The sequence below is a fragment of the Lontra canadensis genome, unplaced genomic scaffold (assembly GCF_010015895.1).
Source record: "Lontra canadensis isolate GAN:19392208 unplaced genomic scaffold, GSC_riverotter_1.0 scaffold31, whole genome shotgun sequence".
In the NCBI taxonomy this organism is placed as follows: domain Eukaryota; kingdom Metazoa; phylum Chordata; class Mammalia; order Carnivora; family Mustelidae; genus Lontra; species Lontra canadensis.
Window position 1 is genome coordinate 15,128,250 of NW_022631025.1, and position 144,179 is coordinate 15,272,428.

Genomic DNA, 144,179 nt, shown 5'->3' on the forward strand with positions numbered 1-144,179 from the left:
GTTGCCTCTTCCAGGCAATGTCATATTTTTTTAGTACTTTTTTCTCCCCGCTCAGATGGTTAAATTCTCTCTGGCAGGAACCTTGGTCACTTTTTTTTTTTCTTTTTCTTTTTATAAATTTTGTACCCAACACATCATCTCGACACAGCTGATGCTCACAGTTTGTTTGTGTTTCCGTTTTTATTAAGGCAGTGATTGAAAAATACCTTCTTTTTCTCTCCTGCCTTCCCGATTTGGTTGTTAAAAGCATTTCCTTCCTGGATTCTTAAAGTTGAAGTTTAAGCGAGACCTTTGTGATGGGGCCGTGACAGGAGAGGATGCTTTTTCTGTGAAGTGTAAGTCCAAGGGGTCAGCAGAGCTGGGGAGCTGAGCTCTGTCCCTTTTCTGACCTCAGTGACCCCAGAACGATCCAAAATCCGGGCTCTGCGGTGAGGGGAACTGACGGAAGCAAGGCAGAGAAATACATCCTCTTACCATTTCGAGAACAGCCCGGAGAGGGGCCCTCGCCTCCCTCGTGCCCCGCACTTGGCAGACATGCGTAAATCTTTGCGGGCCGAGCTGTCTAATAACAACCCAAGAAGGAACCGGTTCACAAAGACTTCAAGTAGCTTCTCCTATGTGGCTTGGCTCCATTTCTGTTGCTCTCCTAGCATGACGGAGACACGATTAAGTCGAGGGGTGATTCATTAGTCGTTGCCAGAACAGTTTTACTGGGATGACTATTACCATGTATTTAACGTCTCAGATCCCCGTAGCATTTTATTGCTGATTATTGTTCTGCTAATCCATTCAACGGTGATGAAGTTGTGTTCAGTTTGAGCAAGGCCCAATCTATTCAGCTAGCTGCGTGTCCAAAGAGGCCTTGCTTAAAATCCCCACAGAGACCCTCCCAGAATATATCAGGACCTTTAATTACGTGGTGCTAATAGAGATCACGCAGAGTTTCCTTTGACATTTTCACTAGACGAGGATTATAGACATCTGTGATTACCATTGTGTAGAAAACTTACTAGGGAGGGTATAATTAAGAGAGGTTTCAAGAGACCAGGATTCAGGAAATTATTGAGTTTTTTTAAGAAGAGAAATAAAAGATGCCTGAGAGCTATCAAGGGCTTTCACGTTTAAGTATATACCCCACGGAAACCAATTATAAAAATGTTTCTTTTGTTTTGATCTCCTTGAAAGAGTTCTAGAAATTCTTCTGGTCTAAGATGCATTCATATACCAAGAAGGAAGGCCAGTATCTTTGAAATAAATATAGTCCTAAACCAAGGTTTTCGGTTGTTGCAAAGTGTTCTATATGCCAGTCTGTGAAATTAGAATTTTGGATGTATGTGGTGACTTAGTGTGAAGTTTTCAGATGTTTTTAGCAGCAGTAGAGACTGGTGGTGGTAGTGGTGGGGGGAGGGGGAGAATGAAAGCTTATATGGTACCCCAGTTTGAGTTACCAAAAGGAACTATTTCACTTGATCCAGACTTTGCTTTTCCCACACCCCATGTCTGTAGGTCCTTGCCCCCCAACTCCCAATATCTATTCAGAAGCACCTTTCTGGGAAGTCTTGGGCTCTATACAGCTTGAAAACTATTACCCTGTTGGGTAGAGTTTATAGAAGAATTATCTGGAGTGAAAATGGACCCCCTTTCCTCTCTGAAAAGATACCTGGATAAACGTTTGCTGCCTCTGTCCCTGAGCTGTCTTTATTCTGTAGTAGCGGCAATGGCTGACAGAGCCACCCAGTCTTAACATGGGCCTTTTGTTAAATCTTTAGCGTCGTTGCTAAGGGAGATCCTTGAGAAATGTATTTCCAGTTCTCATGAAAATCTCGGTAGACAACAGGCACAAAGTGCAAGTACACTGGTATCAAAATCCATTACCACCTTAACATACAATAACCATTTGACACGTACAAAATGGAACTGACACCCCAGGATAACCATGCTCCCGTGAAACCTTTTTGCTAGGTTTTATTATTTTTAGAGGAAAGGATTAATTCCAACATCTAACAAATATTTCACACATAGGAGTTATTCAATAAATAATTGAGGCTTAAATTGAGAATAATTTATATAATCTGATTTTAAGATTTTGAGGCTGACGTTACATAAAATTCTATTGTCTGTCATGACTTAGCAGAGCAGTCCCATTTTGGGAACTCGTGTAGAAGAAAGGTCACTGAGTGAGAAGGCTTGTGTGGGCTGCCATCTTGCCTTGGCACAAATAAGCTGGTATGACGTCAAAGCCCAGGGAGGCTAAATTATTTGCTTTGGCGTCTCACCTATAAAATTAGATCGTTCCGCCTGATGATCTAAGTTTGCTTTCGGGGACACCTGTGTGGCTCAGTGGGTTAAGTGGCTGCTTTCAGCTCAGATCATGATCCTGGGATCCTGGGATTGAGTCCCACATTGGGCTCCCCGTGCAGCATGGAGTGTGCTTCTCCTTCTGCCCTTTCCCGCCTCCCCGGCTTGTACTCTCTCTCTCAAATAAATAAATAAAATCTTAAAAAAAAAATCGTTTCAATTGGAGCATTCTGCAGGCTTCCATGATCTGTGCTGTTGTTGATTATGCTACTGCTTATGATATGTATGGGAGAGCTCATCTGGAGAGACCAGCCTGTGATTCCTGTCCCCGCCCTTTCCACTCTGATCACTACACTCTCTTTCCAGTCCTAGCAGCTTAAATTGTGCTTTGCAAACTCCTCCCTCGTGGGAAATCTTGCCTGGTTCGAAAGAGGATTTCTGTGCTCTGGTTCGTGGCCCTCAGCAGAGCAGAGCATTTATCCTTCTGGTTTTCTATACGTGGTGATTAGCAATTGGGCTCCTGTTAAATAGTCCGTGGTTCGAATCCGCACATCAGACAGCACATTGACTCCTTTTGCTTGTCCTGAATCTGTATTTTATTTTATTTTTTAAAGATTTTATTTATTTGAGAAAGAGAGTGAGAGAGAGCATGAGATGGTAGAAGGTCAGAGGAAGAAGCAGACTCCCCATGGAGCTGGAAGCCCGATGTGGGACTCGATTCCCGGACTCTGGAATTACGATCTGAGCCGAAGGCAGCTGCTTAACTAACTGAGCCACCCAGGCGCCCTGAATCTGTACTTCAATGACCTCATTTATACCTTTAAACCTATACATTATGAAAATACATAAACTGAAACCCATTGGGCAACTTTCTGACACCATAATTACCTTTTTAAAACCATGCTTTTTCCACAGCACCTTACCATAGATAGAAATCACTTGTTTACTCTAAGCCTCCTGGAGTATGTCTGCCTTTCTCCCCAGCATCCCATCTTTTTACTCTTGTGTCTTGCTGCTTGAATGTCATTTGGCTGTACCAAGATTCTTTTTTTAAAAAAAAAGGGCGTCTGAGTACAACGGCAGGCACTCAGGTGAGAGATTTTTGTGAGTGGCATGAATCTAATTGCAAAAATTTCCTTTGGGGGTTGTAGTCCAGCTTTAGTATCAATAAAAATCACCAACAATGTTTGTTGAAATACATATTTGGGGCCTATTTTCTGGGGGTTCTGGTTCAGTAGATCTGGGGTGTGTCCCAGGAATCTACATTTTTTTCTTTTTTAAAAAGATTTTATTTGGGGTGCCTGGGTGGCTCAGTGGGTTAAGCCGCTGCCTTCGGCTCAGGTCATGATCTCAGGGTCCTGGGATCGAGCCCCTCATCGGGCTCTCTGCTCAGGGAGCCTGCTTCCCTCTCTCTCTCTCTCTCTCTCTCTGCCTGCCTCTCTGTCTACTTGTGATCTCTCTCTGTCAAATCAATAAAAAAAATCTTTAAAAAAAAATAAAAAAATAAAAAGATTTTATTTATTTGAGAGAGAGAGACAGAGCGCACAAGCAGCGGGGTTGGGGGGATAGAGGGAGAAGCAGGCTCCCTGCTGAACAGAGCCCGATGTGGGGCTCAATCCTGGGACCCTGGGATCATGACCTGAGCTGAGGGCAGATCCTTAACCCACCAAGCCACCCAGGTGCCCCGGAATCTGCATTTTTGTCGGTCATCTCTGGCGCTTCTCATGCAAGAGGACACTCCTGTTGTCGGGTGTCATGTAGTGGCTCCTTGGATGGGATACAGTGTTCTGGGCCCAGGACTGGTACTGCCTGACCCCCTATGCAGTTAGTTCCTTCTGTCCTGGGGCATGGATTGCACTCAGAGTTCCCTTACGCCAGTAATTTTTATAGCCTTAATAGAGGAGACATCACATTCGGAAGCATCTCTCTTTTTCCTGTTGAGTTCTATATATGCTCATATCTGAGAACTGCTTCTTGAAAGGAAGATCACAATTAGATTTAAAATCTTTGTATAAAATCTCCTAACCAAATGACTAAGGAAGGAATATATGGGTTTTAATGTTTGGATTTAGAAAAGCAACACCCTAAACAGAGCAATAATATTAAGAGTAAATAGATACTGTGAGGAAAGCAGATACATGTAATATTCAATAAATAACATATCCCAGATTTAATTAATGCTTCTAAGGGCTTCATGCATTGAATGGCCCCTTCATTCTCTGAAGGTTAATACTTAGCCTCTTTTCTGGAGCAGGTGTTCCAAAGCCTTCTCATTAGATTCCTCTACCAGAATGACTCTCCCAAGTGAACATTCTAGAAGGTATTTATTCAGCTATAGTTCCAAGCCATTCACATCCAAGTCCCCTGAAAGTGGGAGTAAAACAAATGCAGATTCTTAGGTTCTACTTCCAATACATTGAAATACGGGGAGTAAAGTTTGGGAATAAAACTTGAATTTTTGGAACTTTCTTGACCTGATTTTTGTGCATACCCGAAGGCTGAGGATCCTAGCTTAAAGATGCTGCTACAATAATGTAGAACACTGTACTTCTCCAGACAAAACCAATGCAAAACAATCCCTGAAGAGTGGTGAAGATTGCTCAAGATCTTAGAAATTTCGGGAAGTTAGGGTTTAGAAGGACATGGGCTTTGAGCCCAACTGGCTGCATGACCTAGGCAAGTATCTGAGACTCCTCAAGACTGTCAGGGATTCTTCAAACTGAGAGCCAGTCTGTCCTGAAAAATGCTGCCTCTGTTTTCTGTTTAGAAAGAGGACAGCTCTGTAGAGTGAACTGATCTTAGCTAATTTGACCATTCAGGAATATTCAGGCCCATTTGGCTAAAATTCCCCAAATTCCTTATGTTTCCCCTATAATATTTCTACTAGGTGATGTTTCGAAGTGAAAATAGCCTTAAACCAAATTCTGCTAAATTTTCTCATTTTGGTTAGCAAGGAGATACCGGAATAGCCCCACTACCCATTCTTGTAAGCACAGAAAGGTCCGTAAGTCTCTGATTTTTCCATTTCTAGAAGCATCTTCAATGAGAGGCTCTCTGAAAGGACATCCCTGTGGTGGCTGCCTGCTCACTCCCCATGTTGGTCAGATGATCGTCCTCTGTAAAGTGGGAAGGACAGAGGACATGCAAGAGCCCGAGACTGTCCCAAGGACTAGGATACTGGGGTTGCCGATTTTATTTTCTTGGTTCCAGAAAGATTGTTGAGGCCCTAACCCTCTTTCTAGCCCGTGATCTATCCTAAATTCCTTATATTTACATTTATTTTGCCAGAGAAGAATGATGCCTAACAATTTTTAACACTAATAAACTGTCCTGCAGTTGATTTTGAGAATCGTAATTGAAATTTTTCCTAAAATCCTCTGGAAGTTGGTATTCCTCATAATCATCTTTCAAGTACTAAACCGATGCCTCCAGACACCATACAGTCTGTTTTAAAGTAAATTACCAGGGGTACCTCAGTGGCTCTGTGGGTTAAACCTCTGCCTTCGGCTCAGGTCATGGTCTCAGGGTCCTGAGATCGAGCCCTGCATCAGGCTCTCTCTCTGCTTAGCAGGGAGCCTGCTTCCCCCTCTCTCTCTGCCTGCCTCTCTGCTTACTTGTGATCTCTGTCAAATAAATAAATAGTCTTTTTAAAAAAAAAATAAATTACCACACAGCCAGTATTAGCACATGACCATTATTTCCTTTTTTTTTTTTAAACTTGATTTTGGTTTCAAAGTTTAGGAGCATCTTAGAAAAATCCATGTAAAGGTCTGAATTAAAGGTAGACTAGTACTAGTATTTCCAACCACATTTTGAGTTTTATGTGTTTTACACGGATTTACCATCTGGAAGAGTAATACTAGAAAACCGCAGTTCCATTACTGTTTCTTCCCGCAAGGGGGCAGCAATGCCCCCACTTGAAAACTTAAAAACTAATCTCAGGGTCTCTCCCAGTGCGTCTGTGCTGCTGAAAAGGATTCAGATACTGACCACATTAAGCGGAGGACCAAAGTGAAGTTGGGCTTGAATCTGTTTAGCAGTAGGGCCCTGGGAGCAGATCTGTCCTAAGAGTGGAAAGACCTGGGAATTTAGAGTAGGTGGGGGCAGAGGAGGTGAGTTGGGAGAGGTGGGGGAGGAGTGGGAGAAGGGGCCATAGAGATGATGAGATAGGTAGGTTACCTGGGGTGGCAAAAAGTAAGAAATGGTTGGAGTCCGGATAACAGAAAGAATTTGAACAGGGAAGGATAATATGGGATTTTAGTTGGTCGTGTGATATAAAAGGAAATCCTTCTCTTTTGAAGATCTTAACGTGTCTTGATGCTTTGGGGTTGGGGAAATAAAAAATTCAGCAGGGGCATAAAATTAACACCAGAGGTGACTTTGGGGATATGAATCTCCTGGACATTTATACAAATATTAGTAAAGGCAGTGGATGGGGACTGGTGGATTGAGAAAATCTTGTTTACCTTTTAAGTCCCAGAGTGACCTGAGTCAGAGGCTAAGACTAGTGATTTATTTCATCAAATATGTCTATAAGGTCTATTATTTGCATACCCAGGTACTGGTATGATCCAAAGGAAAGCTAAAACAGTTCCTGCTCTCCAAGAATTTATTTTCTCTATAGGGAATTAAAAATCTTCCTTTTTAAATATTTGACATGTTAATGACCATGGTCTTAGAAGCAACTGCTCTGTCGGATTCAGAACATTCGGGGAAGGGATGGACCTAGAGTCATGGTTGTCAGCTTTAGCTGCATGTCAGAATCACTCAGGGAATCATTTAAAGCTTTCAAGACCTGTGTCTTCCTATCCCAATATTATTGGTGTGTTCTGTATTTCTCTCATGTTCCAGATGAAAATCCGAGAAACCTAAATTTCCCCTTATCATTCCTGTTCTTCAGGAATGCACAATTCTAAAATGTCACATTCTCTTTCTTAGCTTCCACATCCCACATGTAACAAGGCAGTGAGAGTTCCCTCTAGTAATCCAAAGACCACAAGGAGTTAACTTGACTACACCATCCCTAGGGCTCAGGTGGCCCACATATTTCCTGTAGCCAGCATATCTGATGCAACCGCTTTCCAGCTCAACAGAATTACGTTGTCTGTCTCTTAAAATGCATTGTATGGGATTTGGCATACGTGGTTCTGTTCTAACAACGAAGTCCATCTCTTTAGAAAATCCTTGGAGAAAACAATGAAGTATATGTAACAGAAGGATACAGCTTAAGCCAAGCCAAGTCACCGTTGCTATCAGCTCTGGAGCAAAGATCTTAATGATCTTCAAGTCTATACAATTTGACATAATGAGCAGACAATCATTCCTCCATCCTTTCTTTGTCCATGCCTAGAGTCCATCAGGATCCCTGCTGAAAAATGATCCTCGTTCTGTTCTTCTTTTGCTTGCGGTGCCGTTTTTGGCTTGCGGTGCCATTTTTGGCTCCTCTAATCAAATGAGTCATTCCTGGAATGTGCAGTTTGTTTTATGGTTGTGGCACTCTGGGAAGGCAACGCAGCTCACCTGCCCCACTCGTGCCTGATTTTAGCTGGGAAGGCTCCCAACATCTGTGTCTGTAATAAAAGACTCTACAAAAGCAAAATAAATCATCTTCTACCTCCATTTCTCCTGCCCATTAAAGGCTGGTCACCTACAGTCCTGATCCTGGCCCCGAGTCGGGCTGCAGCATCTGATCTGATGGCATAAGGGGAGATCAATACTTGCCACCATAAAAAGTCAATGGGACATAAATTAGGAAGAGAATATTTTCTAACTCTGGCCTCAAGCAGTGACTGGTTGGGTGCAAGCCGTGCCGTTGGTCAATGAAAAGAGAAAGCAACTTTACTTAGCAGCAGGGTAGACTCTACTCAGGTTGTATTATGTGCTATTCCTAGTTCTCTTTATTGATCTCCAGATAATGAATTGAAAGGTGATTATCCTCTCCGAAGTTTTTCAAGAGTTCGCTACGGAAACGTTATCAGCAAGTTTCTAGCTGTGTCTAAAGAAGTACTTGGAATTAATCCAGGCCTCGGGTTTGCTGGGTGTAAGCATTCTGAGCATGTAAGACGATTTTGGCCCCCAAATGAGATCTTACCTAATACTTACAAGAATGTTTTAGAATTGTAATTAAGTTGGCTGCTGATGAGAGAATGCACCTGCTTTCTGTCCCTTCTTTGGCTAATTCACCTTTTCCTTTCCTTTTTAAAGATTTTATTTATTTATTTGACAGAGACACAGCGAGAGAGGGAATACAAGCAGGGGGAATTCGAGAGGGGGAAGAAGGTTTCCCACTGAGCAGGGAGCCCGATGCGGAGCTCGATCCCAGGACCACAGGATCATGACCCGAGCTGAAGGCAACTGAGCCACCTAGGTGCCCTGAATTTACCTTTCCCTGATAGGAGGCCTGAGATTTTTACATTTCCAAAACCCCAGTATTTTTTTTCTCAGTTTAAAATTAATGCAGATTTTTGGGAAAATCATTCAAGAAACCAAGGAGAGTAAGGGAGAAAAAATAAGCCTCATCTGTGCCACGATCCATAATTACTGATAGCGTGTAACCATATCTGTTTCCAGCTGTGTCTGTGTGTGTGTGTGTGTGTGTGTGCGCGCGCGCGCATATTTTTCAAAAGTGGGAACGCAATAGGGGTCCTATGTGATCTTTATGGGAACTAAATAAATAGCCTCCCTCTTTCCCACTGGTTTTGAATTGAGAATTAGCAACAAAGGTTTAATGCAAACGGAGGTCAAAATAGCACATTAATTACTGATAGAATATTAAGATTGGAGGGTGTTTTTATAGCTGCAGTCAGGAGAACTTCTTAATACTGAGACTTCTTACTAGATGGACTTCATATAATTAATTAGATCACTGACAATAACATACCCACCTTCCTGTAGTCCTTAAGCATGTCCCTTTGATGGAATCCAGTACAAAATTAAAAGTGAGCGTAAATGAGAAAGTGACAAAGAAGACAGTTATAGGAAGGAAGCAGAAGATGGGGGACCTGGGTGGCTCAGTCAGTTAAGCATCTGCCTTCAGCTCAGGTCATGATCCCAGGGTCCTGGGGTCGAGCCCTGCATCAGGCTCCCTGCTCAGTCACTCCCCCTGCTTGTGTTCCCTCTCTCGCTGTGTCTCTTTCTGTCAAATAAATACATACAAATCTTAAAAAAAAAGAAAAAGAAAAAGAGAAAGAAGCAGAGGAGTCTACAGAAATCCAAAACCCCAACTCTTTTAGCTTGCCAGGTACCACAACTAAGACAACTTCACAGATTGGTCACTCTCTGGGATCTTATAATAATCTACAAGGGGGAAAGTTTACTCTGTCATCCCAGCATAGTCTTTTCTCCTAATTTTTTTGATGAAGTCAGTATTTTTAGTTTTATGATTACTTACCTTTGTATTTCTACCATTAGAACTAAACCACTTTGAACTGTAACTCCAAACTCTCAACGTCCTTCTTTTTTTTTTTTTTTTTTTTTTAAAGCTGAGCCCATGAACCACCTGCCCTTTCTCTAACTTTCCCCAACTCTGGTCAGCTGTGCCACAGTTTAATATCAGAAGAGAGAGAACTTTTGTCTACCTTTTTTTATAACCAGGGTTCAAGTCTTCAAAACTGTGTCAATAGGTTGATTCTAAAAATTAAAATTAATGTACCAAAATGTTTGCATTTCTGTGGTTTGTAAAATCGTTAATCTGAACAAAAATGCTCTGATTGCGATTCTGTCTGTATTCCAATATATATAAATCCTGTTCCACTCAAGGGAAGTTTCTCCTTTCCCATGTTCCACCAATGAATCAAAATCACGCCTCATTTTAGTTACTTCATCTATGGTCCAGGATATCCTCATTTGGAATTTTGTTTTTCCTGGAATTTTTTTTTTTTTTAAGACTTACTCAAATACAACCTGTATACCATAAAGCTCACCCACTATAAGTGTACGTTTGGTGATTTTTCAGCAAATTCAGCACCAGCCAAGGGACACTTGAACTCTTTCCAGTTTTGGGCTGTTATGAATAACATTGCCGTAACATTTGCATGAAAGTCTTTGTGTCGATATAGGTTTTTATTTCTTCTGGGTAGAGTCTTGAGTAGAATCACTTGGTCCTATGGTAAGTAAGTATATATTTAACTTTTGAAAGCGGAAGCCACCGTTTTCCATTTTACATGCCCACTAGCAATGCATGAGAATTGCAGTTTCTCTATATCCTCAATACTAAGTCATTCTTTTGGATCAAAGCCATTCTAGTGGGTGTGCAGTTGTATCTCATTATGGTTTTAATTTGCATATTCCTAATAACTAATGATGTTGAGCATCTTTTCATCTTATGTCTGTGCAGATATTTTGCCCATTTTTAAAAAAGATTTTATTTATTATTTGGGGCGCCTGGGTGGCTCAGTCATTAATCGTCTGCTTTCAGCTCAGGTCATGATCCCAGGGTACTGGGATCGAGCCCCTGCATTGGGCTCCCTGCTCAGTGGGAAGACTGCTTCTCCCTCTACCACTCCCCCTGTTTGTGTTCCCTCTCTTGCTGTGTGTCTCTCTGTCAAATAAATAAATAAAATCTTTATTTATTTATAATTTATTTAGAGGGTATGGGCGAGGGGAGGGGAAGAGGGAGAGAGAATTTCAAGCAGACTTGGCTGAGTGCAAAGTCCAATATCGGCCTCCATCTCATGACCTTGAGATCATGACCTGAGCCAAAATCAAGAGTTGGCCGCTTTACCAACTCAACCACCCAAGTGCCCATTTTTAAATTGGGTTGTTTCTTTTCTTACTATTGAGCTGTAGAGTTTTTTCCCTATATTCTAGATAGGAGCTTTTTTTTTTTTTAAGATTTTATTTATTTGTCAGAGAGAGAGGGAGAGAGAGCGAGCACAGGCAGACAGAATGGCAGGCAGAGGCAGAGGGAGAAGCAGGCTCCCTGCAGAGCAAGGAGCCCGATGTGGGACTCGATCCCAGGACGCTGGGATCATGTCCTGAGCCGAAGGCAGCTGCTTAACCAACTGAGCCACCCAGGCGTCCCGAGATAGGAGCTTTTTTTATTAGATATATGATTTAAGACATTTTCATATCTTCTTCTGTCATATTTTTATATCTTCATATAAAACAATCTGTGGATTGTTTTTTATTAATGATGCCTTCTGAAGAGCTACAGTTTTAAAATTTGATGAAGTTCAATTTATCAGTTCTTTTCTCTTAAGGATCATTATTTTAGTGTTCTATAAAAAATCTTTGCCTAACCAAGGTCATGAAGATTTTCTCCAACATTCATCTAGAAGTTTAATACTTTTACCTTTTACATTTAGGTCTGTTACTCATTTTGAGGTTTTTTTTTTATGAGTATAAAGCAAAGTCCGAGTTCTTTTTCTTTCTCTCTCTTTTTTTTTTTTTTTTTTTTAGGTTTTTTTTTTTGTGTGTGTGTGTGTGTGAAGGCCCCAAGACCACCCTTGGTTTTGATGGATTCAGGACTCACAAGATGCAGAAAACCTATTATATTTGTGGTTATAATTTGTTGCAGGAAAATTTATTATAAACTAAAATCAGCAAAGGAAAAGGATGTTTGGAGCACATTTCAGGAAATCCAAGTGCAGTCCCCTGCTAGTTTTGCATAGATGGTGTTCAGTTGGCCCAACAGAAATGGGTGACAATGCATGGAAAGTGTTGCCAACCACGGAAGCTCACCTAAGTTCAGCATTTTTATTGGGGTATCAGCTCACATAGGCATGGAACATCTACATGGCTGACCTTAGGTTCTTAATCTCCCATCCTCAAGAGGTCAACAGATACAGCATAATTCAGGCATATAAAAACTGGTGTTCACCACATATCACTTTTAGTTTAAACTGTTGGGTATGACCCAAAGGTCTAGATACACAAACACACTCTTACCAGATGTGGTATTCCAAAGACTCCCTCAGAGTTTATTTTCTAGAAGTTGGTCAAGGGCCAGTTCTAAGGTATTTGGAGTGTGCAAGGTTTGGGCAACCTAGGTCCCCTGAGTCAACACTTTACTGCTCAGATACCAGTTGTCCCAGCACAGGTTGTTAAAAGCAAACCATCTTTTCCCAGTTGAATTGTGTTGGTACCTACCTAGAATATCAATTGACCACAAGTGTAATGGTTTATGTCTGGTTTCTATTCTGTTCAATTGATCTTTATATGTTTATCTTTATGCCAATACCATGCTGTTTTGATTTCTTTATCTATATAATAAGTTTTGAAATCAAATATTATAATTCCTCCAACATTGTTCTTTTTCAAAACCATTTTGGGCCTTTGCAATGTTATATAAATTTTGAGATCAGCGCAACAATTTCTACAGAGGCGCCTCCTGGGATTTCAATAGGGATTACTTGAACTTGTAGATCAGTTTGGGGAGAATTGCCATCTTAACAATATTGAGTCTTATAATCCGTGACCATGGGTTAACTTTCATTTTTATATTGATATTCTTTAATTTCTGTTCATAATGTTTGTAGTCGTCATTATGTAGGTATTATACTTTATCATTATTTCTATATATTCTATTTTTGATGCTACTGTGAAAGAAAATGCATTATTAATCTCAATTTTTGATTATTCTTCTGTGGGGGAGAAAAGTTATATGGTCTTTGTCCTCTCCCTTTCTCTTCATGTGTCTTTTCCATCTTTGACTAATTTGTTTATTGCTTAAAATTACTCTCTTTAAAGGCACTTATCACAGAGGTCTGTGACTTCCTGTTTTAATTTCCTGGTTGCTTTCTAAGCCTGATTCATAGCAATCAACCTGAGATTTACTTTTTCACAGTATTTCTTAGATCCTACATCTTTGTCTTGTTTTGGTATTATTTGTATTTTATTGATGAACATCTTCAAATACTTCCTAAGAAAGAGTAAATGGATGGTAAATATTTGAGTTGCATATCTGGGAATGACTATACTTTGCATTAGTACTTGAAATGATAGCCTGCCTGGCTGTAGAATTTTACTTTTGAAATTATTTTCCCTTTGGACTTAGAGGACTTACTTCATGGTCTTCTGGAATTCATTGTTGCTCTGAGAAGACTAATGTTAGTTTGATTGTTGTGTCTTCCTACCAAAGTTTCTAGGCTTTTCTCTTGGTCTTTGGAGTCTGAAATGCCACCAGGATAAGTCTAGATGGTTGATCTCTTTTCATTCCTTCCACTTAGCAGTCACTGGAACCATTTAATTTGAAGACCTATTTTTCAATGTTGTGAATATTTTCCTCATTATTTCTTTGACAATTTCCTACTTAATATTTTTCATTTCTATGTTTCTGCTATATCTGCAAGTTAGACCTTAAAACTCTGCGTCTTCTGATCCTTTGGGTCTTTATATTTTCTCTCTCTCTCTCTTTTTTTTTTTTTTTGATTCCAGTTTCTTGGGTTCTGCTTGCACAGAATTTTGAGAACTATATATTTTTTTTCTTTATTTTCACAACTGTGCTTCTTTCCTGTAGTAATAAAATTCCTAGTCTAACATTATTATAATGAATTAAAAACCTCTTACAGAGCTGAAAGAATAATTTAACAAATATTAACTTTTTCCCATATTTTCCTCTCTCTTCATATTTACATGTATGTCTTTGCTATGGACCATTTGAAAGTAAATTGTAGATATAATAACCATTTACCCCTAAATGTTTTAGAAATTATGGATATAATAACCATTTACTCCTAAATACTCTCATAAGAATAAGGATATTTGTTTCTACACCACAATACCATTATCACAACTAAGAAAGTTAGTAAATATTCAATAACATCCTATAATATTCTACCATATTCAGTTTCTTTAGTTGTCCGAAGACTATCTTTCACATTTAGAAAAACATAGGTTCACATTCTGCATTGGTTGTTATGACTGACTCTTTTTAACTTAGAACTGACCTTCCTACTCCCACAATGCCACCAACTTTTTCTTGTAGAGTGTCCCATATTCTAGATGTGTCTGATTCGTCCTCACAGTATCATTTTACCTGCTTCCCCATCCTCTGTATTTCCTCTCGTTTTGATTCAGAGAACTGATTATGTTCAGGTTAAATATTATGCCATGAAAATTTTGTAGGTTAAGTTGTACACTTCACAATGTCTCACATAAGAAGGTACATTATGGCAGGCTGTCCTGGTAAGAATATTGCTAGGTATGCTCATTTTATTAAGATCTGCCCGTCTCCCCATCAAATGGTACATTTTCTCCTTTGCAATCAGCAGGTTATCTCTGGGTTGATTAGGTGTTCCAAAGATCTTTCATCTGATGGTTTTAAGCATTGATTGGTTATGTTTACCTGTCCATTATTACATCAGAAGTTGCAAAATAGTGATTTCCTATTTCTGTAATTCCTTGTACATTTATTAATAGACCTTCTTTGCAGAGAAGAGATTTAAAAAATCTTTCTCATTTTGAGTTTTACTGTGTATACAATGATTTTTTTTAATTTAAAATGTTGTAATAAATTATAATTACTATTTTATTCAATGGCCAAATTGTTCCAAGTCTGACCATGGGGATCTGATTCAAGCTAGCTTCCTGCATCCTTTTGTCATGACTCAGGGCTCTTTGGACACTTCCTTACATTTTCACCCAGCATGGCCCACATTGGCTAGTACATTCTGTGCCCCAGAGATGGAATCAAGCATTTCTCCAAGGAGCCCTAGTTCCTTTCAGTGGGATATGGTATTTAGAAACCAAGATATGAGTACGTGGCTTGTTCCTTGCTACTAGGTATCATTGGTGCTAGGCCCTTCCTATAAGTAGAACTGGAGAAATCTTTAAAAAAACTTCATACTATTTTCAGTTCAAACTTTACCTTATAGGTTTTTTTAAAAAAACCCTTATTTTATACTGGTATATTTTTTCCACTGAGAATTTACACTTGACATTTACATTTAACACTGAGAACCTTTGTTCTTAACACCACTAATGTACTGGTTTGCTTTATCCTATGATATACTAAAATAATTTCTAAAGTACAATCTTACTACCAACAATAAACATACAGAGTACACTTTAAATCTTTGCAGTTCTTTTTGTCCTTGGAATGTATCACTGTAAGAATAAACAGTTTCCTATACTTAAAATAATTCTTTTCCCTGTGCGGTTATTGATTTTATACACTTAGGTTCATTTGTTTCTGGTGTTCAATGTTTTGGGTTGCTTGTCTCTTTTTGATTTAATTTTTCAAATATAGAAAACCTTTATAGGGTGCATTGGTAATTAAGCTATTGTCTCTCCACCTCCTGTACCCTGCTATGTGATGCCAAGCTTGGGACCCTGCAAACTACATTTCTGTTTTTCCAGCTAGTTCCCTGCTCTGATCTTTTTTTTTTTTTTTTTTAAGATTTTTTATTTATTTATTTGACAGAGATTGCAAGTAGACAGAGAGGCAGGTAGAGAGAGGGGGTGGGGAAGCAGGCTCCCTGCTGAGCAGAGAGCCTGATGGGGGGCTCGATCCCAGGACCCTGGGATCATGACCTGAGCTGAAGGCAGAGGCTTAACCCACTGAGCCACCCAGGCCCCCCCCCCCTTTTTAAAACCGATTTTGAGAGAGGGAACATGTGTGGACATGAGCAGGGGAGGGGCAGAGGGAGAGAGATAAGCAGACTCCCTGCTAAGCAAGGAGCCCCACCTGGGGCTCAATCCCAGGTTCTTGATCCCCTGCAGGACCCTGAGATCATGACCTGAGCTAAAGGCAGCTGCTTCACTGACTGAGCCATCCAGGCACCATCGCCACCCCCACCCCATGCCCCCCAGCCACTATGATCTTCCAAAGGGGGTGAGCGAGGGAGTCTGCAAGGCTGCAAGAAGAAAAAGGATCTTGTTCTCTCCTGTGTCTTCCCCGTGAGGCTCTTTGTCTCTTTCCTGTCCCCGTGCATACCACCTGAGCCATACTTTTTACTCCTGCAGGCGGAGTGCCTCCCCACAGAAGCAGCCTGATTCAGTTTGCATTTCCTCCGAATACTTGCAGACCCAGCTCTCCCCACAGGTCTGGCCCACGGAGCCTTCCTTTGAACCCTGTGACCCCAGCATGGGCAAGTGACCACTCCTCAAAGGTCTAAGTTTCAGCTTAGCGAAGCTTTGAAAGTTTAATAATATCTAAGTTTTAATATTTCCAACATCTGCTCATTATCTTCTTACCCTAAAGGTAGTAGCTGCTTCCTGTGGTCACGGTCTTGCTGATACATTTATGCTCTTGTTTTTATCCTTTTGGCCATCTAGTTAACAACTTTATACCTAGTTAGCAATGCTTTATATTAAATCCCCTCTGTTCAAATGACTGGCGTGCTTTTGTCTCCTGACCAAACTATGACTGAAACACATGGTCTCGGTAAAAATCTTTACTCAAAGAAGACTTTTTTCCATCCCAAGTCTTTCAAACCCATTACCACCTACCCCCCTGAGGTAATAATTTTATTAGTCACTGTATTGTTGACCATCTTGACAAAATTAATCAAACACACATGCATGCATGTACGAACATTCTTTCTCTTATATAGAGGTAGTGTGTTCTCTGTGTAAAAAGTAGTGTAACCTAGGTCAACCTTAAACATTGAACGGCAAAGGTTACTGAGAGGCAGATGAGTTTACCTGAGAATAGAAGAGGAATTGCAATTGGGGACACACAAACTATGGCAAACCATAGACAAGGTCCAAGAACAAAGGAGAAGAGCGTCCCTTCATGGAGGAAAGGAGCAAGTTGGAAGGGGTTGCTCTGAACAAAAGTGCTTTGGAGGAAAATGAGGGTTCTGAATGGTGGCATTTCTCACTGGGTGCAGGAAGGACAGATTGAGAGGAAATCTAACTACTTCTGCTTAATGCTGTCCAATATTCACTGCCATGGGTGTGAGAATTCTTCCCTTTCTCCATTTTGAATGAAATTTCCTTTATTCATTTTCACACATATATACTGCTCTGTACCCTGCTTATTCACTAAGTCTTTCGTCTTGGAAGTCCTTCCAGATTTGTTCTTAAAGCTTGTTCTCCACTGGGTGGGGGCACCATAGTTGTTCCACCTATCTTTGGCTAATGGACGTTGGGATGGATTCTAATATTTGTTGTTGTTGCAAATACTACAGTGAATCACCATTTTGAATATTTATTGTTTGTATCTGGGTTTGTGTCTCTTCAGGTGTAATCCTAGAAGTGAAATTACCGAGTCAAAGGGTAAATGGGTATATATTTTTATTAGTTTTACAAAGTATTTCTCCATAGGACTGTATTATTTTCTATTCTTATCAGAACTGTATGAAAGTGTTTGTTTCTCTTCAGTTTTGCCAATTGAGTGTGTTGCCAGCTTTTTAAATTTTCACCATTTCCATAAGAATGACAAAAGACATGACATCTCAGTGTGCTTTAATGTGTATTTTAAAAATTATAGTGAAATTGAGATTCTTATTGTAGGTGTCAAGGTCATTTGCCTTTCTTTTTCTATGCGCTGTCTCTTTATCCCATTTTTTTCTATGTGTTTTTGCCTTTTTCTTCTTGACAGTGAAAAGTGGTTAAGATAACAGGGAGAGAAGTTCTTGTTTGTGATATATGTTGTAAATATTTTCTTCCGGCTTGCAATTTTTCTCTTCACTTTGCTTATAGTGCTTTTTTTCATGCAGATATTTAAAAATTTTCATATAGTCAAAATTTTAATCTATCTTTTTGACTGTTTCTGGGTTCTGAACAAAAAGTCAGAGTCCTCTAGTACTTGCAGCCATCATTTTAATATTGAAGAATTGTTTCATGTTCTGTGATGTTTCCTTTCCATAATAATGTGCTGTCATCCCACAAAAGTAATAACTCCTTGAGTCTTGTAGAGGGTATCAGCTAGGGACTTTAAAAGTTCTCTTTTCTTCCCTGAAATATCTGTTCATCTGGAATCGTTTTTTTTTTTTTTCTATTTGTCTTTATCCTCTTTGATGATTTTTTTTTTCTTGAAAATCTAGTTAGTCTTATATTTAAGAAAGGAAGATCTATAAGCAGCTAGAGTGGTCACCAACACAAAGGACTTCTCTTTGGGTTGAATGGAAGCAATTTTATAGGGAGAGTAGCTGCCAGGATGTGAAGAAGGAGGACATTTTCTGGAGGTCCTAACACACACCCTCAAAAGCTATCCTGACCAGTAGAAGAAATTTTTGCCTGTATGTTCTAGGATGCCTGTGTTAAGATTGGAGTTTGTGAGTCGGGAGGCTACTGCAGTGCATACATACCTTAATGTACTCCTCTTTGTTTTCTTTTTAAGATTTATTTATTTGAGAGAGAGAGAGAGAGAGAGGGAGAACACGAGAGTGAATGCGGGTAAGGGAGGGGCAGAGAAGGGAATCCTCAAACAGAGGCCTCACTGAACAGGGAGCCTGACTTGGGCTTGATCCCAGGACCCTGAGGTCACGACCTGAGCTGAAACCAAGAGTCCCATGCCTGACCAGCTGAGCCACCCAACCAGCCCAGTCCTCCCCCCTTGTTTTGATCTCTACTTCTTACTTCCATATCTTATTGGACCTTTCATCTCTGAGTCCAGAAGCTTTCCAGAGGTTTTTCTTCTAGTCTCACAGTTTTCATGTATATTACAGTCTACCTTTCAAATTCGTTGAAATTCTGCATTCATGTATGTCATCCCCTGATTTTCCTTTCTATTGTGGGATTATGCTTTTTTTTTTTTTTTTTTAAGATTTTATGTTTTAGAGGGGGAGGCAAACCATAAGAGACTCCTAATGTTAGAGAACAAACTGAGAGTTGATGGAGGGGAGGTGGGTGTGTGATGGGCTAGATGGATGGTGGGGATGAAGGGGGACACTTGTTGTGATGAGTGCTGGGTGTTGTATGTGAGTGTTGAATCTTCTGAAACCAGTATCACACTACATGTTAACTAACTGGAATTTAAATAAAAATTAAAAAGAAAACAAAGTCAAGAAAAAAAAATAAAGTGCAAATGAATTAAATAATGTTTTAAATAAGACTGAATTATAGAAAAGGTTTTTTCTTGTATGAAATGAGCTTCAGATATAAACTTTTATTAATATGTACATTCCTTTGTAATTACATCAGGTGATTTGAAATTCATTTACTCCCACAAATGACATTCCCATATGAACAGATATTTGGAGGATGCTTTTTTTAAAAGTTTCTATAATTTATTTATCTATTTATTTATTTGTTTTTTAATTTAATTTTTTTTCAGTGTTCCAAGATTGATTGTTTGTGCACCACACCCAGTGGTCCATGCAATACATGGACCGCCAGGCTCACCCAACCCCCCACGCCCTCTCCCCTCTGAAACCCTCAGTTTGTTTCTCAGAGTCCACAGCTTCTCATGGTTCGTCTCCCACTCCAATTTCCCCCAACTCACTTCCCCTCTCCATCTCCCAATGTCCTCTGTGTTATTCCTTATGCTCCACAAGTAAGTGAAACCATATGATAACTGACTCTGCTTGACTTATTTCACTCAGCATAATCTCCTCCAGTCCTGTCCATGTTGACACAAAAGTTGGGTATTTGTCTTTTCTAATGGAGGCATAAATACTCCATTGTATATATGGATCACATCTTCTTTATCCATTCATCTGTTGAAGGGTATCTTGGCTCTTTCCAACATTGAGATACTGCCTGACACCAGTCAGAATGGCCAAAAGTAGCAAGACAGTAAACAACATGAGCTGGAGAGGATGTGGAGTAAGGGGAACTCTCTTACACTGTTGGTGGGAATGCAAGTTGGTGTAACTACTTTGGAAAACAGCATGGAGATTTCTTAAGAAATTAAAAATAGAGCTACCCTATGGCCCTGTAATTGCACTACTGGGTATTTACCCCAAAGATACAGATGTAATGAAAAGAATGTTCATGGAGGATGCTTTTCTCTAAAAATGGAAACCTCTTGATAATGTCTTTGGTTATGTGCAAATTCTTAATTACATAAAAAAAATTAGAAAATTCTTAATTACATAAAAATGGTTTTTCACCTTTTCTTAGCATTGACTATAATATAGCATTTTCATATTTAGTTGTATTTAACTTTATAAATCTCCTCTTATCAAAACCTAACAAAGAGTGTTATGAACATTACTTATTCATATTGTTTAGCAAAATGTACGATCTTGAAAAAAAATTTAAAAACCCTCCTAAAAAAAAAAAAAGACTATAAGTATTCTCTAAACCTAGCATGGGGCTCAAACTTAGAACCCTGAGATCAAGAGTTGCATGCCAACCAGGTACCCTTACCCTTTTCATATTTTAATATTATTTTAATGGATCTTTGAGGGATAAAGAAGAAAAACACATGTTCGGGTCACCAAACTCTAACCAGAAGTCTCTGGTCCAATTCATCTTGTAAGTCAGGTCACATAGGTCTTGGATTGCTGCCCAGTCTATGCAGGAGTTTTCTTTTGAGTTAGGTTAAAATTTGGTCACATCGATCAATTCTGTGGAAACTTCAGTTATGCCTAATTTTCTTTACAGTGGACAGTCACTGGACATTCCTGTGACTGTCCATCTTCTACATACAGTAGGGGGCACATTTCCAACCACTTCCTTAGGTTACATTTTTAGTTACAGAATTGCTAAGTGAAAGGACATCATCTCTTATGACTTTTGACACATCTTCCCTCCAAAATGTTATACCAGTTTTATTCCCAGCCACAGTGGGTAAAAGAGGCGTGTTTCTGAAGCCTCACTGACAATGAGTATTGTCAATTTATTTAATCTTTGCAAGTTTCAAAAGCAAAGGCATTATCTACTGCAAGAACTCTTATGTTGGTTTTGGAGGTAATGATGGTATTTGCTTCTACTCGTGGAACATATAATTTGTGTTATGAGTTATATCCTGGTTTTCACAATAGTTCTGTATGATGTGAACTGAATTACATTTTGTAGATGAGTAGGAGCTCCGGAAGAGTTAAGTAACAATTACAAGGTCATGCAGCTAGTGAGTGATTTATCTGGTGTTTTAACTGGTTTCTGTGCTCTTCCTAAAGACAGTCGGAGGCAGAATTTTGTGTAAAATCATAGTAAAGATATGTAAATGTTATTAATAGGACTATGAATGTTTGGAAATCCTCTATTTGGTGATGATGAAAGATCAATGCTTTCTGCCTTCTGACAAAGCCCAGAGCAACAGGATGAAGCAATTACCATCTTTTCCCTCTTACATGACTTTTACGTCATTTCAAATACCAGTTATATTCTGAATTGCTTTGCATCATTGGAACACATCCTGCACTATTGATGGAAAACATACATTGATTTTGTTGGTTGAAGTAATAAAATGTTTGTGTAGTTTATCAGTTCTCTTTTGTTGAGTGAGTGGCAAATTATCTTGAAAGTTATTGGCTTAAAAATAACAAAAAAAATTTTTATCTTCTTTTGGCTTTTGTGGGTTAGGAATTCAGGAGTAGCTTAGCTGATTCTGGCTTAGAGGGATTTTAGTCAGGAAGATGGTCAGGGAGGTGGTTATAAGAAGGCTTGACTGGGACTGGAGAATCTGCTTTCAAGGTGATTTCACTTGTATTTCTGGCAAGTTAGTCCCGCTTAGTGTTCTTCAGCATGTAGACGTCCCCAGGGGCCTGGGTGGCCTCCCGCCATGGCAGCTGGCTTGGTCAGGAACAAGTAATCCAAGACAGAGCCAAGCTGAACCTGCACCTTCATTTATGAACTAGCCTTCTCACTACCATTTCCATAGTATCCTCTTGGCTGTCCAGGTCAGTCCTAGTCAACATGGGAGGGAACTCCACAAGGGCATAAATACCAGGACACAGGAATCACTGGAGATCATCTTAGAGGCTGGTTAGTACACATGGACGTGTAATATCCAAGCAGACAGTGAATGCAAGATACACTGACCCTGGTGGGTTTATGTCAAGACAGATGAGATAGATAGATCTCTACTCATATAAAAATGTAATAACTTTCCCTATCTTATAGCAGTAAGAAAACGAGGTCTGGTTAGAATTCTTTTAAAAATGAATGCAACTATTTGTCTAAAGTGGTTGTCCTTCAGTCTCAATATTTATTGGACAATGTTAATTGAATAACTTTTTGCCCCAGACAAGGCACTAGGCAAATATACTTCTTTCCTACAACAACATTTGCATTATTATTTCTATTTTACAGAGGAAGCCTAAGAGAGATTGAGTGGCAAACCCAAGGCTACTTAATTTAGTGGTGCTTGAGTTTCATCACTGGGTCTTCTCCTTTGCTTCGTTGTGTTTCACCACACTGAAGTCCTAGGAGCCCCAGATTTGTGCATGGGGGCTGACCAAGGCAGAGCTGAACCTTATCCCTGATCACATAGTGAGAACAGACCTCTAACCTGCTAACTATCTTACTGGAAAAAATAAATGACCCTGTGAAGTTACAGGAAGAAATTGTGTTTTAACCACAGAGTAATGAGATCTGTTTTTGAGAAAGAAGCCATTTTAAGGCTTTCAGCATACCTTAGTGTGCTGACACATTAGTAATACATTTTGGTTCTTTTTTAGCCAGGAGGAGACCGTCACTGAAGCTCCTTTGCAGCAGAGACCTGCTTTCTCTTCCCCAGCAAGGGAGGGATATGCTTATTCACCAAGTCAGCTACAATTTGTTTTAATAACCTGATAGTGTTTCATCTGGCTTATAAGTCACTGCTTAGCCACGAAGATGTATCTTCGAGGCAAAGACCATTACCTATTTAAAGCCCTGTGTCATTGTGTAGACCTTTGGAATTCTGATTTAATTCAAGAGTGTAATGATAGGTGTTCAACTACCATATGGTACTTCAGTATTTTAGGATGTCAGGTTCAGTTCGGTGTAATTCAGTTGATATCAGCTTTCACGCTTCTTTGAGAGTTGGTCCTGGGTTTTAAAATATACAAAAATATTGGTCTACCCTTCACCCAAAATTGGTGAGGATGATGGTGGCCCACTCGAAAGATTTTTGAAGAGATAAGATGTTGGAGGTCTATAGGAAACTGGTTGTGCTGGATGGATAATACCTTTTTACTAGAGCATTATCCCCTGTTTTGCCATTTGATATCCCCTTTATCTGCATCGATATGATTACCCTCATTTTGGTGGTGGTTCTTCTTCTCCACTAAGAGTTTGTTTGTATCCATCACCAGAATTCATTTGTTGAAACCTCATCCCCAAGGTGATGGTATTTGAAGGTGGGGCCTTTTGGAAGTGATTAGGTCATAAGGGTGGACCTCTCACAAATGGGATTAGTGCCCCTAGTTGAGACCCCAAAGGGCTCGTCACCCCTCCAGCTTGTGAGGACACAATGAAAAGATGGCAGTCTGTCAACCGGGAAGCAGGATCTCACCAGACACCAAGTCCCTGACCTGGAACTTCCCAGACTCCAGAACCATGAGAAATAAATGTTCATTGTTAAAACCACCCACTCTAGGGTATTTTTGTTAGAGCAGCCCCAACAAACTAAGACAAGGAGGTAGCATCTTTACTTACTTGTGATGATAACACCCAAGGGTCCTGAGTCTCTGTAAACTCCCATTTACCTAGGGAGAAAGGATCTGTGCTAGTTTCCTTTGAAACAAGAAAATTAATCCTGTTTTCACCTGTTATAGCTGTCTTATTTTGGAGTCAGTCTTTTCTGACCACACTAAATTTGTTCATACTCCAATTATTCTTTATTATAGCAACCTGTTTCTTACCTTCAAATTATCTATTCCAGTCTGTAATAATCTTATTTGGTGGTTTACGTGTTTATTATCCTCTTTTTCCACTAGAATGTAGGCTGAATCAGTGTGGCTACAAGGTCGGCCTTTGTTCACCACTCTTCCCTAATATCCAACCCTGTGCCTGAGACACAGACAGAGGCCCCAGTAGTTACTTGCTCAATGAATGAATGAGCATTTATGAAATACTTAAAGTTAGACTAGAAGATGATGTCAATGCTTGCTGTTGTCACTGCAAGGCCCGATGCTCTTCAACTGCCAGTACCTGCACCTTATTACCTGAGGGCTTTTTTTCTTCTTTGCCATTGGGTTATGCTTTCCATTCAGTGGGCTCAGAGGGCCTGGAAAGAAACATACCCTGGGAGCAGCCCTCAACCACTGACTGGAGTTGGTGTCGAGATACCCTAGTTCCCTTGGTCCATTGGGTGGGATAACTGAAGCATTTTTACATAGGTTCCTGAGTTGTTGCAGCAGAATTAAGCTTCGATCATGCAATGTGCTAGCTGCCCCAAGTCAACGCTCTTTTTAAGCTTCTCCCCATTCCTTCTTTGCTTCACTTCCCAATTCCTTGCTGTTTTCCTGTGACTTCCGCAGTAAACCCCTTCCACTTAAAACCTTGCCTCAGGGTCGTCTTCTGGACAGCCCAAACCAAGACAGCTAGGATACAAAAGTTCATGAAAGCTTTACAGATTTTTCAGACTCTACCTCTAAATGAGGGATCATGTACTCTATTTTGAAAGTTAAGTCAGAAAAAAGGTCCTTTCCTTTCCTAAAACGTAGGCCTTACTATTAACTTTAGATTTACATTGTGTACTAAAAGTGTGGCTAGGCGAAAATATCATTCTATTAAATTACTTGCCTACTCTTTCAATTTCACTTTTTAGTATGTAGCGTACTTCCAGACCACCATCTGGGCAATCACAAGCATTATTTTTTGAGTCACCACGCAGAAATGTGGTTAACAATGGAAGAAGGCTTTATGCCACAGTTATTACATGAAATGCATGAAGCTCTTTTAGGGGACACAAAGTTGGAATAAGACCTTTGCCCCCGTCTCCCAAGAGCTCGCAGTCCAGTAACAGTGAAGCACACATACGTGAAAACGGAGGTCAGCACTTTGCAATCTAAAAGGAATGTGCTGCAGGGTTCCAAAGTAGACTCGAGAGAATTCTTCTGAGGAACTGTGCAAGATGGGACCTAAGGCTAAGTAATTTTGCAGAGGAAACACTGTGGACACAGGAAGGTTGGAAAGTACAAAGCATGGTGACAGGACAGCCTTTACTCTGGTTTTGTAGAAAGAGGGAGTCATGATAAGGTTGAAAGGCAGAAATAAGTATCTTTCTGAGATACTTTATATTAGGACAATGAAAAGTTCACAGAAGTTGGGACAAAATGTTAACAGCTGCAGTGGACCCATTATTGCTCTGCTCATAAAGTCACCAGCTGGTTCACTCGTAGGGAAATATCCCCTAGGTATCACCCATTCATTCCCAAACACAGCCCCTACCCCCTGACCAGAGGAGCTTTGAGTCCTCTAAATCAGGGGTCTACCAACTTTTTCTGTAAAGAAGTAGATGGTAAATACGTTACGCTCTATGGGGTATATGGTTTCTTTTGTAGCTACTTCACGCTACCGTTGGCGTGCAAAATCAGCAACAGATTATACATAAATGACTGTAACTGTGTTCTAAAAAAATTTTATTTTTCAAAACAGCCAACTGGATTTGGACCATGGGCTATATTTTTTTGACCTTATGATAGACTAATTCTGGGCAAGCTGAAATGTCCCAAATGACTTGCTCTTTCATTAGGTAACATTTGCATTGAAACTCAACTCTTCAGGGGCACCAAGGTGGCTCAGTCAGTTGGGCCTCCGACTCTTGCTTTTGGCTCAGGTCATGATCTTAGGCTCATGGGATAGAGCCCCATGTTGGGCTTTGTGGTCAGCATGGAATCTGCTTGTCCCTCTCCCTCTGCTCTTCTTCCCACCCCCTGCTTGCACCTCTTTCAAATAAATAAATTTTAAAGAAACTTAAAAAAAAAAAAACTCTGTCTTCAGTGTTTTAACAGGAAAGATGCAATAGGGCTAGAGGAGAATATTGGGGGTGGGGAGGTAGAATCTCTAGTGCCCAGCCAATGGTATTGGGTAGATAGCTGTCTATACATATATTGGGTCATATACCCAGTCCCACGGGCTGAGGACTCCTGATCTCAGGACGGAGCTAAAGGACTGTAACAAAAAAGCAAAGCTGGACTTGAACAATGTGGAGACACAATAGCCTAAGCCCGTTTAGCCGTCCATTGACAGCACCATGAGATTCTTGTGGGCTAGGATTGGAGAGTGTATTAGTTTGCTAGAACTGCCATAATAAACAACCAAAAACTGTACATAATACATCAATTTGTTTTCTCTTAGTTCTGGAGGCTGGGAGTCTGAGGTCAAGGTGTTGGCAGGGTTAGTTTCTTCTGAGGCTTCTCTAAGTGGCTTGTAGATGGCCATCTTCTCTCTGTGGTCTCCTAATCTCTTCTTAAAAAATTACCTGTCTCATTGGATTGGGGTCCACCCTAATTATCTCATTTAATTTAATTACCTCTTTAAAGATCCTGTCTCTACAGTTAGTCACATTCTGTGGTACTAGGGGTTAAGACTTCAACATATAAATTTGTGGTAGGGAATAGTAATTTAGCTTATTAACAGGGAGATAGCCGATAGGGTGTGTAGGTTTTTATATGAGTTTGTATGCAAATAAGGTGAAGTCAGGCTCATCCAGTCTCCCCATTGTGAGGAAAGAGTGGTTGACTGGAAAGAATAGGAGAAGGAAAGACCAAAGTAAGCGGGACAGAAAACAAAACAGAAGAGGCTGGAGGCAGTGTGGAAGAAAGAAAACATGGTTACAGCGATTAGGAGGAAGAGGAGAGGTAGGTTTCAGAAAAAGCGAGAAAGGGCTACTGCTTACTATGGCGAATGGATGACTGGAGTTGGTGTCGAGGTAGTGATTAACAACGGGGGTGGCGGCGGCAAGGGAAGGTCAGGAGGGCTGAGTAATTGAAGAACAGTGGTCAGGCAGACCCGAAGAAGAGAAGTAACCTACTCATATGTATTTTCCCCAAGAAAAATGCCAACCATCCTCTAGAAAATCAATGTTAGCTGTAAATTCAGGCAGAGGCAAGCTGGTATGTTTTGTAAATGTGGGAAAAACAGGCTCGTGATAACACAAAACTATCATGGTGTATATTGGAGGTTTGTCTACCTGTGTTCCACACTGATAGAATGTTAGCTTCTGTAGTACTCTGAATTTGGTACTCTGAATTTTATAGGATTCATTACCAAATAATAGTGAAATGCAATTTTTTACTGTATGTCTGATAGTGTTTAGTGCCGACAGCGTTTAGTGTTTAAGATCAGAGAGATGAGGTATGACTTGTCTCCAGAAGGAGTTCACATGTTGCTGTTCAATGTATATTTTTACATATTTATACAATTTCAACACTAAGGAAAACCTTTTATTTCCCCATGCTTTATTTATGTGGGCACTCATTCCTGTCTGGAAACCTCCGTCGTTGGCATGAAAAGAGACATTTTGTTATAGGCATTGGGTTGAAAGACGAACACTTATCTTACTGGTATTCAAAATATTTGAGCCTGGACGTTTACGGACTGGCTTGAAATTTAAACTATAGTTTCTGGGTGTGCACTGAAAACATCAACAAGTATGCAAATTTGCCATTTTACTTGATTCTGCCGTTTCGTTAAGGAAAACCCTGATGTAGAATGCACCATGGAAGATAAAAAGAACTGTAAAACGTGGATATTTAGGGAGGTTAGTGGTACAGTATGTACATTCCTCTGCTGGAAAGCCGAAGAATTTATGCTAATGCTTCCCCTTTCCCTGGGGCCTCAGGAGAAGTCCCTACTTTTCTAAGATTTTAATCCCTCCTGTCCCCAGTTCTTTAAAAAAAAAAAAAGATTTTATTACTTGAGAGAGAGCAAGAGAGAGAGTGATTGTGTGGGAGCACAAGCGGGAGTGGTGGGGAGATGCAGAGGGAGAAGCAGGCTCTCCACTGAGCCGGTAGCCCCATGTGGGGCTCGATCCCAGGACTATGAGATCCTGACCTGAGCCGAAGGCAGACACTTAACCGACTGAGCCACCCAGGTGCCCCACTTCTTTCATTTTGGAAAAATTTCAGCCCCTCAGAAAAATATAGTCACCACTCATATAATTCTCTAGATTCACCAATAGATAACATTTTACTCACATTTGTTTCATTTCTATTTTATTATCTGCCCATATGTGTATTTCTATGTCTTTATAATTTTTTTTCTCAACCATTGGAAAATAAGTGGCAGACATGATATTCTAAATATGCTGCCATGTATCACTTAGAACATTCTTTTATGTAACTTCATAACCACCTTCCTTATCTGTCAAGATATTTAACATTAATATAGAAATATTATAATATTTATATTTTCACAGTTGCTCCAAATATGTCCTTTAGAGCATTTTCCTCCCCATTTTGAGTCTAAACAAACATCATTTATTGCATTTAGTTGTCCTGCCCCTTTCATTTCTTTTAATCTACAGAAGTATTTTGTCCCCTATAATATTGATAAGTTTAAAGAGTTTAAGCTAGTAGTTTTGTAGGTAGTACCTCAATTTGAAATTAACCTGTTTTCTGAGCAGTAGATTCAAGCAAATCATTTTTTGGCAAAGGAATGCTCCATAAATGACATTATGTTTTTCTTATTGCATCCCATTATTATTGCACATAATACAGATTTGTCTCACTGTTGGTATTATTGTGACCAGATGATTGAGTTGGTATCTACCAGATTTCTCCAATGCACAAAGTACCTTTTTCCCTTTTTAGTTAATAAGAAATGCAGGGGTCATTCTTTGAGCCCATGTAAGTATTTTATTTTCCAACAAATTACACCCAGTGGTTTTATTATCTATGGATGATCCTTGCTTGATTTAGTTATTAAACTGATGTTTACTAATTGTAATGCTCTAGCCGTTGTTGAAGATGGGGTATCAAAGTCTCCAGCTCTTACTGTTGAATTTTCTATTTATCACTTTCAATCTGTCAATTACACATATTATTATTATTATTTTTCGATGGTAGCTATTCTAGTAGGTGTGAGGTGGTATTTCATTGTGGTTTTGATTTGCATTTCCCTGATGAGAGATTTTAAGCATTTTTTACATGCTTGTTGGCCATTTTTGGTTTGTTTGTTTGTTTTTTTGTTTTTTGTCTCTTGTTGGCCATTTGTATATCATCAATGGATAAGTGTCTGTTCAAGTCCCTTGTCCAACTTTGAACAGGGTTGCTTGTGTTTTGTTGTTGAATATTAGGAGTTCTTTACATATACTGGATATTACTCCTTATCAGATAGAGGATTTGCTCTCCCACCCCCGCCCCCCTTCTGTGGGTTGCATTTTCACTTTGTTAATTGGGTCCTTTGATGCATTTTTTAATTTTATGTGGTTCAGTTTACCTATTTTTCTTTTGTTGCCAATGCTTTGGTTATCATATTCAAGAAATTATTGCCAAATCCAGTGTCACAAAGTTTTCCCTCTGTTTTCTTCTAAGAATTTTATAGTTTTAGATTTTACATTTAGGTCTTTGATCAATTTTGTATTGATTTTTATATATGGTTCAAAGTAAGGGTTCATTTTTTTGCATGTGGATATCCAGTTTTCACAGCCTCATTTATTGAAAAGACTATCTTTTACCCATTGAATAGGCTTCCACCCTTGCCAAAAGTTACTTGACCATAGATGTGAGAGTTTATTTCTGGGAAGTCTGTTTTATTTTAATGGTCTGTGTGTCTGTGTTTATGGAATTACCACAGTCTTGATTACTGCAATTTTGTGATAAGTTTTGAAATCAGGAAGTATGAAACTTTTAATTTTTTTCTTGTTTTTCAAGACCATTTAAGCTACTTGAAGCCCCTTGAGATTTCATATGAATTTACGATGGATTTTTCTATTTTTGGAAAAAAAAGAAAAGCCACTAGAAATTTGACTGGGATTGCATTAAATGTCTACATAGCTTTGGCTACTATGGAATTAAGACTTCCAGTCCATGAACATGGGATGTCTTTGCATTTTTTGGTGTCTTTTATTTATTTATTTATTTATTAGAGCACCCATGCATGTGTGCAAGTAAGGGGTATGGGTGGAGGGAGAGGAAGAGAATCTTAAGCATCTGTGAAGCCAGTCATGGGGCTTGATCTCACAATCCTGAGATCATGACCTGAGCCAAAATTAAGAGTTGGATGCTTAACTGAGTGAGTCACTCAGGAGCCCTGTTTCTTCTTTATCTTCTTTCAGCAAAGTTTTATAGTTTTCAATGTATGTCTTTGGCCTGCTTGTTTAAGTTTATTCCAAAATATATTCTTTTTAATGCTGTTATAGATAGAATTATTTTCATAATTCACTATTTGGATGATTCATTGTTAATGTATAGAAACCTAGAACTGATTTTTTGTGTTTGTTGATTTTATATCCTGCTACTTTACTGAATTCATTTATTAGTTCTAACTGGTTTTGTGTGTGCGCATGTGTATGGGTGTGTGTAACATTTGAGGTTTTCTACATATAAGATCATGTTTCTATGAATAGAGATGATTTTAGTTCTTCCTTTTCAATTTAGAAAGGAGCCTTATTGCTCTCTCTAGGATTACTAATACTGTGTTGAATATAAGTGGCAAAAGTGGACATTCTTATCTTAGAGGAAAAGTTTTTAATTTTTCACCGTTGAGAATGATTTCAGCTGTAGGTTTTTCATAAATCTCCTTTATTATGTTATAGTTTACTTCTGTTCCTCATTTTTAAATTTTTTTAATGAAGCTCTGTTCATTTTTCTTTTTTTTTCTCTTTTTGTTCTTTGGACTGTTTATGTTCCATCAATCTATCATGAGGTTTTCTAATTCTTTCTTCTGACATTCATATATACTGTTGGGCCCCTTTAGTGATTTTTAAATTTTGGTTATTGAATTTTTAATGCCAGAATTTGCATTTGGTTCTTTCAATTTTTTTAATAATTTCTTCCCATGTTCTCAATTTGATGAAACATTTTCATCATAGCTTCCTTTACATCTTAAAGTATGTTTGCCTTTTGTTCTTAAAACATATTTATAAAGGCAAATTTGATGTCATTGTTACATTTCATATCTGACCATCTCGCAGATTTTCGTCTTGTCTTTTCTTTACTTTTTTTTTCCCTTTTCTTCCCTCCCTCTCCTCCTCCCTTCCTCCTTCCTTCCTTCCTTCTTCCCCCCACCAACTCCCATGTCCAGGTCACTCTTTCTTGCTTCCCTGCATGTCTCATAATTTTTTGTTAAAAACTAGTCCACCCTAGATTCTGATTCTCCACCGCCTCTGGGACTTCATTTTGTTGTTAGCTTGATTGTTTTCACTACCTTAGTGAATTGCGTATCCCCCATAATGGGAAGATTTGGTTTTGCTCCTCTTAGAGGGCAGCCTTGGGTATGTGCAGGGTCACTCTGGGATTTCTCTTTTTCTGATCTTTCTGTTATGCTCTTGTCCTCATTTGTTATTGCAGCAAGATATTGGGCCCCACTAATTGCCAGAAGATTGCTCTATTCTTCTAGACAATGTCCCCGGGGCATAAATTGCTCCACACTCTGATCCAATTAAATTTGAACAAGGTAGTTTTTGAGGCCCTGTCTTGGAGGTTTGCTCTAACCTCAGGAGGACTCTTAGCTTTTTCCCTGTTTCTCTCTGGTGGATTAGCTGGCCTATGACTTGTAATTCTTAATTAAGAAGCTATTGTTTTTGAGAACGTTCTGAGGCTTGAACTTCTCTACCCTCTGTTTCAGATAAAGCCATCTCCTTTGTGTAGAATTTTAGAATTATTATTATGAATCACTTCTTTGCGGGGGAGTGGAACGTAATATCTTTGAGTCACTATTTTGGGAGCTGGACAAGGTGGCATAGTCTGATCTTCTTGGCTTGTTTCTTCTGATGGGGAACCTGCAATAAGCTGGTGAGAGGATGATTGAGGCCCTAGTTTTCTTGGTCTGTTGCACGTGTTGTCTCTCTGTCTTGGGTGTTGGGTAGAAGAAGGGATCTTCTTGTGTCTAAATGGGGTGTCTCTGGATCAGGTGGGTGCCCCCAAATGTGGGGCAATGGGCAGTGGAAGTCATTGGCACAGGAGGTGAAAGAATTCACCCGAGGCCGAACAAAGGAGATAGAAGTTTATTGAAGACACCTCAAGGGAGCGATGAGCAGGACCGCAGAGGAGAGGGTCTCTGCCAGGAGGTAGTGGGTCCGGGCTATTTTCAAGGGGTAAGATGAGGAGGTATGGCAATGCATGGAATTCTCCCTATTTTGCTGTCTGTGCCTGGTTATCTGTGCCTGGTCAGTTAGGGCCTGTGGATATTTTGACGTGGTCACTTGAGGGGCCTGTCTGGATTCAGCCATGGGGTCCCCATGTGCCCTTTCTACATCACACGGCTCAAGTCTGTTTGCTTAAAAGCGGCCCCTACGCTACTGACATTTTGGCTGCATTAGATGTGGTTTGGCATATAGGTGAGGTTCGGGGGGTGGAGTCCAAGGAAGGAATTCTTGAGATGTCTTTGGTGCAAAATGGCGGTTTATTAAAGCACGGGGAGAGGACCAGTGAGTAGGAAGAGCTGCTGCTCTAGGTTGTGAGGGGTGTTGGATTATATACTATGGGGTTGGGAGAGTTAAGGAAAAAGGGAGATTTAACTTTCAGAAATAACTTTCATATGCTAAAGGAGACTCGCTGGATACCGGAGGCCTTGCCATTGTCAAGTTAAGGTTATTTACCCCTCTAGTAAGGCGTTAACAGTAGGAGCTTCCCGGAGGAACATTACACTCTGCCCACTTCAAGCATCTGTCAATTTAATTGTATTTACATTCCCTTCTGGAAGCTAAACCAGTGATAGAAATGCTTTGTTCTTGTAAATTGCTAAGACATTTGTAGATTGAGGGAGACTTACTTCTTGCAGGATTGTGATCTTTAGAATTTAACTGTTTGTTTTTCCTTAGGGCAGCCAGGAGTGCCTGAGGAATGTCACATATATGGGGTGGGAGGATTGTGGGGGGGGGGTTGTGGGGTGTCAGCTTCTGCTTTGTCCTCAGCTTGCCTTCTGTTTCCTCATCACATCTACTGGGAATTTAGCTGCTTTGACTAGATTCAGAGTTGGAGGGAGTGAGAAATGCGAATGACCTGTCCCTGTGGGTGAGATACTGTATCTCTCTATTGGCAGCTGAGGGAGAGGGAAACCACATTCTTGGCCACACCCACTGAGAGTGTCAAACTGAGTTGGGGGTTGGAGGGGAAGAGAGGGAGTAGGTCATGTCTTAAATAACACAGAGTTTCCTAGTTTTTATCAAATTGTAGTAGTTTTTCTTGAATAAATAATAATAATAAGTGTTATCTTCATTAGCTGTATGCCCTTAGGACAATTTTTTGAAACATGTTGATCACTTATTATTATTATTATTTTAAAGATTTTATTTGGCAGAAAGAGAGAACGAGAACACAAGCAGGGGGAGTGGGAGAGGGAGAGGCAGGCTTCCTGCCTAGCAGGGAACCCAATGCAGGGCTCGATCCCAGGACCCTGGGATCATGATCTGAGCCAAAGGCAGACACTTAGCCAACTGAGCCCCCCAGGCGCCCCGATCAGTTATTTTTCTTTCATTGACAGTAAGTCTCTGGAGTTCCTTCTATGATTATCCCAGAAGTTCTTCATCTCTTTTGTAGAAGTTTGGAATCAAGGTGTTAACGAGGTCATGCTCTCTCTAAAGATCCTAAGAGTGGTTGCTTCTTTGCCTTATTGTAGCATCTGGTGGTTGTTGGCAGTCCTCAGGTTCCTTGGTTTGTGGATTCATCACTCCAACCTCTGCCTTTGTCTTCACTGGTGTCCTTTCCTCTGTGTGTGTGTGTGTGTGTGTCCAAATTTCCTTTTTCTTGTAAGAACAGTGTGACCTCTGTAAGGGCCTATTCAGCCAAAGTGGCCCCACCCCAGTTGAACTGCCATTTTGTTGTTTATGCAGTAAAACTTAAATTGACCCCCCCCCCCCCCACCAGGGAAACTTACTTAAAAACAAGTCCCAGAAACCAGTCCCAGGTAACAAAGCCCAAATACAAGGGTGGGTCAGGCCAGGTGGAGACATCCGATGGGGGTGGGAGTGCGGCACGTACCGTCTCCCTAGTTACCAAGGAGTAAGGGCCCCGCCCTTTGGGCACACCTTTTGGGCGCCAGTTCTGACCAAGGTGATAGGCTGGTTCCAATGTCTACTACGGTAAATTGTAATTCAATTGGGCACCTGTGTGTGACCTAGCATGACTGCAGCTTTCTCTGTGTGTTATAATCTCATTGGCCACCTATATGTGGCCAGGCCCAACCACATGGCCTTTGCTCTATAACAGCTAGTCTGTGAAGCTGGGGGAGGGTTGCCCTCTCTGTAAGGGGCGGTGCTGACCGGTCTGTTTGACGGTTGGTTTGATTCTTGATGCTTGGCGTGAAATAAAGCTTTGCTTGACCTTCACTTTGTATCAGTCTTGCTCCTTTAATCACGGACCCATTAAGGGGGACCCAACACTGGGGACCCAACACCTCATCTTTACTTATTTACATCTGCAAAGGCCCTGTTTCCAAATAAGGTCACATTTGCAATTAGGACTTGAACATACCTTTTGGCGGGCACAGTTCAGCCTCTGGTACCATTGTGAACATGTAAGATGTCCACTTGCCTGTGTTCCTGCTGAAAGAGTGTGTTGATGAGTTTTTGAATATTTGCCAAACATATAGAGCCTAGACAGTAAGTCAGCATTTCTGTTTTCTTTTCCTTTTTTTTTTTTTTTAAAGGTTTTATTTATTTATTTGAGACAGAGAGACAGAGTGAGCATGAGCTGGTGGAGAAGGACAGAAGGAGAGGGAAAAGCAGGCTCCCTACTGGGAGGGGAGATGCAGGGCTTGATCCCAGGATGAGGAATCATGGCTGGAACCTAAGGCAGAGGTTTAACCCACTGAGCCACCCAGGGGCTCTGTAAACCAGCATTTCTACTTCTCTTATTGCAAAGGAAGTGAAATGTTTTTCATGTGTTTATGTGCCATTTAAAAACTCCTTAGGGCTTTTTACATTGTAATTACAAGCATCATTATGCAGATTTTCAAACATGCACAAAAGTAGAGAGACCATTTAATGATCTCCTGTATTTCTAACATCTGGCTTAGTCAGTTGTCAACATTTAGCCACTATTATGTCATCTGCTACACTCCTCTGCCCCATGTCTCTTACTCTAAGCATCCTATCATTTCATCTGAAAGAATACAGTATGTAACTCTAATACCTATAACTCAAGAAAACACATGATAGCAATACCATTTTTTATACATAATGAAACTACTAATTATTCTTTACTTTTATCTAATGTCCAGTCTGTGCTCAAGTTGTCTTAAAAATCGTCTGTTCAGTACAATTTTTAAAACCTATTCCAAGGGACTGGACAAGATCATGTCTGGGGTCTTTTATTTTAAAATTTGAAGATTTATTCTCTGATCCTACATAATAAATGAAGAGAAACCTTGCTATTGTAAGCCTTGAAATACTGCTGGGTAATGATCTCATTACTTAATGGTGATTTCTACAGAGCACTGTTTCCATGTTCTCTTTCTTCAGTTTGTAATAGTCTTATCTATTGTGCTGTCATTAGATTGTTATCTATTACTTCTCTAGAAATAGAGTGACTTGGTTCTCTAATGGGACTTTGTTCTCAAAGCTTTTTTCAGATGTGAAAATAGACCATAATGTCACCTTAATCTTGCTGTGAGCCTAATAGCGAGTGAAAAATGTCATTGGCGATGGTATGATTGTAGGCGCATCATTTTTTTTCATTTGCTATGTCCTATTAATTCTTTCAAAATTCTTTCAAAATCTTGACTTTACCCCCTGCTCTATTCCTCTGATATTTGCATTACTGCCACATTCGATGTGGTATCCCTCCCAAGCATAGCCAGACTTCCAGGGTTAAAATCTCACTTCTGCCATTCACCAACTATTTCCTTATCTGTGAAAGAGGGGCACGATGAAGTCCTTGACCTCACTGGGTTGTTGTGAAGATTAAATTAGTTAATTCATGTTAAATGGTTAGCAACAGCACACAGGAAGTGCCAAGGGAATGGTAGATTTTATTAATCTATTCCCCTCCTAAATGCCTCTGCTTTAACTCAGTTCTGCTTACCATTGTCAGAATAACTTGAAAGCACTTCTTAGAGAACCACACTGTTCAATATGGATGTTACTATTAGCCCTTGATGGCTATTTAACTTTAAATTAATTAAAATTAAACATTTGGCTTCTCATATAATCTAACCTCTTTTTAAAATTTTTTTATTGTGTTATGTTAGTCACCATAAAACACATCATTAGTGTTTGATGCAGTGTTCCAAGATTCATTGTTTATGTACAACACCCAGTGCTCCATGCAATACATGCCCTCCTTAATACCCAATAGCTATGCTTGTTTAGTGGCTACCATATTGGGAAATACAGATAGAAGCCTTCCATTAGTGCAGAAAGTTCTGCTTTCTGCTCTAGAACTTTCTCCTTCTGGGGTGATGGCACTAATACCAGAAAGTAAGCCTTGTTCACCTTCTCCTTTTTTTTCATGAAGATGTTTTCCTCTGCCTTCTAGGACATAGTAGTTGTTTGAGGGACGACAACATTCCTCACTTAGTCCTCTCTTTGGGATAATAGCCTAATTGGACATAGAGTTGGAAAAATCTACCGGACCAAGTTTCTTTCATGGGAAGGATAATATATTAAAAGTCTTCCCTCCTGTGTGGCGCTACTTCTTGGCTCTTGCTCTTTCTTAGGTCTTTCTGTAAATGACATTCTTTCTTCGCTGTCTCTCTCTTTTTTTCACCTCTCACATGGTAAACACACTGGGGCATAGATTTCTGGCCATGTGTCTCCTTCCCCCACCCCTCCAAAGATTCTATCATCTCCTCTTATAATTGGGGAAGTAACTTCAATTCAGAGATGGAGGGCTAGCATGAATATTTTTGGCCACAGATCTGAGCTGCATTAGTTATTCCAGTTTGATCAAGGATCCTAGTGCTTAGAACATAAATATAGTAACTTGTTTTAATCGCTTTATATATATATATCTCAAGTTGATAAGATCTCATGGAGGAGTTTGGGAGATTAGTTAGTATCCTATAGGATTTTACTCCTGTGATAGCTCTCCAAAGCCTACCCATCAAGTCCAAATTCCTCTGCCTAACTTTCAAATTCTCTGTAATAGACTCCATTGTAATTATCTAATTTTTTTTAATTCAGTTCAGTGGCTATTGGCTGAATGTCTTCTATACTCAAGTTTCTGAACTTGACCCTGAAGTTACAAAGATAATAAGACATGGAATCCTCCATAAAAGCCTTATGGATTAGTTTGATAGAAAGACCTATAAGTAAATACCATATATAATGTTCCAAGTACCATAGTTGAAAATGTTCATTTTAAAAAAGATGTTATTCATTTATTTGAGAAAGAGAGTGAGTAAGAGAGAGCAGGAGCACAGGGGAGGGGCAACTGAGCAGGGAGCTGGATGCGGGGTTAGATATACCCAGGACCTTGAGATCATGACCTGAGCTGAAGGCAGAGGCTTAACCCACTGAGCCACCCAGGTGCCTGAGAAATGTTCTAAGTACAAGGCAAACATGAAAGAGATAGCAATAAGTCCTTCCTGGAGAGACAGAATTTCAAGATACACACATACACACATACACACACACATGCAAACTCACACACACACACTCTTGAATGGCTAATTCAGTTTGCCAGATAGACATGTGAGGGGAAGTATGTTCTAGGTAAAAGGAACAGTAAGAAAAAATAAGGCACAAAGTTTATATTCTTTACTCCAAACAGGATTTTGTCCCAAGTCATGACTCCATGCATATGTTTAAGCTGTCGTGCAAATTTGTGGAAGAACTCAAACTCAAACTTAGGCTTCTTTTTGGATGAGATCTGAGGATTTTTATTTTTTGTAGCTGAAGGACAGATCCAGGAAAAAAATGCCTTTTTTTTTTTTTTTAAGAAAAAAATTTTGTGTGTTTCACAAGAGATCATATTCAACACATTACAATGGAGGATTAGTTATCACGAGCCTCATAATTTCATTTGCAGTGGGGTGGGTTAATAATTATAACCATGGGGGCACCTGGGTGGCACAGTGGGTTAAAGCCTCTGCCTTCCGCTCCAGTCATGATCCCAGAGTCCTGGGATCGAGCCTGTATCAGGCTCTCTGCTCAGCGGGGAGCCTGCTTCCTCCTCTCTCTCTACCTGCCTCTCTGCCTACTTGTGATCTCTCTCTCTCTGTCAAATAAATAAAATAAAATCTTAAAAAAAATAATTACAACCATGGTTGGTAAATTCATTTACAGCAAAAAAATTTTGGTTTTCTTTAAAAAAGCGTATTCTTTAGCTTATAAATATTTTACAGATTATGCAAACAAATGAAACTTCTGATTTGAAAATATCCTTTGATGAAGGGAACAGAACCAGTTGTCCATACAAAGAAACTTTGTGGACATCATAGACTTAAAGTTGAAAAATTGTATTCCTTGGAAATCAAATAGATAAAAAACAAACAGAAATTATTTGTGATTAATAGTTGTGTATCTTAGAGTATTTTGAACAATAAAAAGAGAAGTTATATTGATCATATCAAGAAGTAGAGCACAGAGACATATCATAATTCTCTAAAAGTGCTTTCCTTTTTTTGTGTGTTTCTGTGATCAAAATGTAAATATAATTCTTCCCTCCTTATCTTATTGTGAAGAGCAATTACCAGCTCAGGACTTGATTACATTTCTCAAGATTTTCATCAAATATAATTGTAACTTCCATTTTTATGACTTCTGTACAAGAAACTACAACCCTGTGGGTTTTTTTGTTTTGTTTTGTTTTGTTTTTCTGTTTCTGCTATCCATATCCTTAATTACTTCAGGGTAAGACTTGGTCATTGATCAGATGTTAGGGGGGATATCTGGTGAGGAAAAGGGATGAGTTAGGATGAACTGAGTTTTCTCACCAAGAATGCCCCATAGATGGTTGGGATAGGGGAACAGTTATCTGATGGAGAATAAAAGAAAATGCTGAGTTCAATTTTGAACATGGAGTTTGACGTACTTGTGGCACAAAGAACAGCAAAAAAATGAGTCCCTTTTCAAATAAAAATTAATGGGTTCTCCCAAAATGGGGATCAGAATGAAGCAAGCACCAGGGTCTCCGAGTGCTACCAATCCAATGTGCCCTAACCCTGCTCTGACCCTCTGGAGTGGTCCTTGAGTTCAAAGAGCCCTACAAAATGTAATTCAGGAACAGAAATCTAATCTAATACCTTTCACAGGTGATGAAACTGAAGTAGAAAGTACCTTGTTAAGGGAGGCATTTCAAGAGGCAATGACTAAGGCTCACTCATTCATTCTGCTGCCTAGAATGTCTTATCCACAGCTGGATACATCCCATGTTAAAGGATGTAATACTTCCAAATGCTTGTTCATTGTTCGAATGTCATGTCTGGTGCCTTCCACTTTCCTTTTCAACCTGATTGTTTAAAACTAGTATATAGAAGATTTCTGAGATTTAATCTTGGTTACATTACTACCAATCAGGTGGTTTTATAAATATATTACAATGAAAGTATTCTGTAGTTTGAACGAGCATTGATATTCCCAAGCCTCAGGTCATTATATATTTGTTAGATAAATACTTCTTGCAATGAGCTTCCTTTGTGGTGAAAAATTGTTGGAGTTTAGTATAATGGATTATAAATTGTATCTGGGATGATTGATGACCATAAAAATGCATTAATACTTTATAAATATTACTGTTTGTAAATTTTTTCACATACATGACCATATTTTCATATTTTAACAATACTTGGTAGAGGAAGTTTTATAAATACAGAAACTAAGGTTTAGATGATTTGTTTCAAAGATCTAGTAGAACTACTGAATATCAAGATTAGATAGGTTCAAAGCACCATGATCTGGATCAGGACCTGGATAGAAGAGTGCATAAATCTAGAGTAGACATTCATCAGTCCATTAATTCATCCAATAAACATTAATTGAGCACCTTCTGGGTGCCCCAAATCTAGGAGATCTTAGAAAGAATGCAAAACCAGTTATCATTTTCAAGAATTAAACAAAGATAATACACCCAGAGATAAGGATTTTATCTGCTGCGGCTAGAGAGGGGAAGTAAAAAAAAAACCCCAAAACTGGAATCTCCATTGCTCAGGTTATAATGTTGGCAGTAAGGGCAGAAATACATGGATTTCCATTGTATGCCGATATATGACAGTGTCATAAAATACTGTAAATAAGCTATGTTAACAAACTTTTTAACCCAGACACAGTTCGGATTTCATCATTTATAAAAGATGAATGATAGAATTCTGCTCCAGGGTCCCAAATCAGTAAGTGGGAATGTCATTTTCAGGGAGAATGCTTAGTAACTAACTTCCCTTAGTAACTTAACTTCCCATGAATATATGGCCAAGGCAAACAATGATGGTAAGGTTAAACTATTCCATCTCTCATCTCTCTTCACACCCATCCCTGTCACCTGTCCCCCTATCCAATCCTTGAATGAGGTCTTCTGCTCTGAGAAGAAAGTAGGAGATCTGCATAAATATAGTTAAGGTCTACATTTGTATTTTAAATTACATAGACTATAATTTATTATTAACATTTTTTTTCCCTGAGGAAAACATTTAAGAAAATGCTGTCCTTTTTTCATAATTATTTCCTGGGATTTGGGGGGGGAAGCATAATCATATTTGAAAAACAGAGAACTGAAAGAATTTTATTTTTATTAATTTTTTATGAAGGATAACTGATACGTAGCATTAGCCTTAGCTGTACAATGTGATAATTTGATATTGGAATACATTTACAAGAAGCCTACTTAACATCTGTCACCATCCATAGTTACAAAATCTTTTTTTGTGTGATGAGGACTTTAAAAATCCACTTTCTTAGCAACTTTCAAATATTTAATGTGGTATTAGTAACCGTAGTCACCATACATCCTCATGATTTATTTTATAACTGGAAGTTTGTATCTTTTGACCCCTGTCATCTATTTTTCCCACCTACGTCACCCACCTGCATGCCACCTACACCTTATGACAATCACCAGTCTGTTTCTGCATCTACAAGCTTGCTTTTTCGTTTTTTTGTTTGTTTATTATTTAATATTCTACATGCAAGCAAGATCATACACAATTTCTTTCTCTGTCTGACTTACTTCACTTAGCATAATGTTGCTGCAAATGGCAAGGTTTCATTCATTTCCTTCATTCATTCTTGAATAGTATTCTATTGGTATAGATACACCACATCTTTACAGTAATATAAACCTATCATTTGCCAAATTGAAGTGATCATTCCTGTGGATACTCTTGGAAAAATTCTGCATAAACGTTTAAAACTGTCCTAGGCTTGAAAAAATTTTAGCTAAAATATACATACACCATAGATTTTAAAAACATATATACACCATATGATAATATATAAAGGCCATACATAATTTCTAAGTGCATTTAAATTTATAGATAATTGTGACAGCTAGACTCCAAGACGGCTTCCCATAATCCTCCCCTCTTTCTCTCTGGGCACAATTCCCTCTCCTTGAGCAGGGGATGGACCTATTGACCTGTTTCTAGCTAACAGAGTTTGGCAGAAGTGATAGATGCTTTTGAAATTAGGCTATTAAAGACTGACTTCTGTGGGTATCTCTCTCTCACTCTCTAATCACTTGCTCTGAGGGAAGTAAGTGGCTATGTTAGCAGTCCTATGGAAAGGCTTCTATGGCAAGAAACTGAAGCCTCTTACTAACAGTGAAGACCTGAGGTCTGCCTACAGCCAGCGAGCTCGAAAGAGGATTCTCCAATTGACTTTTGAGATGGTTCTGCCCTTGACTGATGTCTTTACTGTAACCATATAAGAGACTCTGAGCCACAGTGGCTCAGCTCAGCTAGGCCAGTCCTGGATTCTTCCCCATCGAAATCTGTGTGAGTTAATAAACGTTTTTTGTTTTGTTTTGTTTTACACTCCTAATTGTTGGTGTAATTTGTTATGCAGCAATAGAAAACTAATACATTGTAATCTATATACACACATACGTATTTTTGTATGTATATATGTATACTTATACCACAGGTATTTTGATACTTTTTGACTCTTTTTAACTTAAATGTGTTGCTATTTCATACCTCAAGCAATCTGCCTTTTTTAATTTTATTTTTTATTTTTTTTTAGGAGCAGTCCTATATTAATTTTTGGTCATTAGTATTTTTTTCTGAGACACTTTTTGGGGAGATGAAGGAAGAATTATGTAGTTTTTTTTTCTACTGCTTTATACGAAATTGTTGCATATTCTGTATTTTAATTTTTTTCTGATATGTTGAGAATATTGTTTCCCAGTTATTTGGTTTATGATACCATTATCAAACAAATGTTTGCAATAGATACTTTTGATGCTTTTAATTTTTAAATTTTCTTTAGATTTTTTGGATTTTTATAATTCTTTTTTTTTCTTTTTTTTTTCTTTTTTTAGAGAGAGAGTGGTGGGGGAGAGGACACAGGGAGAAGGAAAGAGAGAGTCTTAAGGAGACTCAATGCTAGGTGCAGGGCTCCATCTCACCACCTGAGGTCATGACCTGAGCTGAAATCAAGAGTCAGACATTTAACTGGCTGGGCCTCCCAGGGCCACTTATTATTTTAAGAAGGCTTCATTGCCTCTAAAATTACAAAGCTTCTGTTTTAGATTTTGCAGCTTAATCATTATTACTTTCTAATCTTCCATTTCTTTAGTGTTAGATTCTGTTTCTATGTTGTTTTTCTTAAATCGTAAACCCATCTGTCTACTCTTTTTATAAGATAAGCATGTTCTATCTTTATATTCACTACAAAAATTTATATTCATAACTTTATGACTTTTATTTTGAAATGTTTATTTTGAAAAGTTTCTCTTTTATCCCTTGAATTGTCTTAACTTCTTCATCCCACTAGGTTTTACCGTTTTAGAGGATAACACAATGAGATAAAAAGATAATATCTTTTAAAACACTTTTATTGCAAAATATAATGCCAAAAATAGTGCCCCAGTATCTGCAAGAGGTAACAAAGTGCTTATCCCTTGACACCTACATGCCTTCCAAGCAGGTCAAGAGAGCTTCGACAGTGTCTAGAAAGGCTTTACTTTTAAAAGGGAAACTCTGCAGAAAATATGACTGAATATTAATAATTAAAATCTACGTGGTGAGTTTACAGATGTTACATTATACTCTAGACTTTCCTCTATGTTTAAAAGAGCTCATGATAATAGCAGCAGTAATAAAAGAGAAATCAGCCCCCCCCAAAGCAGTTTTGTTAGAAGTGTTTACCTTACAATATTTAAGATGATACTTGAATATTAGTTTTCAATGATTAAGAGGAAAGTTTGTGGGGGAAAAATGTCTGAAATCATAACTTCTTGGATCAGAGACATTTGATTATGTGTTGCCTAATTTTTTTTTCACCTTGCTTGGTTAAGAAAATAATAAGCTCTTATTCAGGGGAGAATGACTGCAGAATATCAACTTAGTATTCACAGGTTTTATTCCAGAAAGGAGGAGGATATAGTGCAACACAAAACCTTTCTTAGGCCATAAACCTCTCCTTTGGGGGCAGGTGGAGTTGGTGACCTGCAAATGTATGAGACTAATTAAGGCTTTCTAAAAAGACTCCAGGGAAGAGATTTCACAGAGCACTCAATCATGGAAAGAGTCCAGAAAACTAGGGGAAAGGTAGAGAAAGTAAAAGTGGAAGTGTATATGGCTCATTGAAGCTAGGCATCTAGGTATAGGGTCATCTTTTGTAGATACCTGAGTCAAAATAATTTTCAGGGGGTTCCTGGTTTCAACATGACTTGTACTGACTTAAGTCTGTTAGTGACGAGTATTGTGATAGATACTATTAGGTGGAAAATTTTTATATTGTCATCAGGTGATTCTCACACTTTAGAGTACATGGAATCCCCAGAAGTTGTGTTAAAAAGTAGATCGTTGCTCGCACGCCAATGTTTCTGACTTGGTGGGTCTGGGGTGGGGAGCAAGAATTTGCTTTTCTAAGTTTCTAGCAAACCATACTCCGGGTTGCATTAGTAGATGATCTTGATGTCCAACCAGATCCTCTTTCCCAGCTGGCGCCTCCCTTCCTCTGCTGTTCACAATACATACCTGGTAACTTCCTCATAAAATTGCCCTTAACTGACGGAGCTGCTTTCATAGAGATGCCTGGAAGGTTGCCAGCCTGCCTCCCAGCAGCCTCCTCCCCAATGCCTCCAGCTGTGAGAAACTAACTGATGGGGGCCGACCAAAGCCTGGCCCCTTTCCTGAAGGGAGAACAACCCTTCAATATCATCTGAGCCCAGAGGGGTCCCCTCCCACAGCCCTCTTGTTACCAACGCTGCTCTCCTTCCTGAACCAGTTTCCCTCACTTTTTTTGGTAGGTTTTTCATTTAAAAACAAAACAAAACCAAAAAAACCTTTAATAAATCTCTGGTGTCTAAAATCCCTGTCTTTAACTCTGTCTCTAGGGTTACCCCAGCTTAAGAAAATAGCAAAATGTAGACTTTGGGTTTTGGGGCTTGTCTCAGGTTATGTCTGCTCTGGAGCCTTGTAGGTTCAAATAAAAGCTGTTTACTGGGATCTGTTCTCTGCTTAATTGTTCCTTCTCTGTCATTAAACATTAATACTCGAAAAAGTGCCTATGCACTTAGCATGCAGGACTGTTGTGTTCAAGACACATTTTAAAGACTAATATCTGCTTTGTTCAACTTGAAACATTTTTAGTTCCAACTGATGGAAAATTGGAAGAAACTATGAAGCTGATCAGGCCAAATTTTAGCCATGGGAAAAGGTTAATAAGGTCAGGTTAACAAATGTTGAAAATCAGGAGGGGAAGAGATGTGTGCTTATGATGGAGATGACTGGGGAGGGTGGGGTGGGGCGGTCAGATTCACGGGAAGCAGGGATGCTCAGATCCGGTGTTTAATAAGACTGATGAATCGTGGAAATTCACCTCTGAAATAAATGATACACTATATGTTAATTGTATTTAAATTAAAAAAAAAAATACTCCAAAAAATGTATTTCTAGCCAGCTCATACTCTGTGAGACCTATCACTAGCTGCCATTGATATGCCTTCCCCTACCAGTCAGTCAGCTGTCTCCAGGCATGGGTGGGTGACTAAAAGGTCTTTCCTGACTTCACATGGAAAAAAGAATTGGGGCCTTTATTATTCTCCCTTGAACCCAGTACAGTTTCTCTAGTTTTCACCGGGAATGGCCCTGCCATTCTCACACAGAGAATCAGTGTGGCAAGTAGTATTGATGTTTGATCCCACCAAGGTTTAGGTCTTGGTTCTGCTCTTGATCAAGGGAAAGTTTTTATCCAATCTGATGGCCTCAGTTTCTTCTTGTGAATGCGAGTGAATGAGATAAAGTTGATAAGCCTGCAGTATTTTTCTAGGTCCATGCTAATTGTTTATTTTCCTTACCCTATTAGATTCTGTCCCATTCCTTCCTTACCTGTAAATTATATTAGTAGGTGTCTTTCCTGGTGGGCTGTTTTGATGACTGATTCTAGTAGTCTGAATTCTTTTATCCTTTGATTTTTAAGGAGCTAGCTTGCACTGGGGAAGAATCTGGCCACACAGGTTTTCAGTGGCTCGGCAATTTTCTGATAAAAGATGAGAGAGATAAGTGCAAAGTATGATTAACTCTAGTACTGTGAACAAAATGATGTAACCATATTAAAACCCAAAGGAGAAAACAAATACCCTCTCTCAAGACCTTGTCAATTGAAACAGCAGTAAAGTTTCCAAACACAGAAGGAACATAAACCAGTTATTCTGGTCCACATTCAGTCACTTGATTCCATTCCTTAATCTGTCCTTATCACCAAAAGTTTTTTTTTTTTTTTTTTCTTTCCTCGAGCTGAGGAAGGGGGAAGGCACAGAGGGAGAGAGAAAATCTTAAGTAGGCTCCACACCCAGCTCAGAGGTGGAGGTGGGGCTCGATCTCACACCCCTGAGATCATAAGCAGAGCTGAAATCAAGAGTCAGATGCTTAACAGACCAAGCCACCTAGGCGCCCATCACCAAAAGTATTTTTCGAGAACCCTATACCCTTTTGATCTCCCTGGGCAGCAATGGTTTGACATATGTTTTCCTGACAAATGATGACGTAGATACCAGGAGCCTGGGTGGCTCAGTTGGGTGAGCGTCCTCTTCTTGATTTTGGCTCCTGTCATGATCTCAGGACTCCCCATTCAGTGCCGAGTCTGCTTCCCCTTTCCCTCTCCCTTTGCCCCTCCCCCGCACTTGCACATACTCTCTTCAGTGAATAAATATTTAAAAAAATGATGATGCAGGCATAGCTGGGATTTTGTTTATCGTAGTGGTCAAAGACTACAAGAAGTTATGGAACAGTTCTCTCAGATGCTATCACTCACACAGTAGAAAGCCATAGAATCGACTCTCGCACATGTCATTTTTGAGGTAAAATAAGTGCATGTACACTTTGGACTTCCTGCCTTGCCATCCATGGTTTCCCTTTAGGTACTTAGTCTGAAATACAAAATAAACCATAAAGTCCGTGCTCTTCTTAGCTTTCCAGCAGGGGCATGAAGAGATCCCAGAGCAGAGCAGTAGAAATACATTCATACTCTCCATTAATCTGTGTATTGAATTCTAACAAGCCCTAACTCTAGAGGTGTAAAATAAATCAGAACAAATTAATGAGCACATTCTACTGCAATTAGATTCAAGTTCAGTGTTCCGGGTAAGAGAATTCAATACAACAATCTGTATTGAATTAGGTATTGGGAGGCACACTGAAATGAGTAAGATTTGTTGCTTGTGTCTTAATCTAGAGAGGGAGCCGGCTACACACGTATTCTCTTATATTCACCATGTCTGAGGCATAGGAAAGTAGAATATTTGACTTTACGTGTCCTCTTAAGTCAACTATCTATTCATCGAGACCGTGTTGGGTGGGCAACTTAGAGTCCCTCCTCTCTCTCTCTGATTTCCCTCCCTCTGTTATGCTTAAGGTTCTCCCCATATTTTTACCCATCTTTCATCCTGTTGGGTTTTCTGGAATTCAGGCAATTAGTACCAGATTGGTTCCAATTACAACTGTTTTCCCTCTGAATGGAGCTAGGGCTGTGGGTCCCAAACCCAGTGCCAAGGTGCCCTGGGAAACAGCAGTGAATTCAAAGGGGGCTCTATCACCATGGATATTTTATTTTTAAGGAAAAGTGTTTGACCTCTATCACACACCGTGTGAACTATGGTTTTAACATCAAGTGCTACATTGCTTTTAGGGAAGGAATCTCTTAGCAAAGCTGGGTTTTTCGTAGTTGCTGTGATAAAAAGCCAATGCTCTTGAAACTCAATGTGTGCTAGGAAACGAGGGTGCTGAAGTATAACCTAATTCCAGGGTTTAAGAAGTTGTGTGCTGTGTAACAGGCATACATATCCTATCAGTTAAGTGATTAAAAATATACTTCTTTTTCAATTTATGCATAGTATTTTTTTTTTCCAAAGTGCTCTAATTTGTTCTGCCTAATGTGCTTATTAAGAGTTTGGATTTAGTGATTTTTTTTTTTTTTTTTTTTTTAACGTGGAACTGTTTGGTATTTGCTTTGGCCTCAGTTGACATTTAGGGAGCCTCAGACTGAAAAAGGATGGAGAACTCTGAGCTGGAGGGAAAGAAGCACATTCCTTAGGTTCCATGGGAAGGAGGGACCACCTTTACATGGTCTTCCATCTTTAAGGAAAAAAAAGTGTTCTTCCTATAACATCAATCACCTTTTTGGGGGGCATAACTTTGATATGTTTCTGGAATCAGATGCTCTTTTGTTTTCTTCCATCTTCCCAAAGACCTTTTTTTTTTTTTTAAAGAGTTTATTTATTTATTTGACAGACAGAGGTCACTAGTAGGCAGAGAGGCAGGCAGAGAGAGAGAGGGAAACAGGCTCCCCACTGAGCAGAAAGCCCGATGTGGGGCTCGATCCCAGGATCCTGGGACCATGACCTGAGCCCAAACGCAGAGGCTTTAACCCACTGAGTCACCCAGGCGCCCCCCAAAGACCACTTTTGAGGGAAGAGGTATGAATGTCAGGGGGTGGTAGGGGAGGTGGGGAAAGAAAGGATGGGGATTCAAGGAGAAGAAAATCCTATCCTGCCCCCCACAGAGGTAGGTATATACAAATGCTAAAGTGAGGTTCAAAGACAGTACTAGGAGGGGTGACTGGCTGGCTCAGTGGGTTAAGACCTCTGCCTTCGGCTCAGGTCATGATCCCAGGGTCCTGGGATCGAGCCCCACATCAGGCTCTCTGCTCCACGGGGAGCCTGCTTCCTCCTCTCTCTCTCTCTGCCTGCCTTTCTGCCTACTTGTGATCTCTGTCTGTCAAATATATAAATAAATTCTTTAAAAAAAAAAAAAGACAGTACTAGGAAATCAGAGGAGAAGATGCCCAGAAATAAATGGCCAAGCCTGCTGTTTCTTCTCTCCCCGCCGTAGGTGGATTGGTTAGATTTCAGAGCACATAATGCTGATCTATAGTATTCTGGAATTGAAAGTGAACTCAGAGATGCTCTCATATTGGTTATTAGAACCTTCTCATTTTACAGACCTAGAGAGGATTTTTGGAAGGTCACACCGACAATGTTGGGTTTGAGACCACACCTGTATCTGGGGGCGGGGAATGGGAGATCCCACTCATCTCTTCTGTGTCTCAAGCATATCCTTATATGCTACTGGGGCTTGGCTGCCGGTGAGGACAGGGGACTGTTGCTCTGCCTGTCTGGGATGGGCCATTAGGGAGCTAAAGTCTCCTATGACACGTCAAAGGGAAAATACACACAAACCCCAAATCTAACCACTGGGTTGTTAATGTTACAGAGTCATATATTCATCCCTGGGAAAGCTTGTGAGGGCCCTCGTGCCCAGTCCTCGCATCCAATCTGCTGCTCTCCGCGCACCAGGCTACACTAAAAAATGGTTCTATTCATATGTCTAGCTATTTTTCCAAAGGTCAGGATCTGAGAGCGATGGTGTTTTTATCAACAGCAGGTTATGTATTATTGGTCTCTCTTTTTTACCCACTGCTTTAGGAGGAGGAACCCTATGAAATTTTTACAAATCCAGAAGGTATGTAGGAATTCTGGGTGGTTGTTTTTTATTGAAGTATATATAGTCATGGCGCTTTCTCCCATACAAAAGGGGATAAGAACTAGATGAAATTCAATATTCGAAATTGCCTTCTTTGCATACCAAGTCATTTCTGAGACAATATGCTATGAGCTTATTCTGCCTCACTTGCCGGCACAACATAGAGCGGAAAGGCTAGCAAGAAATGTACCGGCATTAATTCTCCAGACTTTCTGGGAATATGAATTCTCAGGGACATCTGGAGAGTACTTGAGCAGAATGTAAAGGGGCACATCTACCCCAAAGATTTGACATGTCTATAACTTCTGCATAGATAACTATGAGCTTGTAAAGAATTTAGTATAAAAGAAGAACAAAAATTGTATGGAAGGTAAGGGGGGGATTTCTATAAGAGAGAAGAGGTTGAGAAGAAGACCGAAACAAGGAAGATATTGGAGAAAGATGCACAACTTCTTCAGAAGAAAAGGGATTTTAAAGATTTTATTTTATTTTTTTATTTGACAGACATGGACAGAGAGCACAAGTAGGCAGGGTGGCAGGCAGGGGCAGAGGGAGAAGCAGGCGCTCCACTGAACAAGGAGCCTGATGTGGGGCTCGATCCCTGCTCATGATCATGACCTGAAGCAAAGGCAGCCGCTTAACTGACTGAGCCACCCAGGTGCCCCAAAGGAAAGGGATTTTAAAGCTCTTGTTTGCTAGGAGTGCAGAAACAGCATCAAGTAGCAGAGATTCAGCACGAGGAGCCTGGAGGTCCTAGGTGTTGGTGGCCTGGGTCTGTTGGCTCATCTGAACCCAGAGCAGGAGCAAACACCAGAACCTTAGAGTGAGGACAAGGCATGAGTGACATGGTGTACTGCTGTAAACTTTTGCTGTTTTTCGCTGACTCTGAACACAGATTCACAGAATTAACATCTATTACCAGTGTGGATGAGTGGCAAATGCCATCTGTGAGATGTTGAAGAGATGAGCCCATCATGTCAACAGCTCCTTGTTTCTTTAAAAAGACTTCTCTTCGGAAAAAGAGGAACTTCTTGTTTATTTACATGAGCTGATCTTCCCTGAATGACTGTGGCTCATCTATGCCTCTTAAATGGGTTACCTTTCGGTGGCTGTGTTTCCAAGTGGCTCTGTACTCACTTTTGGCTTCTACAGTTGCCTTTTTGGATACAATTGGGCTATGATACAAACGATGAATGTTTCTCCAGGAAATTCTAGGCTTTAATAATTTCAGGTCATTAATTATGTCAAGTCTTTCACGTACATATACCTACACTCCTAGAATTTCGAATCTTTTGGTTTTGCAGTACTTCTGAGTTATCTAGACAAGCAGCCATGTTGTGAGGGGGAGGTGACAAGAATCATAGAGAAGTGGATCCAGCGTCGAGCTATTGAACAAATCCCCCGATTCCTTAATTCCGGACTTCTTGTTATTTAAGAAATATAAAACTATTCGATTAAGTTACAGTCAATCAGATACTCTCTTACAACCAAAACACTTTTGTTTCCATTCTGTACCTGAAAGTATCGAAATAATTTGAAGCCACACATATAATAATCTCTGATTTTGGTTATCATGTTGTTAAAAATGGAGTTAAAAGTGTCTTCCCTGGAGAATTGTGAAGGTCATGTATGTAGAAATAATGTAGCCTGCCGCATGTAATGCAGTGGATTCCTAGTGATATTTCCCTTCCTGGGTCTTGGTTCTGCTAGAGCTAATAAACTTGCTCAAATTGTTTATCTGGGCATCAATTTTTCACTCTCTTCCATCAGGATAATGATTCTATCTTTACTTTTTTTCTTGTTACCTTTTCACGTAGAAGCTATTATCCTAATGGATTAAGTATTTTTTTTTTTAAGATTTTATTTATTTGTCAGAGAGGACAAGCAGGGGAAGCAGCAGGCAGAGGGAGAGGGAGAAGCAGGCTCCCCTCTGAGCAAGGAGTCCAATGTAGGACTCAGTCCCACGACCCCGGGATCATGATCTGAGCCGAAGGCAGATGCTTAACCGACTGAGCCACCCAGGCATCCCACTAATGCATTACGTTTTAAAAGTTTGTATTATTTTTAATTTCTTGAGGAATCTCCACACTGTTCTCCAAAGTGGCTGCACCAACTTGCATTCCCACCAACAGTGTAAGAGGGTTCCCCTTTCTCTACATCCTCTCCAACACATGTTGTTTCCTGTCTTGCTAATTTTGGCCATTCTAAGTGGTATAAGGTGGTATCTCAATGTGGTTTTAATTTGAATCTCCCTGATGCCTAGTGATGATGAACATTTTTTCATGTGTCTGATAGCCATTTGTAGGTCTTCATTGGAGAAGTGTCTGTTCATATCTTCTGCCCATTTTTTGATATGATTGTTTTGTGTGTGTTGAGTTTGAGGAGTTCGTTATAGATCCTGGATATCAACCTTTTGTCTGTACTGTCATTTGCAAATATCTTCTCCCATTCTGTGGGTTGCCTCTGTTTTTTTGACTGTTTCCTTTGCTGTGCAGAAGCTTTTGATCTTGATGAAGTCCCAAAAGTTCATCTTCGCTTTTGTTTCCTTTGCCTTTGGAGACATATCTTGAAAGAATTTGCTGGTGGCTGATACCGAAGAGGTTACTGCCTATGTTCTCCTCTAGGATTCTGATGGATTCCTGTCTCATGTTGAGATCTTTTATCCATTTTGAGTTTATCTTTGTGTACGGTGTAAGAGAATGGTTGAGTTTCATTCTTCTGCATATAGCTGTCCAGTTTTCCCAGCACCATTTATTGAAGAGACTGTCTTTTTTCCACTGTATATTTTTTCCTGCTTAGTTGAAGATTATTTGACCATAGAGTTGAGGGTCCATATCTGGGCTCTCTACTCTGTTCCACTGGTCTATGTGTCTGTTTTTATGCCAGTACCATGCTGTCGTGGTGATCACGGCTTTGTAGTAAAGCTTGAAATCAGGTAACGTGATGCCCCCAGTTTTATTTTTGTTTTTCAACATTTCCTTAGCGATTCAGGGTCTCTTCTGATTCCATACAAATTTTAGGATTATTTGCTCCAGCTCTTTGAAAAATACGGGGTGGAATTTTGATCGGAATGGCATTAAAAGTATAGATTGCTTTAGGCAGTATAGACAGTTTAACAATGTTTATTCTTCTGATCCAAGAGCATGGAATGGTCTTCCATCTTTTTGTGTCTTCTTCAATTTCTTTCATGAGTGTTCTGTAGTTCCTCAAGTACAGATCCTTTACCACTTTGGTTAGGTTTATTCCCAGGTATCATATGGTTCTTGGTGCTATAGTATGGAATCGATTCTCTAATTTCCCTTTCTGTATTTTCATTGTTAGTGTATAAGAAAGCCACTGATTTCTGTACGTTGACTTTGTATCCTGCCTCGTTACTGAATTACTGTATGAGTTCTATTAGTGAACCATGAGAGACTATGGACTCTGAAAAACAATCTGAGGGTTTTGAAGGGGCGGGGGGTGGGAGGTTGGGGGATCCAGGTGGTGGGTATTGTAGAGGGCACGGATTGCATGGAGCACTGGGTGTGGTGCAAAAATAATGAATACTGTTACATTGAAAAAATAAAAAATTTAATTAAAAAAAAAGAAAGTAACTGAAAAAAAGTTTGTATTATTTCTCTCTATACTTATGGACTTGTGACATAGTTTAGTTATTCAATGTTCCATTAATTCTACTGGTCCTCTAGAACATAATGCATTATTTGCTATAATACGGTTAAATATAAGTGCTATGAAAAAATTTCTGTAGAATGACTTGGGACCGTGGGATCATATTATTCAAGAACATTTAGGGCTAAAAGGGAACTTAGAATTATTTGGAATACTTCTCCTTATACAGATGAGAAAACAGATTTGGGGGCATAAATGACCCGCCCAAGATCAAATAGTTAATGAGGCAGTTTAAGAGCAGAAGATTTTATGGAATGAAGAGACTCTAGACAATCAAAGTTTTATAAAAGTCTGCAAAGGATTAAGAGCTATTTGCTCTGAGAATTTTTATTTTAATTTATTAATTTTAAAGATTTTATTTATTCATCAGAGACAGAGAGGGAACACAAGCAGGGGAAGTGGGAGAAGGAGAAGCAGACTCCCTGCAGAGAAGAGATTCCCGATCCAGGGCTCAATCTCAGAACCCCAGGATCATGACCTGAGCTGAAGGCAGATGCTTAACCACTGAGCCACCCAGGTGCACCTGAGAATTTTTAGTTTAAAATAATCTATTCTATTCTAATAATGCTTAAAGACACAATGGTGTTTTGCCATTTCAGTTCAGTTAATGAACTTTGATATAGTTTAATGGGCAAATACACGAAGGATCGCAGGCGTATTTTTCTAGAAAGTTAGCCCTCTGCTTTTCTGTTTAAGAACTTGATCATGGGAATATTCTCTTACAGAAACATAGAGCAAATGCATCATATACCCTATGAGCAAATCTTTTGATTCTCTGTCAGGGAATCCACATTGTTAATAACATGGAATCTTATAAAAGAGGATTTGTTTTAAGGGAGACAGTTCCTTGATGGGAAAATCAAGTCAAAGATTTGACTAAAAGAGAATATGGTCTCTCAGCTAATTAATTCTGTGACTGAATTCATATGTCATACTCAGAATATAAACTCAGACTTTGGCGTTGATACTATGCCGGCCATTCTAAATGTTGCACTTACCTCTGCTGGAGGTTGTGTGAGTAGGTATGAAACCAATATTTCAAGAATATTTAGGTACAAGTTTTAAGGGCTGAGAGGGCACCTAAGAGCCACATGCTTTTGAAAAGCCCCTGGAGGGGCGCCTGGGTGGCTCAGTTGGTTGAGTGTCTGCCTTCCGCTCAGGTCATGGTCCCAAGGTCCTGGGATTGAGTCACACGTTGGGCTCCCTGCCCAGCAGGGAGTCTGCTTCTCCCTCTCCCTCTGTTCTCTCTCATTCACTCTTTCTCTTAAAAAAAAAAAAATGGCCCTGGAATTTATAGGAAATCATGACCATGTGTAGAGTGCTCATGGCTGAGTGTGGGTACACCTGTCAAGTCGGCCTGTCTAAGCGCTTTCATGAATGGACATTCATGAAGTATGATTGGAATGACAAGGTCTTTTCCTGTGTAACACACACCCTTCCCTCTCCAAAAAAAGAAAGCTCATTTGAAAAGCTGGTCCTTTCCAATAAGCTTATTACTGTTAACAGAAGACGGCAGAGCAACCTTCAAACCCCACACGTGGAATTCTCCCCAACAGCTTGTTAAAGTTTCATGAGCTCATCTGTTGTCTTTTGTTAACAACTCCCCAAACCTCCTCCCCTCGAAAACCTCTACTTACACACAACTCCTCCAGTATTTAAAGAATTTTTAGAGAAGGGAGTTGACTTCAACCAGGAGCTGAGCCAAATTCCACAGCTGGCCCACACACATTGCTCCAAGTCTCCAGCCATTGGCTTAGGGAGGTCACAGCCACATGTTGGCAAATTAAATTTAGGCCCCTTATCAAAGAAGTCGACTCACATTGTGGGCCGTAAATTCTTCATTGTTTGTATTCAGTGCTGTTCGCAGAAAAGGGAAGCCTGTGGGTCTTCAGGCTCAGAGGTTTTATTTTTATCTACATGTCAAAGGCTCAAAAACATCTCTTAAGACAAAACAAAACCCCTAAACAATAGAAAATTAAAGAAAAGCACCCAGCATCACCATAATGCTTTCTGTTAGAGGTAACTTTTTTGTAATGCCTGGGGTATTGAGTAACTTTTGATTGTGGTGCTTATATTTCTGGGAATTAAAAAGTAGGAATGGTCAATGTCACCATAACCTCTTACACGATTTATCTCTTCCAGTGAGTAATGAACAAAATGGGATATTTTGCCCCATTTAAAATGAACAAGATTGACTTCCCACTTTGGTCTTATCTGAATAAGGAATCTTCCAGTTTTAAAATTACATTTATAAATATTCCCTCACTTCATGGTCCTACCTCCAGGCGTTGTTGTTTCCTCATGGTAGAGGTGGGCAAACCACACTTGGAGAGCAGCAAAAGTCTCACGATAAAAAGCAAAAATTATTTTGGATCAGGAACCAGGATTTATTCTGGAAAATAGCTCACCTATCACCAGAGGACTGTGTACATCTCTCAGAGGCCATTTCAAGGGAGGATTTTCAATAATAACTTGAGCAATTGTTTGATCTGACAATTGTGAAGTTCTCTGAGGCAATACTCCTAAGGGAGGCATCATTTACTTGGACGCAGAAGTCCAAAACATTTGCCACAATTGGCTCTACACTTTGCTGGGACAAATATTTAGATCTCCTAGCTTTTTATCCAGTGTTTTTTCCCTCAATCCAGTGCCTCAGTGATGTCTTTTTTTCATGTCTCCGCCCTCTCCTCACACACTCTTATTCCTGGCATTTTAATGTCATGGATTTTGTAATAAACTGTGGGGATAAAATGGGCCTTCCCTGACCTTTCTTTCAGGTCTAAGCATTCAAGTCTACACTTGTGTCTGTCTAAGGTGCTATGGATTAGAGAGGAGGAAATCTCAGATACCTTCCTACCCACTGGGTCTGCCTTGGCGCCCGCCCTCTGAGATCGAGTTCATCTGTGTCTGACTTAAATTCCTTGAAGCCACCAAATTTATCCCATGTCCTCTTAAAAGAATGAAAACCTTTCTTCTACCTCTATTTTTATGGTTTTCGCAGCAATGTGGGGAGTAGATCCATGTGGTTTCTGAGGACTGGGAAGGATGATTGATGCTTGTGGACAGTGACTGGGCCTAAGATATTTGCATGGCTTGCTCCCTGTTTCCTTGTTAATGTGGTTTGAAAAGTGGGAGAATTAGAATCAATGGTTATCCCCCAGATGCTAAATCAAGTGATCTTTTCATAGTGCTTCTCTTTCTCGATCTAAACCATTATATCTTCTAACTACTATAGTTTTGAGAGGTGGTAGGTGATGGCGGTCTTTAATGTGTGTGTCTCAGGTCAGTGCTTCTAGAGGCAAACCTGAAGATGAGAACTCAGATGCGTGTGGTTTATGGAGGGAGCACTCTGCAGAAGGACCACAAGTGAGGAGGGAGAGCAGGACAGGGAAGGACCAAGTGAGGGATGGGTTCACTCTCAGGTGAACTCCCAATATTTTTGTGATTCCGCAGCAGCACCCTGCCACCACTTATGGACACGGAGAAAGGGAGCTGGGCTTTCATGCTCCCACACCTGACAGTCACTGGACTCTTCTGGGGGGCTATTAGCTTCTAGATGTTTCTGGATTTTCGAGCTTATGGATAAATAGCTCCAGTGACTCTGGGGCTCAGTCCTCCAAGGAGAGTCAAAAGTGCAGGCTGTTTGTAATAGGGATCTGAGGAAATCTGGGCAGAGGCCAGCAGTACCCATTGGTCTGTGGTGTTGTGCCTTCCTTTTCCTGTACCTCCTTTAAATGGTTTCCTTTGTCCCTTTTTGACACTCCTGTGATTATATCATGACAAGATTAGAGATTTCCAGATCTTTATCTCTAAACTTGAAGTCTAACTAAAATTTGTAACTCCATTTGTTTTGAAAGTGGGCCCAGTGTCAATATTTCTCTCCCAGTTAAGGATTACTTTAGTAGTGGGAGGTAGTGAAAATGTCCTGTGGTTGACCTTGAATCTTCTGCTTGACAACTTCTCCTCTGAGTAGCCCGTTCCCATGGCCTCCCACTCTGCGTGGGCCATTCCTCACTTTGGGGAAGGCTGTGGTAGAGCCATCTTTCTGGTGATGCTCCTGCTGCCAGTTGGAGGTCTCTGCAGACAGATGGCTGTAGAATGGGTTATGTATGGGGTGGACTGAATCTCTAGGGCAACTTTTCTTTCTTTTTTTTAATTATTATTTTTTATTTATTATTATTATTTTTAATAAACATATAATGTATTTTTATCCCCAGGGGTACGGGTATGTGAATCGCCAGGTTTACACACTTCACAGCACTCACCATAGCACATACCCCTGCCAAAGTCCATAACCCCACCCCCGTCTCCCAAACCCCCTCCCCCCAGCAACCCTCAGTTTGTTTTGTGAGATTAAGAGTCACTTATGGTTTGTCTCCCTCCCAATCTCATCTTGTTTCATTTATTCTTTTCCTATCCCCTTAACCCCCCCATGTTGCATCTCCACTTCCTCATATCAAGGAGATCATATGATAGTTGTCTTTCTCCGACTGACTTATTTCACTATGAGTTTGGGGTTTTTTGGTTCTATCCACGTTGTCGCAAATGGCAAGATTTCATTTCTTTTGATGGCTGCATAGTATTCCATTGTGTATATATACCACATCTTCTTTATCCATTCATCTGTTTGATGGCCATCTAGGTTCTTTCCATAGTTTGGCTATTGTAGACATTGCTGCTATAAACATTCGGGTGCATGAGCCCCTTTGGATCACTACGTTTGTATCTTTAGGGTAAATACCCAGTAGTGCAATTGCTGGGCCATAGGGTAGTTCTATTTTCAACATTTTGAGGAACCTCCATGCCGTTTTCCAGAGTGGTTGCACCAGCTTGCATTCCCACTGACATTCCCACCAACAGTGTAGGAGGGTTCCCCTTTCTCCGAATCCTCACCAGCATCTGTCATTTCCTGACTTAATTTTAGCCATTCTGACTGGTGTGAGGTGATATCTCACTGTGGTTTTGATTTGTATTTCCCTGATGCCGAGTGATATGGAGCACTTTTTCATGTGTCTGTTGGCCATCTGGATGTCTTCTTTGCAGAAATGTCTGTTCATGTCTTCTGCCCATTTCTTGATTGGATTCTTTGTTCTTATGGTGTTGAGTTTGCTAAGTTCTTTATAGATTTTGGACACTAGCCCTTTATCTGATATGTCATTTGCAAATATCTTCTCCCATTCTGTCAGTTGTCTATTGGTTTTGTTAACTGTTTCCTTTGCTGTGCAAAAGCTTTTGATCTTGATGAAATCCCAATAGTTCATTTTTGTAGGGCAACTTTTCTAATAGGCCTCCCTACACCACATAAACTACAGAGGGGTTGGGAAAAATAGTTTCATAATATATGAAAGACTTTAAAATTACATATTATATATAACTTTTCCCATAGTTAAGAAAGAAACAACCTAAGTGTCCATTGCTGGTTGAACAGTTAAAGAAAATGTAGATTGTGTGTGTGTGTGTGTGTACACACACATACACATAAACAATGGAATATTATTCAGCCGTAGAAAGAAGGAAATTCTGTGAGTTTTGATGACATGGATGGACCTTGAAGGTATTATTTTAAGTGAGATAAGTCAGACAGAAAGACAAATAGTATATGATCTCACCTATATGTGGAATCTAAAAAAAAAAAAACAAAAACCAACAAAAACAAACCAAAAAAAACCCCCAAAACCCCAAACTCATGGAAATAGAAATGGAGAATGGATTAGTGTTTTCCAGAGGCAGGGGTTTGGAGGTGGGTGAAATGGGTGAAGGTGGTCAAAAGGTACAAAACCACCTTATAAAATATCTAAGTTCTGGGATCTAAAGTCCTGTTTGCTGACTGTAGTTAGCAGTTCTGTATTGTGTTTTTGAAGTTGCTGAGAGAATAGATCATAAAGGTTTTCATCATAAGAAAAATTGTAACCGTGTGAGGTGATGGATATAGTAATTAACTGTGGCAATCATTTCACAGTATATACGTAGATCAATTCATTATGTTGCACACCTTGAAGTCATATAATGTTATGTGTCAGTTATATCTCAATAAACCTGGGCAAGAAAATCACCCAAGAAATTGACCATTCATAAGAGCTATTCTCATGAAACCCATTCCTCAAGGTACTCTCTTGTCCCCAGGTCTTTTTTTCTCTTCAGGGAAATTCTTTACACTTCCAAGGCACAAATATCCAGTTTCCATTAGGAAACCTGATCTTCTAGTCATGGGATTTTGACTCATTTTCAGTAGTTTCCATCCTTTTATGCCATCAGACCCTTTGTGGCGTACAGTGTTTCTCAAAAGTACCTCTTTTAGGTCTGAGAATAATAAATCTGGACAAACACCATAATAGTGAGGGAAAGTAAAAATTGTGGGAAAAGGCATGAACAGGGGAACCCAGTGTGCACTTGGCCACTCCTAGTCCTTTGGAAGAGCTTAAGGTGGGTAGAAGCTTACCCTCATGTTCTGCTGAGGGTCCTTTAATGGTGTGAGTTGCAAGTATGCCTTTTTCTTCTGGGTCTATCTAACTGTTGGAAAACACACATACACTCCACCCAGGTTTTAAAAAGAAAGGTTAATTCTTAGATGCTAGAAGACCCAAACTCATAAGGAAGAGGAGATTAATTTTTGCCAACTGCCCCATAATTTGTTAAGATTTGTTAAGTTCTTCCCACGTGGCAACTGTAATTTGTGTTTTTAATAGAGAGAACAGTGGTTTCTTTGACTTACTGTTAGCCCCCTCACCTAACCTTTCAACTTTTTGGCCTGAAAGCAGGGGCTGACTATCTGTTTAACACATTTATGTCCTTATCCTTTAGGGCTCATGGTTATTTTCATATTTCTAAGACTCCTTTACATGTTAAGTTATAGCCCTATGGTTGAGTTCTGGCCAAAGAAATGTGGGTAAAAGTGACGCGTTCTGTATTAAGGCTTGGGTCATAAAACCCTTTCATGAAATTCTCCTTTCTCTTTCTTGTTCCCCCACTGTCAGCTGGATGTCAATGCAAGGTGACCTTGGAAACCTGTGTTAAAGACAAAAGAACACCTGTACTCCCGAGTTATTCCTGAGTCTCTAAATGACTGTGTGGAATATCCCTTTCCCCTGCCAGTGGCAACTAAATTGAGAGGAGTGAAAAATAAATTATCAGGTACAAGACCACTGAGATTTGAGGAGTTTTCTGTTAACGGTGACTAGTATTCCCCTAACACCTGCCTTAACATGAAATGAGTAATGGTTCCAGTTTTTAAAAAGAATTTTATTTATTTGACAGAGAGAGAGATCATGAGTAGGCAGAGAGGCAGGCAGAGAGAGAAGGGGAAGCAGGCTCCTTGCTGAGCAGAGAGCCCGATGCGGGGCTCCATCCCTGATGGTTCCTCTTTTGACCACATACTTCTCCCCCCACTTTTTAAAATTTAAAATCAGCTAATTAACATATAGTATATTATTAGTTTCAGAGGTAGTTTCATGATTCCTGTTGCATATAACACTCAGTGCTCATCACGTCATGTGCCCTCCCCAATGTCCATCACCCAATTACCCCATCCTCCCACCCACCTCCCCTCTACAGCAACTCTCATTTTGTTTCCTATACTTAAGAGTCTCTTATTTGACCACATACTTCTCAATGGTTGTTTAGCACAAACACCTGACCACTTACCTGTAGGGACCCATTAAGTTCTTGATCAAACCACCATGGTTTCTGGGTGTGTGTCCAGGGGTAGGTGTGTGACAGGGAGGGTAGGGCATTTTGCTTTTATAGCTACACATTTTCATGACCGATATCTGTGATGAACACTGGACATGACCAGATCTGAACTCATTTCTTTATAAACATGCTCTTTGTATTTATTTTTTATTTCAATAATTATTGTTACCTTTACTGTTACTCAGACCAACTCCCTTTCTTTCATTTGCATTTTCTCATCTGATTAAGGAGTCCTTTTGAGTCTATATTTTTAACATTTCTCATATTTATCCCTTATTTTCTTTCTATTTCTACACCCACTATTGTTGATCAGACCCCTATTATTTCTTATCTGGATTATTGCTCTGGCCTCATAACTCCTCAGCCTCTTCCAAAATATTCTTCATCTTCGTGCCAGATTAATCTTTTTATATGCTCTATTCTGATTATATCATTTTTCTATTCAAAAACCTTCAGTAATTCTCCTTTGCTGGCCGAAAGTGTTCATATTCCTTTGCAAGCAAGACATTCAAGGCGCTCCCATGACCTGATTCTAACCCAAATTTCCAGCCTTGTCTCCAGTGCTCTCCTTTACATAGCCTGTGCCCCAGCCAAACTGGACTGCTCACCATTTCTTAAATGTGCACTAGTTTCTGCCTTCTTACCTTTGCTCTTTTAAAATGATTTCCTTCAGTTTATAGCTTTTTTGATGTCCCCTTTGTTTGTCACAACTCCCTCTTTCAAAGCTCTGCTCAAATACCTCCATGAAATCTTCTCTGATCTCCTCACCAAGAAGGAATGCCAGTAAGACCCTGCACACACCTCCCTTTTGGCCCTTGTGATATTTTACTTTGAATTGTAACAGATTTGGTGTCAGATTACTTACATTTGAACCTGGGTTTTATCTTATTACTTTTGCATGATCTCGGTGCAAATCATTTAGCTTCTGTTAGCCTCCATTTTCTCTCGCATTGCAGAAGAATGAGTGCTTCCTCTATGTAACTCCCAGATTTATTTTAGATAGCAGATGGAAAGCTACCTGTTTAAGTTTTACAATCTAAGTTTATATTTTGTCGAATCTCCTCAACTACTTACCAAATTCCTGTAGCTAGGAAGTATAATTCATTAATTTTTTGTGGGTTTTATATATTTCACATATTCAAAAAATGTTTATTGAGTGAATATCTTTAAAAATACAATAATTTGCCTTACAAAAGAGGACATCAAGAATTATCTTAAGTTTATATCCTGATAGATATTGATCCCTTTGGTGTAAACTTTCCCTTTTTCCATTTATTTAAGACTTCTTCTTAATATACTTCCATGCTTCATTCTACCTGGGGAAGAATCCTAATATCTGTTTACTTTTGTTTGGGCATCCCTTCAGTGTTGATAATTTGGTTCAGTTGTATCTTGAATTCTTTGAGAAACAAAAATTTTTTTTTTCTCAGTATGGATTTTTCCCCCTAGTCTGCATGCAATTCTAGAGTGCTGTGACGTGGGGAACTTAGATCTTATCATTCTTGTACCCAAGATATACCCCCCGCCACCCTGCCGAATAAATGAAGAGAAAAAGAAAAGGATTTCATGAAAATTCAATTTCTTATGAAGGAAGTGATGCTTCTTCCTTAATGCCCTGAAGGCTTATTGAAGTGTGAGGGTAGAGGTCTAGGACTGAGACATGGTATGCATATAATTAGTACTTGCCCATGTAGCCTGACCTGCTTTTTGGTCCCTTAAGATGATTGCCCAACTTGTTTGTTACTCTTTATTTTTCTCTTGCATTCTTCCCAATGTCTGTGGTCCAGGTACTCTGCCTTAGAATGATCCAGCAGTCAGAAACCAATGAGACCCACAGGGGAAGGGAATGTTGAAATGTTGAATAGACAACAGCGTAGAGGTTCTTTTGAGAGGGTGTCATTCAGTCCAAAATGTTCATTCAGAAAAAAACGAGAAGTCACTCTGTTTGTTTCTGTGATTATACCATTGAACAGTCCAGCCAGGAGACCCATATTCCTGTTCCCGGCCTCTAAAGAGAACGAGGGTGTATTCCTTCTCCCCTGGGAAAAGAGCTTGTTTGGGTTACGTAAGTGGCAGCATAGGATTAAAGAGTGACATAATTCCTTCTTGGAAGAGTCTGGCTGGATTTTTGTGCCATTTTCGGAAAGTGAGGGTGATGCACTATGAATGACAGACTGCTCGGAAAGAGAATGATGGAGAAACCTCTTAATCCTTTTGAGTTTTATCCAGGGAGGACCCAGAGGGCAGAAGACAGCCTGGGCACTACCGTGCAAGTTCCAGTGAATAATCCTGACATGGAAAATGTGTGCCTGCACTAACCTCAAAGCAAAATTGTCTGTTCCCGTAGAGACTGCATACCTTGGGATGGAATCTTAGTCCCACAGATTGTTACGTGGAATGTTCCATCTGGTCCTGAGTTGAGGAAGGGTATTTCATGAAAAGAAGAGGAAAAACCGCCAAGGAAAGGAGTGTCAGAAGCTGTTGAATTAAGGAAGCTTTTTGTTTACATAAAGCTCTTTAAAATGGCCTTAGGCATTCTGTGCAGTTAGTGGTTGGAGGATAAACTCTGGTGTCCGCCATGTTTTCTCATTTGGCCGTGCTGAGAGAGCTGTGGCAGACTGCGGTAATCTGGTATAGAGCTATGAATTCTCCCTCTGCTCCCCTCCTCACATACTCTTACTCCTTTCAGGGAGAGGGTGTTCTGTTCTTCATCTTCTCTTCCTAATTCTAGCAGGTTCTCTTTCTTACCTTTCACCTACTTTGTTTTCTGTTGCTGTTGTTGCTCGCAGCCACGTGCATCTAAATAAAAGTAAATATATTTCTGGCAAATGTGTAAGTGATAAAAAGATCAGCCTCCTGATTTCTAAAGCCCACACAATGGTCAATTAGTTTAATTCTCCATCAGGCTGATAGAGGCTGGATCCTGGAAAGGACCAGCTTTCTTTACCAAGAGACTCACTTTGCCCCCATAGACTAAGGCTGGGTACCTAAGTTGAGAATCTCCTATACGTCAGGCTTATGTTACATAATCGTCCTTTCTCAGAGCTTTTTTCAAGTGTCTTTTTATTTTTTTTAAAAAGATTTTATTTATTTGACAGAGATCACAAGTAGGCAGAGAGGCAGGCAGAGAGAGAGGAGGAAGCAGGCTCCCTGCTGAGCAGAGAGCCCAATGTGGGGCTCTATCCCAGGACCCTGAGATCATGACCTGAGCTGAAGGCAGAGGCTTAACCCACTGAGCCACCCAGGCGCCCCTCCAGTGTCTTTTTAAATGAAGACTAGATATAAGAGGAACTGATTGAGAATGTTGGTGATACCACCCCTACCGGAAAAATGTCTCAGCGTAGGATTTGTGGGAATGTATTTTGAATTTTAAGCAATTCAAGACCATGAACTGGGGAAAGAGCTGGAATGGGGGCAAGAATGCTAGTTTTAGCTACTTTTGGATCTCTATTTTTTTTAACTTTTCTGTGCTCAGTTTACTTCTTTAATCCTTTGAGATGTCCTGGACCTTGGTCTCTGGTCTGGGGAAGCAGAACTGCATGCCAATTCCTCTTGGCTCTGGCACACATACACTATTCACCAGAAGCCCATGTGGGGTCACTTATTTGCACTGAAAACAGATCTGAATGAAGAGATATCTGTCCTTGTCCCCATACCTCCATGTCCAACATGTGATCAGTGAGCTATATGGAATGGAAAGGTCTTCCTGAAAGCCAGGCTCATCACTGCCTAGTGATTTAATTCAAGAGCCTGGATCATAAGTTGGACTTGACGTCGAACAGCTAAGCCAAGGCTGAGAGTCGGCCTGGGTGTGCTGTGCTTGTCGTGGGCTGACCTAACCAGCAGGCATGCTGTTATGTCTGGGTCATCTGCTGTCACTGGACAGCTCCCCGTGGGAGGTCCAGGTGGTGAGCATTGCAACAGTCTAGACAGGAGGTGACAAACATGTTGACCTTTGGGACGAGATTGATCTCCGTGTTTCTTGACAGGAGGCCTTTCCAGAAGGAAGCCTCGGGAGGAACAGCCTAGGAGCTTCATCATTTGTGAGTGGGATCAAACCCATGTATCTGCTCCACCCAGATCAGAATGCCAAAGAGTGTTTCCCAAGGTTGGTTTTTTTGTTTTTTTTTGTTTTTTTTTTTTTAGCTAAAGAGTAATGTTTATTTACTTCATCAGTTTTCCTACAGTGTTCACTTAGGGCTTCAAGAGTGGAATATTTGCTGAGAGGGGAAAAGAACATGCTTTAATGATATATGAGCTCTGAGGCCAACTCTGGGAAAGGTGCTTTCCCATGTGCTATTTCATTTAAACCTCATAAAATGTTGTGAAATTTGTATCATTACCCTCACGTCAAAGAGGAAAGTTAGAGGCTCAGAGATGATCAGATCTTGCCCTAGGCTAGGCCATGTAGTAAGTAGTCAGTAAGGTCAGATCGGAGCCTCAGTTTATTCTGATGCTATGTCACAATTCCTTCTCGGGATCTGGTTTTCCTGCTACATTGTGGATGATTTCAGCTCCTCCTGGAACTTCGGGGGTTATCAAAATGTTAAAGTAATTTGAAAAATAAACTTTTGCTTCTCTTCCAATTATCTGATTTTCAGTAAAATGAAGTATGTCTTCTGATTTTGTAACCATCTGGTTATGCCTGAAAAAGAATAGAGCTTGTTCAGTGAAAGAGGTGAACTGGTCTAGTCTAATCGGTCCTAACACGCATTTCATGGGACAGAATGGACATTCTCCACCCAAAAACATTTGGAAAACTTGGCATAAATGTCTCCTTCATGAAGAGTCATGTACTGGATTTGCATTTTGTTGAAACCCAAGATTTTGAAACTTGATGGATCATGCAACTTTATCCCCCCCCTAGAAAATGGACTCATATCACATGGGACTAAATGCTTTGTGGGCTACAATTTGCAGACACTGGTTTGCATTTTAACGGTAGTAACACTTCCCTGGATCTAGACTAAAAGACTTTATAACTTCATTCAGGCAATGAGAATAGGATCAATTATCTAGGCTTTTAAGCTAACTTTCTGTGGCCAAGGCTCTGAGTTACTAGCAAATGCAAGGACAATCCCAAACAGCTTGAGAACTATTTGAATACTACTTTGAAGAAGACATAGACAAGGCTGTACATACAGTCTTCTAACGTGTATGGTATGTGTTTCCTTATATCCTTAAGCCCAAACCATTGCACAGATCATCTTTCTTCTATTTATTTCCATTCTCTTTCCTTTTTCTTCCTTTCTCCCTTCTACCCCTTCTCTCTACATCTGATCAAATCTACAAGTCCTGTTTGTCTAGACAAATCTGAGGGCAGGGATATGATGATAATACTTGCACAGACAACTCTGAATCCAAAAATCTTTAACCATCTTCAAGCCGCACTTCACATACATTAGACTTGTCAAATTAAAAAGAGATTCCCACTGAGATTCACCAAGGTTTTTGGGTTGACAAAACCGATCCTGGTTAGAAGTGAATTTGAGCCACTATTTCATTCTATGAACTATCAGATTTAGGCCATCCCTCCAGTTACTTATTTTGGATTTGTTGGTGTTTTGGGTAGTACGGCAGAGATTCTTTTTGTTTGATTTTAAAGATAATTATATCTATATAAAAAAAAGAAGTTTCAAGGCTAGAGGGAATTCTGTAAGCATATACACTACTTTGGTTGCCTCAAGGCATTTATTGATTTGTTTTACAATAAAACATTTCACATAGACTGCCTGCTTAAAGGGGGACAATATGTGATTCAAAGATTTCCTTTAAATTTGTTAGGAGGAGACTGAAATTTTATTTTTATTTGCTCTGATAAACAAAATCCAATCTCCCAGACCTTCAGTCCAGCACTTAGAAGAGTAAGTCCCACTGAAGGGACTTCGAGACAGCTTAATTTCTCTAGTGGGAAGCTTAATGAATGCGCCACCCAGTCATAACCTGGCGTTTCTGTAAGATTGGTAGAAGATCTGGATTCAGAAATATTTCACAACCAGGATTGCAACAGACTTTTAAATAAGAAGAGGAAACAAATGACCTATCTCTTGACTGCTTCTCCTGCTCTGAAGATAATTTCCCTATAAGGCAGGGGAATAACCAGGTCTTGAAGAAAGATGTGGAATTTGGAAGAGTGTGGGGCCTTTACCTGCTAGGATTTTTCAGAGGACTTTGAAGCTGATTGCTTGGCTTGCATTATCAAAGCAGAAACTTCAGGTTCAGAAAAAAAGCTAGATTCTGTTTGCTTTTTATTCTCCTTGTGTTTTAACAGCAAGTCCTCTTCCTTACTTTCTAAGGAGTTTGTTTACACAGGGATGCAGATCACTACAAAATGAGGCAACTGCAGCAGGGACAAACAAAGTCTAAAAAATATTTGCATTCCGTGGTAAAGCTCAGATGATCCCCGATTTTGGGCAGCCCAGATGCGATATTTGTTTTCACTACATTAAGGAGTAGAAAAGAGTGGTGTCCCCCAGAATGAGTTAGAGTATTTTCTAAAAAGGCTGCTCTTCAGAGTAGAGCAAAGGAAGCTCCAGTTGATTTTAGAAGGAGGGTAAGTTAAGGGAGGGCTGAAACTGGAGCACAGATGAGGGCATGGCAAGAGCTAGTTCTTTTTACTGAAGTGTAATTAACATATGATGTGATAGTAGTTTCAGGTGTGCAACAGAATGATTTGGCAGTTCTATACCCCGTGCAGTGCTCATTGTGAAAACTGTACTCTTCCCTCCTTTTATCTATTTTCCCCATTCCCCCACTCACCTCCCTTCTGGCAGCCACCAGTTTGTTCTCTGTTTAAGAGTCTGTTTTGTTTTGTTTTGTTTTTGGTCTGTCTTTTCTCTCTCTTCCTTCCTTTTTTCTTTCTCCTTTTTCTTTCTCATTTCTCCTTTTCCCTTTCTGTTCTCTTGTCTTCTCTTCCCATCTTTTCTTTCTTCCACATAGGAGTGAAATCCTATGGTATTTGTCTTTCTCTGACTTATTTCACTTACCATTATACTCTGTAGCTCCATCCATGTTGCTGCAAATGGCAAGATTTCATTCTCTTTTATGGCTGAAAAATACTCCGTTGTGTGTGTGTGTGTATGTGTGTGTATCTATTCAGCTTATTCTTTGTCCATTTATCTTATAAAGGGCTCCTGGAAAACAAAACAGCAACATGCGAACAATGAAACTGGACCACTTTCTCACACCATACGCAAAAACAAGCTCAAAGTGGATTAAAGACCTAAATGTGAGACCTGAAACCATAAAAATCCCCGGAGAAAATGTAGGCAGTAATTTCTTTGATATTGACTGTAGAAACATTTTTCTAGATATGTCTCCTCAGGCAAGTAAACAAAAGCAAAATTAAACCATTGAGTTGACACCCAAACAGAAAGCTTTTTCTCAGCAAAAGAAACAATCAACAAAATGAGAAGGCAACCTACTGAATGGAAGAGATATCTGCAAATGATATAACTGATAAGTATTTAAAATATATGAAACTCAACACCCTCACCCTCCCCCCTTAATCCAATTAAAAGAGGGCAGAGAACATGGACAGTCATTTCTCCAAAGAAGACCCTTAGATGGCCAAGAGACGCATGAAAAGATGCTCAACCTTACTAATCATCGGGGAAATGTAAACCCAAACCACAATGAGATATATTACTTTGTATCTGTCAGAATGGTGAGAATCAAAAAGACAAGAAATAATAAGTGTTGGTGAGGATATGGAGAAAAAGGAACCTTCGTGCTTGTTGCTAGAATGCAAACTGTTGCAGCTACTGTGGACAGCAGGATGGAAGTTCCTCAGAAAGTTAAAAATAAAGATGGTTTTTAAGTGCAGTTATACTGCTTGGGTTCAAATCTGGGCTTCACCATCTAAGTATGTAACTTTGAGCTTCTTAAGCTCTCCTACTTCAGGTTTCTCATTTGTAAAATGGAATGAATATAGAACTACCCAACCCATAGGGTTTTAGTGGGCTCGGCAAATGTGTTAGCCTGAAAGAGAAGACTCTGAGTAGATGATTTCTCTTATAACTTTATTATTAAATGATTTGATACCTATGATCTCTATGGTCTGTACTACATATTTGTGTCCCTGGTTGAGTAAGGAATGGGAGTTACTACCATGTCAACTGAATTAGTGATTTCGTTATTCATTCACTTTTAGTAAGTAGCTACTGTGGGCCTGGTACTATGCTGGGATTGCGAATATAGCAATGAACATAGAAATCAAGTCCATGTCCTCATGAGGCTTACTGGGAGGATAATCAATGAACACATTAATAAATATTTCACACGCTGCTAAAATCTTTGAGGTGAAAAAGAGAAATGACTGGAGCATTCCACTTTAGATTGGCTAGTCAGGCAAGGCCTCTTTGAGGAAATGTTATATATAAGCCAATATCTGGCTTAGGAGACAATGCAGACGTTCAAAGATCTGGGGAAGAGGGGAACGGAACTTCAGATGCAAAAGCTTGAGAACAAGTAGGAGTTTGAAATGTTTGAGCAATAGAAAGACCATGACCATGACTGGGGCAGAATGAGCAAGGAGGATGGTAAGGAGAAAGAGTCAGAATACAAACCCTGAAGTCTGTGTGAGAACTTCTGATTTTATTCTATAATGGTCCTAATAAAATGACTGTAGTCCTCCACACAGCTAAATGATGCTGTGGAGCTTCCTTAGGAAAGTGAAATGCGTTTGATTGTTTTCTGAGCAGGGGAAATAGTTTTTCATAACTCTTTTTCTCTCAACATACATTTTATGTATAGTCAGTTACAGATAGAGGTTAAGCTTTTGTTCAATAAGTAAAGTGAAACTTTAAGAACATTCCACCTACGACCTTAGCTGTATCAGACAGAACTGAGCTTTAGACTAGTGTTTTGGACCCATGCTTACTTCCAACATGCTCTCCCCTGCCCGCCCCACCCCCCCAACCATGAAGATTCTAATAGGTCCTTGGGTGAGGAGAGAGGAAGTCTGATCATTTATTTTCCTTATCCCTATTAAGAAAAACAATTTGGATTCTCCATACTGTCATCAGCCGAGAAGACGTTGTCCAGTTGTCCTGTAGTTTGTAATACATAAAAAATGTAGAATTTTCAAAGATAAGATTGTGCTATGTTTTTTTTTTCCATACCACATCCAACATCTATCAGGTTAAGCTTCCATGATTTAACCCACTAAGAATCATTGAAATACTGCACTAAGTTTGATGTTATACTATCTTATGTCCCTTCACATACCTACGAAAATCAGTCCTACGGAAACAGAACATTGCAGAAGGATCAAAGGTGGTGATAGTTCTTAGGCTAGTGTTAGGAGACCCTCACTCTACACCTAGTTTTGTGTCTATCCCATTAAATAACCTGAGCATGTCATCTGGTCCCTCTGGCTCTGTCCACCACCCCATTCTTCACTCACAGAATGTGAACATTATATCAGCTTATTAGTAAGATTTCTTTCCTGCCAACATTCACCCATAAAATCAGCTTACGGCCAAAGAGAGGCAGGAAGGGTCCTAGACAATTGTGAGGGAGGAAAAAAAAATCACTCTCACCTGATTATTCCATTCTTTTCTACCATCGCAAAGGCCCAAAGCCCAGAATATGGTACTTCTGACATCATCCAATGAATGGAAAAGTATTCTAGAGAGCAGTGAGCTTTCCTGGGCCCTTAAACACATATGATGCAGGTGGTAACCTTCTTCTCTCTAAAGAAGCTTGTCTGGAAGAAGTTTTCATATATATGGAGGGGTCAGAACTGAGTGCTTTTTGCTTCCAAATTATGTGTCATCAAACTCCTCAAAACTCCCCACATTTCTTCCTCCTTTTTCCCACATCACATTTTCTTTCTATCTTATCTCTAACTTTAGCAAACTGCTAATAATGATTGTGGACAAGGTTCAGTTCAGTGGGTATCCAGCCATACTGATGGATGAACATGATGACGTTGATCACTGTTGAGATGGAAGCTGGTCTGAGAATGTTAGGATGCTGTGTCGAGACCCGGGTCAGCTGGTGTGCATGTCCACCCTTGGAATAAAAATAGGTTTGCCAAAAAACACATTCTTTATGCTACAAGTAAGCCATTTCCTCTTCTGCCACTAGTCACTACACTTCATAATGTTGATTACATTTTTCCTAGTCATTTTAAGGTGGTCACTATTATTCACTTATCTAGCTTTATTGAGATAGAACATTGTGAGTTTAAGATTACAACATAGTGACTTTATTATGTATATATTGCAAAATGGTTACCTCATTAAATGATAGTTAACACATCTATCATCTCTGATAGTTAAATTTGTGTGTGTGTGATAAGACCTTTTAAAATCTACTCTCAGGGCGCCTGGGTGGCTCAGTGGGTTAAGCCGCTGCCTTCGGCTTGGGTCATGATCTCAGGGTCCTGGGATCGAGTCCCGCATCGGGCTCTCTGCTCAGCAGGGAGCCTGCTTCCCTCTCTCTCTCTCTGCCTGCCTCTCTGTCTACTTGTGATCTCTGTCTGTCAAATAAATAAATAAAATCTTTAAAAAAAAATAAAATAAAATCTACTCTCAGCAACTTTCAAATTACATATGCCATACAGCATTGTTAACTGTAGTCACAATGCTGTACCTTACATCCCCAGAGCTTGCTTATTTTGTAATTGGAAGTTGGTACTCTTTGACCATCTTCAGTCATTTTCCCCATCCCTGGCAACCACCCACCTGTTCTTTATTTCTATGACTTTGTTTTTCTTAGATTCTGTATATAAGTGAGATCCTACAGTGTTTTTCTTTTGTATGACTTATTTCACTTAGCAAAATGACCTCAGGTTTCATTCATGCTGTTGTAAATGGCAGGGTTTTTAAGGCCGGATACTACTTAATTGTGTATATATCATACTTTATCCATTCATCTGTCAGTGGACACTTAGGTAGTTTCCATGTTTTGGTGTTGGAAATGATGCTGAAATGAATGTAGGGCTATAGATGTCTCTTCAAGATAGGAATTTCATCCTTGTTGGAGATAAATCCAGTAGTGGAATTGCTAGATCATAGGGTAATTCTGGTTTTATTTATTTATTTATTTTGTGAAATCTCCATACTGTTTTGTGAAGGGGATGCACCAATGGACAAATTCAGTTGGTCAATTTTATAGTTAATGTTCCCTTTGTTTCTTGATGTTTAATATAAGGCCAGGCTACTTTTGTACCATGGCCCAGATGGTTCAGGAAAGCAAACTATAGTAAGGGCGTTTACTCAGGACTCCTCTCTTCCTGTTGATTTGTAACTTGCTAAGATGATTCTCATCTTCCTGTTTCTATGTTTGGATGACATCAGAGTCTCCATCCAGTCAAAAACCTAGTACTGGGCATCTTTTGGTTGTGGTGGAGGAGGATGTCAGGCATATTTGTATGGCAGAGAGATAGATTTCCCAAGTTAAGCATGAAAATAATTCATTGTGTTTTCTAGCTACTCTGCTACATATTGGTATTTTTTTATTTTTTATTTTATTTTTTAATTTTTTAAAATAATTTTTTATTTGTTTAATAACATATAATGTATTATTATCTCTAGGGGTACAAGTCTGTGAATTGCCAGGTTTACACACTTCACAGCACTCACCATAGCACATACCCTCCCCAATGTCCATAACCAACCCCCCCTCTCCCAACCCCCCTCCCCCCCATATTGGTGTTTTTAAAAGGAAGGTTTAAGAGAAGAAGAGCTATTATGCTGGGTCACTTTAATCTTAAATTCTTCTATTACTGCATGAAGCATAGGCATGGAAACAACTCTCTAAAACATGAGACAAAGCTCTTTGCCCAGATCTAGCTCCGTGAGACCTGGACATTCCTAGTAAAATGAGCATTTTATTATTATCTCCCTATTTACCTGCCATACTTTCCAGCAGTTGACTTGCCCCACTTTAGTATTACCATTATTTCTTTCAACAATTTCACATATCAGAAAAAACATTGTAAAATTTTACAAAACAGTTTCTAAGACAAAGCAGAGGAACTGGAGGATCACTTGAATTTCCTTATGGCCAAAGGCAAGAAGATAACCAGGTAATAAGGAAGCACCAAACAAAACAAACGTAAAGAATTCATTAGCTCTAATATGACTTTCTCTGTTGATGGAAATAAAACCTTAAATAGGTTCAATTTCCTGACTCTAAAATCATCATGAGAATGTTTGTGACATGCCTATAAAAGAGATATCTTTATTTCCAAGAGCTATGATGAAATATGTAACAGAAATGGGCTAGAACTATTTGTGACATAAAAACACATTTCAAAATCTAGGGTAAAGGGGTGCCTGGGTGGCTCAGTTGGTTAAGTGTCATACTCTTGATTTTGGCTCAGGTCATGATCTCAGGGTCAGGAGATTGAGCCCCATGTCAGCGTGGGGGCTGCTTAAGATTCTCTCTCTCCCTCTGCCCCTCCCCCCCAAAAATCTAGGATGGAAGTATCTTTAAGGTTATGTACGTATGTTTTATATATGCATGTATTATGTTATAATACAATGTTGCTGAGACGAGTAGAGGGGTAATGGCAAATGATAGGGTTGATAAGACTGTAAAGAACCTGGTCCACTAGATTGGAGATGCTTTAACTTAAGTTCTGGAGGTAAAGAATGCATTCATTCATCATTCCTTCATTTATTGCAGCGGGTGTCGTGATGTGCTGCCTGAATACTGCCTTTCAGAACTAAGGTCTCAATTCCCCAGTTGCCCTGAGTGTGAACTGCTGATGCATCACAGCTCAGGGCTTCTGCAGGACTTGTTTTGGCTGAAGGGAGATGCCTTCCTTCAAATTATTTCCTACCTGCTCCCTGGGGACAGCCTGCTTGCAGGGACTGGTCTGTGTGGAACTATAAGGCTGAGCCCTTCTGTGTATCCATTGGGAACATCTCTGATGGGGCCATTCTATCTCAGCTGCCTCTGGCCCACTCTACTCCTTTTACCAGATTACACGTGTTTTTTCCAAGACCACTCCTGGTAAACTTTCAGAGCACAAATCTCTGTCTCAGGTCTGCTTCCCAGGTTCAATGACTTAAGCTACGCATCAAGCAATTTTGAGCACCGATCATGTGCTAAGTAAGCATGGTTCTAGACATTAGGAATACTGGTGAATAAGACAGAAAAGGTGCTTACCCTCAGAGGGCTTGCCTTCTGGAAGGGGGAGTGGGGCTGAAAATATACAAAAGAAAATGTGGTGATGAACGTTGTCAAAGACATAAAGCAACAGAAAATGTTTGAGATGGCTGCTGGTGTGTGTGTGTGTGTGCGCACAGGTTTTTGGCGGAGTCCATTTCTGCTGAGAAGCCTGAGTAATAAGGAGCTCAGAGAACCTAAGAAACGGTGTTCAAAGCGGGTGCAAAAGGTTCCTTTGGTCACCACGCTATGCTTACTGATGGGGATAGGCAAAGAAAGCCTTCTAGGATTTGGCTCCTGTCCATCTTCCCATATTTACCCCCTCCTTTCTCCAGATCACAGCCCTCCAGGGTCCTTGGATCACTTTCTAGTCTTTCTCCCCTGCCCATCTATTCATCCTAAGGAAAACTAAATTAGGTTTATGTATTTTTCCAGTTTTATCGAGAAATAATTAACATATTTCATTGTATAAGTTTAAGGCATACAATGTGATGGTTTGGTTTACATATATTGTAAATGATTTAACACAATAGGTTAAGCTTGCATCCATCTTCTCATATAGGTACAATAAAAGAAAAGAAAGAAGAATAAAGGAAAAGAAATATTCTCTTTGTGGTGAGAAATCTTGGGATTTGCTGTCTTAACAACTTTCCTGTGTATCATACCACGGTGTTAGCTGTAGCCATCATATGGCACATTATATCCCCAGTACTTATTTATCTTATAATTGAAAGTTTGTACCTTTCGACCAGTTTTCTCCAATTTCTCTTCCTCCCACCCTCACCTCTGGTAACTACAAGTCTGATCTTTTTTTTTTTTATGACTTTTTAAAAAAGTGATTCCGTATATAAGTGAGATGGTACAATATTTGTCTGACTCATTTCACTTAGCATAATATCTTCAGAGTTCATCCATGGTGTCACAAATAGTAGGAATTCCTTGTTTTTTATGATTCAATTATCTCACTACATAAATACCATAACTTTTCTTTTTCTTTTTTTTTTTTTAAAGATTTTATTTATTCACCTGACAGAGAGAGATCACAAGTAGGCAGAGAGGCAGGCAGAGAGAGAGGGGAAAGCAGGCTCCCCGCCGAGCAGAGAGCCCGATGCGGGGCTCGATCCCAGGACCCCGGGATCATGACCCGAGCCGAAAGCAGAGGCTTTAACCCACTGAGCCACCCAGGCGCCCCAATACCATAACTTTTCTATGCATTCACCCATCAGTGGACACTTAGGTTGTTTCCATGTCTTGGCAATTGTAAATAATGCTGCTATGAACATTGGGGTGCAGGTATCTTTTTGTTATTGTTGTTACCTTTGAATGTATTCCCAGAGCAGAATTGCTGGATCATATGTTAGTTCTATTTTAATTTTGGCGGGGGGCGGGGGTGGAATCCTTGACACTGGTTTCCATGGTGGCTATACCAGTTTTCAATCCCACCAACGGTGCACATCCATGCTGGCATTTCTTATCTCTTCCCTTTTTGGTAATGGCCATTCTAACTGATAAGAGTGATATCTCATTGTGGCTTTAATTTGCATTTTCCTAATAACCAGTGCTGTTGAGCGTCTTTCCGTGTACTTGTTGGTCTTTCAAATATCTTCTTTGTAGAAATGTCTATTCCTCTACTTTCTCCATTTTTAAATTGAGTTATTTGGTTTTTTTGATACTGACTTATATGAATTATAACTCCTTATCAGATACATGGTTTAAAAATATTTTTTTCCCATTCTATAGATTGTCTTTTCAGCTTATTCATGGTTTCCTTTGCTGTGAAGAAGCTTTTTAGTTTGCTGTAATTCCACTTATTTATTTTTGATTTGGTTTCTTGTGCTTTAGGTGTCATATCCCAAAAATCATTACCATACCCACATCCAAGAACTTTGTTCGTATGTATTTTTCTAGGAGTTTCATATGTATTTTTCTAGGAGTTAAATCTTGCAATTAAATCTTTACTTTGAGTTAATTTTTGTGAGTGATATAAGATATGGGTCCAGTTTCAGTCTGTAATTTTTAAATTTATTTTTAATGTTTATTTGTTTGTCTAGAGATTATGACCTGAGCTGAAATCAGGCGTCAGATGTTTAACCAACTGAGCCACCTCAATTTATTTTATTGGTATCTTGTAGTTTTCAGTGTAAAGATCTTGTACTTCCCTAGTTAAATTTATTCTTAAATATACTATTAGTTTTGATGTAATTGTAAATGGGATCAATTTCTTTATTAATGTAACAAAATTTATTGTTAGAAACACTACTAATTTTTAAAAATATTTTTATTAACATATATTATTTTTTCAGGGGTACAGGTCTGTGAATCATCAGTCTTATGCAATTCACAGCACTCACCATAGCACATACCCTACCCAGTGTCCATCACCCTGCCACCCTATCCCCCCCCCCCCCCCCACAGCAACCCTCAGTTTGTTTCCTGAGACTAAGAGTTTTTTATGGTTTGTCTCCCTCTCTGGACCCATCTGGTTTCATTTTTTCCCTTCCTACCTCCCACAACCCCTTGCCCTGCCTCTCAAATTCCCCATATCAGAGAGATCATATGATAATTATCTTTTTCTGATTGGCTTATTTCACTTAGCATAATACCCTCTAGTTCTATCCACGTCAATGCAAATGGCAAGATTTTGTTTTTTTTTTATGGCTGCATAGTATTCCATTGTGTTTGTGTGTGTGTCTGTATCTCACATCTTTATCCATTCATCTGTTGATGGACATCTAGGTTCTTTCCATAGTTTAGCTATTGTGGACATTGCTGCTATAAACATTCTGGTGTACATGTCCCTTTGGATCACTACATTCGTATCTTTTGTGTAAATACCCAGTAACACTACTAATTTTTGTATGTTAATTTTATATCCTTCAACTTTACTGAATCCATTAATTAGATTGAATAGTTTTTTGATTGAGTCTTTAGGATTTTCCACATATAAAATCATACCATCTACAAATAGAGACAATTTCCCCCTTTTCCTTTCTAATTCTGGTGGCTTCTGCTGTTTTGATTGCTCTAGCTAGGACTTCCATTACCATGTTTAACAGAAATGGTGAGAGTGGGAATTTTTGGCTTATTCCTGACCTTAGGGGAAAAGCTTTTTATCTTTCACTTTTGAGTATGAAGTTAGTTATGGGCTTATTATGTTTGACCCTAATTATATTGAGATATGTTTTATCTATGCCTAATTTATTAAGTGTTTTTATCATGAATAGTTGTTGAATTTTGTCAAATGCTTTTTCTGTGTCTACTGAAATAATCCCATGGTTTTTTTATTTCATTCTGTTAATGTGATGTATCACATTGATTTGCATATGTTGAACTATCCTTGCATGCCAGGGATGAATCCCACCTGATCATGATGAATAATCCTATTAATGTGCTGTTGAATAAAGTTTGCTACTATTTTATTGAGAATTTTTACATCTGTATTCATAAGAGATGTTGGTCTGTAGTTTTCTTGTCTAGTATTCTTTTCGGTTTTAGTATCGGGATAATGGGCCTTCATAAAATGAGTTTGAGATTATTCCCTCTTTAACTTTCTGGAAGAGTTTGAGAAGGATTGGTGTTAATTCTTCATTAAATATTTGATAAAATGCACCAGTGAAGCCTTCTGGTCCTGGGCTTTTCTTTTTAGGAGATTTTTAGTTACTAAATCAGTCTCCTTACTAGCAACTAGTCTATTCAGATTTTTTATTTCTTCCTGACTCAGTCTTGGCAAGTTGCATGTCTATAAGAATTTTTCCATTTCTTCCAGGTTGTCCAGTTTGTTGGTGTACAGTTGTTTCATTTTCCATTCTTAAGCCAGCTTGTTCTGTCTTCAGAGCATTATGCTTGAAGTTCCACTTGGATGTTTTTTTACCATCTCTATCCCAGTGGCCCATTTACTGCTCACACTATTGCTCAGATGAAACCACTCCCAAGAGGCCTTCTCTGACCAGGTCTTTTGATTGCCATCACATCACCCATATTACCCCACTTATATTACTGGTTTTATCAACCATTTACTCTATTAGAACATATGGCCTGGAGGAATAGATACTTCTTACGTCTTCTTAAAAAAATGTAGAAACTATATTCTGAGTTACAGGTACTGTTCTAGGTACTGGGGATAGGACAATAAAGAAAACAATACAAATCCCCACCCTTCTAGATCTAATGTTACAATAGGAGAAGACCTGTAATAAAGGAGAAAATGAGAGAAATATATTAGATGGTGATTTGTGCTATGGAAAAAAAAAAGCAGCAAAGGAGGATGGAGGCTCTGTTGGCAGGGGGTTGCGGTTTTAAGTGGAGTCAGGGACAGCTTCAGTGAGGTGACATTTGAGGGCTGAAGTGAGGGAGGAAGCATGTCAGGAAGCTATCCAGTGAGGAGGGAGCTCTACATGCAAAAGAAAGTTGACATAGACCCTTGATAATACATGGTTTAATTTAAGAAAGGCTAATTAATTCTCTTCATCCTTGTTCTCTGTTGTGTGAATCATGGCTTATAAGATCAGTGGACATTGCAAATGAAAATTCTATTTCCCATGATAGCTTGCTTTACTGTTGAGGATGGAAAATCAGTTCTCTGTTCCAGGACTTGTTGCTGATCACCCTCTCATCCTAGGGTATCTGGGAAAAACTATTTTGTCTTCTTTGTCCCTACTTCTGGAAGACTATTCAAAGGCAGGTCCTCGTAATAGAATTTGTAATGAGATCACCTCAAATAGCACATTCTTTTTAATATTGTAGACTCAGTTGCTGAATATGTAATGTAAAATTCAGTCTTTCTCCTCCTCCCTTCTCAACCACCTAGTATTTTTTTTCTTTTTTTAAAGATTTTATTTATTTATTTGACAGACAGAGATCACAAGTAGGCAGAGAAGCAGGCAGAGGGAGAGAAGGGGGAGGAAGCAGTCTCCCTGCCTAGCAGAGAGCCCCATGCAGGGCTCGATCCCAGGACCTTGAGATCAGGACCTGAGCCGAAGGCAGAGGCTTAACCCACTGAGCCACCCAGGCGCCCCACCACCAAGTATTTCTGAAAGGATCTCATTACTCTTTATTTGTTGAATACAAATAAGACAATAAATGATATTCTCAAACTGACTTCCCTATTTCAACCTTCCTTGTCAGTGGCTTAGGCTTATTTGCCTCTGATGAAAAAGTCCCAGAGTTTTTCACTGGATGTATTATAGCCAAATTAGTAAAGTAGGTCTGGAAGGTTCTGGAATCCCTGTTATAGGATAAATAGTGGGAGAAATAGGAGGGAGGACCAAGAAAAGACTCCACAGACTTTCTACAAGTCCTAGAAGGTCTTACTTGGGATGATACTATAGTTTTTTAAATTTTCTACTGGAATGCAGAATTAGGACAAAAAGTTGAAATCTGTACCCAGCCATATTTTAGCTCAACAAGAGGAGAATCATTCTAAAAGTCATAACATTCCAATAGTGGAATCATTTGTCTCTGAGGTAATGAGTTTCCCATTGCTGAAAGCATTCAAGCTGAGATCGGATCACTGAAAAGTTCTCAAGCGTTAAAATCTACTGGTGATCTGAAGGAGTGTTTCTGCATTAGATGTTGAGTAAGATGAACTCGTTAGTGCTAACCTTTTGTGGTTCTATGATATGAGTTCAAGACTATGGCTCAGTTTATTTTGGGGGTTAATTTATGACTGGAAACTCGAAGGATAGGGCTAATGGTCTTGCCAGTCTCTCTTTGTGGAAGGACCTCATGTTACTGAAAGGTGACATGGCAAAATGAATTGAATGGAAGAATGTCCCTTTGATATCTGCCTGAGACAGTGTACCACCTGTCAGCCAGAGACGTGAAGAAAGTGGGGCTCACCAAGCAGCAGGGGACCCGAGAGGGCAGTAAATCTTGAGCAGAGACTTGTGTTCCTGCTGCCTCGGGTTGCTTCATCTTCTTGCGTGACAGGAAGGTGACATCATTTTATGGGAAGACTAGCACCCAGAAAAAGAACAAGATTCCCAACCGTCTGTCTTTTAAAAATGGTGTATTGCCACAAATTTAATTTTACAGAACCCCGATCTCATCAAGTTTCATTCACAGAAGGATAGAATGGCACAGTGGGAAGAACCTTAGAGCTTTGATCTCAGGACCCCACCATGGTGGGTTTATTACTGTTCACTCACTCTGCTTCCTTTCAAGGGGGAGGTGTATACTTCTCTGGGCACCTGAGGTTGGGGCTTGCTTTGACCACTAGAGCATGAGTACAAGTGGCTGATGGCATATCTGGGCAGAAGCTTTAAAAACCCAGTTTGTACTTCACTCAACTCTCTTTTCTCTTGGCCTCAACTCTGGCCAGTGGTCCCATTGCTGTTGCTTCATCCCCCCTGGGATGCAGAACGAACACGAGGGAGAGGAGAGCCAGAGCTGACTGTGATGTTCACATTGCAAGAGAGAGGAAAAAGCTTTTGTGGTAAGCCACAGAGATTTGGTGGTGGTTACTTGTGAGTATGACACACTGAGAACCTCTTGACTGGCACGAAATAAGTAGCTTTGGGAGAGCTAGGAGATAATGGAAGTCTGTTAATGATCATAATGCTCATACTAATAGTTAACAATAATCAATTCTTTCTATGTATCAGGCATTATGTTTGGCACCTTCTTCTTCCCAGCCACTTGACGGAAACATGTATTGTCATTTTTAAAAGATTTTATTTATTTATTTGAGAGAGAGAGAGCAAGCATGAGTGGGGGGGTGGGCAGTGGGAGAGGGAGAAGCAGACACCCCGCTGAGCAGGGAGCCCACTGTGGGGCTAGATCCCAGGATCCCAGGACTCTGGGATCATGACCTGAACCTAAAGCAGACATTTAACTGACTGAGCCACCAGGTGTCCCAGAAACACGTACTACTAGTGAGAAATTGAGACAGAGAGTTTACATAACTTGTCCAAGATTATACAACCGGTTAGTGATGGAGCTTGAATTTGATATTGGTTATGACCCAGGCTGGAATCCAGGCTCTCAAGTGGTTTCCTGAGTTGTCATTCCTCCTCTTCCTCTGATTCTCAAACTTCTCATCTATGAAGTAAGGCTTCGCATCACTTTTTTCCTCCTCATGATACAGTTTTGAAGAAAAAAACTATATGAAGAAAGGCTCTCTGGTTTTTCCTCTTCTTCCCGGGATAATGGAAGCAGAACTAAAAACAGATGCCAGAAGGTTGCCAGCTGTGGGACATTTACACTAATAAGTTGCCCATGCTTGATCTCTTTCGACCGCACACAGCCATGGTGTCTCCAGCATGGCTCTGGTAAGATGGAAGACCTGACTGAGTGCTGCTCGATTATGCCAGGGCTCTGAGAAAAGTAACATGGTCTCAGTGTTTTAGGGATGGTTGGGTCTAAAGGGATCAAAGGAACTTTTCTTCCCTTATGGTGTGAATGGAAACATGAAGCACATAGGGCGAGCTCTCTAGAAAAATCCAACAAACTGCCTGGTTTGGTTGATTCATGAAACGGTGGATTGGGAAATGTCACAACAAGCCACAAATAGCCACAGAAATGGCTGGGCATAGCTTTTACCCAGCTTGTTTAGATATCAGCTGTTCTTTCTGAAACAGTCTGAAAAATACACCATACTTGGAATTTTTAAAGCCCCAGAGAGACAGTTGAGAGATTACTGTTTTTTGCCCCTAGCAACCTATGTTTCTTTCCTCACAAAACCGACCTTTTCCTAGTTTTTCTTTGTAGAATTACTCTGTATATATGGAGTTTTATCTGCCCACAGTGAAAATGATTTGGTCCCTTCTAAGCAGAAGTTTTTAATCTTTTTAGGATTAATCCTATTTTTCTTTGATTTTTTTGGAAGATAGAATTGCTAGGTTGGGTTCATAGTCAGAAAAATTATCTACCTATCTGAACAGTATGAAATGTGAGTGATGTGTGTGTGTGTCTGTGTGTGCATGCACGCGTGTTGGGGGTAGTGGGAGAGAAAAATGTAAGTATGCCATTCACTGAGCCTTTGTGATCCTTTATAGGGAAAGAATTTTCAGCTTTCTCCAAATAGTTATACCAATTGTGGTTGTTCTCTTGCTGTTCCTCTTCTGTCCCCTCCTTTCATCCTTCTTTCCCTTTCTCTTTTCTTCTTCTCCTTCCTCTTTGCCTTCTTTTTAGTTCTTTTTTTAAAAAGCAATACAAATGCAAAATTTACTCATCTTAACCATTTTTAAGTGTACAGTTCAGTGACATTAATTGTATTCACACCATTGTGCGACTGTCATCATCACTTGTCTCCAGAACTATTTTCATCTTGCAAAACTAAATCTCTGTACCGTTAAATGATAAGTCCCTATCCCCCTGCCCCCAGATCTGGGCAATCATTATTCTACCTTCTGTCTCTATGAATTTGATGACTGTAGGATGTGCAATCATATAGTATCTGTCCTTTTGGGAATGGCTTACTTCACTTAGTGGGATGTCCTCATGGTGCATCCATGTTATAGCATGTATCAGAACTTCCTTCCTTATACACTAACAATAAGACAGAAGAAAGAGAAATTACGGAGTCAATCCCATTTACAATTGCACCCAAAACCATAAGATCCTGGGAATAAACCTAACCAAAAAGGCAAAGAATCTCTATTCAGAAAACTCTAGAATACTCATGAAAGAAATTGAGGAAGACACAAAAAAATGGAAAAATGTTCCATGCTCATGGATTGGAAGAACAAATATTGTGAAAATGTCTATGCTACCTAGACCAAGCTACACATTTAATGCAATCCCTATCAAAATACCAGCAACTTTTTTCAAAGAAACGGAACAAATAATTAAAAAATTTGTATGGAAGCAGAAAAGACCCTGAATAGCCAGAGGAATGTTGAAAAAGAAAACCACAGCTGGTGGCATCGTAATTCCTGACTTCAAGCTCTATTACAAAGCTGTGATCATCAAGACAGTGTGGTACTGGCACAAAAACAGACACACAGATCAGTCAAACAGAATAGGGAACCCAGAAATGGACCCTCAACTCTATGGTCAACTAATCCTTGACAAAGCAGGAAAGGATGTCCAATGGAAAAAATATGGTCCCTTCAACAATGTTGGAAAAATTGGACAGCCACATGCAGAAAAATGAAACTGGACCATTTCCTTAAACACAAACAAAAATTGACTCAAAATAGATGAAAGACCTCAATGTGAGACAGGAATCCATCAAAATCCTTGAGAAGACAGGGAGCAACCTCTTTGACCTCAGCCCCAGCAACTTCTTCCTAGAAACATTGCCAAAAGCAAGGGAAGCAAGGGCAAAATAAACTATTGGGACTTCATCAAGATCAAAAGCTTTTGCACAGTAAAGAAAGTAGTCAACAAAACCAAAAGACAACTAACAGAATGAGAGAAGATATTTGAAAGTGACATATCAGATAAAGGGTTAGTATCTGAAATCTATAAAGAACTTATCAAACTCAACACCCAAAGAACAAAGAATCCAATCAAGAAATGGGCTGAAGACATGAACAGACATTTCTGCAAAGAAGACATCCAGATGGCCAACAGACACATGAAAAAGTGCTCAATATTACCTAGCATCAAGGAAATACAAATTAAGACCTCAATGAGATACTACCTTACATCAGTCAGAATGGCTAAAATTAACAAATCAGAAAACGACAGATGTTGGCAAGGATGTGGAGAAAGGGGAACCCTCCTACACTGTTGGTGGAAATGCAAGCTGGTGCAGCCACTCTGGAAAACAGCATGAAGCTTCCTCAAAAAGTTGAAAATAGAGCTACCCTAGGACCCAGCAATTGCACTACTGGGTATTTACCCCAAAGACACAAATGTAGTGATCTGAAGGGGCATACGCACCCCAGTGTTTATAGCAGCAATGTCCACAATAACCAAACTATGGAAAGAGCCTAAATGTACATCAACAGATGAATGGATAAAGAAGATGTGATACACACACGCGTGCGCACACACACAGACACACAGACACAGGAATATTATGCAGCCATCAAAAAGTGAGATCTTGCCATTTTCAACAACTTGGATGGAACTAGAGGGTATTATGTTAAATGAAAAAAGTCACTCAGAGAAAGACAATCATCATATGATGTCACTGAAATGAAGAATTTGAAAAACAAGACCAAGCATCATAGGGTGAGAGAGGGAAAAATGTAATAAGATGAAACTAGAGAGGGAGACAATCCATAAAAGACTCAGTCTCAGGAAACAAACTGAGGTTTGCTGGAGTGGAGGGGTGTGGGAGGGATGGGGTGGCTAAGTGATGAACACTGGGGAGAGTATGTGCTATGGTGAGCACTGTGAATTTTGTAAACTGATGAATCACAGATCTGAACCCCTGAAACAAATAATACATTATATGTTAATATTTTTTAAAAGAAGGGAACTTCCTTCCCTTTTAAAAGTTGAATAATATTCCATGGAATATATATGCCATATTTTCTTTATCCAGGCCTCTGTGAATGGGCACTTGCATTCCTCCTATTGGCTGTTGTGAGTGATGCTGCTTATAAACATGGGTATATAAATGTCTGAGTCTCTGCTTTTAGTCGTTTTGGGTACCTGGCCAGAAGTGGATTGCTGGTATATCATTTTACATTTCTGCCAGCAGCACACACAGCCTCTAGTTTTTCTACATGCTTGAGAACACTTGTTATTTTTTATTTAAAAAAATATATATAATATCTTGGGGCGCCTGGGTGGCTCAGTAGGTTAAAGCCTCTGCCTTCGGCTCAGGTCATGGTCCCAGTGTCCTGGGATAGAGCCCCACATCGGGCTCTCTGCTCAGCAGGGAACCTGCCTCCTCCTCTCTCTCTCTGCCTGCCTCTCTGCCTGCTTGTGATCTCTATCTGTCAAATAAATAAATAAAATCTTTAAAAAAAAATATATATATAATATCCTAATGGGTAGGAGGTAGTATCTCGTTTTGATTTGTATTTCCCTAATGATTAGTGATGTTGAGTATGTGTTCATGTAATTATTGTTCATTTGTATATCTACTTTAGAGAAATGTCTATTCAGTCCCTTTCCCCATTTTTAACGTTTTTTTTTTTTAAGATTTTATTTATTTATTTGACAGACAGAGATCACAAGTAGGCAGAGAGGCAGGCAGAGAGAGAGGAGGAAGCAGGCTCCCCGCCGAGCAGAGAGCCCGACGCGGGGCTCGATCTCAGGACCCTGAGACCATGACCTGAGCTGAAGGCAGAGGCTTTAACCCACTGAGCCACCCAGGCGCCCCCCTTTCCCCATTTTTAAATTGGTTTATTTGTTGTCTTCTTGTTGAATTGTAGGACTTGAAAAAATATGTTGTGGTTATTAACCCCTTGTCAGATACACGATTTACAGATATTTTTTTCCATTCTGCGGATTGCCTATTCACTCCATTGATAGTCTCCTTCATGCACAAAAGTTTTCAATATTGATGTAATCCAACTTATTTTTTCATATGTGGACTGTACCTTTGGTGTCATATTTAAGAAATCACGACCAAATACAAGATCACAAAGCTCTTCTCCTACATTTTTCTCTACATGCTTTCTAGTTTTAGCCCTTTTAGGTCTTTTCACCATTTTGAATTCAAATTTTGTGTCACCTTCTTTCAAACTAGATAGAGCACTACATTCTAGCGATGTAACTTGTTCTGTTGAAGGCATTATGTGGGACTGTATGGGACTCAGAGAAAGCAAACATGTCTCCAACCTCAGGAGTTTGAAGGATGAGGACACAGTGGCCAAGCTACAAAACAGAAAGTAGCCTTATGGAAGAGTTGGAAATAAACTAAGTCCACTCTGGGTTTTTTGAGCAACATGGGAGCTTTAGATTTTGTGTACTCTCTGCAGGTCATAGGTCAAACACTACACAGGAGAAGGTCACAAAATGGAGGGTAAGCTGAGGAAGGCCTGATGGACAATGGAGTCAAAATCCCCATCCAGACACCATTGTGTAGAAGGGACTGGCTTATTGGGATTTATTAGGCTCCAGATTTGTAACCGTTAACTGCCAGTTGACCCTGTCATGTTCAAGTACCATCAAATAGTACCAGAAGGGGCTATTTTCTTTTATTCCTGATTTTTATTTTTTTTTTCCAAAGTAAGCTCCATACCCAGCATGGGGCTTGAACCTAGGACCCTGAGGTGAAGAGTCAGTCACATGCTCTACCAACTAAGCCTGCCAGGTTCCCTGTGAATGGGGCTATTTTAATTCTGCATTTTATAAAGAAGACAAAGACAAAGAAGGATTTGTTAATAAAGCTCATATACAATGTAGGAGCACAGACATATATACTGGTAATTACAGAGTAGGTCTGTTATCAAAGTGGCTAAGAAAAATGTCTTTATAGTATTTCTTTCTGGATCCTTCTCTGGAGGTCCTTGGTCCATACTGTCTCTTGATTTGTTTCTTGATTCTATGTTGATCCATGTCAGTCCCTGTGATACTAGCCACTACTTTGGCTCAGAACAGCTATACTCATTCACTACAGAGAATTCTGAGTATCTACCTTGATATCTTTTGATATTTACAAAATAAGAATTTTGTAATGTGACATTAACTGTTTTCATTTTATCTATAACTCTTTTCTCACTATTTCAGATGCCTTATGTATTCATTGCTCCCCTAAATTTAAGCTCCATACAAGCAGGGTCTTGTTTCCTTGCAGTATGTCTAGCACTTAGCACTTTACCCGGCACACAGTAGGCACTCCGTAAATACGTGTGGAAGAGATAAATGTATTTGTTGGATTTCCCTATTTTGTTTATGTTTGATACAATACTGTACAAATCTATGCAAATTGGGTTTTCTGAGCGTGTAGCATTGTTCTAAATCTGTACTTCCAAATGCCTGCTAAAAATGTGTTCTTCTCTGTGCTCCTCTGTGGGAGGACTTTCCTTTTTCCCTGGTTTTTGGTAGGAGGGAGATGGCTTGTGAGTTGAGCACTCATTAAGAGGCTTCCTACTGTTCAAGCATGTCAGCCAGCTCTGGGCGCTCCCTGTGCCACACCATTAAATGTCTAGCTTTAACTCCACAGTTGGATTCTTTTATTGCCTCTCTGAAGTCATGTGGTTTGGTTTCTTAATTTCTTCTGGCAGCCATACGTTACAGAGCAGACCACCTGTTCTGCCAGTAACCAACACCTGGGCAACTTGGGCCAGTTATAATATTTCCTTATGCCTTCTTTTTCTCATATGTAAAATGGGGATAGTAATAATATCAGTAACTAATACTGGTTGAGTCAGCCCTTGTTCTAAGTATTTTATATTCTAAGTATGTTCAAGATATTGTTCTGAGTATTTTACACGGTGAATAACAATCTTATGAAGGAGACAGCGACATTAACTCCATTTCGTAGAAAAGGACATTGAAGGACTGAAAGGCTAGGGGTGCTTCCCCCAGGGTCTCACAGATAGTAAGTGGTAGAGCTGGAATTCAAACACACAGAGTTCAACTCCAGGGCTGAGAGTCTGGGGACATAGCCCCTCATCAAGTGTTGATGAAGAAGTTAAGAGATTAAAAAAAAAAAAAAAAAGTGAGGTGCTCAGCATCATCTGGACCAGAGTCAGCACTGTGTGGATGTTGATTGTTCCTTTTGCTAATAACTCATGTCCCTCTGCGACATATAAAAGGAAAGCATTCTGAAAACCACAGACACCAGATGGAGATGGCAAAGGGATAATGGGATGAAATGAATAAAGAATGAATGAGGATATTTTCACTGGGAACAGTTTTCATGGAAGCATGAATCCCAAAGAGGGAGTAGAAGAACTAAATAAACCCAGTTCTTACATAGTAAAGAAGCGGAGAAGTTTAAGGTGATTGATTGAGGGTGACTTTGAGAAAAGTCTGTGGAGGCAGTGGCAGTTATGCATGTCATGCCCCTGAAGGAAGGAGGAGAGTGCCTAAACACGGGGGAGCGCTTCCTCCCTCTGTTGTGCACACACCAGCTATGGGAAGAAAAGATTTCCATGATGGAAGTGCCGGATGAGTGGGAGTAGGGGCAGGAAGGAGAGCTGTTCTAATTCCTGAGTAAAAAATCCCCATGGTTTGTTATTCTCTTTGTGTTTATTGTGTCCTGCAGGAATGTCAGGTCTTGGAAATTTCAGCAGGAAGAACAGAGGTGATTTCAGGAGGGGAGAGGCAAACTACCAACATTAAGTAGATAAGATGGTAAGTTATGGCACCTTAGTCGAAAATAAGGAAATATATTTAAAGAATTTTACAATTTTCCCCATTTATTGGGACAAGAACTCTGTAGGTCGTGCTGTAGCACATTACTGAGCGGGTTGGGAGACCCAGGAGATGACACACACAAATACATATCAAAAAAATATTTTCAAAACTTTAGAACAAAAGGACAAAGGCATCTAGCCTTACATAAAACACATCAGAGCTAGAAAGTTCCTTGTTAGGAAGAGGGGGAGAGAAAGTTAACTTGACAATATCTAAATGCCAGTGGAGAAACTTGAGGAAATAGGAAGTGAAATACTGAAGTTTGGGAGATGGAGTGAGATGACATCAAAATGCTTTTCTTTCATGTCACCATCCCTCTGCTCAGGAGACTAGAACTTTCTTGGACAAACATTTCCTCAAAGGATCGGCTTCTTTAGTTCTTGGAGGAATGTAGACCGAGCAGGAATCTCTAGATACAATGTGTCTGTGAATTGACTTAGGAGGTTGTTAATGGTAGCTTTTGATTCATTCTGTGATGGTGATGGTGTCCTGAGTTGTGTGTGTGTGTGTGTGCGCATGCGCGCGCGTCAGAGTATAAGCGAGCCACAGTCAGAGTGAGAGAGAGAGAGGCCAAGACAAAGAGAGAGACAAAGTTGAACTCCTTTTAGTGTAGCTTTGGAATTTTAGTGAGCGATAGAATACAAGAAAGGCGAGGCACAGGAAGAGTGGGAACATGGTAACAATCAGAGACTGAGACCAGCACCTCAGTTTGATATTACAATGAAAATATTAGAATTTTTATTTATTATATTATATTATATATTCTATTTATTATATAACCTATAATGTACTAAGAAGAAACTTTGCAAAACGATAATAAATCTATTTATAAATCTAAAAATAAATCTGTTATTTTGTCCCAACCTTGAGGTAGGTTTCTGAAAACTCCTGTATTAGATAGAACAATATTTCTCAACTTTTTTTTTTTCAGTATCCTATCACGCAAAGAGCCTTTTGAGGTATTTTTTCCCCTAAAAGCTTCCTCATGAAATTTTAATACCATGGTTAGATTGCATATCTGCTATATATGTATTTCTGTGTTTTATATGTAATGAGGGTAAGATTTTGGGGTCCCTGACTCTTCCAACCCCAAGAAGCACTTAAAATATGTTTTATGTTTATTTAATAGAGACAGTGATTTAGCCAATCCTCTCCCCATACCCCGTCTTTTCTTCTTCTTAAGTAACCAAGTGGTTGCAAATTTTTAGCTAAGTACACCATCAAAATACAGGCCTGTACGTTTCCTACCCTCCCTGACACTTTCCCTTCAGCCAACTGAGCACAATGACAATGAGCTAAAAAACTAGCTTTCTTAGCCTTTCTTAGGACTCCCTTTGGCCACAAAACCAAGTTATAGCCAAGGAGCTATAAGCAGTGGGGGAGAAATAAATGTTAGTATTAAGCTACTATATTTTGGAGGTCTCTGTTCTCATAGTTGAGCCTAACATTGAGAGAAATGTCATTTTCATTACATCTTAAATTATTAATTATTAGATCCGTATAATTAATTGACATTTATTGGGCCGCACTCCTTATAAATTTTTCAGGATTTTTTCCTATGCCCTTCTTTTGTGTCTACTTCCATAATTTTAATGATTTGCATTAAACATTTGTATAGAGGTGCAGACAAAAAAAGTCACAACGTTTTGTGTGTATAATGTTTGCCATGGGTTTCACTGGTTGCAATGAAAATCAACTCATTTTGAACTTAAGACTTCAGTCTGTGTAATTGAATTTTGAGTAACGGGTGTTCTCAACTAGGATTATGTACTACTTGGGAGTGATCAGGCAGTAGTTGAAAGAAGAGGGAAAATGGTAAGATGAGATAAAGTCACAAATCAAAAAAATCATTTATGCTTCAGATTCATTTAGAGAAGAAAGTAAAAGGATGCAAAGAAATATTTGGAAATTTGTGTTGGTTTGCTCTTCATGAGCAGGAAAAGTAAAGGTTGAAAGGTCAAAGTAAGTGTCAGAAGAAAGGTTCAAAAACCTAAAACCCTCCAGGAAAGAATGGATTCCAGCCACAGTTGTACTTGTGCTGATTTGAAGTAGGGATTTGCCCACGTGTTGGGCTGTCCCTGCGAGACTTGTCACCTGCAGGCTTGGTACAAGAGCCATCAATTATTTAGCTTATGGGGGAAGAGGGGCACCAGGTGGTTCAGTCAGTTAAGCATCCAATTCTTGGTTTTGGCTCAGATCTTGATCTCGGGTTCCTGAGATGGGGCCTGCATTGGGCTCCAAGCTCCCTCTCTTTCTGCCCCTCCCCCACTCTTTCAAATAAATAAAAAAAAAAAATATTTTATTTATTTATTTGACAGAGGGCACAAGTAGGCAGAGAGGCAGGCAGAGAGAGAGGAGGAAGCAGGCTCCCCACTGAGCAGAGAGCCCGATGCGATGCGGGGCTCAATCCCAGGACCCTGAGATCATGACCTGAGCGGAAGGCAGAGGCTTAACCCACTGAGCCACCCAGGCACCCCTCAAATAAATCTTAAAAAAAAAAAAAAAAAGGGATAAGACATCAGGAAGTGGGCTTTCTTAAGTTGGTGTTTTTTTTTTCCCCCCCCTGGGAATTTATGAAGACCTTTTTAGTGGTAACTAGTAGAATGACTCACAGTGAAATACAAAGTTGGGTAAAAAAAACTGTAGACCTCTTGGAGGGTTTATCTTGTTCTTTCTTTCTTTCTTTTTTTTTTCTTTAATTAGTTTCAGAGATAGAATTTAGCGATTCTTCAGTGGCCTATAACACCCAGCGCTCATTCCATCAAGTGGCCTCCTTAATGCCCATCACCCAGTTACCCCATTCTCTACCCTGTCCCCTCCAGCAACCTTCAGTTTGTTTCCTAGGGTTAAGAGTCTCTTATGGTTTCCCTCCATCTCAATTTTCATCTTATCTTTAATTCCCTTCCCCTATGTTCATCTGTTTTGTTTCTTAAATTGCACATATGAGTGAAATTGACGGTGTTTGTCTTTCCCTGACTGACTTATTTTGTTTAGCATAATACCCTTGTGTTCCATCCATGTTATTGCAAAAGGCAAGATTTCATTTCTTTTTGGATGGCTGAGTAATATCCTGTTGTATCATATCTTCTTTATCTATTCATCTGTCAGTGGACATCTGGGCTCTTTCCATAGTTTGGCTATTGTGGACATTGCTGCTATAAACATTGGGGTGCATGTGCCCCTTTGAATCACTATGCTTGTATCCTTTAAATACCCAGTAGTGCAGTTGCTGGGTCATAGGGTAGGTCTGCCCTTAGGGTAGGTCTGACTTTTTAGACCTCATGAAGATTTTAAAAGAAATAACACACAATAGCAAGGAGAGAGATTGGTTGTTTTGTAAAGCTGGATTAAGAGAAAACATTTGACAGGATGGAACGTTTGCTTAATTTAGGATGATAGGAGCACACAGGATCTCTTCCCAAGTCATAAGTCATGTAGGAAGAAAAGGCATCAGGTGTGCTTGCTTCTTAGAGAGTCTGTGTGGAAGACGTTGTTAGGATCTCATCAATAGCTACTCCCCTCAACTTCCTTGTTAACCAAACCTGTGTTCTGATCAGAGAGGCAAAGGGCCCTGCTCCCAGGACTGAATAAGCCTCAGTCTGAGTTGGTCATGGAGCTCCTTTTCTCCTTTGTCAGATTTTCACTCTCCCACTCTTGAGGACAGGAGTTGTCCTGTGACTCAATTTTAACCCATAACCTCTTACTGGAAAGGGAGCTAGGGAGCATCTGTGAAAGTATTTTCCTGTTCAGATAAAAATGCAAGAATTTGCAAGAGAACACTTGTTCCCTTTGTCCATTTCCCCCTGCTTGGTATGCTGGTGTGATGATGTGCTAACTGGATCTATATTGGAGACTTGTGACCTTGTGACAAAGAAGAAGATAAAAAGCTTATATATGGACGTTGATGGAGTTTAATTCTGTAAGAAGCCTATATTGTTTGGAGCCTGGGTTTTGGAAGACATTGTTGAGCTGCTAACTTACCCCATGGCTGTTCATAGGTGGGTGTTGTAGGCTTGATGATGCAGTGAGAAATAGAATGTAGAAAGAATTAACTGGGATGGCAAGATGTCTTTATATGATGCAGGGAACCCATTTTGTGCTAAAATTACGTCTTTTCCAGCTAAATGGTATCAAAGGAGGTGAGCCGGCCATTCCGAGTACCTGTGAATGAGTGGACTCCTCATATCGACACTAAATTTGGACATTTTCTTTTTCTTTAAATATTTTATTTGAGTATAGTTGACACACGATGTTACATTAGTTTCAGTTAGAACATATCTTTGAGAGATAGAAGAGGCATTGGAGAATCCTTAACTGTTCTCCTTGGGTTCATGTACATGTTTTAAATTTTTTTTTTTCCTTGGGTGCCTGGGTGGCTCAGTGGGTTAGGCCTCTGCCTTCGGCTCAGGTCATGATCTCAGGGTCCTGGGATCGAGTCCTGCTTCCTCCTCTCTCTCTCTCTGCCTGCCTCTTGGCCTACTTGTGATCTCTGTCAAATAAATAAAATCTTTAAATAAAATAAAAATAGAAAAAATTTTTTTTCCAATTTGGTAGTAAGCAAAGGACATAGTAAAATGAAACTCCTTTAGCCAATTCTCAATTGTTCTCACCCATCTTTGAATCTATGCTAGTCTTTGTGATCTTGTCTAATTTAAATATCCTCATGATTTAAGCCTCTGGGAGCTGGGTTGTCTGTTACTTGTGGGCAAAAGCATACTTAATGAATGCCAACAGGAATTCTAACAAAGACCGAGAGGATTATAAAAGAAATAAGGATATGTGCAGGATAGGGAGGAGGAATGACAAATATCCAGGCAGTCTCATCTTATATGCTGATAATGACAATCAAGTAAAAATTACACAAATGAATAAGAGTCCTGAATGATGTTCAGATGTAGGAGGAAAGGATACATAGACATTTCCATCCATGCTCTGGCGTGAGAAGAGGAAGGAATTCAATATGGCAGGAAGAGAGATTTGGAAGATCTGGGTTTAAGACTTGTCTCCAGTGCTTGCTAGTTGAGTCACTGTTGGTAGATAGATCACCTCCCTGAACTTCAGATGTTGTATTTGTGAAACGGCCTTGATAACATTTACTTCTCAGGTTGTGCGATAATCTGAAATAGGATATCAGTTTGTGGTACCCAGGACGGACTAGATTCTGAGCAATAGAAGAGAATAGGCTGTTTTCAAATCTGTGGTGAAACCAGAAAGTTCTTAGAGTCTTTGAGAAAGTCACTTAAACATCTTTGGACTTACGTTTCCTAATCCATAAAAATTAAAGATCTGGACTAGACTTTTTTTTTCATATTCTAGATTTATACATCTGTTTCTAAATATATAGGAATAAACTGAGTAAGTAGGGAAAAAGAAAGAAGTAGGAAGAGAATGAAGCCTATGGGAGATTGGCCCTTCAAAGAAAAAGAGGGCTGTAGGTAATTCTCTCTGTATTCTCTTTTGATTTTCACAGAACCCTGGCTGTGCTCCATCTCCCAGTGATTTTCTTTTCTTTTCTTTTTTTTTTTTTTGACAGGGGAGTGGATACATAAAATGAGCAGAAGGGAGGGTCAAGGCAGTGGCTCATGTTCCAAGTCTTTTTCTTTTTTCTAAAAGATTTTATTTATTTATTTGACAGAGAGAGACACAGCAAGAGAAGGAGCACCAGCAGGGGGAGTGGGAGAGGAAGAAGCAGGCCTCCCGCTGAGTAGGGAGCCCTACGTGGGCTCATCCCGGGATACTGGGATCATTACCTGAGCCAAAGGCAGACGCTTAACCACTGCGCCATCCAGGTGCCCCTCATGTTGCAGGTCTTGAGCTGGGAGGGAAGAAAGCCTCCTTCATGTCTTGCCTCGCTTGTGTACACACTAGTGTCACCCCTGGTTGAGGGGGCACTGAGATGGGATTTGAAGTCTCTTTCTGGATCCAGGTGCAGTCAAGTGTGGTGACATTGCAGGTGGTGAGTCTGACACCTGGATAGAGATTTTCTCTAGTGTGTGGGAACTAATGGGAACTTGAGGGAAAGGGAGGGACCAAGGTAAGCTGGGAGGCAAAAATATAGCTAGGGAAAGTTTTGATGAGGCTGTCCTCAGATATGCAAGTTGGAGTGAAAAGAATCAAGCCATATTGAACCCTGAGAGTGGGAGACTGTGTGGGAAAATGACAAGTGGTGAAATCCATGAGTCTTTCTGGGGATGGCTATCTCAGATGAAAGATGTGAAAGGATACTCTGACTCAAAAGTTGTGAAAATGGACATTTTCTCATGTTTCACATTTATTTCTCCGAAGTTGTTGACTTTGGGGGACCTGGCATATTCTTTGTATTGTAGACTTGCCTTTAAGTCTTCATTCTGTTTCAGACCCTGGATCTACTCAGTTACCATGTCTCATCCCTGTTTCAGTGCCGGCCTGCTCTTTCTTACCTTGTGGTCCAAAATTCACATGTCATAACCTCTGTCTGGTTTATGGCAGAGGCCATTAAACTTACCTCCCTGTGAGCAAGACTGGCCCTCCGATGACATTGCCAAGATCATTTGAGCCAAGCCAAGCCAAGTTTTTCCAGGCCCTTTACTTTTCTTCATTTATAACATGAATTCCTAAGGTCTTGTCTGGTGCTGGTGTTCTGTCCTGTTTCTGGGTGTGTTAGAACGTGAGACAAAGTGCTGTGCAGAAATGGTTGCTCACGAAACCTCCATTGGTTTGACTCATCGTGAAGTCCTTCTAAAATAAACCAAACACCAGGCTTTCTGCAGTTTGATTAGATGTTTTTGAAGCCTACAGTGATTGTAAGTGTTCAGCTTCTATTTCCTACCATGGAAAAATGAAAGATAAGAATGATTGTGTTGGCTGAATTTGTCGGTCAGTCAGCACCCCTTTTTGGTTTCAACTGCCTTGTGAACAACCCAGATCTCAGGGGAGCAGGACTGGAGTGTTTGCTCAGGAAAGGTGTTGATTAGACCTGGTGTGTGTGTCAGGTGTCAGGCAGCCCAAGGCCAGGAGGCCACTTTGAAAAATGACAGAGTTCAGTAGGTCAGCTCATCATGAGGTGAGCATATGATTGGCTAACTCCAGAACTGGGCTATAGGATGGGATGAAGGGTAGGCAACAGGAAATGAGAGAGGAATGAGATAGAGACGTCCATAGACAAAGAGGTAGGGGGAGAAGGACAGAGTCAGCATTGATAGAGGCAGAGATTGGGAGAGAGGGAGAGACTGAGAAGAGAAAGACTAAGCAACCTGACATCTGCCCACATTCACAGTTAACTTTTAATTCCTTTGACTATATGTACTTGCTGTCATTAAATTCATTTGATTAGCCCTATGATAGTCAAGTTTTACAAATCTAGCTGCCAGTACAAACAGCACTTTGTATTAAAAACAAACTGAAACTCTCTTTTACTTGGAGATATCTGTTAAGCACCCTGTATCTTACATTAATTGTAGTTCAAGAGAGAACATTTTATTAGATGTTTTCTTTCTCTCTCTCTTCTTTCTTCTTTCTTTATTCCGTTCTTTCCTCTTTCTGTTTGTTTGTTTGTTGTTTCTTTCTTTCCTTCTTTCTTTCTTTTCTCAAAGTATTTTAGGACAAGACTTCAAAGAATCTTGCAGGCTAAAAAAAAAGGGGGAGGGGAGAAAAGAAATCCCACAACTCATGAATTCTAAAGAAAAAAGGGTTTTGTCTTTAAAACAATATCTTATGCAATTAGAAGCCAAGTGACCTTAATTACTATGTGAATAATTCAGAGAGGCAAATTAACTGCTACGGGAAAAAATTGGGTCTAGTGTGGTCTTCTCTAGGCATGCAGCTCAGATGATAGGGGACCTAATCTCAGAGCAGTTAGTGTAAGGTTCTGAAATCTGATTGTCACAGTTAATAAATATTTGTTGTTCACCTTCTAGGCGTCCTACACAAAGCTGTCATAAAGTATTCTGGTCACTGGGTATTGTTATTCTCTTGCCTCTATTCACTCCTCTCTACTAGAGCAGGATGGCAAAGCTTTCTTTCAGCATTTGCTTTTCCTCCATCTCCACCCCTGCAGCCCTTCTACTTGGCATCAGAGTAGGAGCAGACGAAAGGAGCATCAAAACTACATCAAAACGGCAGGCAGGCGGCCTGTCACTTTCACGCCGGCGGCTTGTCACTTTCACGCAGGGTTCAAGTTGCATAGTGTGCTCCAACAGATTGAGTGTAATAAATATTTGTTGAGGGTGCTACCTTGTAACAGACTTTATGCCAGAGACTGCAGGGCAGTTAAAGAAACTAAAACACTGTCATATGTTCAAATATCTTATCCAAAGGCGGACAACAGGTCTGCCCACAAAGCACCATAATATAAAACAAAGGGAGGTGTGCCTTAGTAGTAGCCCAAAGAAAGGCAAGAAGGTAGATGAAGACACACACGGAAGAGTCTCTGAAGGGAGGGGATTTTAGGTCTGCATGAAAAGGACAGGTGATTCACATTCAAAGATGAAGGCAGGTAGGAGGGTATCACATGAAGGGAATATGGGACGAGTAAGTATCTGGAGGCAGAGAAGCACATGCAGAAATGTATCAAATTTCAAGATTCTCGGGGTGGGTAGACACAGCACTGACATTGAAAGGCAGAATCTTTGTTACTAGTCACTCCACAAGAGAGAATGCTGCGTTACAAGGGCAAACTAACAGTTACACCCTGGGACAGGGTAACAGAGAGGTAGAGCTGAGGACAGCTGGTGGGGTCTGGCAGTCTAGGTGGGTATGGTCGTGAGTGTTTGCAGGCTTCCTGGGGATTGGTGATTTGAATAATTACACAGCTCCAAAGCACAGAGGCTGTCCCCTCATTGTTTAGTACCTGGCCCGGGGATGTGGGAGCCTCATGAGGGGTCCAGTTGGGGTGTATACTTAATTGCCCCAGAAGGAGGGTGCCTGATCAGGGAAATGTTAGGTGGGGCCTTGGCAAACTGTCCATGAAGGAGAGTTGAGAGTTTTTAGAAGTGATTTCAAAAGTGGGAGTCAAGACAGCACTTTTGAAATATACTACAGTATGTGTAAGCACATTGTACCTAGCTTGACTGAGCTTGAAGGAGTGGTAACAGTGGAAGGCATGAGTTAGGACATTAGGTTATAAAACTAGATTGAGACCAGACCTTGGGAGAACCTTGAACCTCCTGCTAATAAATGATAAATGACATTCTCATAGTAGCATAAGAAATGGAGTCTGCTTCAGAAAATTAAGTAAATATCAAGGGGATGTGCTATATTTACCCATAATTTTAATAATTTACCTTAAAAATGGACATGTTAGGTGGCAAAATACTATGAGGAATTCCATAATTCTGAAGAATATGATTTGATCAATGAAGACAGGCTATGTTATAGCAATAGTAAAACAAAATGCAGTTATTGTAGAATCCTATTGTATATCTAAGAGACAAGAGAAAGTTGTGAGCAGAGAAACTCTCATCTGAGAGGCTCAGAACTTCTTCTTTGTGAAGGCAAAAATCACTGTATTCGCCAAGTGGAATCATTGTTCATGTGCTTTTGGTGACCCTGTTTGAAAATGACCATGTTGAAGTCTTTCGGGCACCTAAGTTTCTAGGTAAGTTGTGGAATAATAATTAGTTTCTGTAAAGGCACAAGGAAGTTTTGGAAAATCTGGAAATTGTTGGACCAGGCTGATATTTACCATTAGGGGATGAAATGCAGATTCTAGTTCAACTAAACAGATTCAACAGATGTCATGGTACACTCACCATCTGGACACACCCATTCAGGACCAACGTGTCAGTCCCTCAACTGCTGGGAGTGTTGGTGGAGGAGAGCTCACAATCAAGTCTCTCCCACAGGCTTCCTTGGCCTAAAGGAGTGGCCTTGCTCAAAGTTGTGTTCCCCGCCAAGAGGCAATTCCCACCCTCTGACCGGTTGATGCCAGGGTACAAAGACCTGCCCCCCTGCCTCATGAGGGGAAGTGATGGTTAACTTTATGTGTTTGACTGGGCAGCTATGGGTGGGGTGGTCAGATAGCTGGTTAAAAATTATTTCTGAGTGTATCTGTGAGGGTGATTCTGTGGAAGAGAATAGCATTTGCACTGGTGGATGAGGAAAGCACATTGCCCTCCCCTGTGTGGGCGGGCATCATCCAACCAGTCCACTGAAGGTATGAATAAAGCAAAAAATGGAGGAAGGGAGGGTTCTTTCTCTCTGCCTGATTGTTAATATAGGACATCAGTCCTCTCCTGCCCTTGGACTGGGACTTATGCCATCAGTTTCCTGGTTCTCAGGCCTTCTTGGTCTAGAATTACACCAATTACACTTCCTGGGCATCCAGCTTGCATGTGGCAGATCATAGGATTTCTTAGCTTCCATAATCACATGAGCCAATTCTTCCTTATGTATTTTCTCTCTCTCTCTCTCTCTCTCTCTCTCCTGTCTTCTTATCGGAGATGGGATTGATCTATCTATCTATCTACCATCTATTTCTATTGGCTCTGTTTCTCTGGGGAACACTGACTAATAAAAGGGACAACCCTGAGGGGCCATCCTAGGTCTAGAGCTTCTGGCAAAATGGGCCAAAACTTCTGTTGATTTCATCTTCTTCGTCTGCTCCTGTCACCTTCTCTCCCCATGCTCAATCCTGCTTCTTTTCCTCTACTACAGGTCAGCACTCCCAAGAGCGTCCTCCAATAAATTCCTTGCACTCATGTCTTCCTTGTGTTGCATTGCAGAGAATCCAACCAAAGCAACGTGTATCTAAAGAACAGCTAAACAATTCTGTAAATAATGTGTATCTTCTGAATTTTCTTTCATTTCAAGTTGAGAAATGGTTTGGGAAAGAGAGAACATGTATAGGTTTTTCAAAATTGTATCTATCCTTTAAAATAAAATAAAAAAAAAATTCACTGCTGTTTGAATTATTCCAGACCATAGAAAAGGAGTAGATTCTTTTTTATAATGGTAGCATAACTTGAACAGTAGAATTTGATCACTATAAGAAGGAAAAACGATAATTTCTTGTAAGAATAAAGATCTAAAAATTCTGTGTAGCATATAACAATTGATTCCAGCTGCTTATTATGAGAACAGTATAATATGACCTAGTAGAGTTTATTCTAAGACCATAAGGATAGTTCAATGTTAGGAAATCTATCAATGTAATTTATTACATCAACAATTAAATGAAGAAAGTCGATGATTATATCAATAGATAGCTGAAAGGCATCATAAAATTCAACAGCCATTCCTAATAAAAATTCCAAGTAATTTAGAAATAAAAGAAACTATTTAAATATGATAGATTCTTTTTACCAAAACCCAATAGCAAACATTACAATAAACCATGAAATGCTGAGACCATTTCCATTAAAAAATAGAGCTGATTTCTTGTTAAATTTAATGCGTGGTGAAATTGATCACACCTTTCCTTCTACTCCCACTGGTCTGGGACAGACCACCCCTGCCCAATGCAGTTATTACAAGGATGTATTTGAACATCTCTTTCTTTCAAGAGTGACTTCCTAGAGGTAGGTATAGGCCTTAAAATTTTTTGTATCCTTGGTGCCTGACAGTTTCTGGCACAAAAAATTTTTCTATCTTTCTTTCTTTCTTTTTTAAGATTTTACTTATTTATTTGACAGACACAATGAGAGAGGAAACACAGCAGAGGGAGAGGAAGAAGAGGCCTCCCGCTGAGCGGGGAGCCTGATGTGGGGCTGGATCCCAGGACCCTGGGATCATGACCTGAGCAGAAGGCAGATGCTTAATGACCAAGCCACCCCGGCACCCCTAAAATTTCTTGAGGTAGAAGCAATTGAATGAATATAATAGAATTTTGAACTTTATGGAAGACCATTTCCCCTTTCCTGTAAGAAAATTGTGTCAGTTTAACTAACAGGTAAGATGCTAAGCGTATCCTGTAACAAGCATAATTTGCAAGACTGTTTTTCAAAAAGTCCAACCAAAGAATTCTATCGGAATCAGCAAAGACTGGTGAGTCCATTTATACTTTTTATTAGTATGCTATAATTCCTTGAGATTTGAAACTCTCACAGGATTTCATTACAATCAGTTTTGAAACTCCTTCCATGATGTTTCTAGGGTTTATGGACCATATTTAGAAGTTGAGCTGTGAACAGCTTGGAAATGGAGTAGCGCAAATCACTTAGCTTAAGTTTATCTACCGTAACAATATTAAAAACAAAGAAATGACCGCCCCCCCTCAAACTGTTTGGGAAATGTTTCTCCAAAAGGAATTTTAGTTTTATGTCTTTCACACCACTTAAAACTGTATTTTCTTTTAATAATTTTTTTCTTTCAAAATTTCTATTTATGTCTGACAACACCCACACATTTCACTTCTCAAGAACCCCGAGTTACTTCACTTACTGTTAATGGGGAAGACCCCTTTGCCAAAGTCACTATTACCTATTTAGAAGCTAATGTCTCCTATTGCTGTGTCTTTCTCTCAAGAGATAATAGACACATGGCTCTGAGATGGAAAACAGAGGTTGGGTATTCAGGATTCTACTCCGGAAGTGTTGCCTACGCTGGGTTGACCCTCTCACTTATTTGTTTAACAAATGCTTATGAAACTCAGCGGCTGCTGTAGGTACAGAGTAAAGCCAGGGCTTAGATCTTCTGAAGAAATTTAGTCTGACAATATTCTCCTTGTTCCCTTTCTTTACATTTTTTCAGCCGAAGCTGCGTGTTTCTCAAAGGGGTCCTTTGGAGGAACAAGGAAACAAAAAGCCATATTCTTATATTCAATGACTCTAATTACTCTAAGGTTAATGTAAAGGCCTAAACATTATCTTTTCTTTTTCTCTTCATTTATCTCTTTACCTATCTATTCTATCATATCGGTGTGTCTATCTAATTCTGGTCTGCTAGCTCTAACCTCCTCCTCTCTGTCCTGGGAACAGCACCCTAATTTTCCTTGGGGGAATCCGCCCTCTCCCACTGCCAGCCTGGGGGCTTGAGTGAGGTTCCGTGTTCACCTGAGCTTCAGGACAGGACGTGGGATCCAGGTGTGGCTGGTGAAGGGAATTCCTGAGATTTTAGCTGGAATCGTCAGGAAAAGGCACTCTTCTCTGGAGTTTCTAAACGGGTGGAGTTTAATCCTAGAGCTTGCCATCAAAGTGAAGAAAAATTTTACAAAAATGAAGCTGAACACGGAGGAAGAGGAATTAAATCATGAAGAAAGACCCATTTTTGATGAGACCATCTGAGAACTTGAATTAAACTGGGCTCAGTGGTGGGCCCATCCTGCCTGGGCCCATTAATTCTGATTCCCCCATTAGTCAGTTTTGAAATCACCCTGAGTCTCAGTCTCCTTGTCTGCAAAAATGAGGATAATAGTATTTCCCAGTGCATAGGACCGTTGTCAGGATTCAGTGAGTTACCACGTGTGCTGGCCCACAATGGGCTCTTCACAGACATTGGCTGTTTCTACACAGCCCTTTGGAAGGGCTTCGGACTTCCACAGGCTGCGGAATTAGGGGAGATTAGGCCATTTCTTCCAGAGTTCAAGGTTTAGAGTTGTTCCCCAATGAGGCCTCCATGATATAAGAGAAGGATTAAAAAATGGTCTGTAGTTTTAGCCACAGGGATAATGTTACTCACCGAGGAGAGGGCAGTTTTAGTGAAGAATGGTGGACCAGAGGAAAATGGCGGTGTGTACTTCAGAAGGGAGTGAGGGCGGACAGTGAAAATTTTCAAAGAAGTTTAGCTAGGAAAGGCAGGAAGCTAGAGACAGAAAGAAAAAGTTGGGATGGGACCTTATCTCCAAGGCTCCCCATTCACCCAGGGTGGTAGTGTAATTGTTCTATTAATGGTGATACCTCGATACCATAAAACCTGTTCTCATAGTTCTTTACGCTGTGTCTCTACTCTCATTTATATTTAAAGAACACAGTCAAGAAAAAAAAAAAAATTCCCTGTTGGGAAGTTTCAATTTGAATCTTAGACTTTAAAAGAGGCCCATTAATTTACCATGTTTGTGAACTGAGACTTAATCTGTGTCCCACAGTCCTTCATATTTTCTTCCCAAGTGGAGAGAAACATCTTCCTGGCATATCATCACTCTTCAGTAGCTACAGGCATCATCAGAAATTGAGATAATTACCCATAACAGGAATAAATGAATTTTGAGTACATGGGCTCCCACCTCTTAAAGCGGGACAAAGGCGGTTAACAAGGCAGGGTGACTCGTGGCTGGAGGAGTATACATAAGTCATTTTTAATTGGAGGTTTCACCTTTGCTCCCCTGAGCAGCTGCCAAAGAACTTTCTACATGGGACTTGAGATAAATGAGCAAGTCAGGAAACTGTTTGCATCTCTAAGATGAACTGCTAGGCTAGTCCTTTGAAATCCTGAAGGGAATGGTGGTGATTAAAGATACATTTTTTACAACTTAGTGTCAAAGACAGTCAAGAAGTCTGGGAGGAAGAAGTGCCTGGGCTCTGGGAAGCCCACGAGCAGTGACTCTGAGATGCTGTACTTTGCATTGTTTTTGTTACCGAAGCTCGAGGCGGTCTGGTTTGGAGGACACACCACGAGGAGAACCATAGATCATGAATCAAAGCATCAGTCCTTCTTGGTAAAGAAAAAAAGGAAGCAAAGGGAAGTCTTGGAGGGAAAACTATATGGACACCCTTTCTTCCAAAAGAAGTTCTTCTTGAGGGAAGAGACGAAGTAGAATGTTCTTTCAAGGTTCTACTCTCAATAGCTACATGTTGCGTATGATCGTGTGAAGCCACAGAAACAGCTCTGGGTGGGGAGTCAGTGGTTTGAAGTTACAGGTCTAACCTCTTCACACCTCTGCCACTAATTTGGTGACTTGAGGCAAGCTGCGACCCCTTCAAAACTCCTGTTCCGCCCACATGTAAGATAGAAAGCAGATGGCCACAGGGAGTCTTACCTATTTTGGGATTTGGGGCATCTGGAAAGATGGGCAAGAGGGTGTGTATCTATGATAAAGAGGTTCAAGAGAAAACAGCTTCTTGTGTATTTTGCTTTGGGAATTATATGGGCAGTTGGATTGTACAGAAAAAGCATGGGTGTGAGACCTAGACATCTTGGGTTGGCACGTGCAGACAATAATATTCTTACATAAAAGTTTGGATAAACACTTATTATACACTTACTTTCACCCCAAATACTTGGTTTTCGATTTCTTAATCTTCTGGAATGCCTGAAATTACTTTTGGCGTTTTGATCATTCCCGGGGTACAGCTTTATGCTGTTTGAAACAGAGATGGCACAAATAATAAAATAACACAGTTCCTGCTAATATTTGGTTTTCGATTTCTTAATCTTCTGGAATGCCTGAAATTACTTTTGGCGTTTTGATCATTCCTGGGGTACAGCTTTATGCTGTTTGAAACAGAGATGGCACAAATAATAAAATAACACAGTTCCTGCTAATCAACTCAAAATCTTCCAAGTCACACAGACTATCAGAAACCAGAACCTGTTTTCCTGGACAGGGAATGTATTTGCTTAGTCCACAAAACAGATCAAACTTGGATGTTATTTTCCAGGTCCTACTCTTGGAAAGCAGATGAAGAATACCCCAATGGCATGAGACGTTTTATGAATAGCAAACTCTATAAACATTTTCTTAGGAACCACGCTTTGTCCCATTAGTAAATTAGATAGGTCATCGGTGTGTTTTCATGAACTTATTTTATGCTTAGTATGGAGTTTGGCATATATTCAGCACTCAAAAAAGTTTGTCAAATAATGAGTGAATGCATATATAGATGGTATTTAAAAGAGACTATAAAGTCTATCATTAGGAAATTTCCTAATTAAAATTAATTATTGCTATCAATTTTGATTATGTACATAAAAGGATTGACAGTTAATGAATTTCTGAGTAGATGCTTCTGGGCTCTTCTTGAGGCAGTCCTAATAACTTTGGAAGGCTCCTAATGGCATCTGGCTTTCTTTAAGAAAAAACAAACAAACAAACAAAAAAAACAAGAAATAAACGAACCAGTCCGCCTGGTTATCTAACATCTAGGGACCAGTGAGGGAATGATTTAATCTGGGAGTAGCTTCCCGAGCCACACGGCTTCTCAGAAAGGCCTCTCTCTGTTAAAACCATCTTGAGTCTCTGGTGGTGCCAACTAAATTATGGGTATCCTTAAATTCAGAGAGAGAGAGATCTAGAAAGGAAAAGGGTTGATTAAGGAAGGTATGATCACCTTTGACACGAAGAGAGCATATTCAACAATGGAAAGCACTAACTATCCATTTATTATTCTGGGCTCTGATGAAAAACATGAGTGAAGATATTCCTATCTGTTTCCCATGGGCTGCATCTTGGCAATATTTAATTTTGATAAACTATTTTCCTTTTTAATTAAGATAACTTTTCCTGGAGGCTTTGCCTGTGGGAAATAAGCTCTGTAATTCATGACTAATACGGCGGCATCCTCTTATCGTTACGTCTGCTAATGATGGCCCGGAATGTGTGCACAACCGAGGACTAACAGTTTGGGACCAGTTATCTGAAGGTCTCTTTGCGTTTTAACAGTTGACATTTGTAGAAAATGTCTTTCCAGCTCTGTTTGATCCCATATTTATTAGAAGAGTAATATGGGGTGTGTGTGTGTGTTTCTTTTCCTCTAGTGGGAAGTCACAGAACAACAAGGTTGATTAGTCCATCCATCACCCTCCTTTAATTATGATGAGAAACAGGCCCAGAGATGTGAAATTACTTGACCAAGGACACTATCAGCTAGAATGGAAGCTGAAGTCCTCTGAAATTTGTCATAGGCCAAATTGCCACTTCTTGGCAAATTCTAGATAAGTTCTATAGTTTTATGTGAGGCTTCCTTTGAGGTAGAAGATGGTATTTGAAGAGTTCTCAAAGTGTGACTGTTCCTGATCTAAGATTTTTTCCTTCCTCAGTCATAAGCTCACTTAGCTCAGGATGCTCTTTCTTGAATCCTGACCTCAGCTCATACATGTGACAGCTAAGCTGTGTATCCCTACAAGGACGGCAGCAGAACGAAAGCTAGTGTGTGTGTGTTGGGCGGGGGCAGATCTTAAGGCTGTGTAGACTACAAATCTACAAGCAAACGTTGGGTTGTCAAACTGGTTTGCCTCCTCTTTGCTTCTTATCCAGCTGATCCTCACCATGGTGAGGCGCTGTAGCCTTGGGCATCCAATCAGGTCCTCGTGCTCTGGCTTTTGCCCTTCAGGACAACTATGGGGTATTACCCTGGCCAGGCCCGGATCTGGCATTTTCCTCAGAGGCAGGGTATTGCTTCCTTGCTGTGTTCTCCCAGCATGGTAGAAAGGCAGATATCAAAGTGGTGGGGCTCCATAGAGCCTCTGAAACCATCTTGGGCAGACTCTGTTATCTTTCTGTATCTCTGTCTCTTAATCTGTACATAGGGACATTTGTGTCTCAAGAATAGGGGATATGTGGAATGATACAGAATTATCCCAACCTGGCTTTGAGTGATCATCCCACATTGGCTGGTACAGGCCGGCTCAGACTGGAAGCCACTGTTTTCATCTCACCAGGAGAAGGCCCCTGTCCCTAGTCTCAAAATCTCATGAGATTGGTGGCTTCCTCTTCCAGTGGAGATGGGGGTTGGGGTGGTGGTGGGCGGGTGAGGGTACAAACTCTTAGGGGCTTCTGAGGTCTTCAAGTGTTAGGCAGCTGGTTTTCCCAGCAATTGATGTAAACACCTGCCCCCCAAACTCAGGGTACCTGTTTGTACCAGAGGGGCCTCATGCTTGCCCTTTATGAAGAGCAACAGTGGGTAGCAGCCTGTGCTGAAAGAGAATGCTTTTATTACGTCAAAGAGCCTCCAACCCTATATGAACTCAAACAGGACCCTCCTCAGAATGCTCCAGAATCAAAGACAGTATGCCTACCGCTCTGATTCCAGCCTTGTCAAGTGTCGCTTCTGTGTTTCCCCAGACCCTTTGAACATTAGGCCATTGTGAGGATCAAATGAAATAATCCATAAAAAACACTAAGGACAGTGCTTGATGTCCTTAGATTTCAAATGGACATAATCCTTCAAATGAAAAGATCGCAGTGAGTTAATTGTTGTAAAAGCCATGTGTAAACTATAAATCATGTATGCGTATTACCTATTATCGTTATTAGCTGTAGCTATCTTTTGTACCATAATATTTTCTTCATCCAACCTGGGGTATAAAAAGAAATGAGGGCCCTGTCAGTTTTTATGGGAGAATGGAAAGATACGGGGTATATATGATGGGGAATAACTAGACAGGAGGACTTTCTATTTCATTGGTTTTCCTCCAAGGAATGTCTTCATATTGTAAAGGACCTGCATGAGTTGGAAGAATTAGACTCATCTTCTGTCTGAGAATGGGGAGATGCCTTTTTCCTCCCTGTGTAGAAACTAACCCCAGATCATACCTGTGTCTTTCTGCAGAAAGTTCTTCAAAACCTAGTTCTTTTTACCTCACACTTTCAGATGTATAAATCATCTTCGTGTGCTCTAACACAGTCTCAATATGAGTATGAGAAGGATGAATTCCTGTTAACTATACCACCAGGTTGCCACAGCCTAAAATAAGAAATGATAGGTCAATAAGCCTGGGATATAAATCTGATTATTTCAAGTTATGTGCACATGAGGACCCTATGATGAATATGGCAGCAAGGAGATTATTTGGGTGGTTAAAATTACCTCAGGAATGACACCTCTAGAAGCCTGAGAGCCAGCCTTGATTCCTCTCCAGATCAGATCTTTTCATTTCCACCTTCAATATATCTTAAAGCTATTTATTCTCTTACCCTCACTGCTGTCCTAGCCAAAGTCACTGCCATCTTGTGCATGAACTACCCCAAGAGCCTTCTGGCTTGTTTCTCTGCTGATACTTTTGCCCCACTTCAGCTAGTTATCTACTAAGAAGTTAAAGCAATCTTAAAAAAACAAATTTTTTTTCATTAAGAAACTCTACCCCCAAAGTGGGGCTCCAACTTATGACCCTGAGATCAAGACTCACGTGCTGTACTACTGAGCCAGCCAGGCACCCCTGGAGTAATCTTTTAAAACATAAATCAGGCCATGTCTCTCCTTGAGCTGTAGCAGCTCTCATTGTGCTTGGAGTAAAACCCAAACACTTCAACATGGGCCTACAGACTTCTGCGTGAACTCACGAAATTCTCCCTTGTGCGGGGAAGATGGAACTACACTGACTTTTAGTTTCTTCTTAGGCACCCAGAGTTTTTGCACATACTGACTTTTTTCCCCACAGGACAACTTTTCCCCATCTTCACCCTACATCTCCTTTACTCTCCTGCTGGTCTTGGTTCAGATGGCTTCTTGGACACACACACACACACACACACACAAACACACTCCCATCTAAGTAAGATCCTGTCCTTTATCGTTTTTTGAGTCCTCTGGGCTTTGCATTCCCTATACTTAGATCAGAGCATATAAATAAACTGTGTTTGTTAGTGCATTTATTGAATAATTTTCTTCCTCAGTGGATGGTAAGATTGAGGAGGAAGGAGACCATGTTCATTTTGTTCACTAATTAGTACTTCATCTCTAACATGGTGCCTGGCACATAGTAGGTGCTCAAGAGACTTTGATAAGTGAGTGCATATTCACATTGTCCTGAGTTGTAACGGTAAGCTCTCAAAGCTAAGGAGTCTCAGTGGTTTCCATTGAGCTGACAGTCTAGTGGGTGAGGAAGGCAACTGTGTAGAGCCCATTAGGAACCCTGGATTCTAGATCTGTCAGACCTTAGGCAAGTTAAACTTCTCTGAATCTATTTTTGTCATTGGTAAGTTGAGGAAAATCAAGACTCCTGATAATTGCCCTTTATACCCCTTGGGAGGGTTGTGAGGATCAATGGAAAGAATCATACTAGTGCTTTGGAGCCTTAACATATTTATTACACATTTACACTGTTGTCATCATTAAATGGAAAATTGGGTCTTAAAGCAGAATAGGAAAAGAAGGGAAAGCAGACAGAAGGAGAAGAGACAAATGAATGACAGCCAAGAGGTCGTTGGTAATAAATACAGTGGCCTGGGATTTGTTCTCCAATTTTTAAAAATTCTAGTATTTGAGCAAAGCCAAACCAATCAAAGCAATCAGAAGGCATTTATAACATGTAGATTTTTAGGCTATTTATGTCTTTGGCAAATTTCCTAGCAAATGAATCCCACTCGATTGAGAGCAGATGTTATCTATATTTTTAAACATCTTAGATCTTCATGATTTTGGATATCACATCAACAGTCAGTTCTTACTTTTGTCATGCCTTAGTTCTTATCTTCCCCAATTTTCCTTTCCTTTTGTAAATTATATGCTAATTTCTAAACCTGTATGAAATCTTTTATGATGCTAATGATGCCTTTTTTATGCCCATTTAATATACTTAATTCTGAAATTCTCAATTCATCAGGCAATTTAAGCAAAACTTATAAAACACCCATTATAATCTGTCTCAGTGCATTTACTGCGGATGAATTTAGTTCAGAATATATTAGTTAAGTCGTAGCTACAAAGTTTAATAGTGACATCCCTTGACTCCTGGTTTCATAATGGTTTTATGTGGGGAAAAATGTACTTGTTTCTGGTCTGAAACATTGTACAGTTCAAGTATAATGGAGAAACTTCATCTTTACCTCATTTTTGGTTTCCAAGTGAGGAAGAAGTCACAGTGACTATAATACTGTAATTAGCTGTCATTTTTTATAATGGATCAAGGAAGCGTTTTATTTCATTCAATGTGAATTTAGACTCCTTAAAGAAAATGTATATTTGGTACCTAGGAGGTGCTCTAGGCATGCTTAGGATTTGACCATCTATTTACTTGATAAAACACAGTACAATATTACAGAACTATTCTAGGTGCTAGACATTGAAAAAAAAAAGCACATAAGATGACTCTTGGCTATTTTTTACTTTCTTATTCATTGGTGTCTTTTACTCAGATTTCAGTTAGGTAAAATTTGTCAAATCTAGACATTGCATGAAGATTCTTGATAGTGTAGAGACTTCCTAGACCATTAACAACTGGTTGATGACTGATTACCAGTGCTGATTTGCAAAACCTGTGTTGTCACTAGCCGCCCCCCACCACACACTTACTTTACCACTCATTTAAATTCACTTCAATTTTCTAAAAATAAGGATGCACATAGAATCTTCTTAACATGCTGTATTAATCAGAATACAGGCCCCTCTGCTTCTACAGAAACCATGAAACAATGTTCACAAACAAAACAAAACAAAACAAAACACCAGCCCTTCACACAAGATAGAAGTTTCTTTCCTTCATATGTGAAAGTCCAGGTTGGCAGTGAGTCCAGAGGAAGGGCAGCCCTTGATGAGGTTATTGAGGGACTCAGAATTCTTTCTGTTTTGTGAGTCTGGTATCCCTTCATCAGTGTGGGCAGTGATGGCTCACTACCACGTGTCTGTGCCCCAACCAGAAGGAAGGGCCAAGAGAAAGTGGGAGACAGAGTTTCTACTCAAAAACATAACCCAGAAGTTATGCAGCTTACCCGTCATGGTCCGTGGCATCGAACTTGGTTATCTGACTATACCAAACCAAAAGGGAGGCTGAGAGACTTAGTTTTCTGTTGGGCAACCATGTGTCTAGTGAAGTTCAGGAAGGGTAGAGTGGGTATTGGGGAAAAATTAGGAGATGTCCTAACTCCTGCCCCCTCCCCCCAACCTACACTCTTCATTTTCTAAGGAGGTCAAGATTTTGTTTAATAAAAATCAGTTAAAATATGAAAAGCTATGAGGTGCCTGGGTGGCTCAGTGGGTTAAGCCTCTGCCTTCCACTCAGGTCATGATCTCAGGGTCCTGGGATCGGGCCCCGCATCAGGAATCTCTGCTCAGCAGGGAGCCTGCTTTCCCCTCCCCCTCTGCCTGCCTCTCTGCCTACTTGTGATCTCTCTCTCTCTGTGTGTCAAATAAATAAATAAAAAATCTTTAAAAAAATATGAAAAGTTACAAGAGTTTTAGAGCACTCCTGAGCCCAACATCCAGGATCTACAAAGGTTTCACCCCATTCCTTGATTGAGTCCCAGAGCACGAAAGTTTAAACTTGAAGAATCCAGTTCTCTTCTTTAGTCTTAAGAACTAGTTTCGTGGACAGTTAGTTTTTCCTCCTCACTAGTTAGAAGAGATGACCCTTGAGAAGAAATGCTACCGTGGAAGCAGCCCATTCGGGACAAATTATAAAATTTTACATACTCGTTATAAGGTAACCTCCCAACTGTAACATCTAGAGCTAGGGCTCACTTTGACCACCTCCCTGGCTGAATCCTTCTTGAAGTTGTTTGTTACTTCTCTCTGTCATCAACCCTGGCTTCTGGGGACTCTAAAGTATTCATTTATTTGTCCACTTAGTCAATATTTATCGAGTGGCTGTTATGTTCAAGGCTGTACGCTGGCTGTTGGAGGATGCAGATAAGAGAATGAAAAAGTGTACAATCCTTGCCCTTAAGGTCCCTGCAATCGGGAAGCAAAGACAAGGGATCCACAGACTTAATTAATTAATACTGTAATGTGTGATGGATGTTGAAGCTAGAGGGTGGGTAGTGGTTCAGAAGCAAACTCAGTCTTATCTGGTGTGGAGATCTACATTAGAAAGGAAATGACCAGTAGGATGTATGAGTTTCGTTTCATTCCTTTCCTTTTCTTTCTTTCTTTTTTCTTTCTTTTATAAGGTAATGACAACAGAAGACCTCTAGGCAGAGGGAACAGCATGAAGAAAGTAGTAGTGATGGGAAAATTTAGCAGTGCTATTACCCAGGCTGAGAATCCCCTAACCTGGGAAATAGGCGGGAACTGAATGGCTCAATAGACACAGACATTGACTCCCTAAGGCAGCTCTGCCTAGTAGCACTGGGGGAGGCGTCTTGAGGTATACTGCATCTCCAAATTCCTGCTACTTGTCTAGTCACTCCCTAAGCTCCGAGAAGCATGCTCTGCACGGGCACAGGTCCTCTTAAGGACCCTCCAGTCTCCCTCCCTTCCAGAATGATCGGGCTCCTTATTTCCTTATGTAAAAGAAAAGCATTCTAAAACCTGACTCTCCAAGTTAACTTCTGGACATTCATATGGCTCAGTACGCATCTTGGAATATAGACGGAAGGAGCAGTGTGCTGTGTTACTGTCCTTATCTTTGTGGTTGTTGAACTCGCAAGTGGTAAATCTTCCTTTACTCCGAAGGATAGGGAACTTGTCTCTCTGCCACAGTGTGGGCAAATCCTGGGAAAACAACAGACAGACAAGATTTAGTAAAGTTAGGTTGTTCAGAGAGTCACTTAGAAAACATATACAAAAGAAAGCTGTTTTATCACTTTCCATGGCTTTCAAAAGTGAGACTGTCACAAGTTAATTTCTCATATGTAAGGGAAACATCCAATCTTTAGGGTATGCAACAGTCTTAAAAGTTAAACAAAAACATTTGCGTTTCTGTGCTGAGCTCGGGGGAATTCTGCATGAGACTCTTTTGCCTGCCACTGTCTTGGAACCTGAAACAGAACACTGGCAAAATTTTAAATTGGGATTAAAATGTTAATTTCTCTCTCCTATTTCCACATATAGCAGTTTCTGAACTCACTGAGTTGTAAAGAATGGTTTCCACTTTGCCACCATCGGACAACGTCTGACTGAACTATGAGCATTTCAGGCAGGATTTACATCTAAATGAGGCTCTTTGCAGATGGGAGACTTAAGAGATGTTGTAGCAGGAGACCAGATTCTGGCTGAGGAAGAATCTGAAACAGAAGGGATTGGAGAGCCTACCAAGTAGCTTATTATTTTGGTTCTATCCTCCTGCCTCAACAGGGATAAATGCTGGTGTAGGTGAAGTATTTTGGCCTCCCAGGAAGAAAGGGAGTAGAGCAACCCAAGGTGGCATGAATATCTTCACTATTATTTATGAAGGTTAAAGCTGAGTGACAAAGCTCCAGGAAATTCTAATGCAGATCTCTCTTCTCCAGGTGCGAGATACACGTTCACCTGGTGAGTGGGAACAGCTACGTGTTTTTTGATTATATGGCCCAGAGCCCTGTTTACTTACCATTTATTGGCTCTGTTCTAAGTATCTAAGGATGAGTATGTAGATTTTCCATGGGGCAATTTGGTAACAGACCCATGAGTAATAAATCAGCATGAGTGTTCAGACTAGACTCTTCTAACCTTTCCCACTCCTTTATTAAATTAAATTCTCTCGAAAACTTTTTTTTGTCTCCCAAGATATTGTGCATTAGAGGAAGATTTGTGTGCAAATGCCAGAATGACTTTTGGTAAACTATCAAATAGACTCACTTTGTCAGTTAGGTTGACCTGCTTCAGTCGGTTGAAAAATTGGGAAGGAAGGAAGAAATGTGGATCTTGTGTTTCAGCTCACCTTGTTCTGAGCTGATTCCAGATACCCATGGGATGAGTTCAAGGCAAATATCTTGATATGTTATGATGAGTTTAGAGCCAAGGCATCTTGAAATACCCATTTTGAAATCCCTATAAGCTGCTTTTAGCAGTGAGAATAAAGCCACAGTACCTGGGAGACAGCCTGTAAGTAGACAGAAGATGCCTGTGTGTTTGGTTGTAGTTGCTCATACTTTGTGTTGATATCTGACATCTTTGGGAAGCCTACGATATAGTTCTCTATAGTAACACTTATTCATCCTAACTAGATAAGACCTTCTTAAACTTCTGAGACTGAGATATTGGGGAGCGTGGGCCCTTAGTGTAAGGAGATCTTCCTTGTATCCATTGGAGAGTGTTTTCCATAAAGCCAGCAGAAGCAACTCTGGGGAAATCATTGGGCTTGCTTTTCATTATTGGCCTCACGTTATTGTTGTGTAGAAAAAAATACCATGGGATGAAGGGACCAAATAATAAAGGGCTGGAAAAATACTAACTTTTATAGACATAACTTGAGGAAATCCCACTCAAGTTCTGTTAGAGAACCTGGGGAACCATGAGCCCATCAACTTGGTACTAGTATAAGTGGCAAGAAATGATCCTCATTATTTGGGTCACATGCCCATTTTCTGAGCAGGAGGCGGTTGTATAATTTTTCTAGCATTTTTCTGTTGACTAAAGGGCATGTGAACAAAATGTACTTAGGAGACAGAAAATGTTCCTTGACTAATGCCACAGAAGACTTAGTGCCATCTTGACAGTTTGCCCAACCAACCTTCGGGAGATTGTCTCAACATCCATCTCAACATCTTAACTCTGTAGTTCCTGAGGCCTTGCCACCTCTAGGACATTGACACCAAATTCAGGGACCTGCCAATCTCTGTGCCTTCTTAGTTTCTGGCAATCTCTTTTCTTTCCCTTACATTTTTTTCCTCAAAAGCCCTTTCCCAGAGCCACCACATAGAGCACGCTTCCTCTCTAGAGCATAATCTCTTGAGAGAGTTTAGGCTTTTATTTTAGATAAGAGCTATCTTTGCATTGAAGAAGCAGCATATGTTTTTCCACACTGAAAGAAACATTTCCAAGACAATGAAATATGAAAGGGTCGACAACCTGCTGAGAAGGGGAGGGAAGCATGGGAGATACAAAGAGAACAAATGTAAATAAAACATCTCAAAAAATTGTTCTGTCAAATAAGTGAATCATAAATTTCAACTCGATTTAACAAAAATTTGTTTTGTACTTTCTATATACTAGCCAGACAAAAGAACATCATCATTAAGGGGACATGGGCTTTTGTGTTTAAAAGATCAAAAGATGGCTAAAGATGGTCAATGTGTAAGCCACGGCACATGGGGATGGTGGTGGGGGAGATTGTGGTTATGAACAATGGTTGGGGACTAGTCAGATCATAAAGGACTTTGAATACCTAGAGTTTGGTTATGATATTCTAAGAAACAGACTTGATAAGAACATGCCTATCTATGTCTTCATTTTCTTTTCTTTTATTTTTTTAAGATTATTTATTTATTTGACACAGTGAGAGAGATCACAAGTAGGCAGAGAGGCAGGCAGAGAGAGTGGGAAGCAGGCTCCCTGCTGAGCAGAGAGCCCGATGCGGGGCTCGATCCCAGGACTCTGGGATCATGACCTGAGCTGAAGGCAGAGGCTTAACCCACTGAGCCATCCAGGCACCCTCTATCTATGTCTTTAAAGGAAAATCTTGATCACTGGGCATAGGAGAAGGTGCCGCAGAAGAGGAAGTCAGTGAGTCTAGTTAAGAGGCTTTGCTTCTTGGGAGGTAATGAAGCCAGTCGGCCACCAACATCTATTTCATTGGCAGGGCCTGCGGCAAAAGTATGAACAGAGACCACCTCCCTCCTCCCAGGACCCCACTCTACTAAGGCCTCCTCCCTTTTCTTCCCATTTCTAATGTGGGTCACTCGTGCGACAGCATCCACATATCCCAAATCCATCTTGTTCCATCCCCCCGATAGCTCTTGATCACAGTCAGACTTGTGGGAACATCTGCTCTCTGAAGAATATACAGTTGTAGGGGGCTATGCAAGCCCCCAGATATATTCTGGGCCATTTGGGCAGGGAATTCTGGGTCCCAGGTACCCAGAGTAGGGTCAAGGGCATGCGTTCCAGATTGGGAAAGTCCTTGGCCCCCTGGATTCCTTGCTCTTGCTCTGTAGGAGGTCCAGATGGGGCCCTTCTAAGCACAGAGCCTCTAGCAGGGGCTCCATTTGTCTGGATTAAAGGGAGGTACCAGAGAAAGATCCAAAGTTTATTTTTAGATATCTCCCATTACCAATGTGTAGAGAGGCCACACAGATCAATTGCACATGAGTGTGCCTGAATATGGGTTATAGAAAAAAACGATGCCTCTGACAGAGATCTGGATCCCATCACACTTTTCTCTATTTATCTCTCTAGTAGAGAGATAACAACAAAGATTCCGTGTTCTTCTAATAGAGTAATTTCAGAAGGATTCTAGTTACTTCTTTCTACTTCTTTACTTGGCCAAGGTGTTAGCAGATGGAATTTCCCCTTTATCTGTGTCCTGGCTAAAAAGGTTTAAAGGAAGTCCCAGACTTGTGTCAGAATGCAGCAGACCTCAGTGAACCAGCCCAATTCCATTCACCACATTCTCAGTGCAGCACATTCCCCACCTCAATCGACACCCAGAAGCTCTTATTTCTCTGTTTAGAATCATTGCTCTAAGTGTCTGCATAATGGTATGTGTGTGTTTGCACTGTCTGTGTGTGTGTTGGGGGTAGGAACACACACATCAAGGGTGAGAGGATAAAACAGTGCTGTGAGAAGGAATGTCCCCCTTTAGCCCCTTCTCTCCATCTGTCCAGTAGGAACACGGAGCTGAGTTCTCACGCCTCCACCTATCACTACTAGCCGGGCACCTGGACCAGTCACTTGGCTTCTCTGTATTTTAGTTTCCCCTTTTCCAAGATGCAGGAGCCCATCAAATCACATGAGATGTGAAGTGGGTTGTGAAAAGCACAGGAAGTCAGGACTCTGAGTGTTGCCATTAGGACTTCTACTTCTGTTTTTCTAATTCTAGCTGCTGAGCTGGGATGTGGGGATAGACACAGTGAGTGAGGGAAGGCAACATCCGGGAGAGCCAAGCGCTGTTTGTTTTCTAGGACAGACGGTCCCTCTGGTACCAGGGGAGCTTTCTGTTTTCAGCCTGGTGGGATCATACCATGAAGTACTCTCAAGTCGGAGTAAATTTTGGTTGAGTCTTTGAATCTTCTTTACCTTCCCCTCAACGAATCATCTCTTTGTGCAGGTGTAGCCTTCCCCTGTGGTTGTGTTTCCACTATTTGCCCCCGCAGTTATCACTCTGAGCTGTGTTGTTAACGCGATGTCCATTCTCCTGTACGAGCCGACCTCAGGCTAGTCCTGGGCTTTCTATAGCATTCTGGTTACAGAGACTACTGTCTCCAGAGATTCTAGAGGGGGCAAATCTGCATCAACATTCCCCCCAAAGGGTACTCCCCTTTTCTCTTCCAGCGTAGTACGAGCCTCCCATTTTCAGAGGTAAGAAACCAAGCTCTTTCTTATCATATCCTTTAAAGCTGGGAATTCAAATTCTGGCTTCACAAAATGCTATTTGTTGTTGAGTTTTTCCAATCTCTTTGAAGCTTGGCACTCTCATCTGTAAAATGAACGTCATGAAATGGATCTTACCAGGATGTTGTGAGATCTCAAATATATGGTATAGATGTGAGCAAAGGCACAAACAGTAATGGCATGCCTGGCACATTGCAACAAGCATGTTGATTTTTAATTCTGTCTTTTCTGCCTCCCCATTTGCACCACATTTATGGAGCACGTTGGAGAGAGTTGCTGTTTGTAGGGACGCACAGTGTTTACATATGTGAGGCCTTATAAATTTCTGGGATTGGTGGGAAACGCTGCCTGATTTGAGGGAGGAAAGACGTAGTGGATCCCAGGGAAGGAAAGGACACAGTGGCTCTTTGTCCTCAGCAGGCTAACACTTGACCCACTGTGACCAGGCTGGGAGGTGGGGCTGGTCCTCGTGGGAATGGCTGCCTAGGGAGAAGCTGAGCACTCTGAGCTAGGGTTCTGGGAACTCAAGACATTTTGGGTCAGAAGTCATCCTGAGAGGGCGGGTTCCCCTTCCCGTGCAGGTCCAGGTGACCTCTGGAAGGACTGGATTTGGGACTTGATCCCAGGACCCAGAGATCATGACCTGAGCCAAAGCAGATGCTTAACCGACTGAGCCACCCAGGCACCCCTTTTGGGATGTTTTAAAGAGGGCGGCCAGAAAAGGGTACCAGACATTCCACTGATTTGGCACTGGGGCCTCCAGACAAATGTATTTAGGAAAAAACAAAAGATACATGATGCTAATTATACCTTAAAAGTGTGGAGCAATTTCTTTCAGTGCTGTGGATCTGCACTAGAATTTGCTTAATTTTTTCCTTGGCCCCAAGTTTCAAGTTGTGTGTATGTGTGTTTTTCCTTTTTGGTTTGTGTTCTTATTTTCCATACAAAACAGTCATCGGATGGCCTGTCTGGCAGACAAATCAGATTCGGGAAACAGGACATGTTATTATTGTCAGTTTTTACGTGTTTTTCACCGATGCTGGTCATGGGTTATGACCCGGCTCTTAGCTCTTTCTGGGAAATCACCCTTGTAGAGCACGTGAGCAGCTGTGCCCCGCTCCTCTCCCTCCTGTATCTCAGGGCCAAAGCATTTGGAGCAAATTCTTTTGTTCTTCCTATGGAAACCATACTATATCGTTTGCATACTTTTCTCTATTAAGTTGCAAACTGCACTGTCCTATTGGGCATGTGCTGTGTTATCCTTAAATATATTGAGTCTCTTAGGAAAGATACATCTGAAACACAAATAAGTGAGGTTATTTTGTGAATAAATTATTAGGCCATAAATAATATTGGCTGGCAACAGAAGAAAGAATGCCTCCCCACAAATAAAACATCAATCACTAACATGGCAAGGCAGGACAAGTCTTTGTTGCTGAGGGGCATAATGAATGCTTCTATATTGCAGTTGTTTCTAGAATATAAGCATTTTCAAATCAGTGATACAGTATTTTGTCCCTGGAGAATGTAAGAATTTCTAAAGACCATCTCACTTTCCAAGGACAAATTGTTCAAAGAGGAAAATTGTATCCTACATGTTGGGCTGGACCAGTTGGGCCATTTGAGAGGGACATAGACTTGATATTGACTCAAAAAGCTCACCTAAGTTATAATATGACCTTGGTCAAGCCACAGAACCTCTTTGTGTCTTTCTTGTTGTTGTTTTAATTTGTAGAATTTTACACTTTGAGTAGCCTCAGGTCCTTTTCAGAAATCTACGAAGTCACTTTCATTGGTGGGAAAGAGAAAACATTCTTGTAGGATTTCCACGGACATCAGTTCAGGCTTCTGGGTCCTAAGGTTTGGATGCTTCTGTCTTCTTCATCTTTCCCAGTGCTTGGGAATAGTTGTAAAGATGAACAGACTTGCAGGCCCACGTTCAAAGCCTCCTCATACACATTGGCCGAACAGAGGGAGAACTACACCCCTTTCCTGCCATCCAGGTTCCTCGTCTTCTATTCCAGTGGTCCTCAAAGATGAGCATGCATCACAGTCCTCTGGACGGCTTGTTAGAGCAGATTTCTGGGCCCCACCCCTAGAGTTTCCGATTTGAGAGGTCTGGGATGGGACCTGAGAACTTGCATTTCTAACTAGTTTCCAGGTAATGCTGCTGCTGGTGGTCCTAGATCCCCACTTTGAGAACCATGACTCTAATCCATTTGCACACCACACCCAGAGTAATTTTTAAGCATATAAAGTAGATTGTGCCATTTTCTTAAAATACCCTTGAATGTCTTTCCCCTGTGCTTAAAGTCAAATGCTTTTCCATGCCTGCAACAACTCACTTAGTTAATTTGGCTCCGTTTACTTTCTCAGACTTGTGTTCTCTTGCTCCCAAGGCTCCGGCCCTCAGCCCTCCTTTCAGGTAACCCTTGAAAATGTAGAGCTCTCTGTTCTCCCTTCAAGACCTCAAGCTCACTGCTCCTCCATTGCCTGGCTGGTTCCTTCTCGGACTTCAGGTCACAGGTGCAGTAGTGTCTCCTCCAGAAGCTTCCATGGACAGCAGCACCATTGGTATAGATAACCTAGCTCGCTGGTTGCTCACCATCACACTGCCTTTCTCCTCTGTGGCGGGTAACACCATCTGCAAACCCATAAGAGGGGCTTGATACCTTGTAGGTGCATGGGCTTTTTTTTTTTTTTTTTTTTTTTTTTTTTTTTTAGTACCCATTAGTGTCCTAAACAAGGGGTCAGAATTACCCTTCCTGAGTTGGATGGGCTTTTGACACTGTGGCCTCTATGGTGTGGATGGAGGTGTCAATCCTTGAGAATAAGTGGATCGTTGCTAATGTTCCAGCACACTGGAAGCAGGACCCGCCCAGGGAGGCTAGGCTGGACGGTGGGATCTTTGAATCCACTTTGCTGGTGCTGAGTTCCTAACGCACAAATCTACCAGCCCAAAGAGGGGAAGCTCGGAGAAGCTAGATTATCTCCTTTACTGTTTTCTGGGGTTAATCCCATAGTCATGGCGCATCTTGGAGTCTGTATGGGTCTTGGGAGGGGTGTACCATAAAGTTAGTGACAACACTCAGTCCTCTCTGATGACCCTGGAAGACGGAAGATTCGATCCTGTTGGCCTGACTGCCTCACTCTGGGCAAGAAGAAGGCCAGTATTTGTGTTCACGTCTGTCTCCAAATGGGACTCAGACTGGAGCTTTGCACTTCATTCCAGGAGAGGAGAATGTGTGAAGATTCAAAGCGGGAAAGGGGCTCTTTGATTTTCTTTTGACTTTAAACTGGTCTCAATGTATCTGTTTGATACCTTATTTGGTAATACTTTGAAAATGAAGCTTTTGCAGTGTTCTTAGGTCCCCCACAAAACACAGAGACAAGAAAGTGATTCTCCCACCTAGACCTTCAGAGACTGTAGGATTCCCACTCCTCCTTTCTCTCTAGCACCACTATTTGATATAATGGCATGTAGCCTGGGACAGATAAAGTGATTCTAAATCAATTGTGTTCATAGTAAAGTCTCGTATCAGAGAAACAGCTGAGAAAGAATCCTATTTCCTAGCTCTTGGCTCACTTTGGATGAGACCTGAGTAAACACAGATCTGAATGTGGTCTGGGATTCTCTAGATAGGAACAGTCTAGCACCAAGAACGTGTGAGTGACTTCAGCTCGCGCTAGAAATAGTGTGTCTTCCTGTTACAGGAAGAGGGTTATGTTTTTAGGTGATAGTCCTTTTAGAGAGAAATTCTAGTTCTAGTTTTGCCTATAAAAGTAGTAGATAAACACAGGCAGCTCCGGGGGGCACTGTTTGACTTGGAATCTACCCAAATGGCACCTCCAAGCATCTGATGATCAGGGTAATAGTGCTCCCAAATTTGCCTGTAACCCTGCGATGGTTAGTTGTGTGTGTCAACTTGATAGGGTGGGTGATGTCCAGATAGCTGGTAGAGCATTATTTCTGGGTATGTCGGTGAGCTGTCTCTGGAAGAGATGAGCATTTAACCAGTAGGCTGAGTAAAGATCATTGTCACCAGTGTGGGTGGCTATCATCCAATCTGCTGATGGTCAGAATAGAGCAAATAGGTAGAGGAGGAGAGAATTCGCTCTGCTTCAGCTCAGACATCCATCTTCTGCCTTAAGGCTTTGGTGCTCCTGGTTCTTGGGCTTTGACTCAGACCAGGACTTACATCACTGGCCTCCCATCTCAGGCCTTCGGTCTTGGAGTGACTTATACCCTGCCTTACCTTGTTCTCCAGCTTATAAAGGGCACGTTATGGGGCTTCTCAGCCTACATAATCACAGGAGACAATTTTTGTAAAAACTTTCCTTTTACATATCTATATGTATCCTATTGGTTTTGTTTTTCTGGAGACCCCTACAACATCCCAGCATAATTTTTTGTAGAGTTCCTTTTCCTTCTTTGTAGTCCCAGGAAATATTAATGCCTCTTTTCTCTCTCGAAAGTACTTCTGTTTGGACAATAAGCTATATTGTCATCATACAGATAATATATACTCATCCTTCTCTCAGGAGTTCCCAACTAGACGTTCACCTAGAAATCTTTAGAGCAGTGTGTCTAATAGAACTTTCGGCCATGATGGAAACTCTATGTTCTTGTGATACCTAATATTATGGCCACTAGCTGCATGTGGCTTTTAGGCAATGGAAGAAGAACAGAATTTGAAATTTTATTCAGTGTTAACTAATTGCACTTTAAATATAAATAGCCACATGTGACCAGTGGCTACCATATGGAGTAGGACCGCTCTGGAGTCTCTCTGTTTCAACCTCTAGACTTATTTCTCTGTCCCAGACCTCCCTGACTAATTTCCTTCACTAATACCACTTCATTCCTTGCAAGACTGGTAGCCTAGTGCATTGGCTCTCCGGTAGTTCCTGGAGACAAGCGTATATACCCGTCCATGCTAAGGATTTTAGTGCCTATCACTGGTCATAGGGCATAGTAGGAACACCAAGTATGTTGGAGTTACAATAATGGAAAGAGGCAGCGAGAGGAAAGGGGATGGGAGAGCAAGAGATGGCACAAGCTCTGCCCTGCCCCAGACCCAGCACCAGGTGGCGGGAGTTAGAAAGAGATACAAGAAACAATGGCTTTGCTGCTTACAACCTGGCAAGGTCGATGCAACATACTTTCAAGGGATCTCACAGCCAGAAGAGCAGGTTGCCATGTTGTGCTTTCATTAGAAGAGGAAGATTCAGTGGACCGAAAATATAAATAACAGCCTCATCATCCATTTTAGTGAGCTAAGAAACTGGAAATTCAGTCAGAATATAGTTTGGATGTGGGCATCTGAGTAATAGTCATTGTAGATACTGGTAATGCACAGGGATTTGAAAGATGAGGCAGAATCAGACCCTGTCCCTTAGAGTTCTTACAGCTCCCTTCCTGCTAAGCACACCATTTTGGTGTGCCGGATTTAAATATTCTGAAAAATAAAACTAGTAGCATGGGTGCTTATTTTCTTTTTCCTCTGTGCAATGTGAAGCCAATCATGAATGATGGCCATGCTTTATTAGACCACAGTCCAAAAAAATCCCAGCCAGATGGACAATAGAGCACGTGGATCCAAGACGAATTGGAGGTTGAGTATCTCCACCTCCCAATCTCCACATGTCCTCTCCTCTCCTCTGGTAAATTCCTTCTGGAAGCATCGTTATTACATCCTTCCCACCCTCCTCCTGCCAAAAAACCAAACCAAACCAAAACAAAAAGGCAGGTAGGGGACAAGTAGAGATAAGGCCAGAGTGAAGCACAGTAATATTCATCTGGTGGGTGAAGAAACACAATTGAGAGTTTTCTTGATTCTGTTATTTTGGATCGTCTGGTTGAGCGGAGGAGGAGGAGCCTGCTGAGGTTGGAGGAAAACACCTTGCTAATAGGATAGCCCACACACACGGGAGTGGGAAGGGGGACACAAATGAACTCTGTTTTCTCCATGACTTTTGTGTGTGTGTGTGTGTGTGTGTGTGTGATTTTAATTTTTTTTCAGTGTTTCACAATTCATTGTTTATGCACCACACCCAGTGCTCCATGCAATACATGCCCTCCTTAATACCTACTACCAGGTCTCCATGACTTTGATTCCTTTTAGCAAACCAGATTTGCTGAATGGAGGTGAGTGATGGGGAAGAAAGTGGTACAATATTGTTACCTGGACATTTAATTTTTTTTTTTTTAAGATTTTGGATAAAGTTACCAAGAGAATCCATGGATGAATGGATAAACAAAGTGTGGTATATCCCCAAAATGGAATATTATTCAGCCTTAAATAGGAAGGAGAGTTTGACGCCTGCTACAACATGGGTGATCTTTGAATGAAATAAGCCAGTCACAAACAGACTAATACTGTATGATTCCACTTAGATGAGGTATCTAGTCAAAAGTAGATGGTGGTTTCCAGGGGCAAGGGGAAGGAGAGAATGAGGAGATACGGTTGAACGGGTATAGAAGTTCAGTTTTGGAGGAAAAGGTTCTAGAGATTGGCTACACAACCATGTGACTGTGTAAATTGTACACTTGAAAGGGGTTATGATGGTAAGTTTCACATTAGGAATTTTTTTTACCACAATTTAAAAATCTGCTAAGAGATATGGTAGTTCTGAGATTATTTTGGCTTCTTAAAATCTGGTTGGTTCATTTAAAAAAGGATTTAAAAAAAATGAATAAACAATAGTTTATAGTGAGCCGGGTGCTATCATGCAGTTTTCTTCCCCCAAGGATCTTGCCATGGCAAGGAGAAAGGTTTTTAATTTGTTTTTGCCTAGTCATAAACCCATACAACTTGGAGAAAGAAAGAAGACATTTATTGAACACCTACTATTTGCTTAGCATTGTGCTTGGCCCTTTCATAAACATGATCTCATTTCATATTTATGGCAACTCTTCAGCTCAGTTTCTGAATAAGTAAAGCTGAGGGTCAAGAGAGCCTCCGTTATTTGGCCTAAAGTCACACAACTGGTGATACCAGTAAGAATAACAGCAGGAAGAGTATTTGACCGTTTCTGAGTGCTTCCTGCATGCCGGACTTGATTGCAAGGACTTTTGTGTTTTACTCATTTGCATGATAGAGGCTGTATTCAGTCTGCTTACTTGATCTCTGACTGCCACCCCCCTTTTGTAGGTGACATGCCCAAGGTCACCCAGCTACTCAACACCAGAGAGAGGTACAGAGGCTCTCTCAGTGCTCTTTCCAGTTCATACTCTTTGCTAACCCAACTTTGGGAAAAGAAATATGAGCCCTGTTTAATTGGGAAACGATGATGATGATGATGATAATATTAATATTAAAATTTGTATTAAATAATAATAATAGTAATTTTATTGGAAACAGCTCCTTCAAAGGAGACATTTAGTGAGCTCCAAGTCTGTTTCATGAGTTAGTGTTTCCCTTCGATTTGGTACCTGCCGGAGCCATCTAGACCAGGAAAACGAGACAGAGTGGTCACTTTCCTGGATGTCATTTTGGCTGTCAAATGGTATATGCCATATAACTTTATAAATATGCTGTTCAGAATTTTCTGAGTTAATGTGGTGGTAACCATGTGGATGAACCAAAAGTATTTGTATTATGAGACATTCTTTGTGGCGACAATGGGTATATCTGACTTAAGGAAGCCACCAGCTCACGAAAGAATAGTAACACCGAGGTATGAAGTCCTGGTCTAAGATGAGTGGCACGTTTTTCCAGTTCCACGTTCTGTCTTATGATTAAATTCTCTTTGTTTGTGAGCAAATGACGTTGACTCTGAGACCAAGACCATGCGTCAGCTTGAGCTAGGGAGTTTGCTCTCTCTTCCCCTTTCTCTGCTTGGTCTTTGCTTCTCCTAGGTCCTGGATGGTAACAGTATGTTTTTATCTTATGATGCTTTCCTGGTATCAGAGCTAAACATAACCTCTACGGAAACCTCACAATTTTCCTTCCTATTTCCTGCTGAAGTCAAGAAAAATTCAGATTTGGAATCAACACGTGACATGTCACAAAAGCATTAAACAGGGGAGTTGGTGACATGAAGATAAAAATGTCTCTTTCTTTCCCGAGGTATGGCTTTGTCTAAAGTGATAATAAGAGGGGGAACTCAGTGTGAGCGAGCAAATTACCCCACTGCCAGTGAACCAGGCACTCAGCTGGTTTTTACAACCCACATTGTAGAGGAATTAAAGCCATGTTATTTATTTGCTTTCAGCATGGAAAAAAAAATGAGTTGAAGGCAGTTACTTCAGGATTTTGGAAGAGATGTCATTCTGAAATATCTTTTCTGGGCTTCGAAACCGATCATGGCCCTTCTTTTAGAGAAATCAAACATGCACACACGTATAAATACACATAGACATGCAACATTTGTTTGTCAGCCCCTCTCCTTTCCCCCAGCACACGGAGACAATAAAATGCTGTCCACAAAATTCAGCCACATTCACTGCGAGCTCCTCTCAGTATTTACTACCGATGGGCCCTGGGGGTTCCTACAAGACGATGCTGGCTTTTATTCAAAAACCTTTGTTTTCTGACTCTGATTCCAACGCTTTTCAATTTCCTGACCATGGACAAAGATTTCCACTAAATGTCCCCTCCACAAACCTGGATTGTAATAAATAAATATTTCCTTCTCACCACCTCTGACCCCAAGGACCTCCTGGTATCTGGGAGGATTCAGTGATATTTGTGAGAGAACTTATACCTAGGATTATCTCTTGGAAGTGTGCTGAAGTTCAGGCAGGTCACTTAGTTTTTCTGCTCTATTTAAGGATTTATTTTCTTGGATCAAAACCTGGATTTGACCTCTCAGAGATTTAAGTGTCTGTCCTTCCACAGGGTACCTGAATGAGAAATACTCTGCTGCCTTTTGTCAAAAGTCAGTCTTCTTACCTTTTTTTTTCCTTTTTTTAATGCTTCATCCTATCTTCCAATTAAGTTGATATCACCTCTGTAGTCTGGGAAATCTCTGAAATAAGATCCCGTATTTGCTCTTCTAATTCCTGGTTCCATGCTGGTTCCTTCCGCTATATCGAAGGCCAGGAGACGAGTTTGAAAATACACTGATGGCTGACCCCTGGGGTCCTTCTTATGGAAGAAAAACAAATAGTCGAAAAACAGCTTGTTCCTTCCTAACGTGACACATGTTTCTTGTCTCTGGTTGGCCTTTTCTGTTGAAGGAGGGCAAGCCACAGTGATGTCTGAGCTCCCAGAGGACCTAGGCAGAGTGGGAGATGCTCGGTCAGAGGAAGAAGGACCCAGTTCCATACTGTGGTAGAGGATTAGAGAGCCACGTGGGAACAGAACTGAACCACATGGATTCCCAGAGCGTGAAAGCCAATCTTCTCACAGTCTGTGACCTTGTTCACTTCTGGGTCTCCTTGCTTCAGGTGTTGCCCTTTGAAGAATATCAACGGTATCATAGTCACTCTGCTCCTTAAAATCTTGCAATGTCTCCTCTTGCCTTAGACCAGAACATCAAATGCTCAAGAACTCCCTTTCTGATTCTACAGCCTCATTTCACTTTCCCCTTGTTCCCACTAGTCTCCAGGCACATTAACTTACTTTAATTTCTTTGAATTTGCCAAGCTCTTCCTGCCAGAAGATCTTTCTTGGGTCGTGTTGTTTTTCTTGCCTGGAAAGCTGTTTGACTCCTACTAATCCTTCAGGTTTTAGCTGAAATGTCACGTTCTCAGAAAGTCTTGTTACTTTACGTCAGAGCACTTTGTTCTTTTCATGGGAGTTATTATAATTTATAATCATATGCTTATTTGGGGTAGGACTAGTATCTGTCTTAATTGCTGAATTTTAAGATTGCTAAAGATAGGAAGTAAAGTTTTTTGTTCATCACAGAACCCCCACTAACTGGCACGTAGTGGTACTCAAATCAAGCGTGCATGTAGATTTTGGGGTCAAAATCCAGAGAAGCAGTTTAGACAGATATCACATACAGTACAGGACCAAGAAATGAGATAAAACTAGGCATGTCGTCAAACACCCATGGGACCCAGTTCTTCAGGACCAAGGTTGTAGAACAGAGACCCGGTCAAAAGGGGAGGACTAGGAAATCTGTGTGTTCTGAACACAGAGGAAGAATCCAGATGAACACTTGGGAAAGCCGGTGGTGGTGCCAGACAGGATCATAACAACCAAAGAAGCCAAATAATCCAAATAAACTGAAGAAACACACAGCCCCAGTGCCAAGGAGACCACAAAACAGTCTCATGACTCAACAAGGATGATTCTGAGGTGAGAGCATCATCATGATGATTCCACTTAGAAGGAGGTGGCTGAGGGCTCCTGTGACAGATTTGACTGGCCCAAGACCCCTGGAACTTCTGCCTGGGATGGCTCACCCTGGCTGGGGAGACTTCTCGTGCACCTGCTTCCCTCCAGCCAAAGCACGCTGCACAAATCCTGCGGGACGGTTTCCCGAGTTCCCCATACAGTTTGCAATTATGACAGCTCCCTTCTGTTCCCAGCGGCATTTAGATTGGGTGATAGAACATTCTCATCTATTTTAATGAGTTGTATCAGATTAAAAGATCCCGGGGCTGAAAAGCCCACACATGTAACAAAGAAAGAAAAAAAAAATCATTCCAGGCTGCTTTCACAAAATGAGTTTTTGCTTTGTAAGGGCTAGCCAGCCTTATCAGGTAAGAGAGGCAAAAAGGAAGGGCCTGGCATCTTACTGAGTTCACGAAACAAAGGCTCTTTGAGTAAGGCCTTCTAGATCGTTTTCAAATTATTTACCTCTCCTGGGGAGACTTTGCAGTTTTGAATGAGTGGGTTACTGTTATCACCCATCCATCAATCTCTTTTTCTCCAGGTTTAGCCTCCAGTGTTTCGAAGGTAGGAAAAGACACAAAAACTAAGATAAGATCATCCCAGTTTTCTCCCCACTGCTCCTTTTACTTTAGCATGTATTTCAGTTTTGTTAAGGAGAAGAAAAGCTTTTCCCTTCCTGACATAACATCGGCCCAGGAAAGTGCAGTGAAGTGCACCCACATCCCCACCTTTCGCCCGTAGAGACGCTTTCTGGGAAAGCAGCATCTATTGTAAAAGAGAACGAACAGTAAGCTATGAGCCAAGGATGGACTTCCCCGGGAGGTTTTTTGGGCGATCCACTCTAGCAAAACCAGAGGTGGCGGGGGTGCGGGTCGGGGTCGGGGTGGGGGTATGTGGAGGTGGGGTGGAGGGAGAGCAAAGTTTAAACTTTGGCCCCGAGGGAGTTTAGAACCATAGGGCTGGAGGCTGGATGGACATCCCACACAGACAGGGTGACCCGGCTGGGTTGGATACTTCCCCCATAGCCTAATAAACAGCTGGGGAGCTGCAGGTGTGCAAGCCACCGGCTTCACGTCCCAGGAGGGTGACACAACCTGGCAGGTAGGCGACGAAGGCTCAGCACTCCCAGACTGTGAAAACAGGTCTGAAGTGGGTGATGGGATTCCCCCTATTCCAAAAAAGAAAGGTAGAAGTGTTTAAACAGAAGGTAACGACGCCTGTCTGAGTTGTCTTTGGCAAGGCACGCGGAAGAAGACGACAGATTCTGTTTCATTGCACGCTGAACCAGAAAGGAAGGAAGGGACCCAGCGATTCTTCTGGAAATAGCACCCATTCTTTCTTTGCTGCGGATTCATCAGGATATCCGCTTGTGTGGTTTATAGAATGCTTCTTAATGAGAAGCCTCATAAGTAAACAGATGCTCTCTTAGTTGCTCATTTAATACAGAGCTCTTCGGTGAACACAGATTTAGCCAATGACTTTTGTCTTTAGTGGCAGAACCAGAAAATTTTATTTATAGGGACACACCCATAACCAGGTACTTGCAGTATTTTTTTTCCCCCTTTTTCTTGCCCCTTTTATTCCTTCCCTCCCCTCCCTCTCTCCCCAGCTGTTTCTGAAAACAATCCAGCATTAGGTCACTGCCTTGGTTTTTCCCTAGGGATGGAGCAGTCATTTCCGGGTAGCAATTTGGCTTATCGGGAGAAAATACAGAGGGCGAGTAGACTTGAAAAGAACCAGGAGCCTATTTTGAAATTCTTTGTTAGACAGCAGGCCCATCTTCATCCTCGTCCTCACCCTCGCAGAGAGCCTCCGTGCACACGTCTCCAGCTGCCTCAGAGCTGCGCCTTCCCTACAACTTGTCTGGATGCTCCAAAGGGAATTTCAGCATATTCTCACCCAAGCATCATTTTTTATTAAAAAAAAAATCCCCCAGCTGTAAAATGACAACTGAGCACACAGCGTGCAGAGTCATTTGGAAATCAGAGTTCTCGCCAGCTTCGATGGCCTGGCCTAGACCATTTGAGTTGAGGCTGAGGGTGTATAAGCCACGCTTTGTTGGCCTCTCGGGGTGAGAGGAAATTCTTAACCAAGAGCTCTTCATGGAAAACATTGTTTCTGTAACAGCCCGAGGTCAAACTCTGGGACTAGCTCGCAAGAATTCCGCTGGCAGAGTTCAACTGTCTTGAGGTTATAAAAGGAGAAAGGAATCCCTTTCCCCCACGCTCTCCCCTCCAAGATTCAGGGGGGCCTGGATTCTGAAGAATTTTGTCTGCCTCAGCCATTTTCGAAGTGTTCATGGAAGCAGACAATATGAATTGCAGCTGAGGTTGTCTTTGTGGTTAAAAAACTCTTAGGCCTGAGGAAGCAGTGTTTTATTTTCAGTTTTCAGAAATACCTACCAGGTAGGGAAAGATGGAGATTGGAGGCTCTGAGGAGCTGGAGGCTTCCGAAAATCTTGCTTATGTGCTTAGAAAATGATACGGCCTCCTCTGTTATGTTTTCCAAAGCCAGTTATTATGAAATAGTCCCGCTAGGACATTCTTAGAACAGTATGAAGTAAAAATACTTAGGAGACCACAGTCACAGGCATCATTCAGTCATGAGGGGGACTTTTGAAGGCAACTGTTTTCATATCTTATTTAAGGAAGAAATAACTTATTAAGAAGAAACAGCTCTTAGTAAGCTGGGGCCTCAGAAAATTCAGACATAAAGGTTTGGGGTGAGAGGGGCCAGGGATGCTTATGTGGGAATGAAGGTGAAGCACCCAAGGAAAAATATCTCTGGCTCAGCAAAACTTTTTGTTGTTTTTCCCTCTGAGGTTATTCTGATGTCTCCTTCTAGAGGGTGAGTGAGTAGAGGAGAAAGACCCAAGTGCTTAGTGGTGTTTGGGGTTTCTGCACATGCTGCCATAGAGCAGGTTCTGGAATCTGCCTCAAGAGCAAATCCATACAAGATGGCCGAGGTCTTGCTTGTGGCAGGGGGCAGGGTGATAATTACCTTGGCACTCCAAGGACGTGAACTGGTGCTCAGCTGGTGAAAATATTAGAGAAAAGGGGGGCGGGATGTATGTGCTGGCAGGGTAGCTTTGAAAACCATTCGACTTACAGACTTGATTTTACTAAATAAAGTCTTTGAGGAACCAAGGAAGTGGGACTTAGAAACATTTTATTTTTTAGTCTTAATTCAGCCTCCATTTACATTTTGGATTTACCCAGTAAAAGGACCTTTGAACGTTAATTAGTGAAAACATTAGGTTTTTAGCATGTACTCTCTTCATGCAGTCATTCCCTCACATCCAGTTGTCCCCCTCCCCCATGGGCCTCACATTTGGAGGATGAGGAAAGAGTGGGTTCTTATAGGGGACCAGGGGTGAAGGGTTTGAGATATCCCTTTGGGAGGCCTCTAACTAGCCCTCGTCTTTTCTTTCATCCCTATTTGGGGGCCAAAAAAAGAGTCTTGGGATGCCTGGGTGGCTCAGTCAATCAAGCATCTGCCTACAGCTCAGGTCATGATCCCAGAACCCTGGGATCAAATCCCGTGTTGGGCTCTTTGCTCCATGGGGAGCCTGCTTCTCCCTTTGCCTGCTGTTCCCCCTGCGTGCTCATGTGTGCCTTCTCTCTCTCTGGTAAATAAATAAATAAAATCTAAAAACAAAAATCAAAAAACAAAAAACAAAAAAAAAAACCTAGAGTCTTCCCTATTTCCACAGCTAACCACTGGGCTAGGGAAGAGGTTGAGTTCTGGCGGAACATTCTCAAGAATGATCAGGCAGAATTGTGTGCTTGAAGCATAGAGATGGCCACTGAGGAAGCCAGGGAAGGAGGAGACTTTTATGTTGTAGGGCTCATTGCCAGGGCCTAAAATCCCCTCCAGATGATTAGAACCAGAGACTTCTCAAAGGTATTAACATGATCTAGACTGTAGCAAAGTAGGAAAGGCAGGGACATGAGTAGATGAGGGGACCAGGGCTGGTGACACCCCTGAGCTTTGGAGGGATGGCTTAATCCCTTATACCACATTCATTTGCATGCAATTATTACCACGGACTGCCGGGTTCCTTTCCTGTTAAATTTTTTTTCCAGTGTTACTGAGCTATAATTGACATACAATTATGGTGGTGTTAGTTTTAAGTGCACAACATGACTTGATGTAACTATATATGTTTTTTAAGATTTTATTTATTTAATAGAGAGGGAGGGGAGGAGGAGGGCAGTGGGAGAAGGAGAGAATCTCAAGCCGGCTAGTCACTGAAAATGGAGCCCAATGCGGGGCTTGATCCTATGACCCTGAGATCATGACCTGAGCTGAAATCAAGTCAGACCCTCAACCGACTGAGCTACCCAGGGGCCCCTACTTGATATATGCATACATTGCAAAATGCTTACTTACTACAGTATAGCTTTGTAACATTGTACAATGTAACAGCCATCACCCTGCACATTTACAACATTTTTTCCTTGTAATAAGAACTTTTAAGATTTACTCTGAGCACCTTTCAAACAAACCGTGGAGTATTGTTATTTTAATCACCATGCTGTATATTACATCACCAGAATTTATCTTGTATAACTAGAAATTTGTACCTTTCCATCACCTTCACCATTTCCCCTAATCTCTCCCACCCCCATCTGCGGCAATCACTAATCTGTGTATCTATGAGTTCAGATGTTTTTTGAGATTCCAGATGTAAGTGGGATCATACAGTATTTATTTTTGTCTGACTTATCTCAGCATAATGTCCTCCAGATCCTAACATGTTGTTGCAAAGAGCAGGATTTCGTTCTTTGGTATGGCTGAATAATATTCTATTGTATATATGTACACCACTTTTCTTTATCCATTCGTCGATGGACACTTATGTTGTTTCCCTATCTTGACTATTGTAAATATGCTGCAATAGTGCTGTTTTTTTTTTTTTTTAAGATTATATTTATTTATTTGAGAGAGAGAGCACAAGAGAGCATGAGCAGGGCAGGTGGGAAGAGGGAGAAGCAACTCCCCACTGAGCAGGGAGCCAGACATGGGTCTTGATCCCAGGACACTGGGATTATGACCTGAGCTGGAAGCAGATGCTTAACTGACAGAGCCACCCAGGCACTCCCATAGTGCTGGTTTTTTTTTGTTTTGTTTTTTTGTTTTTTTTTAATTTATTTGACAGACAGATCACAAGTAGGCAGAGAGGCAGGCAGAGAGAGACAGGAGGAGGAGGCAGGCTCCCCGATGAGCAGAGAGCCCGATGCGGGACTCGATCCCAGGACCCTGAGATCATGACCTGAGCCGAAGGCAGAGGCTTTAACCACTGAGCCACCCAGGCGCCCCTAGTGCTGGTTTTTAAATGCCTTGTAGTACTTGGATTACAAAGATCAAGATGTGACTTTTTTTTTTTTTTTTTGCTCTGGACTTCTAATGACTATGATTTTGTGAATTATCTCTGTTTTTAAATATGAAATACATATGATCCTATAATAGGATTTAATTGGGTCTTTTTTGGTAAGGAAGCTGGGGATTCATTGCATGAGCAATAAACAGTGGAGCCCCTGCTTTTTGGAGGTGGGGCTGGAGAGGAGTCAGCATGGGAACAAGTGTGTGCCACTTGGCAAGCCTGCCCAGAATGGGGCTGCTGGGTCTAGCAGTTCAGAACAGCTTATTGTGGATGACATTCTGGAAGACAAAAATATTGCTTTTCCCCAGCACCTTTTAACATCAAAGCTGCAGGTAAAACAAGACCTCCTAGAATTAATCTGACTTGAGGAAAGAAATACTATGTCACCCTTTCTTTCAAGGCAGTATTGTGGGAAAATGTGACATTAACTACGCTTTCCTACTTTTGATTTGCTACAGTCTAGGTTATGTTCATGATGTCAAAAAAGTCTCCGGTTCTGACTGTTTGAAAAGGATTTTAGGCCCTGGCAATGCAGACTTTTCCAGAATCTGCAGGCGCCTTGTCCTCTTCTTCACACATGCTGTCCCCTCTGTGTCAAATGCTCTTGTCTCATCTGTTCACTAGCTAACTCCACCTCCTTCTTTGGTCTTTGGGAAGCCTTTCCTGACTCCCAGGCTAGGCCAAGAGCCCACATCATCGTGTATGACCTCAGACCCAGCACCTAATACACTGGATCAGGGAGGGGCGTTTACTTGTCTGTGCCCCATACTAGGCAGTGGGGAGGTTATAATTCAGTGGTCTGTGCCTCAGTGTTTTTACGTGTAAAGTGGGACCATTAGGTATACTGATCATGGGCTGTGCGAGGATTAAGGGACTTAATACATGTACAGCACTAGGAGGACTTCTGGCATATACTAAATGCTCCACAAATGTTGCCTGTCATTTTTATACTCAAGGCAAGAGTCTGTCTCTATCTTCTTTATGTCCCTAAAACCTGTCTCGGTACTGGCACAGAGTACGGTGCCAAAACATATTCATTATATACATGGAAGAAGGTCAAGGACTCTTTGAAGGTAAATCATGGACTTAGGAACATCAGTGCCTCTGATGAGATTCCCAGGGCTTTGCAGACTTACCCAAGTGCTCTCTCTCATATTGTGGAGGCGGGAAGACCTTTGACCTTTAAGTGCAGCTGAGGCACAGCCGTCTGGCTCTGTGGGAAGGATAGAGGCTCCCTTCTGTAGCAGTTAGGAGCACACATAGGAGTGCCTATGAGATACTCAGTACCCAAAGGCATTGAAGCTTCAGAGAAACCTGGCAACTGCTAACCTAAATCCACGCACTTAAAGTGTCTTACGAAAGCCTGGTAAACGCAGCAGGAAAAGAGGCGAGCTTTGGAGGCAGCTGCACTTATCTGCCTCTCAGATCCTCAGTATAATCAGCTGCGGTCTCGTTATTAACCTCTGTCAGCCTCAGTGTCTTTATCCATAAAATGGGAATGGCAGGCTTTGGAGTTCGTTGGACCTGAGTTAGAAAATTTTTCTATTGACTAGTTGTGTGAGATCGAGGCAGGTAGATAGTCTCTTTAAACCTCAATTTTAGGACCTAAAATGATTTTATGACCCACAATGGACATAATCATTTGTTTATGTTAATATTGATAATATTGTTGAGCTGATTAAATGAGTCGTCTTAATAATGGAAGCCTTGCCTGTCTGTCATGGTGTTGTAAATGATTTCTTGAAATCTAGCAACTGCAAGTGATGAAAAAGATTCCGATTTGTTGAAGGGAAGCTTAGAGGCATGTCCTCCTCACCTCAAACAACACACATTCCTCTTTAGGAGACAGTTTTATTACAAAGCACAGAAAGCCAACCGGAAGCACAGATATCCGTTTGTTTTAACTCTATATAGCCTTCAGCATCATTTTTGCTATTCTGTTTGCCCTGGTGGCTTTTGGTTATAAGTGCTTTATTACATAGAGAGACCCATCAGTGACCATTTCCTCCTTAATAAACCATGTCTTTAGACACAACATTGTGCATTGCAAACCATTACGCTGTGTTCTTCTTACTACAAGAAGCAATGGGGCAAGCAATGCTAACATTTCCTGAGACTTTGCCCAGCTCAGCTGAGCCTCGATAATACTTCCCCTGAAAAAGTACCCAAGAATGGCTTGGTGAACCTCCCTGCCAGCCTGGCTCCACATTCTCCAGATTACATTTTTGCATGTTTCATGTGTTGGAACCAAACACCATCAAATTGTTCCATTTTCAATCCTGGATTACATTCCATCTTGAGATCACATTGAGGGAGAGGGCGAGAAAACACAAGCAAAATTTTTGGTTTAGCTGTTTCACATTCCTCTGCTGGACAATGAAAGTATCTCATTTCGGTCTCTTGGCATTTGTGGGGGAGAATATCGCGTGGTTAATGGAGCCTGAGCGTGCCACGGTGTGTCATTTATTGGCACTTTGCAGTGGCCCCGTCAATATGACCAAGCGGCCTCATTTCTAATTCCAGTGTTTCAAGCAAAAATATTGTGGGGACACAGTTTCTAAGATAGGAAAATACAAAAAGGTGTCAGGACATATCTGCCTTCGTGCCCTCGGGACAAAGACTAAATATGCAGGAGCTCATGATGCCTTTGACTTTCTTCATCCTCTCTTGATGTTCTCAAATGTACCTTCTGGTGCTCCAAGCCCAGCTTTTACCAAGCATCTAAAAAGTGTCCCATCTCCAAGCCTGGGGTGTCCTCTAGGCAGAAAGGAAGTCCAGACGAAATCCACTGTCTGAGAACGCTTTCATTCATTCAGGTATTTCCCACACCAATGCCATGTGAAGGCCGGCGCCAGGTCCTGGGGATTCAAAGGTGAAAAAGGTAGCCCTCCCCTCACCCCCGTCCTTCCAGGACCTCCAGGAAAGGCACACACATGCACTAATTAGAGGATGCTGTGACAGGTGTCAGAGGAAGTACTAGAGTACGTAGAGAGAGCACGGGATGGAAAGGAATTCTGCCACTGGGGAAACTGGGGAAGACACCATCAAGGCCACAGCCTTTGAGATAGACCTCAAAGCACCCTATGCTTTGGAGGCAAAGGCTCTTCTGTCAGAAGGAAACCCAAACACTAATAATAGCACGCTTTGCGAAATGCATCTGAGGCTTACAAGGTGAATAGGACTTCTTCACAGAAGAAGTCATGTTCAGAAGTGTAGAGAGATGATCCCAGTTCCCATGAGTAGACAGGGTTAGAGCTGGGACCAGAGGGCAGATCAGGATCTGCATCGGGTCTCCTTCAGACTTGCTTGGACGACACACTCCCCCACTCAGCAGGTGAGGGGGACAAGGTCTAGTGTTTGATCTGTTCTGGACCCCATCCTAGAGAGTCCCAGGGCCAGGGGACATAGATTGGGCCGGCCCAGGCCAGAGTCTCATGCATTTGGGAAACCTGGGTGGGGAGAAAGTTTAAGCTGGAGGAGGAATGTCCTAGAAGTCATGCAGCTCCCTGCCCTTCCCGAGCTGAGCCGTTAGCTCTGTGGTGGGAATGCCACCAGGGTGCCTGTGAACCCCCAGAGATCCCAGGGGGGAGCGAGCCTCCTTAGAGCCCAGTGTTTTCATCTTTATGCAGATGACTTCATGAGCCTTAACAACAGCTCTGTGATGTAGGTATAACAGGATTTTGTTACAACAGACAAGGATGCTGAAGCCAAGAGAGGTGAGACGACCTGCCCGAACGACAAATCAATCACGTAACCGGGGCTGGAATTCAGATACTCCTTCGGTCTCACTGGCTTGTGTTCAGCGGAGGGCTATGGTGTCTCTACATCTTGGTTCCTGGAATTCCTTTGATAGGAAACAATGCCTTTGACTCTATAACTGAGCCAAGGTTTAAAATGAAGTATTAGTCTGCCTTCAGTTCTTGCTGAACCATAAATCATCTGTAGCAGATCTTTCCCTGATAGCAGTTTTGGTGAGGGAGGGAAGCAGGGGGTGAGGGATAATGACACCAAGATTCTCAAGGGGTAGGAAGGGGAAAGTGAGGGAAGCTGCTAGAAGGAGTATGTGAAAACAAGGGCCTAACACCCAACACCCTTGCCTCTGACCCCAGCCTCCCCATAATCTGCCTGTGTTCTCTTCCTATATCCTCCACTAGCTTCTGTTCTTAAATACAATCCTGCTCTTGAACCTTTGTTTCTGTTTCTTCCAGCATTGCCACCCAGAAACATGATACCATCTTTCTAATACCATTTCCTGATGCTCCTGCCTGGATCCATTCCATTTGGCTTTGACTTTGATTCAACAGGTCTGAGCCCTTGGGGTTGGCATTTGGCACGTGGCCGTCTTATACCTTGAACTAGAGTTGAGGGGCTGTGCTTATAGGATCTCCCCACCAGAGTCCAGAGGGTGAAGCCTATATCTCAGTCTTTCTAATAAATAGTAGTTTATATTTACACCTATTTTAAAAATACGGTAGGTGAGTGCTCAGAGGAGAAGGGCTAGCCTGAGTCTTTGAATCAAACGCATGATGTTGCTTAAGGTCAGCCCTGCTCCATGGGAAGCCCAGTGGTCAGGCCATCGTAGAGACCTGGGCCTTCGAGGTGCTGAGTGTCCTGAGCGAGCTGCTTGGGCCACCTAGAAAGGTCGGGTGGAGGAGAATTCTTCTGGAAAGAGAGTTCCCAGGTCCAGATAGTTGACCATCTGTATCATCTCTTCTACAGTTGTATCCAACCCCATTGTAGATTTTTCTTATTCAATTAATTAACCCTCCCAGTTTGTCCAGGCTAATAGAGTCGAGGGGGGAGAGAGACCCCAAAATACAGTTGCTCGAATGTTCTTCACGTGTGAGCACGTTAGCTTCTTTCCAGCCAATGTTTGGAAATCTCTTAACAAAATTTAAGAAGATTGAAATAACATTGGATATCTTTCTGACCAAAATACAATGAAACCAAATACTAATATGAAGAAAAATTTTAAAAGTCACAAATATGTGGAAATTAAATGGCATTTCCTGAATGACCAATAGGTCAAGGAAATCTCTGACTCACATTAAGAACTTTACTTTTCAAAATGAGCTCAGTGTGGTGCACGAGAATGGCCATTCAAGGGTAGGTGTTTCTCAATATAAATAAGTTTCCTCAGATGTCTCAGCAGCTCACCGAATATGCAGTGTGCTCCAGAGTTTGCAACTGTTTTACATATCTTACCTCATTTGGCCCCCACAATTCCTTCCAGAGATAGGTAGGGCAGGGGATATGATCTCCTCCTTAGATGGGGCTCAGAGCCCAGGAACTTTGACCCCATGGCTAGCGAGGGGTGGGGCTGATTCCTGAAGCCAGAACTCCTGCTCTCCTCCAGGCATCCCAGATCACACCAGTCACCACCACCGAAAGGAAAAGGACAGGATGGCCAGGAGGAGACATAAATAAAAAAGTAAAGAAGAGAACCAAAAGTGAAGCAGTCTGAGAATATGTAAATTAGAACCATTTCAGGGAGGAATGTATGAACTGTGTTTTGGCTGGTGATTTTCATTTTCATCTTTTTTTTTTTCTTTCTTCCCTTCCCTTCCTTTCCTTTCTATATTTTATTATGATTTTCTTTTTAGAGAAAAATGAGAAATATTCAGAAGGAGGGTTATAGTGGTTCTCCCCATACTACTTCTTTGACACCAGTGTTCGTCTCCCCTCTGGGAGCTAGAAATAGTCAATACTGTTTTCCTAGCATCCCTTGCAGAAAGGCCATGGGCACATGACTTAATCCTGGTCAACATGATGGGAGATAATTCTGCTCAGAGACTTCTGGAAAAGGGTTTTCTCCCTGATAAAATGAGACATAAAAGGACAAACTCCCCTTCTTGCTTTTGGGCAGGGTCACGTGAGGATATGATGGCCAGAAATGTGGCAGCTGCTTTGAGATTGTGAAGGATGGAGGACGAGGGAGAATGTGTGAGGGTGGCAGGATGGAAAAGTAGGCAAGGTGCAACTTTAATCTTATTTTCAATCAGTTCATTAACTGATATTACATGTGCTCTGGTCAGTTTTCTAATTGTTGAAGCCACGTTTAGGTGAGTATTCTCTGTTGGGACTGAAAGCCTTCTAACAGATGCATGCAGCAAGTGCCTGCACTCAGTGGGAGCTTTCTCTGGGACCCTGGCCCTGTGGGACACTGCCAGTCTGTGTTGAGAAGGGTATTTAATGCTCACATTACACCTTAAATAAGACCCTCATCTAAGAGCTGTGAAAGGTAACTTGGAGTTAAAATATTGCAAAAGTGACTCATAACTTTAACAGGTTATTAAAGTGTCAGTTATCTACCTCTTGTCTCAATGAATTGCTGCTTAGTGATAACAAAAAATCTCCTTTATATTGGTAGTCACATTTAAAAAAGAAGGGACTTCCTTAATGTTGTCAGATAAATGGCATTGACTTCAAATCAATATCCTGTCATCTCGAGCACCTTGCTGACACAAACATTCAAATCTGCATCTTCTTGCCTGATTTTGTTCCTTCTTACCTGTTTTACTTATGTCCTTCTCACTGTCAGGATTTTATCCATCCTCTGACAACTTTATGATCCCACTTTAAATTTTCATAGCACACTAATCCAAGAATCTGAACTTCTGTGATAAAGCACAGCTTTGGTGTGTCCATGTGAGCAGGGAGTAGGGTCTGGTAGGTCAGTCCTAAGAAAGCTCCCCACCCTGGGCTGGGTTTGCACCTGCCTCAGCTCGGCGCCTGTGGGAATTCACTGACAATGCAAAATACACTTGATACCCATGTGTCTGAGACGAAGAAATGTGCTGTACAATCCAGACGTGTTTTATGCTGGTGTTGGCCTCTCCTAATCCATCTGACAGAAGAGCCTTTTGCATGCTTTGAAGTCCTTTGTGATGTGTCTATATGTGTGTGTGGGGGGTACAAGTCTGTAAGTATGCATGAAAGGGGGTTCTGTAGCATGAAGAGAACCCGTGAGATGTGGGCTTGAGGGTGATAAGGATGGGGAGCTAATGAGCAGACCTCCAGATAATAATCCTCTCATCCCCCCCATTCACTAGAGTCATCTGGCAATCATGGCTTCCCGGAAATTTTGAGGCCCCGAGCTCTGTCTTGACTTTAGCAACTAATGATATTGTTGCAAATGTCAGGGCTGCAACAAGCTCAGTTTTGTTGTAGCAAGTGGGAGACTGATAAGAAACAGTGAGGAGTCGCTAATAGCTTTGGCAACAAAACATGACAAGGTACCCATTGCTGGAGGCCATTACACGCATCTCAGAGGTGATCCGTAGACTCTAGTGCCGACTTTAATGACCTGAGAATCCACTTGCCCTTTTAGTTTTCTCTGTAATCTCCAAGTAATGAAAATATTGGGAAAGTTATTTTAACTATAAAATGGCCACAGAGTCCTTTTTTTTTCTTTAAATACAGTTTGATTTATCCCTTGACTTTGGACAATGATTCTTTATGCTTTGATTCAAAGATGAACAGATCTGCGAGAGTGGGACTTGCTCAGTTTGTCTGGTTTACTTGGGACCAGATCGTTTGGGCACCAGCTCAGGATGGGGTTGGGGTGGTGGTTTTTGTTGCTACGTTGGAGCAGGGACCCAGCTTCTCACTCAGTTTTCCGCAAGTCTCCCAAGACTGATGGCCGGCTATAATCATATTGATGGGACTTTGAAAGACTTTGGAGTGGTTTTCCTAAACTGGGAGAGGAAATATTCATAAAATATCAAATGTAGTCACTAAGCAATTATCCATACAGATGGGGCCCTCGTTTCATCAACTGACTGCTGTTGCCTTTTCTCTCTGGTGGCACTGAGCTGTATCTCTGCGTGATGCTGCCCCCACCCCTCCTCTGTCACTTACTCTCTGGGAAAGTGTCTGAATTGTCTTACAAGGTGAACTTGAGCTCTCCTTCTTCTGTGCACCTGTGTTCTTTTTAAACACATGTCTCTTCTAGAACATGTGATGTGTGCTGGCAGCATGGGTATGGGTTTGCTATCAGGGGGAGAAGAGAATGGAGTTGGAGAGGACCAAAGGTAAACTCTCAGTGAGTGAGCATTTAGGTGATGGGAGGCAGAAGCAAATCCAGTTAAGGAGAGCATCAAGGAAGAGTCAGAGAACAGGGATGCAGCAAAAGGGAAGTGTGTTTCACCTCCTTCCCTTCCTGGGAAGAGGGTTCAAGGTGGGTGCTACATGTTATCAGAGCACCCCAGGGTTGATAGGCTCTGAGGACTCTCAGCAGGATGATTGTTGTTCTCCATGTCATAACCTTACTCTTTCTTTGGTAGCTCTCAGATTTCCTTCCTAAAAAAAAAAAAAAAAAAAAAAGTGTTGTTTATATAAGGCAGTGAAGTTCTGGGGCAGAAACTGCTATCTTTCCTGCTGAATGATCCTAAGTAAAGTGATGGCTGCCCGTGATGGAAGTTTTTTCACTGAACACCAGTGACAAGGGTGGTGATGTACGTTGTCTACTAGAATGGAAACTGGGGGGTTTGGGCCACAGGCAGGGCTCACACATACTCTCTGGGGCTGACAAGAGATGGTGACACCCAAAGGCAGGCACTCAAATCTCTGGTGATTGACTCTACTCAGACCTCTCGCTCTTTCTGGCCCCAGGCCATACCTCGTCTCCCATTATGGGGGCTACCAAACTTTTGTCACTGTCTCCTCTTTCTCCACCTTCCATGGTTCACATGGTTTATCAGAAAATAGGAGAAAGAGATTTACAGACCTGTACCCCTGGGGATAAAAATACATTATATGTTTATAAAAAAATAAAGATAAAAAAAAAGAAAATAGGAGAAAGAATGGCTTTCCTATTCACATAGCTTTCCAATTACCTCTGTCTTATACTGGAACTTTCCTTTGGAAACTCTAAGTGTGTGTGTGTATATATATATATTTGGTTTGATCTTGCTGTGATATGGGATGAGATGTCCCAAGTCTGGCAAATATGAATACCAGAGGAATAAGTTATATTGAAATATTATTTACTGCATTGGGATAACATAGAATCATCGATGTTTAGGAAGGGGAGAGTTGCAAGAAGGAAGGTATAATAAATACAACACAGTCATGCAGAGAATTAAAAGAAAAATGAAGATAAATACTTAGTTTTGCCAACAAGTGTTAGTTGAAATTCCTAGATCGTGAGACCAAAGGAGACTGAAGCCAGATTGCAGAGAATTAGAAAAGCAAGGGGATCAAGAGACAGAGATAGGCTCTTGGCACTTTAGATCGACACCCTGGCAGACATTCTCATTAAACACAATTATGTCCTGAAGAAATCACAGCAAACACTTTTTGATGCATTCCTGAATTTCTTACAAATCTTGGCAGTCTCCAAGAGGGCGTGGGAGACTAGAACAGTGAGCAAGACCTTCGTGCGTGTTGGCAAAGCCTGCACAGATCTGGAGGCTGGAGGTGGACATTCACATCAGAGGTATGTGAATATCACCTTTGGCAATTTTCAGGGCTGTGTCACTGAGAGTAACAGAACTCCTTGCCAGTGTAGTAAGAGTAATAAATAAATAAATAAATAAATAAAATAAACTTCTAAAACTAGCAGCAAACAGAAATATAATACAAAAAGGGATACCAATGGCAACAAACAAATGGAGCCCAAAATATACCTGACAAATGATGTGCAAGATCTCTATGAAGAAAACCATTGTTCATTTATCAATAAAACTTTATTGAAAGTCCCTGAGAAGACCTAAACAGAAAAATATAGAGAATGCTTCAATATTATATAGTTGTCCCTTCTTAAATTGAATGATAGATTCAGTACAGTTTTTATCAAAATCCCGTGTGTGTGTGTGTGTTTAAGGGAACTTGACAAGCTAATTCTAAAATTCAAATGAAAGAACAAAGTCCCAAGGAGAACCAAGACTCTGCTCAAGAAGGAAATAATGGAAGGACATGTATTCCCAGATAACCCGGCATATTATGACCAGGAGTTATAATTCACATGGAGTTACGTGTTGGGCTAAGGAGAATAGGCAGCTCACGAACCAGTCCGCAGGTGACACTATATGACAGGAGGCTGACAAATGACTGGGAAAGGAAGTAGCACTCAGTTGATGGTGCTGAGAGACTTGATTATCCATGTGGGAAAAAAATTAAACTTGAGGAGTTCTACTCATATCATAAAGAGACTCCATTCTGGTTGGATTAAAGCATATATATTGAATGGCAGAACTTTTCACAGAAAATGTAGGACAATTTACATCCTGGGGTAAGAAAACATTTATTCAAATAAGGCAAACAAAGCACTAAGTTAAATTAAAAAAAATTCAACTATGTTAAATTAGGAACTTCTGTTTATCGAAGACACCGAAAAGTAAATGAAAATACAAGGAGGTAACATTTGTCTGGCATGTAACTGAAATAAGATTAATTTCTGGATTATTTAGAGAATTTCTACAAATTATTCAATCCAAGTTTTTATTTAAATTCCAGTATTAGTTTCAGGTGTACAATATAGTGATTCAACACTTCCACACATCACCCAGTGCTTATCACTACAAGTGCTCTCCTTAATTCCCATCACCTGTTCCCCCCACACCTCCCCTCTGGTAGCCACCATTTTGTTCTCTATAGTTAAGAGTCTGTTTCTTGGTTTGCCTCTCATTACCCCCCACCATGTTCATTTGTTCCACATATGAGTGAAAGCATGCGGTATTTGTCTTTCTCTGACTTATTTCACTTAGCGTAATATTCTCTGGTTCCATCCTTGTCAGTGCAAATGGCAAGATTTCATTCTTTTAGATGGCTGCATAATGTTCCACAGTATGTATCTGTGTGTATCTCTATACACACATATATACCGCCTCTTCTTTATCCATTCATCAGTCGATGGATATGTGGTCTCTCCTTAATTTGGCTGCTGTTGATAATGCTGCTGTAAACACCAGGGTGCACATATCCCTTTGAATCAGTATTTTTGTCGCTTTTGGGTAAATACTTAGTAGTGCAATTGCTGAGTCAGAGGGGAGCTCTATTTTTAACTTTTTGAGGAATCTCCATACTGTTTTCCAGAGTGGCTGCACCAGTTCCCATTCCCACCAACAGAGCAAGAGGGCCCCACTTTCTCTTCCTCTTCACAAATACCCTTCTTTTCTTGTGTTGTTGATTTGAGCCATTCCGACAGGTGTGAGGTGGTATCTCATTGTGGTTTTGATTTGTATTTCCCTGAACCGGTGATGTTGAGCATTGTTTTCATGTATCTGTCAGCCATCTGTAGGCCTTACAAATTTCTACAAATCATTTTAAGAAACGATCATCAACCCGACAGAAGAAATGAGGAAAAGACGTGTTACTGAAGAGGCAGTATGAATGACAGACATGCGTAAGAGAAGAGGATTAAACTTCATCTGTAAGCAGGGAAAGGCAAACTGAGACTCTGTACATAAAATTCAAAACCCGTGAAGAGTAAATAATATATTGTTTGTTTATAAATACATGTACTGAAGTTATATGGCAAATCAGTGATGAACACCAAATTCAGTGCAGTGTTGAACTCTGGAGGGATAGGTATAGTGTAGGGAGGGAGGAAAGCATGCAGGTAGATTCATTGCTAAGAGTAAAGGCTAGGATTAAATCCATTGGCAGGTTCATACGTTTTATTATTATGTTCTTAATTCATATATTTGCTACACACTTCCTTTAGTATGTATCATGTATTATGTGATTTTTAAAAGTCAGTGAAAAAAGGACAGAAAGTGAAGAAGAGGACGATGGAAAGAGACTTCTGCCTGCTTCCTTGCTTGGAGGGTGGGCCCTGTGAAACTCTTAAGTGACCAGCCTTTTCGTGTACCATACTATCTTAGGGTGCCAGGTAGAAGAGATGCTCCTTCTCCTGGCCTGTGGTGAAGACTCTTTGTTCAGGCTGGTGATTCTCAGGCCTCTGCTCTGTAGGCAGTAGACACTGACTCATTGTTTATCATGGGGACGGAAGAAGGGTAAATGAGCTGGCCCCACAGAACCATACTTCAAATGGAAAATGGCCCCGTGCTCTACTGTACCCAGCAGAATATGCAGAGGAATATTTAATGAAGGCTTTTTGATAGTAGCAGTGATGAGGAAAAGAATCCCTGTGAGAGGAGGAGCTGGCAGATGCTGGCACAGGAAACCTATAAATGAGAAGAACTCTCTGGTGATTAGAGAGTCACACGGGCTTATGCAGGGGCTGTGGACTCCCTTAATATTTCTTGTCTGAGATTGCCCCTGGAAGCTAAGTGAGCAGTTTTTTCAAAAGTTTTTATTTAAATTCTAGTTAGTTAACCTACAGTGTAATAGTAGATGCAGGTGTACAATGTAGTGATTCAACATTTCCATACAACACCTGTGCTCATCACAACAAGTACCCTCCTTCAACCCCATCACTGATTTCACCCATTCCCACCCCCAGCCCTCCCTCCCCCGCTATAGCCATCAGTTTGTTCTCTGTAGTGAAGGGTCTGTTTCTTGATTTTGTCACTCTTGCTCTTTTTTCCCGCCTTTGCTCCTTAAATTCCACATATGAGTGAAATCATATGGTATTTATCATCGGGGTGCGTGTATCCCTTTGAATCAGTATTTGTG